The 111636-nt window shown below is 32.7% G+C and overlaps 19 protein-coding genes, 2 long non-coding RNA genes and 1 other non-coding gene across 30 annotated transcripts; 10 read left to right on the top strand and 12 right to left on the bottom strand.

Moving 5' to 3' along the window:
* The first annotated feature begins 2245 nt into the window (after positions 1–2245).
* Positions 2246–3075, top strand: LOC101210650 (ctenidin-3). The gene has a single exon (XM_004134680.3). The coding sequence runs from the start codon at positions 2403–2405 to the stop codon at positions 2802–2804; it is 402 nt and encodes a 133-aa protein (XP_004134728.1). The 5' UTR covers positions 2246–2402; the 3' UTR covers positions 2805–3075.
* Positions 3076–3883: 808 nt separating this feature from the next.
* On the bottom strand, positions 3884–9042 carry LOC101210890 (secretory carrier-associated membrane protein 3). Its single transcript, XM_004134681.3, has 12 exons — positions 8754–9042; positions 7619–7753; positions 7467–7529; positions 7042–7075; positions 6461–6583; positions 5980–6042; positions 5778–5871; positions 5407–5452; positions 5232–5299; positions 4781–4829; positions 4360–4425; positions 3884–4250 (listed from the first exon to the last, which is right to left on the bottom strand). The coding sequence occupies exons 1-12, from the start codon at positions 8811–8813 to the stop codon at positions 4164–4166; spliced, it is 888 nt and encodes a 295-aa protein (XP_004134729.1). The 5' UTR covers positions 8814–9042; the 3' UTR covers positions 3884–4163.
* Positions 9043–14602: 5560 nt separating this feature from the next.
* Positions 14603–16360, top strand: LOC101211140 (F-box protein At4g05010). 2 transcript variants are annotated; one of them, XM_004134682.3, is made up of 4 exons: positions 14603–14763; positions 14964–15261; positions 15361–15435; positions 15527–16242. In XM_004134682.3, exons 2-4 carry the CDS (start codon positions 15010–15012, stop codon positions 15770–15772), a joined length of 573 nt encoding a protein of 190 aa, XP_004134730.1. In that variant the 5' UTR covers positions 14603–14763; positions 14964–15009; the 3' UTR covers positions 15773–16242. The 2 variants fall into 2 exon arrangements, with proteins under 2 accessions (XP_004134730.1, XP_031744056.1); XM_031888196.1 differs by lacking the exon at positions 14603–14763 and having other exon boundaries at positions 14773–15261; positions 15527–16360.
* Positions 16361–20230: 3870 nt separating this feature from the next.
* LOC105435960 lies at positions 20231–21355 on the top strand. Its single transcript, XM_011659891.2, has one exon. The coding sequence runs from the start codon at positions 20489–20491 to the stop codon at positions 21182–21184; it is 696 nt and encodes a 231-aa protein (XP_011658193.1). The 5' UTR covers positions 20231–20488; the 3' UTR covers positions 21185–21355.
* Positions 21356–22285: 930 nt separating this feature from the next.
* TRNAV-AAC lies at positions 22286–22359 on the bottom strand. The gene has a single exon. It is a non-coding gene; the product is annotated as a tRNA-Val (tRNA).
* Positions 22360–27709: 5350 nt separating this feature from the next.
* LOC101206425 (protein AUXIN SIGNALING F-BOX 2) lies at positions 27710–32614 on the top strand. Of its 2 annotated transcripts, none has more exons than XM_031887273.1 (5): positions 27710–27892; positions 28773–29279; positions 30277–30769; positions 30917–31677; positions 31917–32614. In XM_031887273.1, the coding sequence occupies exons 2-4, from the start codon at positions 28774–28776 to the stop codon at positions 31670–31672; spliced, it is 1755 nt and encodes a 584-aa protein (XP_031743133.1). In that variant the 5' UTR covers positions 27710–27892; position 28773; the 3' UTR covers positions 31673–31677; positions 31917–32614. The 2 variants fall into 2 exon arrangements, with proteins under 2 accessions (XP_031743133.1, XP_004134961.1); XM_004134913.3 differs by having other exon boundaries at positions 28766–29279.
* Positions 32615–32990: 376 nt separating this feature from the next.
* Positions 32991–35890, bottom strand: HT2 (sugar carrier protein C). 2 transcript variants are annotated; one of them, XM_004134914.3, is made up of 4 exons: positions 35664–35888; positions 35112–35434; positions 34391–35026; positions 32991–33790 (listed from the first exon to the last, which is right to left on the bottom strand). In XM_004134914.3, the coding sequence occupies exons 1-4, from the start codon at positions 35797–35799 to the stop codon at positions 33263–33265; spliced, it is 1623 nt and encodes a 540-aa protein (XP_004134962.1). In that variant the 5' UTR covers positions 35800–35888; the 3' UTR covers positions 32991–33262. The 2 variants fall into 2 exon arrangements, with proteins under 2 accessions (XP_004134962.1, XP_031743134.1); XM_031887274.1 differs by having other exon boundaries at positions 33282–33447; positions 35664–35890.
* A 4449-nt stretch (positions 35891–40339) lies between these two features.
* On the top strand, positions 40340–43872 carry LOC101211389 (sugar carrier protein C). The gene is made up of 4 exons (XM_011659890.2): positions 40340–40589; positions 40711–41033; positions 42418–43047; positions 43140–43872. The coding sequence occupies exons 1-4, from the start codon at positions 40454–40456 to the stop codon at positions 43635–43637; spliced, it is 1587 nt and encodes a 528-aa protein (XP_011658192.1). The 5' UTR covers positions 40340–40453; the 3' UTR covers positions 43638–43872.
* A 2397-nt stretch (positions 43873–46269) lies between these two features.
* LOC116404694 lies at positions 46270–47369 on the bottom strand. Its single transcript, XR_004217701.1, has 2 exons — positions 47236–47369; positions 46270–46745 (listed from the first exon to the last, which is right to left on the bottom strand). It is a non-coding gene; the product is annotated as an uncharacterized LOC116404694 (long non-coding RNA).
* A 1494-nt stretch (positions 47370–48863) lies between these two features.
* LOC116404359 (lysM domain-containing protein ARB_00327-like) lies at positions 48864–50351 on the bottom strand. The gene is made up of 2 exons (XM_031886595.1): positions 49606–50351; positions 48864–49261 (listed from the first exon to the last, which is right to left on the bottom strand). Exons 1-2 carry the CDS (start codon positions 49679–49681, stop codon positions 49065–49067), a joined length of 273 nt encoding a protein of 90 aa, XP_031742455.1. The 5' UTR covers positions 49682–50351; the 3' UTR covers positions 48864–49064.
* Positions 50352–50484: 133 nt separating this feature from the next.
* On the bottom strand, positions 50485–53529 carry LOC101211639 (vesicle-associated protein 4-2). Its single transcript, XM_004134684.3, has 7 exons — positions 53047–53529; positions 52738–52808; positions 52428–52509; positions 52174–52295; positions 51341–51418; positions 50949–51068; positions 50485–50847 (listed from the first exon to the last, which is right to left on the bottom strand). Exons 1-7 carry the CDS (start codon positions 53285–53287, stop codon positions 50788–50790), a joined length of 774 nt encoding a protein of 257 aa, XP_004134732.2. The 5' UTR covers positions 53288–53529; the 3' UTR covers positions 50485–50787.
* Positions 53530–55612: 2083 nt separating this feature from the next.
* Positions 55613–56528, bottom strand: LOC101211873. The gene is made up of 2 exons (XM_004134685.3): positions 56089–56528; positions 55613–55987 (listed from the first exon to the last, which is right to left on the bottom strand). The coding sequence occupies exons 1-2, from the start codon at positions 56353–56355 to the stop codon at positions 55820–55822; spliced, it is 435 nt and encodes a 144-aa protein (XP_004134733.1). The 5' UTR covers positions 56356–56528; the 3' UTR covers positions 55613–55819.
* Positions 56529–57106: 578 nt separating this feature from the next.
* Positions 57107–63035, top strand: LOC101212119 (putative PAP-specific phosphatase, mitochondrial). Of its 3 annotated transcripts, none has more exons than XR_004217198.1 (10): positions 57107–58050; positions 58155–58251; positions 58498–58600; positions 58927–59135; positions 59409–59468; positions 59604–59989; positions 60425–60503; positions 60582–60632; positions 60773–60922; positions 61773–61905. XR_004217198.1 is itself a non-coding variant. In XM_004134686.3 (10 exons), exons 1-9 carry the CDS (start codon positions 57950–57952, stop codon positions 61920–61922), a joined length of 1236 nt encoding a protein of 411 aa, XP_004134734.1. In that variant the 5' UTR covers positions 57112–57949; the 3' UTR covers positions 61923–61960; positions 62721–63035. The 3 variants fall into 3 exon arrangements, 2 of the variants coding, with proteins under 2 accessions (XP_004134734.1, XP_011658190.1); XM_004134686.3 differs by lacking the exon at positions 60773–60922 and adding an exon at positions 62721–63035 and having other exon boundaries at positions 57112–58050; positions 61773–61960; XM_011659888.2 differs by lacking the exon at positions 60773–60922 and adding an exon at positions 62721–63035 and having other exon boundaries at positions 57885–58045; positions 61773–61960.
* Positions 63036–67130: 4095 nt separating this feature from the next.
* On the top strand, positions 67131–69548 carry LOC101206909 (transcription factor MYB102). Its single transcript, XM_004134915.3, has 3 exons — positions 67131–68015; positions 68135–68264; positions 68524–69548. The coding sequence occupies exons 1-3, from the start codon at positions 67883–67885 to the stop codon at positions 69422–69424; spliced, it is 1164 nt and encodes a 387-aa protein (XP_004134963.1). The 5' UTR covers positions 67131–67882; the 3' UTR covers positions 69425–69548.
* Positions 69549–76878: 7330 nt separating this feature from the next.
* Positions 76879–81480, top strand: LOC101212362 (uncharacterized aarF domain-containing protein kinase 2). Its single transcript, XM_011659887.2, has 5 exons — positions 76879–77057; positions 77855–79187; positions 79420–79689; positions 80209–80364; positions 80971–81480. Exons 1-5 carry the CDS (start codon positions 77050–77052, stop codon positions 81088–81090), a joined length of 1887 nt encoding a protein of 628 aa, XP_011658189.1. The 5' UTR covers positions 76879–77049; the 3' UTR covers positions 81091–81480.
* Positions 81481–83153: 1673 nt separating this feature from the next.
* LOC101212609 (lysine-specific demethylase JMJ25) lies at positions 83154–88725 on the bottom strand. Its single transcript, XM_004134688.3, has 12 exons — positions 87918–88725; positions 87666–87811; positions 86731–86836; positions 86517–86643; positions 86355–86415; positions 85515–86250; positions 85072–85401; positions 84492–84983; positions 84346–84418; positions 84181–84266; positions 83554–83673; positions 83154–83458 (listed from the first exon to the last, which is right to left on the bottom strand). The coding sequence occupies exons 1-12, from the start codon at positions 88569–88571 to the stop codon at positions 83372–83374; spliced, it is 3018 nt and encodes a 1005-aa protein (XP_004134736.1). The 5' UTR covers positions 88572–88725; the 3' UTR covers positions 83154–83371.
* A 1502-nt stretch (positions 88726–90227) lies between these two features.
* Positions 90228–93336, bottom strand: LOC101212844 (equilibrative nucleotide transporter 3). The gene is made up of 10 exons (XM_011659886.2): positions 93241–93336; positions 92664–92717; positions 92449–92553; positions 92027–92182; positions 91758–91901; positions 91558–91663; positions 91212–91387; positions 90985–91130; positions 90634–90892; positions 90228–90510 (listed from the first exon to the last, which is right to left on the bottom strand). Exons 1-10 carry the CDS (start codon positions 93319–93321, stop codon positions 90400–90402), a joined length of 1338 nt encoding a protein of 445 aa, XP_011658188.2. The 5' UTR covers positions 93322–93336; the 3' UTR covers positions 90228–90399.
* Positions 93337–96348: 3012 nt separating this feature from the next.
* On the bottom strand, positions 96349–97103 carry LOC105435959 (equilibrative nucleotide transporter 3). Its single transcript, XM_011659879.2, has 3 exons — positions 96965–97103; positions 96615–96872; positions 96349–96490 (listed from the first exon to the last, which is right to left on the bottom strand). Exons 1-3 carry the CDS (start codon positions 96965–96967, stop codon positions 96380–96382), a joined length of 372 nt encoding a protein of 123 aa, XP_011658181.2. The 5' UTR covers positions 96968–97103; the 3' UTR covers positions 96349–96379.
* On the top strand, positions 96703–97255 carry LOC116404469. The gene is made up of 2 exons (XR_004217313.1): positions 96703–96814; positions 96924–97255. It is a non-coding gene; the product is annotated as an uncharacterized LOC116404469 (long non-coding RNA).
* A 2380-nt stretch (positions 97256–99635) lies between these two features.
* On the top strand, positions 99636–102092 carry LOC101213084. 4 transcript variants are annotated; one of them, XM_031886920.1, is made up of 3 exons: positions 99636–99718; positions 100469–100755; positions 100857–102092. In XM_031886920.1, exons 2-3 carry the CDS (start codon positions 100500–100502, stop codon positions 101888–101890), a joined length of 1290 nt encoding a protein of 429 aa, XP_031742780.1. In that variant the 5' UTR covers positions 99636–99718; positions 100469–100499; the 3' UTR covers positions 101891–102092. The 4 variants fall into 4 exon arrangements, with proteins under 4 accessions (XP_031742780.1, XP_004134739.1, XP_004134740.1 ...); XM_004134691.3 differs by having other exon boundaries at positions 99642–99778; XM_004134692.3 differs by having other exon boundaries at positions 99662–99799.
* A 1009-nt stretch (positions 102093–103101) lies between these two features.
* LOC101213641 (cell number regulator 5) lies at positions 103102–107247 on the bottom strand. The gene is made up of 5 exons (XM_004134693.3): positions 106803–107247; positions 106266–106329; positions 105936–106100; positions 103953–104018; positions 103102–103822 (listed from the first exon to the last, which is right to left on the bottom strand). Exons 1-5 carry the CDS (start codon positions 107069–107071, stop codon positions 103634–103636), a joined length of 753 nt encoding a protein of 250 aa, XP_004134741.1. The 5' UTR covers positions 107072–107247; the 3' UTR covers positions 103102–103633.
* A 2598-nt stretch (positions 107248–109845) lies between these two features.
* LOC105436042 (zinc finger protein CONSTANS-LIKE 2) lies at positions 109846–110154 on the bottom strand. The gene has a single exon (XM_011660216.1). It carries the CDS (start codon positions 110152–110154, stop codon positions 109846–109848), a length of 309 nt encoding a protein of 102 aa, XP_011658518.1.
* Positions 110155–111636: the final 1482 nt, after the last annotated feature.

The following is a 111636-nucleotide window of genomic DNA, read 5'->3' as shown; positions in this document are numbered from 1 at the left end:
TAAAAAACTAAAGAAAATTAGTTTAAAATAAATACAACTTAGAGGGAGTTTATGCCATACACATACCAATAATTAACTATATTAATGTTTAATACATTAAGTACAAGAAAAGAAGAAAAAAGGAATGGGTATTAATGAGAGCAAAAGTGAAGGGGTAGGATTGATTGAATTTAGAAATAAAAAAGTATGAAAGGACAAGAGCATGTACAGCTAATGTATTCAATGAGGGAACCAAATGTCCTAATCACTGCTTCATAACAAATACAAATACAAACATTTAATTACAATTACAATTAATTAAGAAGAATTGGTTAATACAAAAACAAAATAATCATAATAATATATATCTTATCAATTTGCATATCTTTGTTTAGCCTTTTAATTGTATAATTAATCTGATGTTTGCCCGACAACATGTGATGGTGTTAGGGTGCTTAATTGGGCTTAATTATCACATTATTATATATCTCTTTCCATTTAATTTCTAAATAAATGCACGTTGTTTATTAATTATTCATGGTCATACGTAAGAGGCAAAAATAATACACAAATCGCTTACGAAGATCACTATTAATCTTCAAAGTTTGATACAACTAACCACTTTAATTTGTATATTGATTTATTAAACAGTACTTTGCAATGATTCTGTTTTTCTATTTTTAATTTTGTAATAATCTAGTACATTTTACAATATTATATACCAATTTAATTATTATTTTTTCAAATTACAAAATCTAGAGTCATGAAACAATAAAAATCAACATCTGCCCGAAAGACTATTTTGTTACAAAATCGAAAATAAAAAACTAAATTCAAATACTAAATAGTTGTTACTTTATAATATGAAAAATATACCATTATATCTTATCCTCTAGTTGCATTTTTCTTTTAAAAAATAAGAATCTAATGAATTGTTTGAGACTTGAGACTTCATCCACTAGTGATTGTCCAAGGGCCTACTTTCCAAATTTTCAAACATTTCTATTCAATTTTATACCCTACTTATCTGATGAAATCTATCTTACTTGTAATGATTTATCGTTTATCAACATCGACTCGCTTGATCGTGTACAACTATGTCAAGTGTACAATAGTTACAATTTGGAGCATTTAAACTTTAACTTTTTGTTATATGTTAATGAAATGTACCTTTTATTTTGATGTCACTTGAAACTACTCATATGTTTGATTAAAGTTTGAGTAAGTCAAATGTGTAAAGCAAAGGAGTTATGAAAATCATGAATACATAAGACCTATATATGTAGTACACTAACTCATTAGTTGGATCAACTAAGTAATTGCTTTCTTACTTAAATGGTAAAGTAATGGAGAGGAGGGCCCTATTAGAACAAAAGAATAATATTCATTGAACTTTCTGTTTCCCAAATCTCAAATGCCCTTTTCCCACATTCTTCTCCATGATATACTCAAGAACATGCCTTATCTTTTCACTCCTTATTTTATCTCTCTTTGCCAAAATCACTTATGGGACATTGGTATGATCTTTGCATGGGTATGGTTAAAGAAATGATAGTGTAATTGTAATATATGTATGGATGAATAGTATTTTTGTGACTTTAGTCAAATGGGTTGATTAAAGTGGCATCAAATAATTCAGGGGGGAAATGGAGAAAAGGGCATGTGCTTTCATGGTTGGGAGTTGGATATAACACTTAAATGAAATCTTCTCATATTTTCTTCATTTCCCATTTGGTTATATCCCTCCATTATTATCTTTTTAATAATACAAACAATATAACTTTTAAAACTGCTACAAAACCAACCTTTTTAAGGGACAACAGCCAACTCTATACTTTACTTTATGTAACAAGTCTAGTATTGTTTAGAGTTACCAAATATGTTCATTTAAACAAAGACATGAAATTTTATTTTAAAATATTTATAAATATAGTCAAAATATCATAATCTATCTATAATACATCAAATTAGAGTATTATGATAAATATACTTTTGCTATTGAGTGGTTAGTATATCAATCAAGTCATTAAATAGAAGGAGAATTGAATTAGTCAATATGCATACATAAATTAATTAGAAAGTTAAAAGAGGATAGGGTTCTGGTAACATAAAAATTTGGATGAAGCAGTGGGATTCAGATGTAAGTTTGAATATCTCAAACAATTGTAACATGAATCATAAATTTAGAATGGCACATTTGACATTCATGAGAAAGAAGAAAAAGATAAAAAAGAAAAGAAAGATGATAGCTGAGTCCATTAATGAGGAGCCAACTGCCCCTCCATTACCTTCTTCCATAAATGCTTTTGCTGCCTTCCCACTATCTTCTTACCCACTTTTAATCTCTGCCCAATCCCTCACTTTCCTCTCCCAAACATTTTGCAAATTCCACAAAAAGAAAAAGAAAGACAAAACAAAAAATCATGAATCTCTTCATCCCCATTTTCCCATTTCTCATTGCCATTCTTCTTCTCTCGCCGTCTATCTCTCTCGCCACCGCCCGGAAGGACGGCGGCTTCGATGGCATGTTCGGACCCGGGAACGGATTTGGCGACATACCCGGCTTTGGAAAGGGTTGGGACAAGGGGATCATCGGCGGGGGATACGGCGGCGGCTACGGTGGCCCCAAAGGCGGTTACGGCAAGGGTGGTATCATAAGAAATTCTGTGGTTTGTAAAGTTAAGGGTCCTTGTTACAATAAGAAGGTGACTTGTCCGGCTAAGTGCTTCTCCTCCTACAGCCGATCGGGCAAGGGTTACGGCGGTGGAGGTGGCGGCGGTGGCTGTACCATCGATTGTACTAAGAAATGTATCGGCTATTGTTAGGGAGGGGCGGTAATGGCGGCGGCGGCTTCTGAGTGTTTTCTTTGACACGGCCGCTCGGTAGCCGGAAAGTACCTATAAGTAGTAATTAAGGTTTGCCTTAATGGGAAAGAAAGGCTATGTATTGGAGTTTTACTAGAAGACTGATATATAAACTAATAGAAATATATAATTATAAGTAATGTTATGTTGGTGTTTGGATCGCTATGTATGAGTTTTTTAAATTATGGTTCTCTTGAAATGTTTTGGAATTGGGTTCTCTTTTCTGATTTCAGTATTCTCTTAGCGTTTTAATAATTCTCATGCTTGGTTTCCTATCATTTGTGGGTTTTTGTTTCTATAGAGTTGGCTGGAGCTTGGTATTGGTATCCTCATCCTGTGATATTTAGATTACTACAAAACACTTGGTGTAAGCTTAAAGAATAGAGAACAAAATGAAAATAAAATCGTGAAGACAGTAAAAAACGATTGAATTTAAAACTGAAAGAAGATGGATATTGAGTAAATGGGAAAACAACACATGCTAGAAAGAAAGAATCCGTCTGGTAGTGATGGAGGGTGAATGGAAAGCTAAATAATGATTCTTTCCTTGAGGTTCAGTTCATGGCGTCCTAGTCAAAACTTCAATTTTATAAAAGTATCCATGTTCGATGAAAACATCCATAGAATATCATTATCAACAAATATTTTTGGCATGTCTTAATTTTACCAAATTATTGATGTCGATAACAAGACTTGTTGTCATCAAGGATTCAAGATGTAAAGATTCAATTCTCGTATAAAAATTACAAAAACAAAAATAAAATAAAATGGATGAAAATATACAGAGATAGATAATTATAATATAATTTAATTAAAAACGCGTCCGGGTGCCTAATGGCCAACTAAAGACTATTGGCAAAGTGAGTGCTCGAAAGTAGTGATTACGTTGTTGACAATGAAACCATTGAAACAATGACACACTTCAGCCTAATTACTTTGGTGATTCTTTCCATTCATAAACTATAATCATTTTACCAACAATTCTCTCCAAATGGATAGTGAAATTGAAGACATTTGAATAAATAAATGATGACACCCACTTTCTCAAGCAATGTGTAAAATTGAACTCAGAATTCATTCAACCTCAACAATATTAATAATAGGGTTTATAAAAGCGACTACTACCATTAGCATCAAATTACATCAGGGGTGAAAAAAACATACAGTAAAGTTGGCTGGTAAAAATGAAGCAACAGAACTGAACAGCCCTCAACCTAAAACAAACCTGTAAACTTACCCACATCCCGTGGCTAAGTGCATATACAACCTACAATCTAGGAAGAAGCTCATCATTCGTGGTGGTTCTACGTGACCACAGCATCAAATGGCTGCCCTCACAGCACCCCTGGCAGCCTCACGCTTCATCTGAGCTGCTTTACCGCTGCCTCGGAAGTACATGTATACTTGCTGAATGACAAAAGAGATGGTGAACAAAGTAAAGAAATGAGTTAAATAGCAATTCTGTTGTTTTCTATTTGTAAGCGTGTGGATAGAAAAAGGGAAAAACGTGATTGACCTGAATAACCCAGATGCTGAGAACTGATTCAAGACAGAATAATCCGAAACCAATGAAATAGAATATCTGCAAAAAAGAGAAAAATGGCGGATGAAACCTCGAGGCTCTCAGAGTACACAGTAATACTTCATTCTACTGTTTATTTTCCTAGGATTTATCATAGTATTTTCCTAGGATTTATCATAGGAAGTAAACTTCCTTAACTCCGAAGGGAAATTCTAACGACAATAAAATCTGGTCCATCCGCTCATTTCAATTATTTTCCTAGTATTATAAAACCATCTTATACCAAAAAGACCAAAATAAACCAGAAACTCCAATACATGTTTGTGGGTTTGACAAAGTAAGCTGACGTTTAGGAATTTATATAAAAAATAAAAAACAAAACAAGTAGCTGAAAAGCAAGTAAATATATCCTTACCCCAACCAAGACTTGTCCACCAATAAGATCTATTGCAGGTAAGATGCCACTGTTACAACCAAAAACAAAAATTGTTAGTACAAGGAGAAAATTCTGGAACATTTAAAGACAAAATCCTATTTAACAATGATATTAAGGAATTGCTGTTGGAAGAGTGGAGTTGTTAACTCCACTTCTTGTTTGGTCCAAGGAATTCATGGGACTAAACAACTTCATTCCTTGTCAAATGTCTCCTGAGTCAACAACAAGAAATAACCAACCGAAACATGCAATATACAACTCTAGAAAACATTTGATGTAAAAAGTACCGATTGAAAAGATTTAGCTGAGCCCTTCTTCACATATGCATTTAAGTCATTGACTATAACATTTTAAAGCTTCATCGACCAAATCATATTGATAACACAAATTAACAGCAAGCATAGTAAATAGTTAATACAAAGGAACATACGTCAGAGATTTTCCCCTGAAGACTATTGGAGGTGCTACTGCAGCAAAGATGCAGAAACCAATATGAAGCTGTAGGAGAAGAGTAAATAAAATTGTAATGATAAGAGATCCAATTTTCAAACGTGTGTTTAATTAGAAGAAAACTAAAATAATCAACTAGCGAAAAAAACCATTACCAAATAAAACATGAAAAACCATCCGAACTTCATAGCACTTTCACTCCTGCAACAGGAAAGAGAAACAATGCTAACTAATCTCTTCATGATCAAATCAATACATGTGCATAGAATATAGATTTCCACCTTTGGAAGTGTTGGGAGCCTTAACAACTACACAAAAGGAGAAATACGACACTAACTAAAACTCTACTAACTAATCCAACAATATCTGTGTCTGGTAACTGGTCAATTTAATATTTTAGGAAATCAATCTTAACCTAAAACTATAACTATCTATTTGTACAATGTCAACTAAAAAAAAGCATTCAAATAGAAGGAAGGAAAGGAAAGGGGGAAGTCAAAGACAAGTTTAAAGATGAAAAGGGTACCTAGATGCATTGTAAAGTGGGCGATACCACAAGAAATACCCTCCTGGAACTCCAGCAATAAAATAGATGACAGCAAGGAACCAAATTTTTACTCCTACAACCATGAAATTGTAAGATTATGAGCAGCAATATTTTCAACATTAGAGACAACAGTTAATTATAATGGATAAATCATTTTTGCTAAAATGGTATTTCAATTTACCTTCTCCCTTAATCCACGCCGTAGTAACAGCTACTATGTTCCAGAGGAGGCAAAGAGTTAGTCCTGTGAAACATGACAAAGTCCTTATGTCAATTGCTCTTGTAAAAAATATTTTAGTGATAACTCATCTGAGAAAGAAATGAGTGCAACTTTGCAAGGAAACCTTAGGTTGCGTAAGAGATTATGTTGTTAATACCCAATACTCATCTAAGAAAGAAATAAGGAAACTTTACAGGGGGAGAACAATAGTCTTGTTCAAACAGTGTATTTTTTTCAATCAAATTGTGAGTGTAAGATTCAATAACGGTGCCCATACAACGTAGCAAGTTTAAAATTAGGATTGTTATATCATCATTCATCATATAAGTTCTTGAAAAGGAGACTGTTTCTTTATTATTGCATAAGAAAACTCAAAGTACAAACATAAGTACTAACAGCCTATGGACGACATCAAGTGAAGATAGTCCACAAGTTCACATACCCAACAATGTAGTAAACGCAACATACTGCAACCTTTGCAGATGAATAGGAATATCATTTGCAATATCATGGTGGATAATTGGGAAAAAAGGTGGCCAATTTTTCTCCTCTAGTACAATTCCAGCTGCAAAACAAAAACAGATCAGGTCATAAGCTGCATTGGGAAAAACGTGTGGTCTAGAGAATGTGTTGCTTTCTTCAATAAGTTGAGGCGTATCTCTCTAATTCACCTTCTCGGTGGTTGTTAAGAATAAGGGCAATAACTTAAATTGATATGAGATGCAATTTAACTGTTATAGAATTATTTTCAAGACACCAAAAGAACTGTCCACAAGGGGGAACACCATTTTAAATGTTATAATATCATACCCTCTGATTCCTTAAATTTTCCCAATTTTTTTATTACTCAAGTATTGGGTGCATTTTCATATATGCTAATACAAATAGTTTTGATTAAACTTCACACAACCAAAGTTATGGTCCTATTAAGATAGATTGCCTCTAACTTTATGAAATATATTCTGAGAGTTCTACTGGCAATTTAGCATCCTTCTAAGAATTTCAACAGTCAGAATAAATTACCCCGATTTGCAGCATCTTCCCTCCGTTTTACTTCCTGCATTTAACCAAGAATGCTAAAGAATTAAATAAAATCAGTAGATGCTTCAACATTGATCCACTCTAGCGCTATCAATGGACCAATAAGCCTATAACATTAGATTTTAAATTTGATTAAAAAAAAAATCCATTTCAAAGGGGTAAAGGAAAAGATAATAAGGGCCTTTAATCTTGTTATCTTGAAATATGGCTATTCAATATCATGTATAAGTTGAACTAGCACCAGTATTGCAAAATCATTTTTTCTACTCTCAAGCATACTATTGTAACATAAATCAAAATCATACAAGGAAATGATCCTGATTGGTACCTAACGAGCATTGAGTTTAAAACATAACAACTGGAAATGATAACATATTTAAAGATTTTGTACATTCTCTAAGAAGTACCTGTTCCCGCCTTCTCAAATCAGCCTCTTTAGCTTGAAGCTCCTTCTCTTTCTTCTTCAAATCCTAAGTAAAATTAAAACATAGTGCAGTTAGCAAGACCAGGAGATCAATGGTGGCACAAAGAATAAAGTACACAATAAAATCTCAAAAACCTTATAGTTTGATCCTTCAGAGTTTGAATCGAGTGGTATGTCAACAGTTGCACCACGACCATAATTAAAATCAACAGGTTCTGGAGGAAGAGGTGAAAGCCTGGAATTTGTGGCAGGGGGAACACTTCCAGGATTCTGAAAAATTGCATATATATCTTTGGTTAAATGAGTAAATAATTTGATAAGATAACATTTTAACCAACTAATGTGATGTTGCAAACAATCATCTTAATAGATTCAACAGATTAATGAAACCATTAAAACAAGGTTGTATTTAAACCCATAGGTCAATTTCTTATCAGTTATCAGATTATCCATAAACTAAGGGATATATATCGTAATAAGAAGCCATACAAAAATAAGAAGAAAAAGAAATTTCCCTACAAAATTGAAATTTTGGAGCTGAAAAAAAAAATGAAGGCAGGAACTTATTAAACCAAGATGTATAGCTCTTAAGAGAAAAACGCAAGTGCAAAGTTTATCCAAACTCGATGAACTGAATACTTCAATCTCGTTCCCCTTTCTATTTTACTTTTGTTTTGGGTTGGTGAGGGGCAACTAGCTAAAAGATTAGATTCCTTGTTTCAGATGTAAAAGAAAGCACCTCCGTCATAATATGACTGCCCCGGTACCTTCACCCAAAGGCCAGATACTGGTCTGCAGATGGATCGTTAAAAATCTGAACACCCAATTGTCTAGAATAGAACGCCGACAATATATGCCAATAAATGCAGAAACCCAGAACAAGCTTAAATTTCCAGTAATTGGATACTGAATGAAACTAAACTTATCAACTACTGCATCTTTGAAGCACCATGAGGACCGTAAATCATGTTGAGAGTAACCAAATTATTAGGGTGGGAAAATCCTTTATGAGTTTCTCTTAGTGAGATATGGAAAGAGAAAAGGGATCCAATCCGAGCATCAAAAATAAATTAATAGAAATGAAATAGCACTAAGCTAAACGGAAATCCGCATCCACCGCATACTCAAACGACCTAGTCTATGGAATTAATAAAGCAAAGCAAAGCAAAGCAGTACATAGAGTCGAGCAACACTTCCATTATTCAAAGATAAAAGTAAGATTAGAAGAGGTAAGCAGAAGCATGATGATCAAAAGGTAGAGAGAACTCACAGCGAAGGGGTTGACTTCCTCTTCTTCATCGAAAGGGTTTCTGTCGTAGCGACCAGCCATGGCGAAAGTGGTAGTAGCAAAGGGAAGGTAAGAACTAAGAAGTGGAATCGCAAAACCTTAGATCTGATATGAAGAACAGGGAAAAATGGAGAAAAAACTTAGAGAGTAAGCAATTCAAAGGCGGAACCCGAAGACGTTTGACGGTTCAATCGGGAAAATTGAATGGAATCGTAGAGAGAGAGAGAGAGAAAGAAAGAGGAGCAGTTGTCTTTTAGTTTAGTCAGCTTAATACCTTTCGGGTGCGAGAAATTAAAATTCAAAGGAAACAGCGGGAGACAATTTCACAGCACAAAACTAAACTACAAATTAATTTCTCCAACTTCCACATCAAATAAACAAACAAACAAATAAATTCTCTGTCAATTTATTTATAATTTCTACAACTTCAAAAAATTCAAAGGAAAAGGATTTGTGAGTTCGGCAGGCCACAATGAGTATTTTAGTTTACATTTTTTCATTATTATTTTACAAGTAATTTAGTATTTATTTTTGTTACTTTCTTAGGCAGCTGTAAATACAAAAATTAGTGCCTATCCTTTGATTCCTAAGAAGCTCCGCAAACCATAAATTATGTTTGTTGTGGTTCAAAGCCAAAATACCTACCTATCTCTGCCATGCTAAAAAATGGGCCAAATGTTTGGTAATTTTGGGCCACGGCCCAAAGAGGAAAGAGTGTGTCACCCTGATATGATGGATAATCACTCAAGAATAATGCTTTTTTTTCAAACTAAAATCAGGTAAGTTGGAGATATAGACTTTCCAACCTAACATTTATTATTATTATTACTATTATTTTAAAATTTGAAGGTAAATGCATTAATTTAATCATTATTAAAAAAAAAATCAAAACTTTGTTATTTGTTTCAAAGGCTATAATTTTAATTAGAGTTCAAAGTCATTGATGATAACTAGGTCAAAATTGGCTGAGTTGGTCATTTGGGACAAATTGAATTTTATTGTTTTTTTTATGAAAAATAAATATTATGTTATCTAACTTTAATCAATTTTTCTTCTTTATTTTACTTATAATTTATTGATTTGTATTAACAAACAAGCATAAAAAAAAAAAATTTAAAAGAAAAAGAAAAAATCCAACATACCCATCAATACAAATTCATATTAGAATATTAGGAATTCCATTTGGAATGGTTTGTTTGTGTATTTAAGGAAAATTGAGTGTATATAGTATTACCCTAATTTATTTTCTTTGTGTTTGCATATTGATTTTGAAGGAAAATCTTGATGAGCAGGCCGGCATCTAACAGGAATTCCCTCCTACCCTCCTCTTCTTTGAATTCTTCTTTAATTTATAATTTGTCAGCTAGTTTGCAATACCACAAATGCACACACACTATAACAAGAATTTGGTTACATTAATGCAGATCATTACAACCCACATTCTTCTTTATGTTTGTAATTAAACATTTTATTATTCTACGTGTTTGTCTATTAGTTTTAAAATTTATTTCAAATGTTTTTTCACCTATTAGCCAGTAGCCACTGCAAACTATTTGCTCCTTACTTCCTGATCAACATATTTCTCTGCTCGATCATCAAGTACGTTCCTATACCCTTGGAGGTATGTATTGGATTGATACTTATTACATCTTTAGACTACCCAATATTTTAGGATAATGGATGTGAAGAATGCAAACAAATTAGATGGACAATATATTATATTATGGTAAAATAAGATGAATTTCTTATTCATGCATTAGTGTTTTATTTTCTGACTGATTATTGATGAGTATCTATTCTAAACAATGTAATAAATCTTTTTTAATACGCTTAATTAACAGGTTTAATTTAAGCTATTGGTTGCATTCAGCACATTTAATCCAACCTATAGATAACAAAGAAAGAAATTTGGGAGTGAGAGCCTTTGTTTATAAGCTTGATTATTTGAGGAGGTCGGTAGGTTATGTGGAGGAAAGATTGAATTCTCAAGCAAAAATCCACAGCAAAAGGATTAGAACTTTTCAGAGGAATTAAATGCTTTGCTATGAATATTTTCAATATAAACATTGATTTCTTCTTTTTCAATTTTCTGTAGGCTATGGTTAGGTATGAAAATTAAAACTAACTAAGGTAGAATAAAGAATAAATATCAATAAAGAAGGAGAGAGATAAGATACAGTTTGACCTATTTCTACTCCAATCTATCAACACTTGTGAATTTCTCCCCATCTGTTGGTGTTTATATCGATATGGAGAACCCTAAATCTAATTGGGACATTTACACAAACAGAAATTGTTCCCCCAATGGCAGCATGTCAATTTCCTATAGCCATGGATTCAAATCCATTTTTTTCCTTCAACTGCCCTCCCCCTCCCACCCTATCTGAACTTTACAAGTGCGACGGTGGTTTTGGATAGGTTCTATTTCCTTTCCTGTAACAGCCACTTCCATATATAATATGTTTAATATCATGACAGCATTTCACGAGCACAATGAACTTATTACATTGGAAGCTTTTGTACTATTCATCATTTTGGCACTCCAAATCGTATTGGTTTAATGTTTTGGTAATATCTCTTTTTTCCTTTTCACTTTTGATTTTTATATATTTAAATACTTATTGGTAAATATTGGTAACATTGAGGATGAAAACTATGTGTAATATATATACTGGTAAATTATTCATTTGTAATATGAAATTTTTAGTCTTATACTAAACCACTGTCAACAACTACGGTACGTTGATTACTAGCTAGATCCTTCAAATGTCAAGACCTTGATGTCATTAGGATATTGGGTACTATTAAATCAACGTCCGAATTAATTTTTTGGGTTAGTAAAGGTTGGTTGATTGATTTTTCTAAAAGTGTGTTGTTTGGGCAATAACAATCAATTTCTCTAAGTTTTTTTTTCCCCTTATTTCTGAATGATTCTTCAAACTCACCTTAACAGGCTGCACTTATTGAGCATTTTGTGAATGTAATTTCCAAAGTCAATTTCATTTATTATAATATTTTCAAATTTTGAATATCATATACTGTGCATGGAGTTATCGGATATACCAGTGATCAAATGAGAAACCACCTCAACCAATAGTCAGAAAATCACCAACCAGAAGATGAAAATACATTTGTGAAGAATTATTAAAATTTGTCTGTGCTAGGCTTGGTATGTGATTTTAATACTTTTCCCAAACTTCCCTAAATCTGCATTATTGCAATTTATGTCTTCAAAGATACCGAAAGTCTACATTTTTCTTTTAGTTTATAAATGTATAAATAAGTAAGAAGTGTATTGTTCATCCATATATATCTCCTATTTTGATGATATACTCTTCAAAAGCAGCCAATAGGAAGATGGACCGCAAAAAAAAAAAAAAAAAACTAACTTATTTTGACGATACCAAACAAAAAGTTCGCAAAAATATTTGCATATTTTGTGTTTCACTTTCATATGAAAAGGACAAAAATAAATACCTTCTGTTCCTGTTTCGTTCATCTGTTTCACAGCAGGTCCTCTTTGACTTGACCCTCTTATCTATCTCCTTTCCCTAGCTTATTTTAGTTTAGTATACTATCCAAAGCTTAGTTAAAATATCCATGAAAAGATAGTTTTAGTGTATTAAATAATCATAAAGTTAACATAGAACCAATGACGACACTGTTGTTTTTATCTTTCTTTGTAGTAATCTTTCAATTACATTTTGTATGTATAATGCTTCTACGTGAATTTGTTGATACCCCAGTAATCAAAAAGTACTTAGAAAATGATTTATATTTGGTTTTGAGGATAAGTTTGTAAATAATTGAAATAAAAGGAAGAATTTTAAACTCAGGTAGAGTATATTGGATTTGAGGGGCTAATCAAGACTGTTGGAGACCAGCACTTTTCAAGGCATTTAGTTCATCGTTGATCATCATCATCAGCGTTCATCCTCTTCATCATCATCATCATTATCATTAGTCCAAGTAATTCATTTTTAATCTAAACAAAACTAATTTAAACATACTTTTGTTTTTATATTAGTATATTTTGATCAGTATAGCGTTGTCCAAACTTAGAAAGAGTTTGAATCTGAAATAAAAATTTTATTATAAAAATGACTAAATATGTATTATTGTCCACCTGAATTTTCAATTGCATTTTTCTTGGGACAATAATAAGTTTCAATGTTTTGTAGGTCGAAAGTTGACCTATTTTTTATTTATTTATTATAGAATTTAAATTAAGGTATTTCAAAATCAAACTCGACTAATGTGTCAATGTGATCACGTCATTATTCTATTATTATATGAAATTTTAAATGTTAGTGTACTAAACTATACTATGGACCTCTTAAAAAAGAAATCAAAACGGATTTGTTAAAAAAATCAAATTTGACAGTTTTAAAATTAATATATTATATATATTATTTGAAAAGTATTTATTTTCCTACGTCAGCTAAGCCAAAAATCCGAGTGAAATTAACCATATATATTGTTTAGAAAAACAAAAATCCTAACAGCTTTGAGAATCCCCGAAAATTACTAATTAAATAAAGGTAATAAAATAGTAATTAATAGATGTTGAAAATTTAATTTAGATTAGTATAAAATCAGTGTGTTAGATGAATCTAAGAACAGAGGAGATTATATTAATTATTGTTAAACCATGTATGTGTGTTGTTATTTAGCTGGAATTAATGATGGGAATAATTGGAGCCAACTAACTCCACTAGTTGGATGGATTAGGTGGATTGATTCATCATCTTCGTGTATAATATGAGTCATGTATGACTATTACTTTTTACAATTTTTCTTTTTTGTAGGACTACTACTTTTGCAATTCTTAAATCTACACCATAAAGTTTATATTCCTTACTAAAATACACCAATAAAGTTTACCATTTTTTATTTTGAATTAATTATACAAGAATAACAAATCAATTATATTAAATAAATGGAGACATTTGTTATCGATTTTATATTAAGAAAACTTGTATGCAAATTTAATTTACCAATTAAATGGGGTATTTATTTGTAAAGAAATTGAAATATCATATAAATTTAATTAGTTATAATTATTTATAAAAGGTTTGAAGTATTGAAAGTTAAATTAAAGATTGTACTTAAAATGAATGGAAATAGTGTATAGTGTAGTGGTTAAATATAGGAATGAATGATTAGAAAGAGTATATAGAAGTGGGAATGTGAATGTTTTTGACCATTATGGTCGGAGTCCAACGCGTTATTTATTATTTATAATTGAACTAAAAGGATGAAATGTGGTTGGTCCTACGCGTTGTTGACTCACTCATTACTCACTATATCAACCTTTAAAAAAAATGTATAATGAAAACAGAAACAGGCGTCAACTCCTTGCCGCCCGCCTTATTGGAATAAATGGAACCCATCCCTCAGTCAAAAACAAACCCTCACCCTTCCATGCTTCTACTTCTCTCTACTCAAAACGACGTCGCGCTCTACACGTTAGCTTAATGGACACGTCTCTCTCTCATCTTGTTAGCCTAACTTTCTTTTTATATAAACCCTTCCCACGTACGATTAAAAAAAAATTTAAAACAAAATACGTGTTCGAGAAGGAACCGGCACCGCCGACTTGGACCGACCATATCTCCACGTCATCACTCTGAAAGCATTCATCCCATTAGAGTATCAACACGTGTCCCACTACTCCCAACGGCTAGTTCTTTTTTTTTAACCGCCAAAGGGAGATAAATGACACCAACGATAAAAACGCAGATTTTTCCTCCGAAATTTCCAGCGGATTCTCTAAAACGCGTGGGGTTTTTATTTTACTGTTTTCTAGTTTTTTGAAAAGTGAGAAATCCCCAATCTTTTTCCTCCCCTATATAACACACAGTATCGACAATTTTAAAAGCAACTCCGTAGTTTCCTCAGTTTCCATTTCAAGAGCTAAATCCTTTCTTTCAAAATTCGAAACAATACAACACAATCTTACATTCACATATTCCAATCTCCTTTTAATCAGGTTCGTTTCCTTCCGGATTTCTATTTTGGATTTCTTCCTTATTCGTCACTTTCAATCCGCTTTTCACAACTCTTCACTCAAATCCTGCTTTGCTTTCATCACATTTTTGTTAGGGTTTTTTAGGATTCGGTATTTTCTTTTTAGGATTTTTTTTTTTTTTTAGATGATTGATTGTTCCTCTTTTTCGTACATTGATACAGATAGAACGATTAGGTTTAATTTAAATCGAGTATTTGAGAATTGACAATGGCTTTGGGAAAGAAGACTGGTTGTTTGAAATCCAAGAGCGTCGTCTCTGCCGCTGATAAGGGACTGGATTTCGGAGTCGTGAGATACACTCGTGGTTTAGGAAGGAAGCGTGTCGTCATTTCTTGCCATGAGGAAGATTCACCCACCGACTTGACACCGAAGGCGCCGTCTAAGAGGCGCTGCAACGTTGTCAGTACGGCGGTGGAGGACGATAGGTCTCTGCTCGAGGCTCTGCCTCAGGAGATTCTGGTTAGTGCTTCATAGGAGATTGAAATCGTTTCGATAATTGTATCTTTCATTTTATTGTTGTTTCTGAATAGATTTTTCCCCCTTTCTCCTCTCCATCAGATTAGGGTTCTCTGCGGTGTGGAACATGATGATTTGAAACAGCTAATCCGCGTTTCGAAAACAATTAACGAAGCGGTAAGTAAATATCACTCGAATCATTCTTCATTTTCTTTCAGTCGGTGATTCAACGATTCTCATTAATTTAGGGTTTCGTTCACATTTACAGACTTTGATTGCAAAAGACTCGCATTTCGCTTATAGCACTCCCTCGAAGGTCCGTAGGTTTCGCACCGCCATTGAATTAGACGATTCCAGCGATTTCGACGAGATTGAAGCGCCAAATGCTTGTCCCACAAGACGATTCAGAACTCCATTAAATAGAAAGAAGCTGGCGGAGATATCCATAGCCTTATTTGCCGAAGAAGAAGATCAATGGCCAAAGAAAAAATTGCCCATATGGACAGAGATGTGAATTTTAACAACCCAGAGGCTCTGTAAATACAATCTGTATTCATATTGTTGTAGAAACACGGTTGTGGCGGTAGGAAGAAAGATGTAGTTAAGGATCTGAAATCTCAGATCATGGTTGAAGAAAAAGAAGTAGCTGTACATTCCCACTGACCAAATCTTCAAATCTTTCATTGAAGATGAAGATGGTGGGTGGGTTAGAAATGCATCTCTTTTTTTGTACAGGTATTACAGACAGGTTGATAGGTAAATTCGTTGATGAAGGGTAGTATTTTGGTTAGTCCCTTTCAAATTCTCTGATAAATTTGAACAGTACATTTGTATGTACTTTTTCTCTCATTCTTTCTTTATCTAATAAAAATCGAACCATAGTTTCCTCGCAATTTTTTGTGTCATTATTGATGTTCTTCCCCTTCATGTGTATTTTGCTTTTTTGTTTTTCCATAATTTGATAAAGTGTGGGATTTTGGGTTTTCTCTATTTCTTTCCTTTTTTGGTGTGGTGTGTGTGATGGAATGATTTGTAACGTATGAAAGATTGTAGAATTTGGAAATGGAATAGAAATTATGAGAAAGCAACCGACTTTGATTGACAGCTGTTTGTTTCTGCTTTTTACTCGCTAGAAAAGAGCTTGAAATTCTCAATTATATGTTTCTGTACAATCTGGCTGATGAACTGGCGAACCCCAAAACTTCCTCTCTTTGGAGATTTCAGTTTCCTTTTCAAACTTCAAAACATGTAGAAGAAACGAAGGAATTTTGGCTTTACATCTGTAAAGAAAGATTAAACCAAAATGGTGTTGACAATGGGTTGTCTGTCTGGCTTAATTCCGTAACTCACAGCTCAAATCTTTACTCAGGGACTCTACAAGAAGTTTCTCAAGCTTGTTTAACTTTGCAAAAACAGTCTTAATTTGCTTTAGTGCATGATTAATTAACTTGCTTAATTGCCAAGCGGAGCTTTAATTATTGGCTCTTGTTTGATTATTACTAGTAATGAAAATGGGATCGAATATTAGCTTCTTCGATAATACTGAATGGAATATTAGTAACTGCTGCTAATGATTCTTTTAGTGTTAATGGTTAGTGCTGGAATGATTGGTTCCTTTTAAAGCTAAACTTGTGCCACTTTGTGATGATTCTTCATTTTAAAATTAACTTAGTTTGCGGCATCATTCATTTAACTATGTGGGTTTTAATTATTTGGTGATTCCTGTCCATCTTATGAATGTTATATTTAATTAGGCTATTTTGTTGTTTTTAGTACTAAACAACTGAGGTTGAGTGGGAGTTGTCACACATTTCTAGGATACCATTGTTTTCCTTCTTTTTTTTTTCCTTCAAATTTTCATTCTTATCTGCTTTCAGCCGCACTTTTGGCACAAAGCTTGTTGTCGGTTTGTATAAAAGAAATATAATATATCAATCACTTGTTATTGTATGATATGTGAATTCAAATTAAGTGATAATCATGTTTTCAAATTAACTTGTTATTGTTTTATATGTTTCTAGTTTTAGCCTACATGATTCTCTTCATCGATAAACGAGTACAAACTTATCTTCAAACAATAATCATCATCTCAACATTTGATTAATTCTAAGATGTTTATTAATATGTATATTTTTCAACCTTACTTCTCTTCTCATCAGCTTTACTTTAGAGAAGATTGTGAATTAAAAACTGAAATCAAAAGAAAAAGACATGTTTATTCTTTGATGATAAATTGAACTCTCTTGACTGGCAAAATTCAATTCATATATAATCCCTTTAATTAAAAGAAAAAGTATGGTACTTTTTTTAAAAAATAAAATATAACAACACAAATATGAAATGGAAAGAGATTAAAGCCGAAAATAATTTTCTAGATCTATGTAATCCTTAGTAAGTTTGTTACTTTTTTTTCTTTCAAATAAAATATAACATCATGAATGTGAAATGGATCAGAAATTAGAGCCTAGAAATGCCTAGCAAACCTAAGGTTAATTTGGCATGTGAATTTGGTTTAATCCAAAATCTATCTCAATATCATACAAACAAACTTAAAAGTTAAAAGTTGTAAACTCAAAAGTTATATCATGCAACTCAACCATATAGATTAAACCATCCTTAAGTTGTGTTTTAGTTTTAAGTTTAAAAAAGAAAAATAAAATCTTTTAGCTTTTTTTTAGTTTTGAGTCGATCAACCAAGCTTCTCTCATTATACCAAAAGAATAAAGGTTTAGGTGAATTTAACATTTACACACTATGTAATCTCGTGGACACCTATTTTTTATGCAAAAAGTATACTTTGCAACAACTTCGAGAGTCACACCTATTAAGACACCATCAATATCTCACATATCTTAAACAAGAGTCTAACATCAACCTCAAGCAGTTGAACTAAATAATATTATACTAAGTCATTGAAGTGTATCTAAACACTTATACAGAAACTCTTACACAAGTCAGTTCCAACTTGGTGTCTGAGCAAGAGGAATGGGTGAAAAGAGTAGAAGGGAAGAGGAATGTGTAACACATATGATAAACCAACGAGGGAGGAAAGTAATGGAAATGAAAGGGTCCCAAAACCATGTGAAGAACATCCTAAAGAAAAGCATCTATATGATTCTAAACCGCACCCGCAGGTCACCCCACGCCCTCACTGTCGTCAACTCAACACAGAGTTGATGGACTAGATCTCTCTTGTCTCCCATCCCATCAAACTCTTGATTCACTCTCTAAACACTCATTTTTGGTCATTTAATTATGATTATGAAAGGTTTAAAAAGGATGTTCATAGTAAATACCATTTCTTAATCTAATTAATAATGAAATAAAGTAGTTGTTATTGAAGCTAATCATCACAATCAATCATATATAATCATTTATTCCATCGTTTTCTTAAAAGTAAAGCTTTGGTACTTTTGTGAAGCATCATTTTCGTTACCCAAAAAACATGGCCAAACATCACACATACACAAAATTAATCTTTTTTTTTTCTTAAAGGAATTTTCTTTTTAAGTTTTGTAATTGAAAAGTCTCTTTGACCCATAACTTTTTTTTTTTTTTTGGCACCATATAAAGCTACCGCCCAAGCCATTGAGGCCATAACTAAATATGGAGAAAAAGAAAACAAAGAAATTGAATTTGATTTATAAATTAATCAACGGTCTAGATTGAAGTGAAAAACAATTAATGGTATCACACCCAAATTTAGTTAGAATAATAGATGAGTATCTTTTATGTTTTTATATATTGAGTATGTGATCTATTATATTGAAATCCCTTTTAGACACACAAAGTCCAAAATAGGTATAAAAGTGGTTAACAAACCATATCATAGAAATGAGAGAGAGAGATAGACCCACGAAGCTACACAACTTTGAATGTCATAGAGCAGAAAAGAAAAGAGGAATGGTAGCTGTGGATGAAAGCAAACAAATTAAAGGTCCTTTTTTTGCAACAAACATGAAAGATGGAAAGAAAAGAAAGGAAAAGAAAAGAAGAGAAAAAGAAATAATTCTATTGGAAAGATTGATGTATTGATAATGTTCATGAAAAAAGGAAAAAAAAGTAGAATAATAAAGGGCACTTTTTCTTCCTCACTCATGGGTTTTGTCCATTTTTTAGTCAATTCTTCACCTAAATTATAGATGGCTACCACACCCAAAATCCTTCTGGGACCTCATCTCTTCTATTCAACATTTTGATATTTTTAAAATCAATTATTGGGATCACTTCCTTTAAGCTTCTTTTTTTCTTATAGATCATTAAGCCTTACTCAAGTACAAAAATAACATCTTTAATCCATTATTCTCATCAATTAATTGCCTTAACTATTGACTTCTATAGTTTTGTTTAATGTCTAATAATGGAAGGTTCATAATGCAATGGTCTAAATATGATCATAATATGTAGTTAATTAGAATGACAGTTTCTTTAATTATTAGAAGACCAAATGTGTATATAAGTTTTTTCCTTTTTAACAAAATTATTTCAAATATGAAGTGAGTTTATAATTATTTTTGCAGTGAATACTAAACATTATCCATTTTATTCAAATATTAGTCTACACATATACATGATATATGGAACTAAAAAACCATCATATCAAAATGAAAGTTAATTATAGTTTAGTAGAATGAAATTAGGAGGGTGTGAAAGGATAAAGCAACAATTCAAATAATATTTTAATTGTAAGTTGTAACAAACTCTTTTTAGTTCAATTGTGAAACAATTTAAGTGGACAACTTTTCAATTAGATTGCACCCACTTTTTCATTGCTTGGATCTTCCACTTTTACTTCAAAACTTATCATCATTATTTCCATGAACAATTTTAGATTAAATTCTCAAACAATAGAGAACCATTTACAGATTGATATTAATGTGCATGCTGCCAACAATGTTGTAAACCGATTCAATTGATATAAAAGAATTAAAATTGTGTAAACTTATTTATCAACGACCATAATACATTCAAATACCAATTTAATTGAGCTCTACTAAAGTGATTGTTTGATAGACTTAAAATTTAAGATATTATGTGAAAGGGGTTTATAAGTTGTGGGCATGGGGAGTGTTAAAAGAAAGGAGTTTGGGAGTGACAAATGGCGGACCACATTCCCATTCACATTCCCTCCATTGCAAATTGCAAATTCCAATGCTTCATAAACCCTAAATAATCGTACATTTAATTTATTCTTCTTTTTCTTCTTATTATTCTCTTCAATTTTTCACAAATGTCTTCTTCTTCTTCACTGTCAATTTTCTCTCATCCTCTGTTTTCAGCTCTTCTCTCTTTCTTCACTCTCATTCTCCTCTTCTTCCCTCCTTTTCTCTGGACTTCCCTCCTCTCTCCGGCGCTTGTCCTCGCCGGATTTCTCTTTCTCTCCCTCCTCCGCCTCGGTGCAACTCAACGTCAACGCCAGCGCCAACACCAACCCATCACCATCACCAACCCCCAACCCATCAAATTTACTCAACCACCAGAACACTGTACTGGTTGTTCTCCCATTTCTTCCTGCTTCGAGGAATCTTTCGTACAATGGAATGTCAGAGCGCCGTTGGAGGTTATTTACGAAGACTACGAGGAAGAAGATGAAGAAGAAGAAGAAGAAGAAGAAAAAGAAGAAGGTGAAGTTGAAGTTGATGAGGATAAGGATAAGGATGATGGGACGGTACTACACATGAGATTAAATTCAATGGAGAGGTATCCTTCTCTGTCGCTGTATTATCCGGAAACGGACTCCGATAGCTGGTCCGGGGCGGAAGATGAGATGGAGAATGTATGTTTTATGTGGGATGATGAAGATAGGGATGAACTCATCGAGATTGCTTTGGATAAGAAGAGAGTATCATCGGAGTTTTTTCAGTTGGAGGAGGAGAATTTGATCGAGATTGATATTTCTCCAACCGCTTTCCCAATGTTTATTTAAATATGTATACACAATAAGGTTTTTTTTTTTTTCTTTTTCATTTTCCGATGCTGTTCATCAATTCATGTGTTGCATCATATCACATATATAATCCCTATTCAATTTGTGTTTCCAATTTGGATACTAAAGGAATTGTTTCTATATAAATATGTGCATACTTAGCTTGTTGGATATACCCTTATTTTTACAATCAATTTTTCAATCATAATTTCCCTCCACTACCTAATTTTAGATGTCTATTTTCAATGATGATAATAATAAAATTAATGTAAACAAATCAGGTAATACTAATATTAGTGATATGGTTTGAAGTAAGAGATGAACATTAATTATACACCGTGGATTTAAGGTATACCAATAAGAAAGAAAAAAAACCATAAGGAAATATTTTTTATAATATATAACAAACTCTTAAGTTTACTAATATCCATGTTTTGAAGGATATATATCAAAATTAAATAAATTTTAGAGATTTAAACTTTGAAAATATTGATAAGTATAAAAATCAAATGTTATAAAATAGAAAGGCATAGTTAAGTTAAAAAGTGGAAATTACGAATCATGAACTTAATTTAGGAGCAATATATAAAAGTTTGTTTTTAGTACAACAATGGTTCAAATATGGATCAAAATGTCAACTTTTAAGAAAAAAAAAATTATACTAATTACGATTGAGCTAAATCTTAGCCAAGAAGAGATTGAAGATTATAGACTTAAAAGTTGAAAGATAAAAATGAGATTTAAAGTGAAGATTATTTATTGAGAAACGTTTTATAAATGAAAGTAGGAATTAAAAGGTGGGACAAAAATGAAACAGTGATAGATCCTCTTCCCCTCCCAACAAAATTAGATTAAATGAACCCAGCAAGGCCCATAACACCAGGACTTTTCCGGCCTGCATATCAATTGAGCCTACCCATATGGGCTGTAATAATGGGCTTTAGTTTGTAACCCTACCTCATTTAATTAAAAAGAGAGAAATCGTCTACGGTATACATTACTAAATTTCCCTACCCGTTTGGCATCACTTAATTCCGCAGGGAAGAAACTCTTATTTTCTGTTTAAAAAAGTCTCAGTCATGAAAATTGACCGTTAAAAAATGGCGTCGCCCGGACTCGAACCGGAGACCTTCAGTGTGTTAGACTGACGTGATAACCAACTACACCACGACACCATACAAACAGATATTACCACATTACCTAATATCTTATAATCTCAAAGTGTTAAAATTCTAAAAACAACATTATTATATTTTGAAACTTAAAACGCATTAACATCCTCAATACAAATGAGGCAGAGAGTAAGAAATAAGAAGAAAGAGTTTAAAGATTATGATGAGAATTAAATGAAGAAGTGAAGAAAAAAATGGGACAGATTTAGGAACATAGGGACATGTGCCACGTGTAAGACTCCTAAAGCAGGCCCCAGGCCTCCCATCACATTTCACAATTAATTTAAGTTTAGTGTAAACAAGATTAGATAATGATGTGGACAATGAAGAGAGTGATTTGTTACATATTTAAACACTAATAATACATAACATTCTCCCTTCTATTCTACTTCTTCAACATATAACTTACACCCTCACTCTTCAAAATTATCAATTACTTTTATTTCTTTCTTCATCCCTTCTATGATCTTGTCAATGATGTGGAAAATTTACCACAGAGATATTATATGACCTTGTTAATATAGATTTCTTTAGAAATGAATCTTGAAAAAATATTTGGGTGTGAAGAGGAAGGAAGGGAAGAAACGAAGGTAGAAACAATATATGTGTGGTAAGTGGAAATTAAAAGGATGTTGAATAATTTGGAAAGTTGGAGTTGGAGGCATGTGCTTTTTCTTCAACCATCAAACAGTTTGAGTTATTACACATTACACTGCCCAACTAAAACCCCACCATCCTCCTCTCTTCAATACACTTCATAATCATAATCATAAGAGAAGTTGCCTCCACATTCCCCCAAATATATATATATATGTGTGTATTTCATTTTTACACTCCCCAGTCCCCTACCCCTTTTTCAAAAAGGATAATTCCCCAATCTCTCATTTCATTTCCTTTTCTTATACTTTTACTTTACTACACATTTTCAGTTGAATATTACGTCAATTTTTTAGTGTTTTGTTTATTATTATTACTTTGAAGTAGTAGTGGAAAGGTATAATGATTTTAGATGTGACCCACTGCAATACATGCAATTTAATAATTGTTGATGATAATTATTATTTTAATTTTGACCATTTTTATTTTCAACTTTTTTTTTTAAAAAAAAGGGTAAAGTGGTAAATGTATATATCCAACATTTCAATTTCGTTTAGATTTGTAAATCTTTGATGTAGTCGGCTGCTTGTCTCCTCTTCAATTATGAATTTTACATGCGAGCCGTTCTTCTTTTTTATGCCTAACTCTAAGTCCAAATTTTGATGCCTAACTCTAAGTGAAAGTGAAAGTGAAAGTGAAAAAACCCACCTAAATATAATGTTCAATCTTACTAAATTAATTAACAATACCCATTTTTTCTACATTATTATTCTTTTATATCTCTACCAACCAACCACTTCATTTAATTCATAACATAAAACTCATGCTAAATGCTTGTTTATGATAAATATATATATATATATTTTGTCTTGTTCATTTTCTTAAAAAAAAAATTATAACTAAACAATTAATAATTATATATGATCCCAAAGTTTCTTACATCATGATTAACAATAACTAATCAACTAATTAAAAAAGCTAGATATGAATAAGTAAAACGAACAATACATTCAACTCTCAACACATAAAACAAAAATTTTAATTCAAAAACGTCATGACACTAAATATACTTTGAAACCGAGGGAACCTCCATACCGACTTTAAGCATATCAACCAATACATTGTGGTGTAAAAAATGTTAACGTTGACTTCATTTATTTATCCATCTATTTTCTAGTTTAATTTTTATTTTGATGTTTTTTTTTTTTTGACAAAAGTATGTATTGCAAAGATAAAACTTATGGACATTTCCATCCTTGTTGTATTGTACAGGTAAATACCATTTCACATCTTCCTTATATTTACTCTATCATTAACATGATTAATAAAACACATACATTGTCTTTTCTTCTCTCACTAAAAATAAAAGAAAAAAACAATTAATATCACCATATTATCTAAGAACTCAAAACAAAAAGTCTGAAAATAAATATATCATTATTGTGAACGAATGTTCAAACATTAACATTGTGTAAAAATTGTTTTTTAAATAACTCGTGGTTGTAAAAAGTGAATTCATGTCATAAAGTATTTTTTACTTTTTTGTTCCTACATGATAAGTATAGTAGGGTATATATATATATATATAAATTTGTATGGAACCGATTGAGAGTTTACAGTGTTTTGAATTATTTTTGAAGAAAGATATATATAAAAATAGAAGGCATAAACTAGAATCTTAGACATAAATTAAATTATACTGGTTTGGGCAATTAAACTGTCATTAGTGGAGAGGAACAGTTCATGATCTCTTTGATCATATCATATACCAAATAATAATAATAATACTATGATTATGATTGGAGAAACAAATGAAATTGAAGGTAAGTAGTTAGAGAAGAATAAAAAAGGAAAATGGAAGGCATAAGAATAAGGAAGGAGAGAGATTAATTAAGAGTTAAATAGATGGGGGGGGAAGAGGTATAGTTTGATGGAGTTGAGGACAGATAGTAATGAGCTGGTAATGTGATTGGTGATAGTAAGATTGAAATAAATTAATGTGTTTAATTAGTGCATGATTATCTTTAATCATAGAGATTCGGGAGCATTAGCTGTATGGATGAGCTCGTGGAATTGAAGACGAGAGAGGCCGTCACGTGACATCCTTCATTTTAAATCAATAACCCATTCATCATCATACTCATTATTCCTTTTAAACACAACACAACACAACACACAAACCCTCTTCTTCTTTTTCTTTTAATATTTACTTAATTCATTCATTAATTACCATTATTAATTCAATTAATCACTTTCTCTTAGTCTCCTCCAAGTCCTCTTCCTCCACTCAAAACATTACCCATCTCCCACGTGACCGCCACAAGACCTTTACTTTCCCATCCCAACCCGCAACCAATCCTTATTTCTTATTACAATAAACAACATCATCAGATTCAATATACCATCAACGTTTTTTTTTATATATATATACACACACAAATCAGTGGATAAAATGATAGGCTTAAGCTTTTAACAAATGTTTTAACATCCTATCAAACTAGATAGATAAGAAAGGTTTTGTGTTCACGATCTAATAACGTGTATCGATTTTCATTTGTTAAGTATTTTACATAATTTAAATTTGAAACCCACAAGTGAGTGTGGACTTAATTAATGAAATAAGTAAGAGTTAATCACAACTTATTTTAAGATTCGAAAAACTTTGTTTTTTTTTTAAAAAATCTAATAGGATTATGATAAACACGAAATCAAAATTTATATGGATATATCCCTTTAATTTAATATAAAGTAAATAAAACTTCTAACTCTCATTCACTATAAGGTTCTTTATCTTTGACTTTAACATTAAAGACAATTTCTTTTGTAAGTCATATTTTTCATGTATCGTTGTTTGTAACGTGAATGTCAATTTTGCTTTTTTTTCCATTTAAATTTAACATCAACACTAATAATTTGATTAGTTGCAATTGTTGAACCTAACAAAAAAAAAAGCATGTTGTATTGGTTTATAATTATTTGCATATTAGGCTTTTATTTAATTACCTTGAAGAAATTAAACAGTAGGGGTATATATATCATACCAAGTCAAGTATGCACATCTCTTTTGAAGATCACCTATTACAATTTTCAAATCATTGGTAGTCAAGTAGTGAGTAGACTACTATTTGACATTGAATAAATATACAATGTAAATGGTTTAATTCATGTCATGTGAAATTATCAGAAATCATATCTCAACAAAGCAATCTAATGGTTCAAAAAGGATACATATAGAGAGAGGGAAAAGGAAAGAAAAGAAAAAGAAAAAGAAAAGCAATCTAATAGGAGGCTTAGGTTCATAAAGACCCTACCCTTATTATCATTATAATTTTGACATAGACCCTCCACTAATTAATTCAAGTATTTCAAAAATACATTAAAATTAATATCACTTTTAATTAAAAAGAATCATTGAAATTTTTACTAGATGGAGATCTTGACAACCACTTCCACAAAAATCATATCAATTTTTGATGTTTCATTTTACATATGAATTAGCTAATTGTTACATATATCATGCTTTAACGTTTTCCCTCCTTAAATAATATATATATATATATGTTAAACCCTAAATTTGAATTATAGTGGAGTAAAAGTTTGATATTTTGAACCCTAAATTTACTAATAATAATAACAAAAAATAAAGATGAACATGGAGTCAAATCAACTTTGTTTGGTTTTGAAGGTGGAAAATGAATTGAACCAGTTGAAACTCTTTTAGTGTCGTTTTTTTTACGTGGGTTAGGTTTGGATTTGATGTTAATCAAGGTTTGACTAATCCCCTAGCTAACTTGAAACTTTATTTTCATAGATCTATATGCGATCCAATTTAAATTTACTAAAACTATTATATATATATTATATTATTATATTTATATTCATAAACTTTTAATCGGATCAATAACTTTTTATTTATAGGATTTTATTATAACTTTTAAAAAAAACGAGGAGTAAAAATGAACGATGTGATTAATGTAAAAGGACATTGTTTCTATAAAAGGTCGCTTTTGATGTGTATTTAACAACGGTAGAGGATGATATTTGATGCCCATCTTTTGCATCATAACATTTTATGTGGTTATCAAATTATTTCAACTTTTTAATTATTTTTTATTTTTCTCTTACATTATCAAATATTTTATATTACAATCATCAATTTATTCGTATATTTTATATTCCATTTAGTTATATTTTTACTTATCTTTACATTAAAGTAAGAATTTGAATTGCATAGATATGTAAAAGCAAAACAAATGTAATAGAATTAATACTAAAAACAATTAGGTGTAACTCACCCCAATAGAGTATGCTCTTAATTGAATTCAAATTTAGAAATTGGAATTTTTAAAATTAGTATACTAATAAAGAATTGATTAACTAAGTCAAATTTAAACATTTTACAAATTAAAATATGCCTTTTTCAATTTTGGATAAAGTGTCTGCATTTACAAAAAGAGGTGAAATATATATATATATGTGATGATGAGATGAGGTGAGGTGAGGTGAGGTGAGAGCGGCTTTCACATATAATTCCCCGTAGCCTCAATATTCATTTTCACCTACAAAACCATTTTTTCTTTCTTTCTCCTAATTTAAAATTAATATGTAGTAAGTAATTAACATATTCCATATATATATATATGTTTGGTTTTGGATGGGAGGGTAGGTGCATATATTAAACAAATATAAATGGAAACAAAAAGTTTTGGAGGAAGCGATAATTGAACAGAAATGATTAATTATTAAGATCATAAATGTAAGTGAAGTCAGATTGAAGAAGGGAAGGGAAGGGCAGTAGCCGGGCAATCCGCTGCCACAAACATGCTCACATTTACAGTCTATCAAACCAAACAAAGAAAAGAAAAAAAAAAGAAGGAACAAAACAAAGGGAACAGCTTACATGGCTCCAATTGATTGGAGGTGTGGAGAAAGATAAATGGTAATGGTACATCGGTTACTGAAGGTTTACTTTTTAATTTTTTGAAAATATATCTTCATTTTTATAGACCATATTACAAAGCTTGATTTATTAGGGGTATAATAATTAGGTGTAGATGTTGGTTAGTCTGTGCTTCATCTTCATCAAGACTTAAATAAACGTTTTCTTTTGAAGTTAAAGACTAAAATAGATTCCTGGAAAGTTCAAGTTCTAAAATAGAATAAGAATGAGAGTCTGAGATGAAAATAGGATTTGATTTTCTTTTTGGTTTCCTCTGTTTCTTTCTGCTTTTTCTATAATACGCAATTAGTTGGCTTTCTCACTTTGGCTCTTCCCAGTTCCCAATCGCTACAAAAGATCCCGTTCTTTTGTTTTCTATTATTTGTTTCACAAGAGAGCACTGAGTCAGCTCGGTCCTCTCTTTCTTTACTCTGTTTCTCTCCTCTTTCTTCTTTAACTGGATATAGGATCCTCATCTTTCACAACCCCCGTTTTACTCTTTCTTTTAAAGCCCTTTTCATTCGGCTTTTCAAGTTCTTGTAGCTTTTTTTTTTCTTTTTTTCTTTTTTTTTTTTTACTTTTTTCTTTTCTTTTGTGTTTTTGAGAAATTCCTGAACCAGCTATTTTTGCTTTGTTTTCCACGTCCAATTATTTTCCCTTTTTGTTTAACAATTCAATCTTCATTTTGGTTTCAATTACTCCTCGTTTCTGAGAAATCTTGGGGGTGGATTTTTCTCATTCTACAACTGTTCTCATATAATTTCTAAACAAGTACATTTTCGAATTCCAATTTTTTTGCGGAGGTTTTCTGTTGATTTTCCTTATGGGGTTTTGAGATAAGTTGATTTGTTGTGGGTTATTTTTTTTTTTGAGGGGGAAGAATGAGTTCGAAGAGGAGGAAAGGGTCAGGTGACTCGGATGAGTCGAATCGGGCTGGTTCAATTTTCCCAGATGAGGTATTGGAAAGAGTTTTGAGTTTGGTGAAATCTCACAGAGATAGAAGCTCTGTGTCTTTGGTTTGTAAAGATTGGTTCAACGCTGAGCGGTGGTCTCGAACTCATGTTTTCATTGGAAACTGTTACTCTGTTTCGCCGGAAATTGTAATCCGACGGTTCCCGAACATTCGGAGTGTGACACTGAAAGGGAAACCTAGGTTTTCGGATTTCAATTTGGTACCTTCAGATTGGGGAGCTGATATTCATTCATGGCTTGTTGCTTTTGCTTCAAAATACCCAATTCTTGAAGAATTGAGGCTCAAGAGAATGACTGTAATGGACGAAAGCTTGGAGTTTTTGAGTCGTTCCTTCCCAAATTTCAAAGCCCTTTCAATGATGAGCTGCGATGGCTTCAGCACCGATGGCCTTGCCGCCATTGCCACTAACTGCAAGTACGTCATTTCTTTCTTTTAAAAACTCTGATTCATTACGATGAGATCTGGGTTGTTTGGGGAGATCCCTTTTGTAAGAACAGAGAATTTTATTATATATTATGAATTATTTTTTCCAACTTGGAATATTGATTTCTTTTGTGTTAGATGCCTCCACAGAAAAAGGATTTTCTTTTATAAAAAAAAAAATTCCGTCATGGTTATGAAATTAAAGCAATGTTTGGTTGGTTTTGTCACTGATTCGTTTCTTTCAATTAGCTTTATAAGGGGTTGCTCATGGACACCACCCAAACAGTATCATGTCGGAATCATATTGAAAAGTTATGAACTTTATTCATTCATTCAAAATGGAATGGGAACTCATAATACATACAGTTGTACTGCGTATAATTCTGTTATCGGTGCTTATTAGAGCATCAATTCCTACTGATTGAACTCTGATGATAAAAATTTTCTAACTTTTGCTATCTCCACCTCTCATTTTTCTGTTTCTCTTTTTTCTTGGATGCGACATCTAACCTGCTTTTTTTTTCCTGTCATACGGTCGTTGGCATTTCACATCCTTGCAACTTTGTCTCCATTATTATCAACTTTTAATTAACTACTAATGATATGGGAAGATCAGTGATTGAACAAATCTGCCCTTCTGCCCATCTCTTTCTACAGGAATCTTCAACCTACTGCCATGGCTCCCACTGATTTTGCCACCTCCCCAAATTTGTTGTCTTTAATGAAGCTTCAATTTTTTGGGGCGGGGGGTGACTGTGTCTTTTATTTATTTATTATTTTTCAGGTGGATACTGTTTAGTAATGCTAATGAATGGCGTTGAGTGTATTGTCATAAATTCTAAAACTTGTGATGTAGACATAGAAACACGACCTTGTCAACAGTTATCAAAAGTAGAAACTGATGAATGTTTTCTTTTTTACTAAATGTGTTCTTGAAAATGATATTGAGTAAATAAAGCGAATCTCTGACTTCTTAATTTGGTTCCAGGAACTTGACTGAGCTTGACATACTTGAGAATGACATTAATGACAAAAGTGGAAATTGGCTGAGTTGCTTCCCAGATACTTTGAAATCTCTGGAAGTACTTAACTTTGCAAGTTTGAATAGTGATGTTAGTTTTGAGGCCCTTGAGAAGCTGGTAAGAAGGTCCAAATCGCTGAAGGTTTTGAAGGTCAATAGGAATATAAACTTGGAACAATTGCAGAGGCTGCTTGTTCACACTCCTCAGCTAACGGAGTTAGGCACGGGCTCTTTTTCGCAAGAGATCACTCTCCGGCAGTATTGTGACCTTGAAGAGGCTTTTAAAAGTTGCAAGAATCTGCACACTCTCTCTGGTTTGTTAGAGTCGACAGTGTTGTATCTCCAAGTTCTTTTTCCTGCCTGTGCAAATATAACTTTCTTGAATCTTAGCTATGCTATTCTACACGGTGGTGAACTTGCTGGACTCCTTTCCCACTGCCCCGTTCTTCGCCGTCTTTGGGTATGCCTGGGTTTTATTTTCCCTTCCTTTCCTTAGTTCAATATTAATGAGTTTGAGAGGGAGAGCAAGGATTATGCAATGCAGGCACCTAGGTTCCTTCTATGACTGTTCATACTTGAGCTCTCTAATATTATGTTCCTGGTGCAGGTTTTAGACACAGTTGAAGACAAGGGACTGAAGGCCGTTGGACTGAGTTGCCCCTTGCTTGAGGAACTCCGTGTATTTCCAGCACATCCATTTGCGGACAATTTAGTCCATGGTGTAACTGAGTCGGGGTTTCTTGCAGTCTCTTATGGCTGTCGTAAACTCTGTTACGTTCTCTACTTTTGCCATCAGATGACGAATGAGGCTGTGGCCACCATTGTGCAGAACTGCCCAGATTTCACCCATTTTCGTCTCTGCATTATGAACCCTCACCAACCAGACTATCTTACAAAGCAACCAATGGATGAGGCCTTTGGTGCGGTGGTGAAAACTTGTTCTAAGCTGCGTAGACTCGCCATTTCAGGCTTGTTAACAGACTTAACATTTGAATACATCGGGAAATATGCAAAAAACTTGGAAACTCTTTCAGTGGCTTTTGCTGGAAGAACTGACTGGGGAATGCAGTGTGTTATGAGTGGTTGTCCAAAGCTGAAAAAGCTGGAGATCAGAGACAGCCCATTTGGAAATGCAGCTTTGCTTTCTGGTTTGGAGAGGTACGAATCCATGAGATCACTATGGATGTCAGCCTGCAAGGTGACGATGAACGGGTGTCGAGTTTTGGCGAAGCAGGTGCCTCGGTTGAATGTTGAGGTCATTAAGGATGATGGAAATGACGAGTGTGAGGCTGAAAGTGTTTATGTATACCGCTCTGTTGCAGGTCCACGTAGAGACGCCCCACCTTTTGTTCTCACCCTCTAATCCCTGTAAGTATTAAAGGATCATTTGCCCCTTACAAAAATGAAGTTTGGACTTTGGATCATTTTAACAACTTGATAATTACATTTGGGACCTTTCCATCTTATTAATCCCCCAACATCGGACAAGAAATACATTCGAGTCGTCCCAAACCCTGATTATTTGATGAATAAATTATGGTTTTACCATATAAATTTGATCATTCACTGCGTTTCTCTTATTAGAAATGTTCCATTGTTTATTGCAGAGGTGAATGAAGTGATAACTGGGGCCCAACATCCATGTTATTGGAAAAGAAAGATCAAATATGGAGAGTTACAGAAGTTTGTAAAGAGAAGAAAAGTCACTTCGCTTTACTTGGGCAGAAAGTTCCCAAAATGGTTTGACAATAAAAAGCTTTTAAAGAGGATGATCTCATGATCCGACTAGAACGAAGTAGAGAACAGGAAGACATAATCGCAGTTGAATTCTATTCAAAGCAGAGGAGAAAGAAGTGTTGAAACCAGAAAATGGGAGGATAAAAAATTTGAAATGTGAAGGTGTTTTCTTGGATGGAGAATTTGGAGAAGCCAAGAAAGAGATTGGAGGCTAAAGTTGTGTTCTGTTCCCATGAAAGGGGCAAAATCCCATCTGGTTTCTGAGTAATGATTATCTATTCCATGTTTAGGAGTTGAAATAATTTAATTTCAGAAGCTTTTTTCTTTCTTTCTTTCTTTCTTTCTCTCTTTAAATGCCATTCCGACACATCGGTTTGTCTCAATTGGGATGGTGTATTCATCATTTTGGGAAAAATGACATGTAGTTGATTTGTAATTCATCCCAAGTTGATGAATGCCCCTAAATAAACCAAAGAATTTCTATTTTTGTTTGGTTATGGATACAATGATATTCACTTTTTTTTATTCGGAAATGAGTAATTAGAACATGTGGGAATGCTGAAAGTAAGATAAGAGTGTCCTTTTCGGTGTGCTTTATGGGTATCTTATTTTGTTTATTTATTGATTCTACTTAGTTTTGTAATGTGACACTCATACCTCCATTCTTCCTTACTCTACACTAACTCCTCCCAATGGGATTGTCTTCTAATACACTCCTTATCCAAACCCTACACTTCTCTAAACTATTCATATTTTATCTATTCTTCAATTTTTGGATCCATATTTCATGGGTGTTTGACATTATATTATTAGATAATTGTATTTCAAAATTAATGAGCAATTAGAGAGAACTAACCTATTTAACTTGGGATTATCAACACACTTCATCTAAGTTTTTTTTTTTTTATCCATAGAATGAATCCATAAAGGTGGAAATACATCCAATCTATAAGATCCAACTTTATTGATGGAGATGAACGTGAAAAAACAAAAACAAAAAAAGTGACAAACTTTTTCCTCATAAAACCAAATGAGATCCCACAGCTTTATTATCTTTGCTGTCTATCATGCTTAAATTCCATATCTAATAGATGTACGCACTTCTCTACCTAAACAACACATGAGTGTAATAAATTCATTTCTTATAGATAAGAAACGGCAAAAGCAAATTGAGAGGTGTAATTGCTTCTAAGTAGTAAGTTGTCAAAGAGACCAATCAATATGTTCTTATCTCATAAATCACATCCAAAGATGGTGTGACAGTTGAGATTACTTGTTGCCTTCTTCCTTCCCTCATTTCTAACCTTCCAATTTGGGAATCATTTTGAGTCATAAATCTTGACCAGTACCAATGGTTCTTCCAAACTTTGATCATTTCTTCAATTGGGATGCCTTTAGTTTCTGGGAGGAAGAAGCAGATGAAAAGTGTCATTACACAAACCCAAAACGCAAAGAAAATGAAGAGACCAAACTTCATGTGGCAAAGCATTGTCATGAAAAGTTGTGCCATTGCAAATGTGAAGAACATGTTTACAGAAACGTTCACACTTTGAGCTGGTGAACGAATTTCCAATGGGAAGATTTCACTTGGAACAAGCCAACCAAGAGGCCCCCAAGACCAAGCAAAACCTCCAACATAATTGCATATGCATAGAACCACCACAAATGCATACCACGTTGGCAACTGATCCTTTACCATTCCATTTACTCCAAATTTTGCTCCAATTTCCCCTGCTACAATCGCCTATCCAAGAATACAACACATCAATTTTATGGCTTTCCATGCAGATGACCTCTTTCTCGGATCCAAATGAAAAAAGATCCACCTTTAGAAAAGTTAAAGTTCTTTTTTTCATCATCACGTGGTGAAATTATCTTAACAAACCTCAAGAAGCAGGCCATGGTGCAGTTATGCACTGTAGCTAAGGTCTTGACACTCGTTCTAGTTGCTTGATACTCAGTCTAGCTATTTGGCACCGAGTCTAGCTACTCAACTTACTCGAGTTGTCTCTTTTCTTAAAATTTTGTTTTTGAAGTAAAAAAAGTACCATATGTTTGAAAAGAAAACATCTTTGACAGTATCTTAAGAAAATAATGACAACTAGAGTGAACATTGAGTAGCTAAGGTCACCACATGCTTTTCTAGTATGATTTCACCATTCGATTCGATGATGTAAGCAAAATGTAAAAAAACTTAACCCTTCCAAAGTTAAGTATTTTGTTATTTGGGTCCTTGAAAAAGGTCATCCACAAGAAGAAATTCTCCCTACTTTTTTACTAGAGAAAGAACAATAAGCTTTCTAATAGGCCTCTACACTTAAAAAAGAAAAAAAAGAAAAAGTACCTGACATATCAACATCTGAATCCCTCCCATGAAAAAAAGGAACCTTCGTCCCCACCTATCAATACCGTAAATCGAAACGACAGTGGCAAGTACATTCCAGGAGCCAGTGATGACGGCGGACATCAAAGAAGATTCGGATTCAAATCCAATAGAGTTGAAGAAGAGGGGAGCATAGAACATGATGACATTGATGCCAGTGAGTTGTTGGAAAAAAGGAATTAGAATGGCCATACAGAGATGGGGTCTGTATTTCCTCTGCACCAAGTTTTTCCATGGATGTTTGAGTTGTTTTGAAGCTTCACTAGCTGCAACCAAATCTTGAAATTCTTGTTCAATATCTTCAACTCCACGAACTCTTCTAAGTTGAATTTTGGCTTCCTCGTGAGGATCTTGTCCTCTTTCAATCATTGAATTTGGAGTGTCCGGTAAAATAATTGATCCACTGGTGATAATCAAAGCTGGGATTATGGCTCCCCCTAAACTCAATCTCCATCCCCATCCACCCTTAATCTTGGATGTGAAATAGTTAACAACATTGGCTATAAGAATCCCTATTGTAATGGATAATTGGAAGAAGAAATTCAAACCTCCTCTGTATCTATAAGGAGCCATTTCAGAAACGTAGAGTGGCACTGACTGAAATGGTACAACAATAACAACTTTTTAAAACATATTACCCAAAATATTATCTATCAGACACTTTTGAAAATTTAGTATGAACCTGATTTGTAAATCCAATACCGAAGCCGAGTAAAAGGCGACCAAGAATTAGCATCCACAAAGCTGTGGCGAAACCATTAATGATGGCGCCAGAGCAGAACAACATGCCACCGAGGAGCATAGAAGGCCTACGGCCGAGTTTACGTGTCACCGTCGATGCAATGAGCGAGGAGACGAGCGCTGCCAGGTAGAGCGACGACGTGAACATCGTCAAAGTTTGACTGTTGTATTTGCAGTACTGGTTTTTTGGGGAATTCAGAATCCTTTCCTTGTAAACATCCCGAAAGAACTTCTCCAGAAATGAGTCCATGGATGTCACCCCACCTCATATAATATTCCAATTCATTGATCGTATTGAAATTTAAATGTTCAGTTAATGGTATAGTTATGAAATGAAGAGTCATACATCAACTTTTCAATTCATTTAAGAAATATACTTCTAAGACTTGAAATATCGTAGTAGCAGTAGCAGTTCGAACTTTCTCACGTACTTTTGAATGGTGATATTTTTTAAACAGAAGATAAAGATTAGGAACATTTAAGAAATTAATACCTGAAATCCCAATATCATAACCGAAAATGAGGCCACCCATGGCAGCAACGATGCATGTTATGGTGACGAAGGGAGTGAGTTTTCCTGGATACTCCGTTATACCCTCACCGGAGAGGACTCTTCCAACTGTAGCCATTTTTTTTATAAAAAAAAAGACCAAAAGAAAGAGAGAAAGAATGTAAGAAAATAGAAACAGATGAGAAGAAATTGGAAAAATGAGGAAAAAAAATAGATGAATTAAGAATTAAGAGATAATGAAGATTCCCCAAGACCTACGAGTCAATGATAACTTCATTTTCTTTGGAAGTTTACCAAATTATTATGCAGTCAAACAATCATGTTGACTCGTATTCTTAATAACATTCAATATCATCTCATGCACTGACTTCTTCTTCCACATCCATTTTTAGTATAATACCATTTTAACTTCCAGATTTTTAATTTAATTTTAGTTTAGTTTTTTTACGTTTCAAAATTTATATTTATAATCTCCATTTTTTTTACTAAATACTTTGTTTTTAATTATTTTTTTTGCACGAGTGTCTATTAATTAATTAAGTTAAAATAATTAAAAGTAGTAAAACTTAGATATTGTAATTATTTTAGTTATTTAAAATTATTTAATAAAAAGAATTGATCATTTTAAAGTGATATTTTTTAAAAATAAAATTTAAATTGTAGTTTAGCTCACTCATGAATGCCACCAATTAGCATGGTCGTTGAATAAATCAAACCCTAATTGTAAACCATCTATGACACTGTCAAAAGTAACATTGAGATAATTAATTTATAATATAATTGATCATTAGATTCAAACGTACATAGAACTAACAAACAAAAATCGGATTTGTTTAGAAAATTTGAATTTGTTTCTGTCATAGTCAAATATTTATGTCTTAAAAGTTGCAGCAGCAGCTAGACCAAGTTTGACTCATTAAAAACATGTATATGTATATAAAGCAATTTAAGAAAGACGACTTATTCAAATTCTTGCTAAATAAATATTAAAGTTCCACCTTTGAACTAAAAAGGAAAAAATAAAAAGCATCTATATATATATATATATCATATGTAATATATTCCATCTGTGATGATGTATATGTGTTGTTTATATAGATGGTTTGTGGATAAGGTTGTAAAATAGTAAAAATAATATAAGGTGAAAATTATTGAAGAGAGTATATGCTGATGTTGTCATAATAAGAATGACATAATGTTAATAATATATGAAGTGATTTTTACAAAGGGAAATGGAGAAAAGGACAAGAGAAACAGCGTAAGAACCCTAACAAAAAATGGTCAATTTCCATAAATTGAGCTAATTCCATGTTTTGACTAACTTCTAATCCTTATCGTTTCCATTCTCTTTAAATCAAACTATCTATACCTATCTTCAAATTATTGGGGAGAATTCAGTTCTTTTTTTTACTCTATTTTTATATAAAACATATATTCTAAAAATCAATTTGGATTATTAACTGTATAATAATACTCTTAAAATTTCTAATTTCAACAACTAACTATCTCTTTGTACAAATGAAAGAATTAAGCTCGTAAATATTTGAGTTATGAAATAGTTGCAATCTAACTATTTTTTCAAACTCTATTAAGGGGAATTGTTATGTTTGAATCACTCTTTAAAACATTTATGTTTGAGTATATCACTCTTATGTATTCTTATAATAGCTAGGAAAAGATCATATCAGTCATTTGAATTTCTCTTTAAAAAGATACCAAATACAAAAATTGGATTTGTAAAACAAAAATTGAGATAGAATTGAATTCAAGGTTGAAGAAAGGATTATCCATCTCTATCCTTACAATTGAAATAGAGGATTTTGTCTCTTTCGAACATTAATCCTAAAAAATGGACAATGAGCATTTTTAGTAAAAAAGTTCAAAGTTATAAAAAATAATTTATCGAAGGATGTGTTCTTGAAAACATTGTTTGATTTTTGGAATTTACTTTTGACGCAAAAATGGTTGACAATCAATACACTTATCCTAATTATTATTATTTCTTTCCTACTTTGAAGATAAAGAAAAGGAAGAAGAAATCAAACCCAAAAAATATAAATAAGGTTACATTTTATTTTTTAAATCAATTGAGTGAGTACTTAATTTGTTTTATAAATATTATGAGATATTCTATTTTCTTCCCCGTGCATCAAAATTAACAACCATGACAAGCAAACTTGTTCATGGTTAGTTTAATATAACGCTTTACGGGTTTGCTTTTTTACTCCACAAAGTAATTGAAATTTTTTTAAGTTATTAATGTATTAATTAGTCATATAGTGAGAGGGAACAAAATTTCAATCTTTTCTTAGAATAACGGGGATTAGTTACTTGTTGATTGATTTTAGTTGTAATATATATTTATCATTGTGGTTATGTTCGTGATTATATGTTGATTAATTATTGCAATTATCTTTATCGTTGAAGTTGTCCATGCTCTTGACAGCTCCAAGATCAGTCTCTTTATTATCAAATCACTAACACTTTAATATTCTCCTTCTATATCAATCAAATTTGAAGCTACGTGATATTCATCGAAAAACAGTTCTTGAGCTAATCCAAATGTGTTCACATCAATACAATAACTACACATAAAAAAAGATTGAACCTTAAAAAAGTTATGCCAATTATTGTTGAATTAACAACTTTTTTCTTAATTTATAATGATATGATTTTTATACTTTCAATCTCATCACAATTTAGGTCATATAAATTTGAAAGTAGATAGATTAAATTATTTAGAAAGTAAAAATGTTTTTTTTTTGTATATTTTAGAATGTGAATAAGATATAGGAGTTTTTTTGTTAACGAAAAGATCGATTTATTAAGGAGTTGACGTGTAAATTTTGGTACCATGAGGAATGAAGCACTACGTCATGATCACAGCACATAAAGCTTTGTTACATATTTGGTGACCAAAAGTGAAAGAAAAGTGTTTACTGTTTAGGGTATCCCTTCTTTGTAACGACCCCACCGCAATCCACACACTTTGTCTACGCCCTCACTTTCAACCTTTACTTTGTATTCAAGTTAACTTTTATTCCCTCTGTTTTCAACCTTGCATCCCCAACTCATTTTTAATCTATTTATACTTATATGATAAACACACATTACTTTTTTTTATTTCATCTACCACCCTTCTTCTTCTTTTCTACTTGAGAATCTTTTACATATGTTTGTGTATGGAATTAAACGAGAAACTTCCTTGTCATATTCTTTACATTGAAATGTTTTGAATGTCTTATCTAAAGTTTTTGAAATGACTACATATAGAGTTTTGAGCCCAACGTTTAGAATGATATTAGCATCTTTTTTTTATTCGTATGTACTATTTAATCTTATCTTCTAATAATAAAATTGTTCTCCCTTTACACACATAGGTATATCTAAATTAAATCTATTGTTAGTAAACCATCCTTTATACTTTTATGGTTTCTTCTACTTGTCTATTTAATTTCAAACATAAGATCATGCCCTTCAAAATTCTTTTTTTCTTCAAAAAAAAAACTATAAATATAGACTAATTCTTTTTTTTTTTAAATTCAAACTTAATTAATATTTGTCTTGTAAATATCTCTCTATTTACTTAATAGATATAATATAATAAATAATATACCTTTTGTTTTTCTTTCCAACATAAAGAAAAAATGATTTCCTTGTAAATATTTTCTTATTCTCATTTAAGGCATTGATCAGAATCAATAATGGGTTGTAAGAAAAAGAAATTCTAATATTGGAAAATAAATATGTTAATTGATACTAATAAAAGAATAATTTAGATGTTGACAATCCTCTTATATATTACAATTACGGTAATTAAGTTAAAAGTCAACAATGATAAATAGTTATTACAGTTAAAGTTAATGTTTTTTTTTTCTTTTCTTTTAAATTTGAGTAGCATGTGACAAATGTATCCAAATATTAGTATTATCATAAAGTAAAAATAGATAAATGAAGTTAGCTGAAATACCGAAATTACCCAGAATGTGAGGTATTAATTACATTTAGAATACCAATCCTAATCTCCTCCTCCTCCTCCTCCGACGTCTCCAATCACCGTATTTACGGGATATGCCTACTCCCATACCACGTATCAATATCACATGGTTTCGACTCTTTTTTCCTTTTTAAAATCTTCCTTTACGACGTCGTTGCATCTTTAAATACGACGTTATCCAAACACTGATAAGGCAACCCCCACCAAAAAAAAAGAAAAGAAAAAGAAAGAAACCGTAAAGAACCTTCGAAAAAAAGGAATTGTAAAGTTATAAATTAGCTGAGTCAGCAAAGTCAAAAAAATTGAAAAAAATATTCCAATACTTAGTTTCGCTGCATAATCCAAGTTGGACGTTTAGCTGGGGTCCACTCCCACCGACGAATTATCTTGTAAGCATTTATGATGAAGTTTTTCAATCCGAGCCCTCTGATTCATCTCTCCTTCTGTTCATCCACACCCATCAACGGTGGATACACCCATCAATTCTTTCACCAAAAGATAACCCCCAAATATTTTCCATCTAATTATTATTTTTATTCTTTTTCCTTAATAAAACCCATTCTTTTTTTTATTTATTTTTAATTAAAAACAAATTAACTTTTGCAAAAGCTACATGGCTTCCCATTTTCACTATAAATATGACGCCTAATTCTCTTCTATCTCTCCATCTTTTACCTTTTGTTCTATATACATTTTCCATATCTTCCCTTCCTCCTCTTTCCTTAATTATTTATTTCATTTTTTCTGCTGCATTGTTTGAATTTTGTTCCTGAAAATGCCTGCTGTCGCCGCAATCGTCCCCGGTGATACAAAAAAGGAGTATCCCGGAAATCTTACTCCCTTTGTTACCGTAACATGCATTGTCGCTGCTATGGGTGGCTTGATTTTCGGTTACGATATTGGAATTTCAGGTGACATGTTTTAACTGTTGAGCTATATGTTTATAGAACGTGTGTGTATATATATATATATATATATATATATATATATATATAAAAGTTGAAACTGAGTTTTATTTTTTTAATTCATTAGGTGGTGTGACGTCCATGGACTCATTTCTGGAGAAGTTTTTTCCGGATGTGTACCGGAAAAAGAATTTGATGGCAACCCGAAACCAATACTGTAAATACGATAGTCCAACTTTGACGATGTTCACGTCGTCGTTGTACTTAGCTGCGCTGCTTGCCTCACTCGTAGCCTCGACGGTGACACGTAAGTTCGGTCGTAGGCTGTCGATGCTCTTCGGGGGCGTTTTGTTCTGTAGTGGTGCCATCATTAATGGCTTTGCTAAAGCCGTTTGGATGCTCATTCTTGGTCGGGTTTTGCTTGGTTTTGGTATTGGATTTACAAATCAGGTACCCCTCATCTTCTTCCTCTCAACTAATAACAGTAATAATTTCTTTTTAAGGTTCACATGATGTATGAATAAAGGTGAGAAAATTTTAGCATTTGAGAACAGTACGATCCATAAGTTACATAGAATCTGACCACATAGCAAGTAATAAATAAAAGTTGCATATAACTTTTTAGGCGGTTGAGTTATACTCAAATTTTCAAGTTTAGTTTAGTTTTTTTTTTTTCCCTATGTTTTGGAATAAGATTTTTTTTTTCTTTGGGAAATATTTAATATGTATTATCCGGTTTGCTTGGCTGGCTATGGCTTTTGATATTAAAAATAAATAAAACTGGGAAGGGATAGCTCGTCGTTATGGTATTATTTGAAGAAGTAATGGACCTGACAACTGCTAAGAAAATGACAAATGCGTCCTTTTTTGTTAGAGAGTTATTTCTGATTCTGATATGCTCTTCTGTCTTTTCCTTTATATGCTTTTTTTTTTTTTCATTTTTCTCACAATAAATCTGGTTTCTTTTATGATTTCCAAACTCTGTTCTGTTCGTGAGAAAAACAAAAAGTTTGAGGGAAAAGAAAAGAAGAAGAGTTAAAAGTACTTTGCTGTTGGCAGTGGGAACCTTTTTGACAATAATGGAAAAAGATCTATCTTTTGGTTGTTTTATTATAGGTCCTAAGACATTGAGATCACATTAACCTGGCCAACTAAAAAAATTATTGGATTTCATTAAATTTGATTAAATTACAAATATCATTTTCAACCCCTTTTTGCTTCCCCTTAATTAAGTAATTAATTAATTGATAATAAATGTTTTTCAGGACAACTCCCAAAAAGCAAATTTGGGTCTTCAAAATATGACGTTATTGTCTTCTCTTCACCTTCTTGTTTCTTACTAATGAAAACAACCTTTCCCAATAAATCAATAAAGCATCTTTTATTATATCATATATATTTTCATAAAAACCCAAAATTTATATCTTTTCCTCTGGTTACAATTAGCTTAAGAAAAGAAAAATATTTCTAAAATTAAAATTTTATTTTATTTATTGTGTGTCACGTCAACGTGCTTTTAAAAATAAAATGAAACTCATTCCTATTAACATCAAGTTTATTAATATTTATAAAGACAAATTTACACTATAAGAAAGAGAATATTATAGTGTATAGTATTATAGATTTTATTGGGTCTCGCGTTCTTAACCATGAATTTATTAGAACTTAATTCAACAATGTTATTAATTTGTATTCATATTTGGTTGTTTAGTACTTAGAATTTGTATTAGGATATATATTTTCACTATAATACTAAATTGATTTCGGTTTGAAAAATTATATAAATCTGTGTAATCGATTTTCCATTATAACAAGTTGTGTTTGTGAATTACAGTCAGTGCCGCTATACTTGTCGGAAATGGCTCCATACAAATTCAGGGGAGCATTGAACATTGGGTTTCAATTATCAGTGACTGTGGGGATTCTAATAGCCAATGTTCTAAATTACTTCTTCGCAAAGATAAAGGGTGGTTGGGGATGGAGACTGAGCTTGGGTGGAGCAATGGTTCCGGCCTTAATAATCACCATTGGATCATTGGTTCTTCCAGATACCCCAAATTCAATGATCGAGAGAGGCCAAATTGATGAAGCCAAAAAGAAACTCAGAAGAGTACGTGGAGTTGAAGATGTTGAAGAAGAATTTCAAGATTTAGTTGCAGCCAGTGAAGCCTCTAAACAAGTAGAACATCCATGGACAAATTTGCTACAAAGCAAATACAGACCTCACCTCACAATGGCTATATTGATTCCTTTCTTCCAACAATTTTCCGGCATCAACGTCATCATGTTCTACGCTCCTGTATTGTTCAACACCATCGGTTTCAAATCCGACGCGTCCTTAATGTCTGCTGTAATCACTGGCTCTGTTAATGTCGCTGCCACAATCGTTTCGATTTACGGCGTCGACAAATGGGGTCGAAGATTCCTTTTCATTGAAGGTGGCATTCAAATGCTTATTTGTCAGGTATTATTCCTTTGCTTTCTGTCTGCATTATAAAGTTTGAAGCTAGTGGGTTAGTACCATATTATTGAACAATGTGAATCTGTTATATGTAGGCGGTTGTAACTGCGGCAATTGGAGCTAAATTTGGAGTGAGTGGAATAGCGGAGAATTTGCCCCAGTGGTATGCAGTTGTGGTGGTGCTATTCATATGTATCTATGTAGCTGGTTTCGCGTGGTCATGGGGACCTTTGGGATGGTTGGTTCCAAGTGAGATATTTCCTTTGGAAATTCGTTCGGCTGCTCAAAGTATCAATGTATCTGTAAACATGATCTTCACATTTGCAATAGCGCAAGTGTTCTTGATGATGTTATGCCACATGAAGTTCGGACTGTTCATTTTCTTTGCGTTTTGGGTGTGTGTGATGACCACATTCATCTACTTCTTCTTGCCAGAAACAAAAGGAATTCCAATAGAAGAAATGAGTAAAGTGTGGAAGACACATTGGTATTGGTCAAGATTCGTGACCGATAACAACTTCCAAATTGGAGCCTTGGAGATGGGGAAAGGAGGAGGAGGAGGAGGAGGAGATCAAATCATTAAGACAGTTTAATTAAATTTCTCTTCTTCCTTTTTTGTTTTTTTGGTGGGAAATGCTTTAAATTTAGTGTAATTTAATTTAGACTATAGGGTTATTGACGTTGACATAAGTTTGGTTATATATATTTTTTTGTGTTTGAAAAGTTGTAGAAGTTATGTATACCTCTCATTCTCTTATTGGTATATAGTGAGAAGAGAATATATTGATATTCTACAATAATAATAAAAAAAAGAATTATTTACTTCCATTTGGTTTCCTTTTGCCTTTCGTATTTGTATTGCTTTAGGGATTAAAAGAGACGACCGTGTGTTTCAAACAAAGCTTCATCATCAACTTTTCTTTTAATAAGTACTTCTATTTTCTATAATCCTTGAATGGTTTGAAAAATGGGAGAAAATTCTTAGCGTGTCTGCATCAATCTACACATCCATTCTCATATAAATTTCTCTTTTTCTTCATCATTTTTATTCTCAAAATTTTGAAAATTTACTAAATACTTTACGCTATTCTTTTATAACATAACTATGATTCTCTCAATTTAGATAAAATTTGATACACGTCAATGCTATGTCATTGTGTAGTTACGTTGAAGATTATCGTGTCGTCTCTTACTTACAACTTACACAACACATGCATATTTTTATACGTTAGTGATATGAAAATCGTGTTTTACTTTCAAAAATTAATATTCTATTTAACCGTCATGACTTGTTATATGTGTATATATTCAATTGTGACCAACATAAAAAATAAGAAATGAAGATTAAATAATATGTTTCTAATTAAAGTTTAGAAAGGTTCTAATTGGTAAATAAAGTGTTAATTCTGTAATTGTTCCTATAAATTCTTAATCTTCTATCTAATATATCCTTTACCTTATTTATTTTTAGTTCACTGACCTTTTATTATCAGTACATACAATAATTATTATAAAAATAGGCCTTAATCTAAAAGATGGAAATATATATGCCCATTATTATTGTTGAATTTAGTGATGTAATATATGACAGATTAAAAGGGTAAGGTTAATACACATAATTCATTCAAAATTCAAAATAAATATTTGATAGTATAAAATTCAATCTTAAAATCAATTGACGAGAAGAAGACTAACTCATTTATCTTATAAGAAGTATTATAGGAACACATACATAACTATAAATTAGTTATCTTTTCTTTTTCTTAATAATTATGTCTGAAAAATGGAGCCTTAATCCTCATTGTGGGAGAGTAACACACCCATTTCATCCGTTTAAACCTAATTTAAGTTATTAAAGTATATATGTTGGACTAAGGAAGAATGAAGTATTCAAATTTTGAGGTGAAAGAAATAAAAGAAAGGATGAGAAGAAATAATATGTATATAGAAAAAAGAAAAGGAAAATATAGGAATGAGAATGGAAGAGAGTGTGAGGCATTTGATAGGAAAAGTTGAGAAGTGAAAATAGATATGGGGATTTGATAATAGGTAAAAGAAAGATTTGCATTCAATTTTATTCACGGGAATAATGAATAAAGAAGAAGAAGACCCACACACACACAGACACACACGTATAATCTGTGTTGTTAGTGAAGAAGAGAATCAATTTTACCCTTTACTTTTGTGAACTGTTGTTAATGGTGAAAAAGGGAATGAACAGAAGAGAATAGAAGAATGTGTATGCAGAAAAAAGAAGCCTTCCTTCACCAAATCTCTTTTCTTTTTCTTTTTTAAAAAATTTGAAAAAGAGAGCCTTACAAAATCTATTTCTTTTTCCCCAAACCAACCAAAAAGCTAAAAAGAAAAAAAGATGCTCAATTAACTTCTTCACGGTGTTTCTATGAACATTACTATCATACATATCCCCTATTTATTCATATTTTGGATAACTTTCATTCAATATTTATATACACTACACATTATATTTTATTTCAACTTTTTCTTTCGCTTTCATTACTTTTTTTCTCCTAATTAAATTAACAATGTTTAGGAATCATATTCCATTTCATCCCATCTTACATATGATCTTAGTCATCAATCTTACTCCCTATTTCCCATATCTCTATATTTTATACCCTCGTTTTCTTTCTAAAGGAAACAACATATTTGTATATTTGTATATTTATATATTTATATATTCTCATATTCAATACGAAAATAAAAAAATAACATCTTTTACTCATACATTTCCAACTCAAAAGGCAACTTTACAAGAAATATTAGTTATTTTAGGCTTATCTATTTCGTTTTTCATAAATTTAATCTTATAAACATACTTCCAAATAGAAATTAATTTTGAATAATAAAATGAATACTAACGTTTATAGAGAAATAAGATAATAGTTTTATTATTAAGATGAAAATATTGTAAAATTTCACACTTTACAAATGTATTTATAAGGATGGTAGCATACTTTTCTAAATACTAGACAAACAAAAATTGTGTATTTGGTCTCTTTTGGAGCACGAAATATTAGATTCAAATTATTTCAACCGCGTTTGTTTGAGAGAAAAACGAGGAGATAGAAGAGAATGAGAGTTGTGTTATAGGTATTATTTTGACTCAAATATTCTTATAATGGATAAGGATAATTCATCCCTTGAAAAAAAAAAAAAAAGGTAAAAATGTAAGAAAAGTTTATGGTATCAAATACTCCAACAAAAAATTAAAGCTATAGGAATCATATCTTAACCAACAAAGTTGAGAATAGGATTGAGATTACATAAAACCAAAATTAACTGAAAGAGAGAAAAGAAACAAACAGACAATCATGAAAAGACAGAAAAGTAAAATTACTAAGAACAACACACAAAGTATAGAGGAGATTTGGGTCCTCCATTTATTGAGTGTGTGGTAGAGACTTTGTTTGAAATTACTTTTTTAATAAGCACTAAAAAAGAGTTATTTGAAATTACAAGGCTTAATTAAAAAGGTGATTAATTTTAAGGGAGGATAAGGACAGCATCGAGACAGAGCCATTGGCCAATGAAAAGATCAGTGCAATTGAGATTTGGATTGATGAAACTGAAGTGGGGAGTGGTGATCTTAAATTTCTGTTCAAGATCAAAGCATGTGTCTCCATTCTTTACTCCATAAACTTTGTTGCATTGTAACTCCAACCCAGCTTCAACAACCCCACCTGCATTTTCAATAATTAACTCACTCCATTAGTTATATTATAACTCACACCATCTCCATATTCATAATCAACAATCTTCCAATCCTCTTTCTCAAATTCAATTATACTAATTCGAAACACCAATGTCTCACTCGTAGCTGCATCTCAATTGTCCACTTAAGATCTTTCCTATATATTTTTTAACATACCATAAAATCCACTTAAGATCTTAACCTTGAATCCAAGAATAAGAGCATAGTTCGGTAATGTGAAATGAAGTTTTTAAAAGAGCTTTGGTTCATAGATTATATAATACTTATATGTTGGACATGTAAAGTATTGTAATTATAAAATGTGTGTTTAATTAGGGTACATATTAGTGTAATAACTATTGTAACAAAAAGATTAATAATAATAGTGTAATTAATGGTAGATTAGTATAGTTAAAAAAAATATGAATTAATATAGAATAATGAATTGAATTGAAGGAGAGTATGAAAAATGAACGTACGGAAGGGAGTAGAACGAGTTTCGACAGAAATAGAGAAAATGAGAAGAGAGAAAGCCAATAGGAAGATGGGAAATGAGGAGGAGATCATAGCCTTAGCCATTTGTATATATATTATTATTTACTTTCTGTTTAATTTGATTTTGGTATAAGGTAAAAAGGGTGTGTGTAATGTGTATTTATAGGTAAAAAAAAAAGAATGATTTGGGGGTGGTAAACAAGAAGCCGAATCGTTGCCATCAAAGTTCCAAAACGTATAATATACCTGCCGGCCCTCAGCTGTGTAGGCGGATGGTACTATGGATGATGTTTCAACCACCCACAACTTGCTCACCCATCCATCCATATTAATTCTTGTCTCAATATCAATTACAATAATATTGGATCTTCCCTATATATAATCTACCACAATATATCATTTATACTTTATTTTCTATCTAAATTAATCGATGTGAAATTTTGTTTGTACCTAAAATATACTGTAGAGTTTGTTTGAGATGTAGACTGATATATATATATATATATATATATTTCTCATCTCAGTAAAAATACTATTCAAAATTTTCAATATAATAAATTTGGTAGAAATTGGAAAAGTGAATTTAAAAAATTAAACAGGTAGATTGATAAAATTATATGGTAAAAATGTAGGGAAGTACATTTCAGAATTTGTTTTAGGGATTGGTGACTGACCATTTAGAGTCGTCCTATTAAGAAAAACATTATCAAGAAGTTAATTAGAAACAATTATTTCATGATGCCATCTCAAACTCTACTTCTAAACTTTGTTATGGGATAGACATTAAACATTGATTTTTAACTAGTTTGTTTAGATTGACTAATTTATTTAAATACTAAAAAATTACAACACACCCAAATTTTTACAATAGGTTTTTTTGGATTAAAAAAATTAATTTAGGGTTTATAACTTATGTATGTAGATTTATTTGTGTTGTTTGTATATATGTTTCAAGTTTTAAAATGTTGAGATAAAATGGTTTTAAAATTTGAGTGAGATTTCAAAAGTATTCTTTAAATGGAATATGTCAAGTTTTATGCCAATTTGAAATTTGAATGTAACTAATTTGTCTTTTGCTCAATTTTTTAGGCTTTGTTACAATTTTGGACCCAACCTCTTTTTTTTAATGAGAGATCGTTATCGGTATAGTTTACAAATTATATTTTTAATATTTTATAGGATAAATTTTAAACCGATAGAAATGAGGTATTTTTAAAAATAGCAAAATAAATTAAAATATTTATGAGATATAGTAAAATTTTGAATTCTATCAATAATAGTTTTTTTATAGACTTTTATGACAGTGTTAGAATTTAAAAAATTATTGTAAAATTTGCTATTTTTGAAAATTATTTATAAAAAGATAGTTAATATTTTAATATTTAAAAAAAATCTCGACATCGATCTCGTCGGGGATGAATAGAGAAAAAGATGTTTAAATGATTTTTTTAAAAAATGGAGTATTTTTACATAGACAAAAACTGATAATTTCTTGAAGAAGTTGGAGAGTTATTGTTACAAATTATTTTAGCTTAATTTCTGATACGTGTACGTAACTTTATGGATTAGTGCAATACATTCTGCTCATCATATAAAATTTAAGACTATGAAATATCTTAACCAATAAATTTAAGATTAGGATTGAGATTACATAGAACTAATTAACCCAAACATACAACAAACACACGGTGAAAATACAATAATTAGGAATCAGCATAAGAAAGATTTGGGTTTTATTATCAAATGAGAATGGGTTTTTGAGTGCTTAAATTAAAATATTATTGAAGACAAACAGGTGGAAATCATATTAAGTTCAGGTAAGGAAGGCATTGACACAGAGCCACTGGCTAACAAAGAGGGCAGAGCAATTGAGGTTTGGATTGATAAAATCGAAGTGGTCTGTGGTGAGCTTGAATGCCTGAGCAATAGCAAAGCATGTGTCTCCACTCTTTACTCCATAAGCTTTGTTGCATTGTAACTCCAAGCTTGCTTCTTCCACAACAACCTCACCTGCATTTCCAAACTCACAAAATGAGCATCAACAATTTCAATAAGTCTCAACATGCTTATTTCTCTTTCAACATAAATTTAAATGGAAAGAAAATCACCCGAATACGTTTCAAATCAACTCAAAATGACTTGGATACAGCTACTATTTCCTCCATATCACTTACCAATAATATAATTGATTCCTATGTATTAACGATCTTAAATTGAAATGACTTTTTCAAGTGCCAAAGATTTCTTATTCTTTGAAGTAATTAGTCGATAATTCCAAACAGAGCATACAAATAATGAAATTATATATATTTTAGAATGAATGGTTAAGGAAAACCTACGGAACAAGTTACGACCTTTTACAGAAATATTGAAAATGAGAAGAGAGGAAGCCAATAGGAAAATGGCAATTGAGATGGTAGCCTTGGCCATAATCCAGTTTCTCTGGCTTTGGTCAAGTAGAAAGCCGTGTGTGTGTGTGTGTGGTTATGGGGTGTTGTTGGCAATGTCACACATGAAACTCCTCCAATTTATAGCTGCAAAGTTTTGGGCAGAGAAGAGGAAGTGCAGAACAAAGCTAGCGTTGCCATCGAAGTTCCAAGCATATAGAGGCCGGCCTTTGTGTAGGCGTTTGGTACTAGAAGATTGTAAACGACGATGCTCCATTTGGATTGGATGAGGTTCCAAGCACATACAACTAGGCCGGAGCCATATGACATAGAACGACACAAATTGATAGTATCATATAGTTCATTTTTGTTAGAAATCTGAAGTAATAGTATGATGATATCATTTCAAATTACTCCTAGTTTTACTTCGAGAGTATCATTTCAAATATCATATAGTTCATTTACTTTTAGTTTTAGTTTTAGAGTATCATTTCAAATATCATATAGTTCATTTACTTCTCTAGAAGGTCTCAAGCTAGTTGTGAAGATCACAAATAATCCTCTTTAATTGTTTGCACTCAATATATTCTAGGACTGATGTGAGATGAGTGATTTCAGCTCAATAAGCTAATATATATAAACACTTATTTCACAAATTCGTCTTAAACCCAATTTTAAAACTTTCGGGTAGGATTAATTGAGATAGAACTACGTGACAACCGAATTGATTTTAAACTAGGGAACAAAATTACAAATAGAATTTCAATATTTCTCCTTCCATGTTTACAATAAAAAAAAAAATCAAGATATTGGCTAATAGAACAAGATTATACAAAAGTAGAAATCTAGGATAAATTCCACCTCAGACAATTTATTAGCGAGAAAGAAACAAATCATATTATCTTTATCTACATATAAAAGGAGTAATCCCAGTCGGTGTCCCAAATTACACAAGACTTGACCTTGGGGGGTTTCGTTCAATGAAAATAAAACAAGTTCATCTTCACCTAAACAATATTTTGGATAATATACCAAAAGAAAAAGATTACATGACTTTTTAAGGGTAGAATCGATACTCGAGAGTTCATTTGGAAATCCCTTTCAAATTACAGAAGCATTGCCGGGAGAAAAAAAAAACTAAAACCAAACCTATACAGAATCTACCCCTTCAACTTGCTGTTTTGCCAGATATCTTTCCCTCCGTTCTTTCTGAAAAGCCACAAAATGGAAGAAGTAACATTAAGAGTGATATTCATTACATTCAAAATATTATTAGATTTGAATTATAAAATTAAGGATAATAAGCTCACCCATTCGTCTATCACCAGCCCTTCTCCAATTATTTTTGGGCCCGATTCCTCCGGTGGTTTCTTGCGTGCCTCAAGTGCAGCATCGGCTTCCGCTAATTGGCGCTTCAATTTTTCTAAAGCCTTGAGAGAATCATATATGAAAGGGATTACTACTTATGCCTCAAATCACAATATTTCGAACTAGATTGTGGCTATACTAGTAAGTTTCTTATTTTCTTTTCCTTTTCTGTGAACTTCTAAACAAAGAGGTTTTAATTATATTCATCACAAAATCTCTCATTCCAAAAAGAACAGAAACGTAAAATAATTTTCAACTTTACACGAAATATTTGATTATATTGGGAGGGTTGGTGAAATTTTTATTCTTATCATCATCCAAGGAGGTAACTTACTGCATTGGGACGTTCTGGATCCAGGAAAACAACCCGCAATATCTGTTCTATAGACACTTGGTCCTTCTGCTCATCAAACTAGAACAAGATAGAAAAAGAATGCTTGATCAGTACTCATTTTACTTGCACTTTCTAGTCAGATACGAACATTTTAAAACAAGCAATGAATGAATACTACATTCATAAATTTGAAGTTTATCTTTAAGTCATCGGGTAAACGAAATACACAGGAAGGCAGAAAACCAAAACTGGGGTTATAAAAACGCACTCCAGTTAATTAGGTCATTTGAGAACTAATCTGTAAAAATCGGAAAGAAACACATTTACACCATTCAAGAGAAGGCCAAAAAGTTTGTATATAACCTTAATGGACTTATCACTACACATCCTAACCAGGAAAAGAAAATTGCCAAGACTCTTAGAAACAAAATTAAAGTATGCAATAGGATGCCAGCGACAGTAAGTTACGCATATTGTGCTGAGAATATCCAACAAAAGTTTAACGATCATCAAATTATCAGCCTAAACTCTTGTACGGAATTGGAAACTCTTGTGCGCAAGCAATACTCCTTTCAGTGTGGCACTTGTAATTAAAACAGCATCCAAACCTGGCTCACAGATGAAAATAGCCCTCTGATTTTGACAAGTGTCGGCTGAAACTACTCTAGAGTCTAGATATTGACAATTCCGTTTCCTCTTAAGGACTCATCAAGTTAAAGTGAAACAAGACAAAACTGAACATTTGTAACTAAGACCTAATTAACTTGTTGAATAAAACATCCCACAAAACGTAAATAATTGGAAAAGCGAGCTAAGGGAAGATTGAGACGCACCAGTTCAGGCACATAATCCATTTGTCCTTTCACCTTCAAGCTCATAATTTTAAACTTAACCCTGTTGTTCTTTTGATCCACAGGTTTCTCGTTGCTTTCGGGAACCTCAACAAACTTGAAAACTAGAAGATCCATCCAACACCGACGGCAGTTAAAAACATATATATATAATAATATGATGATATAAGAAAATAAGCATAATTAACAATCAAAGCTGTTACATATGAACTTAATAACAGAGACAAAATGAATACCAGTGGCTATGATGCTCTCTCCAGGGGCAAGAATTGCACCAGGAGGACGCATGAAGCAGCTTTTTGGTGCAGTTGTTTGGAACTGTATGAAAGTTCAAACACAATGAATCAATAATCACGATAAGCCGAATTCTACAAACAGTATTAAAAGGAAAGCTATTTTTGGAAATTATAGCTATTAATACTAGCACACGAACTCACTGTCCAGTGTCCACTGATTAACAAAACGGTGAGAGAAAAATTCTGTATGCTCGAAATATGGATACAAATATGCAAAACAGTATGCCTCAAATAGCACGTTCATTCGTACCTTGAATGCAACATAAGATTTGCTCGTGTTTTTTATTCCAATGGCACTCCTAACCTGCTTACCAGGCTCATCTTCAAAAACAGAAAGACGAATCAATTAAAAGAAAGATCAACCAGAAAATCAAATCAATTAGAGAATTCCAGCTGTCTAAAGCCGAAATGTAGCTGATAGCTAAAAGTCAACAGCAGATCGAGATCACAGGCACTAGACCTAGAATGAACAGAACAAATCCAACTAAAAAAATCGAACAAAATTCATATAACAAATAAAGTAAAAAAAAAAAAAAAAAAAAAAAAAAAAAAAACTCACAAGGAAAGAAAAGCTTATTCGATGGATCAAGCTTGAGCCGGCGCCGCGTCGGAAGCAGCGACCTAGCAACAGAGGAGACAGAAGCGGAGGTATGAGGATTGGTCCCCTCGACAGGCGGATGAGTTTGATGAGAAGTACGAGAGGAAGTAGTAGCACCGCCAGTGGAATGCTTAAACGTTTGCTTCAAAAAACCCCAGACCTTTCCATCGGACGTTGACTTTTGGTCTTCAACAGCCATCATTGAAACCTCCGAGACTCAATCAGAGCATCGGACAGTAAAGAAAGTGGTGGTTGGAGATGGGAATTGAGGAGGAGGAGCCACGGCAGTTGATGATGGGCGTTAAGAGGAGGAGGGGTCGCTTTTTAGTTCAATGGAAGCGGAAGACGAGGTGGAGAGAGAGAGAGAGAGAGAGAGAGAGAGAGGTGATAGAGAGCGGAAGTGAAGAGAATAAAATTAAAGTGAAGAAAAAAGAGTTGAGGTCCGGAAGGGGGGCGTTTTTAGCTTTTTATTGAATGTTGTTGTCCTTGGGTTCATGATTAGCGGGGGAAACTGATCGATCCACGCGTCTAAAACCTTGTCTTCTATATCTAATTATCTTTTTTTAAATAATAAAAAAAAAACAATATCATTCGTTCCTCATACGCCATTTCCCCCCCTCCTTTTTCTTTTTGGTAATAAAGACAATTGGGTACCCATAAATTCAAACCACCAATCTCAATTCTCTATATTACTTTCACCTATACCTATTCTCAATAAACCCCTCACCCAATTCTTTTTTTTTTTTTTTAACATATACATATATTTTCTTAATTATTATTTTTATTCAGTAAGCTCGCCATTGATTTTCTTTTACAATTGAGTAGTGGTTTGAATTTAATTAAAAAGGGAAAATATAAAATTAAGTTAGTGTGGAAATCGTGGGAATGTAAAATGTTGGATGTAACTCTAGGCTTTTTAAAATATATAAGTGGATGACTGCTTCACCATTTATTATTGGTCTCAATTTCAAATTTTAAAAATTATAAAAGGTCAAATTTTAAAATAATAACCAATCGTCTAAGGTGGTTTCTGGTGCTGACTTTGAAGCTTGCTTTGATTTGTTCAAATTCTTAAATCATTTTCCCTCGCTTCCACTTCCGGATATATTCTTCTCTTTTTCTTTTTTTTAGGTAAGCAATGGTTGAATCCGAGTATAACCATTTCAATTATAGTTTTTGTTTTCCGTATCTTTTCAATTTTCTTATTACTTAACTAGCTTTCTTAAAATATAACCTTTTTAGGGTTAATAACACGATCAAACATATGGTAAAATTAAGAAATACAACTAAAATATCTAGAATTAAATTTTATTTAAATGAATTGTGTTCACAAGTATAGATCCACCCGTTTTTGTGAAGATGATTGGTTGTTGAATTGTTGTAAGAATGATGATGTATTATTATTTCCGGTTTGAGTGATATTCCGCTAGAGATGAAAGGAAGCATACCACTTAAAATTATTTAAATTTGAAGATACGACACATAATCTTTCTTGTAAATTCATAGAATCTTCAACGGTGCATTTTTAAACTATTGGAAGAATAAATCAAATTTATGCTAACATGGAATATTAACTCATATTGTAATTAAATATTAATAATTACAGTACAATGTAAAATAACAACAAATTTGATTAAGCGTTTATTATTCTAATTTCATAACATAAGACCATTATGTGCTTTTGGGAGAAGTGGTGTGAATGAAATGATATATGTGCTTTTATTAATTTGATTAATTTAACAACAATCTATATTCAACATTGGTGGACAGAAATAAATAAACAGATAAACATTAATTAGTGAGTCCAAGCCCCACTAATGGCACTATAATTAAAGAGTAATCTTATTAGAAAAAGACTATAATTAAAGAGCTATTTGGCGTATTTAATGGGTGAAAGAAAGTTTAGTTTCTTTCTCTCATCCACCCATAATTATACTTTTTAATAATAATAATATAAAAAAAATCAAACCCATAATCATAGTTAGAGAAGAATATAACATTTCGGCTCTTATAATAAGCATTATCCTAATGCTTTAAATTTTTGTAATCTATGAAACCAATAACTAACTTTTGTTATAACTAAACAAGTGTTAGTTAAATAAAATCATATTTATTTTACAGTTGAAAACAAAGCATACTTTAAAAGGGATTTGCTACCATTTAATTTGAATAGGTTTAGGTACATATTTGTCTAATGAATTATCATCTTAAGTTTAATTTAATTATTTTGTTAACTCTTCTTACCCATCGTTAAAAAGAAAAAAAAACATATAAATAATAATACTAAAGAAACATGTAAGGAAGGGAAACATTCCCACAATTGATTTATTTTCAAAACCTACCCAAGTAAGATAAGCTTACAAGAAATAAATAAATAAATAAAAAGAATCAACAAGAAGTTTTGAATAATAATAAAAAAAAAGATAAAAGTTTTGATTTAATACAACATTGTATATCTAGTTTTTTTAGAAATAAATGCGAGAAAGTAAAGGTAAAAATGACCCTTTAGATTATAAATGGTGTATACTAAAAGACAACAAATCAATAAATTAACTTTGAATTTGAGGTGAAGTAAACTAGTTGAGACCATTTGAACTTTATGATTGATCCTAAATTAAACGAAGAAGAAAAAAGTTAATTAAATCCCCAAATATAATGCGAAATTAATTGTGTGTTTAACAGAATGTGGAGGGAACATGAATAGGAGGGAGTGTAATTGGTCGAAGAAAAAAGATCAGAAAAGAGGATCAGAATCATCCCATTGAAGAACAGCAGAATCCAAATTCTGCTCTCTTTTCAACTTATCCTTGAGAAACCAATCGCATAATCTTCCCGCATTCAACTCTTCAATCGAGCATTTCTCTTCCTCCGCAATCACTTTCAGTAAATTCAGAGAAGATATCTACCAGACACACAGAAACACACACAACACCATCAATTATATATATTTATATAATTAAAAGAGAGAGAGAGAGAGAGAGACCAAAACAGAGGAAATTATACGGTTAAACGGCAGAGAAATCTTTCGTGGGTGCTGAGGCCGGATACTTCTACGAGGCCGGCTTCTTCGATGGTCAGGAAAGTCCGTTTTTGAGGGCCTTTGCCTGATCCGGACGGCTGGGCGTGGGTTCTGAAGGTTGTTTTGGTATGTGAGAAATTGGGCTTAGTTATTCTAATGATTGGAATGGGGTTTTGTTGAAATTTTGAAGAATTGTAAGGGAATGAAGTATCAAATCCGTTGTGGTGAGTGGAGGGTTTGAGTGAGATCATTTCTTGTTGATTGTTGAAGTGAAAGAATGGTGTGGAAGGAGGAAGATGATGCAGGGGGTTATCGGCTACTGCTTTTATGTGGTGGGGGATGGAGTAAAGGGATAAATGAGAATGTGCATTTGTATTTTTTTTTTTCCTTGTTCCCTTCCTCTTTGGCGTTGGACTGGCACGGTGATTTGATCATTTTTTTTTTTTTTTTTTTTACTATATTCTCTAAATAGTTTAATTTTTTTCTCTCTCCATCACAGTTCAATTTCGAGATTTCCATTAAAATTTCGATGATTTTTTTTCTCCTTTCTTTACGATTAGACTAGTTCAATAAATGTTTTTTAATTCTATAATTTCACACAATAATGTATAATTTTATCTCAAGATTAAATTGGTTTGAATTTTTTTTTTAGTGTCTCCAAAGGAATCGAAATTGAGAAAGAATATCATATAATTATTGTCAAATTTCAACTCCATTCAAACATTTTTTTAATTGCATTTTTACATCATCTCACCTCAAAATTGAATTTAGTGAGTGGGTTACTTTTTTTTTTTTTTACAAGAAACTAAAGGTATCTGGTTCGTATTAGACATGTAATTTATAATTATTTTGTAAGCAAACATTTCATTTTCTTTAATTTTGCAATTAATTATCAATAATTAACATTCTTCTCTAATTATTTTTACTTTATTTTCTTTTAAAAAGACCGCTTTCACAAAATATATGTCAATTTTCGTCTAATTATGCTATGATCAAAATTTCGCCAAAGTAATTTATAACAGTTTCCAATAATTTCGATAAAGATTATCTATATTTCCAATAATTTAGATTTGAAAAAAGAAAAAAAGATGAACTGGTTACAATTTTTTACGACTTTTTTACAATACAACTTGATGCTTTGAAACTAGAGACAGTTGTATATAAAACTTGCATAAAAACAAAAATAGAGATTCAATCAAAGTATGTACAAGAGATAAATAAATCAGGTTGGAGCCCAACAACTCAAATACATGACAGTTCTTAAAGATTCTTCAGCTATCTTAACATTCTGGCCCTCACCAGCGCTGAATTTATTACCGGAGTAGCATTTAGAAGAAGAAGACGAAGAAGAAGAAGAATCCTTGAGAGATTTCAAGGCAGCGGGATCGCTCTTCGCAGCCTGATCTCTGGTCTTCTGTATACACCGTGTCACGAATTGCCCAAACACCCTGCTCATGCCACGAACAATTGATGGTACAATCAAAGTCGATTCAAATTCCAAGAACTTGGAATGAAGGAATTTGGTTATATAAAAGCAAAGAAAAGCGAATAGATAAGGATGAATTGGCGTGTTCTAAAAGAAAAGTTGGTGCCATTGGAAGCCATTTTTGTTGATTATTTTATTTGGATAAGGAATTGGAATTTTCAATTTTCCATGTCAGTACATACGAAATCCCTGTGGACGGGAGCTTCGTCGAAGGTCCTCATTACTGGGCCGGAAATGGGCCTTCTATTCGGCCCATTGGCTTCTCCATCTCTCTTTCTCTGGTGGTCATTTGAATCCGCTCACAGCCAGTCACAGTTGAGCTCATCTTCGCCATAACAATTGCTCTTTTGACCCTCACTATGGCTCTGCTTCACTCTTCTTCTCATTTCTCAACTCTTCGATGGACTCCTTCGTCTCATCCGATCTCTCTAACTTCACGCCGTCGATACTTCAACGTAAGGTCTCTTATCTCCATCCTTGTGATTTTATTGTCTTTCATGGGAAATTCATACGTGTGCTTGATACTTTACTTATTATTATTATTTTTTAAATTTCTGTCGTTAGGTCCTGTCTGCCATTGCCGATGCAGAATGCGAAATATAGGAAAGAGCTTGAAGCAGCTATCGATGTGGTGCAGAGAGCTTGTCGTCTATGCGTTGACGTAATTTCTCTGTCTTCTTCTATTTAATTTTGTTATGTTTGTTCATTTTGGATGTGGATGTGTAAATAAGTCCGGGAAGTTAGCTACAGATTACAAACCTTCTATTCTAAATCTTAACAAGACTGCATTATGGTTGTATGGTGAATCTAACCTTCTACTGTGATGGTCTGGTAGTAACCACCGAGAGGTCAGCCAATCCAATCTCTCTCAGTGGTTTAGACGAATTCATGTTTTGATAATTGGCAGGTGAAATCGTCGCTTCTATCGGCTGATGGACAGGTTCTGGAAAAGAACGATCAGACTCCAGTTACTGTTGCCGATTTTGGAGTTCAGGCGCTTGTCAGTTTGGGTAATAAAACATTACATTGTGTATATTCGAATTGGTTCATTTCTCATATTATAATTTCGCTCATGTAAATACTAGTTGTGCCTGATTCTGCGGATTATCCAATAGTTCAACCATTCTGCTCGCTATGATTGCTAGTTGTTGTTGTTGCTGCTGGGAGTTTTATATTTTATTTTTTAAAATAATTGTCGGTTTTCACATTTTATATCTTATTTCTACATCTCACTATGCGTTTTTGGTGTTCATTATGGGGATACACAATTCTTCAAGCCAACGTAAGTAATTGTTAATTGATCGTTCCTTTTTTCCCTCCACTTTTCTTGCTGCAGAGTTGGGTAATCTATTTCCATCTATTCCATTAGTAGCTGAGGAGGACTCTGCATTTTTACGTGCAAACAATTTGGCACATTCAGTACTGGCAGTAGTGACTGAGAAGTCGAGTTTTCCAAATGAGTTGACTCAGGATAATGTGCTGAAAGCAATCGACAGGGGAGCGAATGTTGCATTTGCTTTTGGAAGTAAGCCAGCCACATATTGGGTGGGGATTCCTAATTGTATTGTCATCTTTTGATTTGTAACATCATGAGAAATCTCTATGTTGGGTTTTAACCTTGAGTTTCCCCAACTTTCTGGTTTTTGAGAGTCATAATTGCCATTGAAATTCCATATGCTATATTTCATCGATGCTAATGTAATTTTAAGTTATGAAGACCTCTTCATTTGAAATAGAAGGGCTTGAAGTTTCCCCTTTATACTGTTTCATTTATCTGTGAACATACCTAATATGTGCTTTAAATGAATTCCAATGAAGGTATTGGATCCAATTGATGGCACACGGGGATTTCTTAGAGGAAATGATGTCTTATATGTGGTATGTCATTTAATCAGGCTTTTTCTTAGCACTTACGTTGTACTTGTGGAGACAAGATGCGCTTGAAAGATTTAGTATGAATTTTGTAATTTGGATATCTGTTTTTCTATCTTCCAACTCTTCGAAAAATTGCAGGTCGGGTTGGCTCTTGTGGTTGAAGGAGAAATTGTGTTAGGTGTTATGGGATGCCCCAACTGGCACGGAGATTTGTCTGAAGAGTCAAACTCTGAAGATCTTGAGCGTGGAGGTGTCTGGTCCAGGTCAGGAGCCATAATGATTGCCCATGCTGGATCTGGAACATGGACAAGGAGATTGTCAGATATGCAAAGCCCGAGCAAGGTGTTTCATAATTGGACAAGATGCTTTGTTGATGAATACAGCCTTGTGCATGAGGCACGCTTCTGTATCCCAGATAGTCAGACGTGGGAATCGCTTCCCCCATCAACTTCATTGCAAGCAACAACGAATGCTGATCAGGTTGGGAGTGGTCAAATTCTTCTTCTCCGAAAATGTTGTGGAAGGTATTAGGCTATTTGCAACCCACATAATATACGTGTCCTTTCCTAACAAGACTCGTTCACTTAAAATTCTAGTCACTAATATGCGTAATTACAATGGATTGCTTCTTCGGTTTCTAAAGTTTGATCATCAATAGTATAGTTGCGAAGATTAATGGTCTACACTGTAGGACTCATGTATCTTTTTCTTGAATATGTCCTCCCCCTCCACCACACAGATTTAGTTAGACATCGGCATTTTACAGCTAAAAGTTTATTTGAAGATGATCTAAATAATTTAATTGGCTCAAAGTTTATTGAAGATGATCTAAATAATTTAATCGGCTCAAAGTTTATTGAGGATGATTTAAATAATTTAATCGAATGTATGCCTCAATTTGTGGTGTTTAGATAAAATAAAAACTCTCATTAATTCCTCTTCATCTCATTTTTCTGCAGTTTGTGCAAGTATTTCATGGTGGCTTCTGGTAGGGCATCTGTCTTCATTCTTCGAGCAAAATCTCAATCTATTATCAAGGTATTTTTATGCTGTCCTTTTGTGATGTCATGTAATAGCAATACCACCTCAAAAAAAATTTATGTTGTTCCTATGCAGACTTGGGATCATGCAGGTGGCATGATTTGCGTGCATGAAGCCGGTGGGAAGGTATGCCACATTACTCTTTTTGAAAAGGGTTTTAAGCTTGATGTTTTTCCCGTTCATTATACTTGCACGTTTGTGGCATTTCTTTTAAAGTTTTGACGTTAAGTGAAATTGAGTCAAGGGATGAACTATATTCTTTACAGGATTGATTTCCGATGAAAAAGCCAGAACGATAGTTATATTGCTATAGTTTAAGCTTTGGAAATTTATGTCAGGATTCCAAGTCATTGTCAATGTTCATTGTCATTACGTTCTTCTCTCCTTTTTTGGAGAAATCTTGGAAATATTACAAGGTAAATCCAAATTTCGTTTGATAGCTAAAGAAAACAAGATTCATTATTTGTTAATATGTTGTCTGACTCTGATGCTTCAAGCCTTCAATCTACCACACGAAAGCACTAGCAGCAATTCTGTCTTGTCTTATCCTTGCCTTTTTCCTTCTGCATATCTGAGATTCTGAGTGATTTACGTACCATCCTGGTTCAGAGTATTACACGTCAACGTCATTATATGGTATATAAAGTTATCATGGAGTTAGAATGATAATCACACCAACTTTATGGCCTCAGCCACCAGTTTACCGCAAAGGATTTCTTAAACTTTCTCGTTATTTTTGGATTTCTCTACTACATCAACATCTACAAATGGTTATTATTGTTATTATTATACCTTTCGATACCCTCTACATCTATAAATATTATTCATGTGAAAACGGTAAAAAAATCAGTGGAGTTATGTGATGCACTAAAAGGACAAACAAAAATTTCCCAACGAACAAGGGTACCACCTCTTCTCCTGGGAATACTACTCTATTCCTTGGTTGCATTCCCCCCAAATGGCTTTTGTAGCATTAAGTCATAAAACCTTGGCCTTTTTTTTATTCAATAAACAAATGGCCGCTCAGAATTTAAAACGACTGAAAGTCTCATATTAATCAGTTGATCTAGAAAATTAAAATTGTAGCATGCAAGAACTTAATGATTATGGTTCATGGTACTGCTAAATTACATTTGCTGTCGCTGATATTTGGATAGGCAATCATCATCGTCAAAGTTTTGTATTTGTACGATCATGGAATATTACAATTACTTCTGTCTGAAACACCTAAATGAAGTGATAATGGAGCTCTTTCTGTTTGATTAGGTGACTGACTGGAAAGGCAATGACATTGATCTTGCTGCTGATCAAGCTGGCCGTAGGATTTTATCTCCCTCAGGCGGCATTCTTGTCAGCAATGGTCACCTACACGATCTTATAATTGAGATGACTGCATCCACTTCATCTACTGTCTGATGCTGAGACTACCTATCGGTCTATCATACCTAAATTTGGTAAGGCATCCCATCTCCCATTCCAACGCCTTTACTTTACATAACCTTCTAAATCTTCCAATATTTTAGTTCCTTAAAACCTGGCCAAAAGACGATCAAATGAAGAGAGATCCTTGGATATACAGTTAAACAAGTAGCTGACCAATAAATAAATTAATAAAACACTTTGGGCTAGAGCAACGGATGGTGGTTGATTGATTTAATATTTTATATTGCTGCAAAAGTTAAAACGTTCCCACCGGACTTTTCCATTCTGAATGTTGTTTGATTAGTATTACATACCATTTCGTTGCTAAATGTATGACACGTATGTTTTTTATAATTGTTGTGATTATTTTGGATGAGCACATTCAATATATATGTAGTTTAGGTATTGCCTTTCTTTATTTGGTCTACATAAAAGGTACTTGTTTCCACGCCTTTACCTTGATAGTATATGCCCCCCTTTATCTTATTTAGCCAGTGTATGAGCTGGGTTCACCTTTGGTTTGCACGTGATGCTGACAATAGTCTCCCAAAATAATATATGCGACCTGTTTCTGTAAGAACTATTATACAGCGAGACTTATATGTAAGATCCCTCTTCCCTGTTCCTCAAGGACGCCCGTTGGTATAACTGCATTATTACGTGGAAACAATTTGGGAAATTCTGAATGTGCCCAGTTGCTATTTTTATCAACATAGAAACAAAGTAGTTTATTTTGTGGCAGTTAGATATTCAGTTGGTGGAGTTGAGCTAACAAAATCACTTTTTCTGCAGATCCGCATTTGGAGATCAACGGTGGAAAAAAAAGACCTGGGGGAAGTTAATTACGGTAAAGTACTAAGCTTATCTTCAATAATGTGAATGGTTGACCAATTAAACGACTATTTTTATAATTTCAATCCGTTAAGTTCAATTATTAGGCTAAACCACAACCTTGGATTTTTATCGTGATTTTGGTAGTACATTATTGTGCACGCTGTGCACAAAATGCCCTAAGATAGCATTTCAGCCAAAATGTCAATATGCTATAAACATAGGCTCCTATCTAGTTATAGAATTACCACGGGAAAGTTATTCCATTTTCGGTTCTACACCAATCCACTTTCGAATCATCCTGTCCTGTGAAATCTGGCCACCTGGGCTTGATTATTCCAATGAAGACAATTCTCGTACCCCACCTGCCCAAATTTGAAGATATTTGGAAATTCTTCTATCATGGGAGTCCAGACTCGAACAAACTTGTTATTTTGCCTTTTGTCCCCTCTCCTCCCACATAGATCAATAAAATGATAGTTCTCAAGTCAGTATGTTTCCAAACTTCCGATTGCGGGCGCAAATAGATCTGCATCCTTCTAGGAAAAAGTAACTTCGAAAATTGGCATGACTAGTTTAGAAGAATTGAGTACAAAAATAACCAAATCAATCCAAAGTGACCGAAAGTTGATTAAAATCAAATTTGGTTTAGGGTTTAGAATCTGAATAGATTCTATTGGCGTTTCCTATCAACCTATGTTATTTAGTAGTAACTGATATACAGAGGGGTTGAACTCTCAATATTTCATTTCTTTTATTTACAAAAGTGGTCCTAATCCCTAAATTTCGCTACTTTGATAAACAAATCTGATGGAGAAGAAAAGGACACACCCACCCTCTACTCAATGTTTGTTGAAACTTGAAAGATTAAAGTGGCGAAGAATTAAACTATCAAACATATACTTTTGATAATCTTCCAATTTGTCTAATGTTTGCCCTCCGTTTAATTGTAAACACGTAGCAATTAATTTTAGAAAACAATCCCCAAAGCACGTATTTTGGACAAGTAATAAACCTAATTGGCTAGAAGCCTAGAATACAGTAGCATGGCCCTGTGGACCATTAATATTTATTAGCATTCCAAGGATCCAATTAAAATAATTATAGAAGAAAACGAAGAAAAAACCCTTTTCCGTATCCTTGTATCGATGGATATAAGATTTGCAACCACGAGAATTATGGCCCGTCTCGATAAATTTGATCCCGATGACTTTGGATTGTTGTCATTTCCCTACAACTACCGTCGCTCACATGGGTTTTCAAGTTAAGATTTCTATCATTTGCCCACAATAAATATTTATTTATATAGTTTTATTAGTTGACATTAATTGCTATAGAAGTCTTTAACTCACTCTTAGCCACGTACAAGTTTATGTTTGATAAAGTGTGTCATTCTAACTTAAAAGAATTCGATAAATTTTATAGACCTATTTTTTAAAATGCCTTTGGTCGTCCTTTCTAGCAATATCCATATATATTAGGTCCTTTGACTAATTTATAGATACGATTAAACTTAAGAAAATCCAACCAAACAAGTTAATTTGATAGAAGCACATGGAATAGAATTTTTATCTTTTTCATCGAATCATTTACTTGTTTTAAATGGTTAGTTATTTAATGTAAGTCTAGCTCACAATTAGTTGATAAGCATTTTCTCGAAAATATTTCTTAAAACATTTTCTCAAGAAAGTGGTTTTAATTAAAACACATAGTCGTTCGGTTTCATTCATTTGTAATATTTAGAAATACAACTATTAATATGTATGGATGTATTACATTTAGAAGTGATTCGATATGAAACTTAGAAATTCTTGGTTAGGAAAGAAAACCTTCCAGAGGAAATGTTGCAGGGTTAATAAAATATTATTTGACCCTACTGATTTGGGATTATGATGGGTGAGAAACTTGTAGACATGATTTTCAACTTCAATGTGTAATATAGTCCTCGCATACATTAACTTTTTCCATGGTAGAAGTGACCATTAGGCAATAGAAAATTACTAATAAATTTTGAAGTAGAATTGGTGGGCAGCTGGCTCCAACCATTAAAAGTCCATTATTATTCTATATATCATACATTTAACTTATACGTGTCATAGCTTAATTAAATATAAATATGAAGCCCATTGACTAGCTTAAACCTAATTCTTAAATTAATTATTTGAAAAGGTCGTTGTCCTTTATTTAGCATGTGATTTCTTCAGTAATTTTGAAAAAACTCAAAGTAATACTAAATTTTTAAGTGTATGTTAGTTCTAAAGAGGTGTTCAATTGATGAGAGATTAGTAGCTATTTATGTTTTAAAGTGACCAGAATTCACTAGCTAACTTGTGTTAGCACTATCACTAGAAAGCCTCTTGGTAAGTTCCAAAAGTTGCCATGGGGTCATGAGTTATTCACAATTTGAGGAGGGTGTCCTTAATCTCTAGCTTAAACTGTACTAAAATATTCTTAAAGTTTGTAGAAGATTCAATTATTTTTCTAGATTTTAAAAAGTTTCATTTTAGCAAAATAAAAATTATCCAAGAATAACTCTAAAACCTTGTCCTTTATTATTTTTTTTTTTTAAAAAAACAGACCCTTCATTTGAAAACAAACATGGTATTTGAAATATGTGTTAGCAATCATTTGGAATGTTTTTAGATTTCAATTCCATTCTATTTTAGGTTTCAATTTTCATTTAACGTTTAAACAATTTTATACTCTAACGATAGTTTTGATTTGTTTATAAAAGAATAAATATATGTGTTTTTTTTTCTTTTTGATTTAGCTTGAAATATAATTCTCAAACCATTAGTTTAAGTTTAAAGGTAGTGTACCCTTATAACTAATTTCGAAATCCAAACTATTTAAAAATCTATGATAAAAAATACTATTCAAACTATGTAATTTTCAGTAATTTGAAAATTAGGCATGGATTAATATGGGTATGAATACAACACACTGACACCCTCCAACAACATAATAGAAGAGGGAAAAATTTGACCAAATTTAAGAGATTTCAAAGAAAAGAAATGCATAATGTGTAGTTTGAAAAACTTATAGCGGGCAAGACTTTAATTACAACAAAACACAAAAAAGGAGAGAGCTTGTTTTGATATTGATACTGGACCGACAAGCGGCCATGGGAAAACGTGGGAGCTCAGGAATGGACTGATGAGGTCATTCGATCTGTCAATTTGAACGGCTTTGATGAAGACACGCACAAGATCCATAATTGAAAGATTTAGAAAATCAAATGATTGATTAAACAACTACTACAGTTAAATCACCTAATAATTGGGCATTCAAGACAACTCCAACTTCCGTACACATCTCCGGTGTGAATCCATGCAAAAATTCCTCTTTCTTCCACAAAATTGCCCTCACTGCCCCTTCCCCCTTCATATAATAAATAAATATATCAAAACACCTTTTACATCTTTTTAACCCTTCAGGGACCCAATCAATAAGACTTGACCTAATAATTAGTAGTGAATATCTTTTTAAAAGGACAATTATCGTTCTTTTTTTCTCTTTAAAAACACCCAAAAGGTCCATGGAATTTTGGGTCTTTTACTCTAACTTTTCAAGTACTGGCTCGTGGGGAAATTTGAAGAAAATATATGGTTTTTCATTACATAAATTCAAATTTAATACCAATATTGTGCCGTTGATTGCTTATTAAGACCGACAACACTGGTACAGAGAGAGAAAGAAGGAAAATAAATTTTAATTCACACATGTTTCACAAACTATATATATATATACATACATATATACACTTTTTCATTTGATTTTACCTTTTTTATTTTGGTTCTTTCGATATATATGTTGACTGGAAAAGTGTCGTAAATGGAGGAAAGAGATATGCTTGTTATGGAGCAGACAAAGTTGTAAATTACAAATAAAATAGCAATTAATAGCGTGCGGAGGTTGATAAGCTTATCGTGTTACAAATTGGTTGGTTTAATCCAACCCCCCCCTTTTCTATCACTATCCCATCCATGAATTTTTTTTTAACAAGTTATCTTCACATTTCATATCATAAATAAATACCTTTACAATTCCTCTCTTAAAATTTTGTTTAATTAATTCTATTTCAATTATCACCCATCTTAATCAATCAAATTATTATCAACTAATTGATCTCTTCGTGTGAAAATTTAGTGTTGCTTATTAAATACAGAAAAATTAGGTTATATTATAGTTTTAAACCCTAAGTTTTTGTTGATGTGATAATTTAGACTCTAATGTATCAATTTAGTTTCTATATTTTCATTTTTTTGTTACAATTTAAAACCCTATAGTTTAGATTTTATAACATTATAGTTCAAATTATCATGAAAAAATTAATAGTAAAAGTTCATATTAAATCCATATAACCATAACACAATCGTTTTATTTATCTATACATCTAAGAAATTTCATTATATATAAACAAGGATTAAACCGTCAGAAATGGTAATGAAATAAAGTAAAATTAGTATCCATTAAATTTGATTGCTAAAAAAAGTAGCTGCCACAATGTTTCAGCTTATCAAACAAAAGATTTGTCTTGTTATTTTTTGGAGTTTAGAAGGGAAAATGTTGACTAGTTGGACTAACCAATGAGAGGAAGCCATGCATATGTAATAGTAATATGAGAGAGAGAGAGAGAGAGGGTGGCGCCATAGGATCTATGAACAAGATGACCCACGTGGCTTCACCACGTCAATGACAGCTATTCTTTTATAATGTGAAGACTAGAAAGTGATGCTTCCCAATCACACTAAACGATCCATTTTAAACACACACATTATACCATATCATTATTTACATAATTATCGTATCATTAAAACATATACTTCCAACAATCCCATCTTTAATGTATAGATTATAATTGTAATTTCATTAGAGAGAAGAGAAGAGAAAAAGAAAAAAGAGGACACGTCACCGTTTTCACCCAAAGTAATAAACAGTGGACGGCACCGAACCCATTTGACTTCCTTTCCCATTCTTCTATTTATAGAGTTTCATATCATTTAGGTCCCTACAGATTATTCATATTTCATATCCATATTCCTCTTCACTCTCTCCAAATTCAAACATACCAACTTCATATTCCAATTTCATCGTCCAAGTTTTCTTTTTATCACGCCAAAATGGGAAGAACCCCATGCTGTGAGAAAGAAGGTTTGAAGAAAGGTCCATGGACTCCTGAGGAAGATCAGAAACTTATTGATTATATACAGAAACATGGGTATGGAAATTGGAGAACTCTTCCCAAAAATGCAGGTAAATTTTCAGAAGTTTCTCACTTGGGGTTGCTTTAAATATTCCATCAACTCATGATATTGTTGTAAAAGCTTAATATTTTCTTCTTATTCTTATAAACTTTGTTGTCATTGTTTTAGGTCTACAACGATGTGGGAAGAGCTGCCGTCTTCGATGGACAAATTATTTGAGACCCGATATTAAGAGGGGAAGATTTTCATTTGAGGAAGAAGAAACTATTATTCAACTTCACAGCATTTTGGGCAACAAGTAAGTTCTACCAAATTTGTATCATTTTATCACTTTTAGTTAACACTGTTTTCTAAACTTTTTAACCTCGAAAAGTAATTTTAAAACCTTCTTTCTCAATTTAGCTAATAATCATTAGACTATTTTATTTAAATTGAGTAAAAAGTTTGAGAAGAAACGATTCAAACGAGTTTTCTCAAATGATTTTCAAACCAAACTAAATTTATTTCATTTAGGTTTACTTTTAGTTTCTTAGTGTTATTTTTCAACTTTTGGTTAGGTGGTCTGCAATTGCGGCTCGATTACCAGGAAGAACAGATAACGAAATAAAAAACTATTGGAACACTCATATTAGAAAAAGGCTATTAAGAATGGGAATCGACCCGGTAACCCACAACCCAAGGCTTGATCTTCTTGATTTATCTTCAATTCTGGGGTCATCGTTTTACAACAACAATAGTCCCAATTCTCAAATGAACAATTTCTCAAGGTTAATTGGAATACACAACTCAACAGTTAACCCTGAAGTCCTTAGATTTGCCAACTCTTTCATTGCCTCTAACAATCTCTCTCAAAATCCAAATTTTCTACTTCAAAACATTGATCAAAATCAAGAACAATATTCCCAAATGATCATCTCTCAATTACAATTACAACAACAACAACAATCCCACCACCAAATTGACCAATCCTCAGCTCTTCCACCGCTCCATGAAGTCTCCGCCGGTTGCAGTCCGTCCACCACTACCTCTTACGGCGGAGAACCCCCCTATTATCACTCCTCCGGCCACCAATTACTATTCCCATCATCATCAAACTTCACCACTGACTTTTACTCCCAAAATTGTCAACACCCAAGTGACAAAATGCCCTCAATTAATAATAACTTGAACGGTTTTAATTACTCATCTTTAGAAGAGTTTCAAAGTTACGATTTGTATGGTTCACATGAAGAACGAGAACGAGAACAAGAACAAAAACAATTTCATGAACAAATTATGGAGGCGTCGCCGGAAACGTCGACTCTGAATTCAAGCCCGACGCCATTGAACTCAAATTCAACATATTTCAGTACAGCCAATGGGAATGGGACCGATCAAGATGATAGAGAAAGCTACTGCAGCCAAATTTTTAAGTTTGAATTTTCCGATTTTTTGGATGTTAATCCCGCCTTCATGTAATTCCCAATATTGAGATCTTATCATAAAAGGCTTTAATTTTGGAAATGATGCCTTGTAAAAATTTTCCAATAATTTTCATTATGTGCCTAAATGTATGATTTACACCCTCTTCTCTCCTTTTTTATTTTCTCTTTTTTCTCCAATGGGTCTCTCTCAATTTTATCTCTTATGCTTCTTTTTCTTAGATTAGTATTTATGATTCGATATATGTGTCCAACACGAGCATAACTACAAATTTGTATATATTCTTTTTTTTTTCTTGCGAGAGTTAAGATTGAGTTGGATAAAGTTACCATATTTCATATGATATTAAGTACATAATCACTATTTTAGAAGTGATTGATATATAAGTCTTGTTGTAAACTCAACCTATAAGAAAATGTAGATTTTGACATTATGTAATCATTTTATGACAATAACAATGACTTGATGGAAAAAAAATCAACGCATAGAAGATGAAAGTAAAACTTTTTAAAAGGTTAGGTACTAAATTGATAAAACAATAATAGAAAGATAAATAAATAAGTGAGAATTGAGATATATAATTATATATCAAATTATTAGTATATCCATTTTCATAACCATAACCTTCTGCATTCGGAAGCAAATCTTACCTTCTTCCTTGCATGTCAAACTATGAATGGCAAGCTTTTATCATTGTATACCATTAATCTATTACATCTTTAATATTTAATTACCCTCTCCTTTCTTTATTTGGTTTCTTAGTTAATTAAAAAATGAAACCAAATCTTGGTATAGATTGTATTTGCATCATACCAGTTTGGCGTCATTGACATGTATTACAAAACAGTGTTATTTTAAAGTAATAAGCAATTATTTCCCCCTAATATAATAAGGATACTTTATTTACACGTTACCACTGTTGTTTTCATGTTAATCCATACAAATTAAATAATAAGTATTAGAAAGGGATTTGTGTTAATTAGAGAGAAATGGAGTGTCGTAGTGCTTCCCGACAGTGAGTATAAGTTCCCGGAGGAGAGAGGAAAGGGAGGCGGAGGGTTTGCTTGGGACAGCTGTCCAGCCCACGTGGAAGGAGGAACAGTTCCTTTTCATGAAATACATAAAAAGGTCTTAATATTATATTCATTTCCGTCTGCCATTGGGATAACACGTGGTACCGTCTCAGCGGTGCCATTTTAATGTCTAAATGAAAAGAGAAGTTACTTTTTTCTTTATTCAAAATAAAGCCAAGCTTCCTGTGCCCTTTCTTTCCTTTTAATCCAACCTCCTCTTTCTCTATCCAATTCCAAAATTACTTTTTACTTCTCTGTCAACATAAATCATATAATACATAGGTTTTGTTCGCCACAAAATATAAAGCAATGAATTGATGTCACATTTAACTAATTAATAAAAATGATTACAAAAACAAGGTTAAAATGTATTTAAATTAATTAAAAATTACCATAATATTAATAAAGTGAATGATTCAATTTTCAAGGATATAAGTTCTTTTTACTCTAATAAATATTTAAGTTAAGCAATGATGATGTTGTTAGGTCGCATGGAATGTACGAAAATGTCAAATCTTGAAATGGAATGTTATGAGCATCAAATTAAGGGAATTTTTTTTCATACTCCGTCATCATTTTAGACACATGGGAAAAATTATTGATTGCGTTATAAGAAATTCCAATCAATTTTATCTTAAATGTCCGTATTATTAGAAAATTTATAATATTATTCTTAAATATCTATAAACGTTAAAATAAATATAATTGATGTAGAAGCTTTTAGAATTTAATTAGCCAAAAATTGATATTAAACTATGTAGCTTTCCAATCTTATTTTTTAAAGTTCAACAATAATAATTATATCATTTCAAATCTCTATTTTAAATCTAAAATAACTTTAAAGCATTCATGAAAGTTATTGGTAATATTAAAATCATTAAAAGCATATAGAATATTCTTTTATTATTTAACCCACAAACAATAAATTTGAAGCATATGCTTTTTTTTCACATTATGGATGTTGCTTCATTAAACATTATTCTTTTTGTAGACTACTGTAGGAATAGTTAATAAACAATTGTATATATATGTATTTGTCTGTTACATGAATCATCATCACCTATTAACATATAGAATTAATAACTAAAAAGAATTGAGATCAATTATGATATACACGACTTTTATCTCTAGAAATTAAAAGTTTAAAATTGTTTTTTAGTACCTAATTATAGGAAATGAATGTTTAGAATCTAAAAATGAAAGGCATGTGAACTGTATTATGTGTCTATATATATGTCAAACTAATAATTGAATAAGAAAAGAAAAAATGGAAAGGGAAGGATTCAACTTCGCATGTTTCTTCCTTGTGTATTAAACATTTTCTTTGTGTTTTCATAAAATGTAATAAGGACAAGAGCAATAATAGTGTAAAAATGTGAACATACACACAAAACAAAAGAATGCTTTTTGAAACTTAAGGGGAGGAGGAAATTTTGTAGTACATTACAAGATTTAGCAACACATCATGGAATTGGAATAAAGGTCGGTGATCGAACTTTACCTTTTATAACTAAAAATACTCTTCATAATTGTCACCATGTTTTTCATGAACATATTTTATATGATTTGAAACTTTCACCAAATTCTTTTATAAAGCCTACTTCTCTTTATTTTCCTCTTTTAGAATATTTTAAGAAGTATTTTATACTATGTTATACTTTAATTACATCATATATATTATCCGATTGTATTTATAACTATTTCGTTGTTTCACGAAAATTTATTATGAATAAAAATATGAAAATATTTATAAAATATAGTACAAAATTTAAAAGAAATAGATAGAGTTGGATAAATTTGGTTATATTTTGTAAATAATTTTTATATTTTATTATTTTTAATTAAGTAGATAAGTATTATTTTTAGAAGTATATTGAATAACGAGAACGAGAACGTATAAATTTGAAATTGATATGTAATCAATACACCACGTGTAGGAGAAATTCAGAGTCTCAAGTTGAAAAAATCAAATTGACTCATATTCCATATAAGATAGATAAACTACTTATCGCATTGCTAATTGATTTTGAGATGAAATCTCATACTATATCAAGTTTAAGAAACATAGACGAAGCTATAGGAAGATTTTAAAAATAAGAATCATAAGAGTAAAATCTACTTCATGCAAAGGTTGCATGATTTAAGAATGGGCCAAAACTAGCACGTGCACCCCGACTTACTAGATTTAGATATTCTATATAAAATGTAATCGTTTAAAAGATCGATATGCTTTACACTGATTTTAACTTTACTAAAATAAAAAATAAATCACTTAATTTTTTATTTTTTTTAAGTATTTGGTGTTCGTTGGAGAATCATCCCAACATTCTTTTAAAATTATTAAAAGTAAATGAATAAAATTAGATGTTTATTTGGAGGTTTAGAGGAATACAAACTTTGTAATTATATTAGAAGTTGAATATAGTTGTAATCTCAGTTGAGCAGTTAAAGTTCACACACAATATTTAAATTGAAGATGCATGGGTACTCAGTTTACCGAAGCAAAAGGTCAAAAGGCAAGAACTCCTTCTTTCACCACACGTAAGGTAAACGTCATTTACACCTCAAAATCTTTCTCATTCACATTCAAAATTCCAATTAAATCTGCCTAACACATACTTCTCTTTCATTAATTCATTCATTCATTGCCCATAATTAGCTGGATATCATCAACTTTTTAAATCCCAACCTCCACCTGTCCAATTAAAAAACCTTCTACATAACTTACATCTTATCAATATTTGTCATTTAATTAAACTTATTATGATTGTGAAGATCAATAAATTGAAGTAACATGTAAATTAATTTTGGCAATAATGCGTATATTTATGGAGCTTCATCTTTGACTAAGCCGACCTTTGACCTTAGAAAAATAAGTTTGATGACTACTTTCGCTCTCTCTCTCTCTGTGTGATGGCCGCCCAAAGAAAAAATACGAAAAAAACAAACAACGTTTGTGAGTAATTTGAACAAGTAAAATTAAAATCCCTAAAGTGGGTTTGTGTCTCTTGGCGCGCCGTAGTTTCTATTCTATTTTTTCTTCTTCTCACTTAGCTTCAACTTAAAAGACAAAGCTTACCCAACATACAAGAGAAGAAATTTGTGGCAAGTTTTTTAATAATTGGGCTTCCCATTATCACTATCCCATCCCCTAATGTCAAGCTTTTCCAATTCAAGTGCTTTGTCGTTGTGCTATGGATTCATGTTTGCTTGCTTTGTTGTGTCAATATCCTCAAATAAGCATAAAAACAGATTATTATCATTGCATTTATGCTTTTAATTCTGAGGTCTTGTGGCCTAAAAGTAGGCCAAAATAAATAAATAAATAATAAGGGTGTCGGCTTGTGGGCTCTTGTTTTGACTATTTATCAATGAAGAAAGTTTGTGCTTAGGGAAAATGAGACTTTGATTTGCTGATTTGGTTAAAGTGATTATCTAGAAGCTCCCTACTTTAATGATGTGATTACGAGATAAAAAAAAAAAAAAACTATTTGTTTTCTTTGTTGATGTAGACTTTTTTCCTCCCTTTGACCACGATATAATGACAATTTTAACAAATTTATATGTATTCAATTAGGTCTAGTCATCTTCCATTGAGATGTGTATTTCTTTTCACACTCTCGTTTAGTTTTCCATTCTCTATTTTTCAATAATGTTTAGAAAATTTATCTGTGTAGGTCATTATTCATAAGTTGAGACATCAAGTTAAACTTGAGCTAAAGTGATTAATCCACTTTATGTTTTCAGTTATTTATTTTATTTTGTTCAAATTAGGCACGTTATTTTCTGTTCAGAAGTTCTCAAGTCTATTTAAGCAAGCTCAAAGCATGTATAATATTGTTTTTTAGGCAACCTATCTATATGTATTTCACATACGTACTCTTCAACAAAAGCATAACAATTATTATTTTTTCAATTAATTAAAAGTTGAGGATACGTTTCGATTAATCCATAATCGTGGTCTTTGCAATGCGTCTTATTTAATTATTATTGGATCTAAAAGGAGCCTTAGTGATTCTGGGAAAAAAAGTGTACAAATATGTGCCAGCATGTGTACTGTAGAGAGGCAGGATAATTTGCAGTAAGAGTGTGGAAATTAGGAGAAAGAAGTTTTGTTGGAAAATTGTAATATATCTGGGAAAACCATGTAGGAAAGTTTTAAATATGTAGTTTGGACTTTTTAGATATTGCACATGTAGTAAAATTTATTTTCTATACTCCCATTTCTCCCTAAGATGTTTTACCTTCTTACACACTCTTCACACTTAAACCCTAGTTGTCACCCAAACTCTTACATTTCTAAATAAGAGGCAAGTGTGTTAAAGAGAGAGCTCGACGATTGAACATGTAACAGTGGTCGATGACACGTAGAGAAACTGTTTTGATGAAGGTAACAAGTTGGCAATGTTGGTTCCTCTTCTAAGAGAGAGTAGTGAGCAAACGTGTCGTGGAAGAGCCTTAGTGTTGAATGATGACAAGTAGAACAATAACAGTTAAGTAAAGTAGTGGTGTAGTGGTGACCAGCAAAGTGTTGGTTGATAAAAAATTACTAGTAAAAAAGATAATAATTAAATAACTATTCTGAACTGACGACTAAATAGAAGATAATTATGTAATCAGATGACAATTAGATAGCAATCAAACAGTTTTAAAAAATGAGATGCATTTTCGACTTTTACTTTAAACTCTTTACCAAATTTGGATTAGAATGATCAAAATTTTCATTTTTACAATTTTAAAATTCAAGTGAGATGGACGTAGTTTAGTTATTTATTATTATTGCTTTTCTTTTTTTTCAAGTGGCCGACCTTTTGTTTGCAATTTTATCAAATGAAATTTAAATATAAAAATTTGAGTTTAGATGGAAAAGACATATTTCAGCGGGGGAGAGGGGTTTATGATTTGAGATTAATTGTGTTTGAAAAGAGGGATTAACTTTTGATTTGGAACTGTTTCAGTCAAATTAATAATGTTTTAATTACACATAACCATCTAATTGTTTTATTTGTGTCATCTCAATTCCAAATTCAATTATTTCATAATGCTCTTCAAAAGTCAAAAGCATTTTCTTTTTCTTTTTACAATTTGTATTATTTCTCATCGTGTGGGTACCATTATCTAATCTTCTAGCCTTCTTTTTTTCCTAATTACACATCTAAATATTTGTTTTTCATGTTTAAATTCATACATTCAACCAATTATTTCAATTCTCTTTTTTCTTTTTTTATGAGAATATAAGAAATTAATTTAAACACCAATTATGTTCACAATCTACCAATAATTTGAGTTATACTATCATCTATTCTCTTCAAACTATAAATTTTGTTTTCTAATAAAAATGGTTGACAACTTCACATTGTTAAGAAAGACTAAGGTTTTCTTCTTATTTTTTTACTATTGATATTTTAATTTTCACATTTTGTGGAAGTAAAAAAATGAGATTAAATAACTACAATTATATTTAAAGACTTATATTATTATTATTATTGTAACTATGTAGTTAAAAAAATAGTTGGATGAGATTGAAAGTTTGCAGTGACATTATTATAAAATTTATTGTTGATAGAAAAATCAAATTCATTAATGATTTATAAATGTTATTAAGAAATTATCCATAAATTTGAACATATGCTCATATTCTTAAAATAACACAACAAAAAATTCAACTTTGGAAAATTATTCACATAAATATAGATTTTAGTAATAAAATTTACTATATTTATAAAAAATGAAAAATTAAATGATGCTATATGCTAATATTTTTCTACTATGATTGTTGTATTTGCAATTACTCACGATGAAATATAAATTTTTTAGGTACAATTTACAAGGATTAAAGTTTAACTTGTTTTCTATACTTAGATATACATTATTCATTGTACATACTATTGATATACTTTGTTACGAGTGTTTAACATGTAGCCAAATGATATGAATACTAAAATAACAAGGATATATTTAATATAATACCATTCTTTTAATCATTGTCTATAGTTTATCTTATTCACACTCATTCGTAAACCAAATTATGAGTTATTAGCATATTGACAACATAAACTTAGCTTAACTGACATCTGTATGTTCTCGAAGACAAAAGGTTCCGAGTTCAAATATCTCATTTACATATACTATATAAACTCTAGATGTTAAAAGTTAGAAAATAAAAAGTTTTAATTATTTAGTTATTGGTAGCTACCCATTACGAATTCTCTAAATTTTTATTTATTACTCTCTAAAGATGATGTGAAACTTCATTTTTCTCTAGACTAAACCTTGTGTGTAATGTGTTCATCAAGATTGAGCCGAATCGCGTAAGGCCCATGAGAAAGTTGGGCCTTAAGACTGCGCGCCCGATTAAAAAAAAAAAAATGCAACGACGGCGTTTTCAGTTACTCGTCTACCTCTTACATGGTTTAGGTAACTTTAGCTTTCTGAAAAACCCTAAAAAACCGAATCTCAATTTGGCCAGGTGATGCCCAAACTCAAGGAGAGTGCCTAAGGTTGAATTCTTCAAAAAAATGCTGGTAGGAATCTTTCACCACCTGCGCATGATTCCCGGATCCTTTCCTCATCAAGTTTTCGATCACCATGTCGAGGTACTGTGCCTTTTGATCTTACAGTGTAATTTTTTCATTTTTTAAATATATATATGTATCGTGTAAGTCCTTTTTGTGTTGATTCTTCTCTAACCCTCCATTTCCTGTAAAAACGAAACATGAGTTTGGGCGTGAGCTTATGAATTCTGCAACTCTTGGCATGTATTTTAACAAAATAAATAATTAAATCTGTTATTGGTTACAACTCCCATATAACTCTTATTTAGTCTCTTCTTCTATCTCTTGTAGTTTTCATCTGTATCCATTGTCTTTATAAAGGGCCTTCATCAATAATAATAAAACAAGAGAGAGATTTTATTTACCCAGTGTAATGGTATCATAGGTAATATTTGGATACAGTTCTTTTAGACTCTTTTATTCTAGAATATCGTGATTTGTAGTCCTATGCTTTGCATCACTGCCGTGCATACGGCGTACAAGAGCAGTTACAGTTAGTATTTTCTCGTTCATTTTCTGTGTTCTGTAAATTTCTGTTGATGAATGGAAGGGACGATCGGGCAAGTGCTAAAGCAAACACGTTTCGTTGTTTCTTTTTGTAGTTTATTATATTTTCGAGAGCGTAATTTGCTTGAAAGTCCGTGGGATACTTTTGTAGATGTGGATAAATCAATTATGACTTACATAATTTATGACTGCAATCTGCATTCTTGTGGAAACCATGAATTACCATCTTCTTTTTGGAGGATACTAACATGAATTAATTAAACCGAACATTTCCCGGTTTTGTAGTATTTATTATAGAATTTTGTGCTAAACTAATTTTAATATGCTTGCAGATATTTGATGCTGGGGAATATAAAGAAGACAGCAGGTTCCCTCATTACAAGCCAAAGATTGAGCCATTTAGAAGCGAAGAAGAGCGGGAAAATTGTTGCAGTTTGGCCTCTCTTTCGTAATCAAATTTTCTCATATTGTAGTTTTTTATCAAGGGGACATCCTTCCTCCCCATCTCACTGCACTTGGAGAAGTTTTTATGGGACTTGTAACACCAGAAGTTTTGGTGTCTTCACAGCCAGTAATGCCATTAAACAACATGCTCAGTTGGTTTCAAAAAGGTTTTCTTACAAATTCTCTTCCGATGGCCGTGCTTTTCCCCCCATAAACAAAGCTGCTCAAGCATTTATCTTGTCTATTTCACGTTCTTACCTGATAGTTCCTGGTATATTTGCTTTCGCATGTGGAGAGCTAGCAGCCCAAAGAACATTTGCAAATGCAGGCCACTACCCATCTCCTAATTCTTTCTACGTACGTGCAGAAGATGGGCATGCCATCATGGTTTCACTACTACGTTCCACATTAGAAGTTCTGATATTATTACTTAGAGCACTATATCTAGCCATCTTGTTCTCACCTTGCATACTGATGGCTCCATTTATGGATACCTTTGGATACAATTTCAGAAGACTCTGGCTTCGGGTTGTTCACCGTTCATTGGAAAAAGGTGGTCCAGCATTCATCAAATGGGGTCAATGGGCAGCAACAAGGCCAGATCTCTTCCCTAGGGACTTATGTACCAAGTTATCAGAGCTTCACACTAAGGCTCCTGAGCATAGTTTTTCCTACACGAAAAAAACTATTGAACGGGCATTTGGTAGAAGGCTTTCTGAGATATTTGAGAAATTTGAAGAAGCGCCTGTGGCATCAGGAAGTATTGCTCAGGTACATCGAGCTTATTTGAAATTTCGTTATCCTGGTCAACAAGTGAAGCCTATGCTAGTTGCTGTAAAAGTTAGACATCCTGGTGTCGGTGAATCAATTAGGAGAGATTTCATTATAATCGACTTGGTAGCAAAAATCTCAAAGTTTATTCCTACTCTGAAGTGGTTGAGATTGGATGAAAGTGTGCAACAATTTGCGGTTTTTATGATGTCTCAAGTGGATCTTGCAAGGGAAGCTGCTCACTTGAGCCGCTTTATTTATAACTTTAGACAGTGGAAGGATGTTTCATTTCCAAAACCTGTGTATCCTCTCGTACATCCTGCTGTTTTAGTGGAGACTTATGAACATGGGGAAAGTGTTTCACACTACGTTGATGAGCTGGAAGGAAATGAAAGACTGAAGTCTGCATTGGCACACATTGGGACTCATGCACTTCTTAAAATGCTTCTGGTAATATAACTTATGCACTTCTATGGCATTGACAATTGTTATTCCTTATTTAAAACTGTTCTGTTTTTCTTGGGGTATGAAGAATTTTGCTTTATTTCGTTGCAATCAGTTAAATTCATGATTTATGCTTTCTTCTTTTCCATGCATGTTTTTGTCCAGCACTGCCATTTTTTTTAATTATCTAGCATTGCATGTTTTTTATTCTAACGACAGTCCGATATCCTCTTATCAGGTGGATAACTTTATACATGCAGACATGCATCCTGGGAATATTCTTGTTAGGGTGCCTCATGGAAAGTCCCGTAGGAAGCGACTCTTCAATTCAAAGCCTCATGTTGTTTTCCTTGATGTAGGCATGACTGCTGAACTTTCTGGAAATGATAGAGTAAATTTACTAGAATTTTTTAAGGCTGTTGCTCGAAGGGATGGTCGCAGCGTTGCAGAGTGCACCCTGAGATTATCAAAACAACAAAATTGCCCTGATCCGGAGGCATTTATTGAGGTAATCCCAGTACATCTCTATTGTTTTTTAGTTTCTGGAGTAATTATAATTAGATCCTGGAATTTGAAGTTTAATTTTTTGGTGTGATGGTCACGCTCTAGTTGGAAACAAGTATACAAGCACATGGCTTGTAAGTTTTCCCATGATCAGCTGAAATAGATCTATTTTTTTGTTTAAGCAATAAGCATAGCTTTTCTTTTGAAGCCAACCCATATTTTTTAGCCCTCCCTATGTGGCTTCATTGTTTCTGTTTTTATTTTTTCTTTTGAAGAAAAATTAAACAAGGAGTATGTATTAGTCTTCTAGCCCTACCTATGACAATAGAATGAATCCTTTGGTTAATTTTAGTCTTAAGGAGTGATCTTTGTTTATCCTCAATATAGCCCAGAAGTAAGAAGTATTCATGTCTATTACCACCCCCTTGTGGATTTGAGACGAGGTGTTTTTTCACCACTTGAATTTCTCTCTGGATTTTCATTCTGCTTTTTGTGAGAGTATTTCTGATCACTTTGCTTGCAGGAAGTGACGGAGGCATTTTCTTTCTGGGCCACGCCAGAAGCTGATTTAGTGCATCCTGCTGAAGCCATGCAGCAATTACTGGAAAAAGTGAGGCGTTATAGAGTCAACATTGATGGAAATGTCTGCACTGTGATGGTCACAACCTTGGTTCTTGAGGTACATCTGCTTTTCCTATTTTCACAACATTGTCTTTCCCATTTCCAATATAAATCCTGTCCTTGCATGAGTTTCTGTTTTAAATAAAACGGGGGAAGATAAAGGCTGATTTTGAAAGGCTTGAATTTTGATGACGATAACCCATATTTCTGCAGTTGAATGATGAATATATTTTCATGCACTGCCATCTGATCTAAGTTGTACATTAAACAAGACATTCTCTTTCCTTTTCTTTTTTCTTGAGATTTCTTCAATTATATAAAATTAGTCCACCACGGTCTTCTCTCCTTGAACAATGGACTTCATTTTTTAAAAATCTTTTTTCTGTTTTTTGGGAACATATTTTCAGTTATAATCGAGCTTAACTAAAATTTCCTTATTTTTTATATATTTCTTCCCTTTAATTAGTTCAATTCCAGCAGAGAATTTCGTTTCGCCCAAACTCGGTCATAAAGGGTGGTTTGTCATCTTAATTGAGACAAGCTATTTCTTAGGAGTAAACAATCTTAATTTTACTTTCGAAATTTACAGATCCATTTTATGATGACTACCCCAAAATTGGCTAAGCCTCATAATGTTACTTCTAATCTTGTTATATTTGAATAGGGTTGGCAGAGGAAACTTGATCCCGAGTATAATGTGATGCGAACACTGCAAACGCTGTTACTAAAAGCGGATTGGGCGAAATCACTTTCCTACACAATAGAAGGATTGATGGCGCCATAGAGACGGGATTTGGCTCTCTATGCTCTACAATTTTGACAATGTAAAGGCACAGATTACTTACTATAAGGCTGGATCCACGTTACTCAAGTTTTGTCTTTATCTTGACCTCATTTTCCCACCGAACATTTGTTTTGATTTTTTTAGTTCAAAACTGAGGGGGAAAGCGGTAGATGAGAGAATAAAGCAAATAATGTGGTAGAAAAAAAAACCCAATTCTTTTGAGACTTACACGGTACTTATACTGAAGCAACAGGGAAAGTATTTTACTTCCCAACTGTCCCTCATTTATCTTTGATTTTTCTCCACGAGGATTTCTAATAAGTTGTCTCTTGACTGTTTAGTAGAGGTTAAATGTGTTGGTATTCTTAATCTCTAAAAACTCATTTAATACTGTTCATTAGCCCTTCTCTTGATTTTGTCATTTAGGCTTGATATGTTCAATATTTTGTAGAAACTAACGAATCTAGACTTAACTTTTGTGTTTAATATAAAATTAAAAGTTTTAACTCTTTGATACATCAATCAATAGTTTAAGGCTTTTCAGAGCTAATTAATTTTCAAAAGAGAGTTTGATGAACTAATTTACCATTTTGCTTTTCCAACAAGAAACCTATTTTTAAAATTTTGAGTAAAATTGAAAATGGAAAAAAAGGTTTCAATTAACCTGTGAAGTTTCATTTTAATTAAAAATAAAAAAATAATGCTAATGATCAATGAGACCTTTAAAGTTAAAATTAATAATTATGATTTGATATTTTGAAATTAAAAAAATAAAAATAAAGATTGTGTCTCATCCAAAACTCTTCTTCTCCTTCCACCTTCATTTCCATGATTAGAATCCAGAATTCAAATCGACATGAAGATGGAAAAGTGTAGACATAGGTGGATCTGAACGAAATATTTACTCTTAAAAAATTTGATGGAACTTCGAAGTGACCATCATCTAAACCTTTCTTCAAAACAGAGTAACAAAAAACCTACAACAACAACTCTTTTAATCCAATTGCTCTTCCATTCTCAAAGTTTTTGCACTTTCAAAACCTCACTCTCTTCTTCTCCAAGTCCAATTCCCAAAATCTTTCTTCCAAACTAAAGATTCTGATTGTAACACCTCTTCAATTTTCTATCCAATTCCCTTTTCTTCCTTCGCTTTCACTCTCCTCTATGCTACTTTCCCTTTCCCACCTCCTTTTCCTCTTACAACTCCTTAAGCTTTTCAATATCAATTTGTCGCCATAGCTTTGTTCAGTTCCTTTCCAATCTTCACGTTTTGGGTTTTGCCGGCTTCGCTGAAACCCCTTTCCTTTTTTCCTCTTAATTTTATTTGAAATCAAATAGGTTTCGTTTGATGAGATGGGTATTGGGTTGTCTTATGGGTTCTCGTTTCGAATTCAGTTGTTTACTAATGGGCACTTGAACCAACGACGCAACCGTAGGTGTGGCGATGAGTGCTGTTCGAGTGTTAATCCTTCATATTAATCCGGTAATCTCTAAGATGAAGATGAAGATTGAGATTGAGATGAAGAGGAAGATGGAAGGAGAGGAGGGAGGTATGTGATATAAGAGAGAATCTTTATCTTTATTTTTTAATTTTAAAATACCCAACTATAACTATTAATCTATAAACAATTTGCCAATTGCAACCATTTATAAACTTCAAGTGTGTAGTTGATCATTTTGAAAGTTGAAGGGTTGATTGAAACCAATGGGATGAGTGGTTTATGCTCCCAACCTAAGATTAATGAAAACAAAATTTATCTTTGAGCTTCAGCTTCTTAACAGATTCTTAAGTTTAGAAGAGAGTGTTAGCAGAAACATGAATCAGCCTGGCTTCGCAATCCAAAATGCTGCAACCGAGAGCAACTTGCAAACCAGCAAAAGACGTGTATTTCAATTGTAATATACCAAGAAAATTAAGAGAGGTATAAAGCACATCAAATGAAATCAAAGTTGGGGCCACAACACCAAGACACAGTTGCAAAAGTTTCCCTGTTATTGTTATATAGAACTGAAGGATCCGTTAAAGTGTCTAAAAACATAAAAGAACTTTGAAACCACAAACATATGACTAACGTGAGGTGCAATTATGTATTCATCTTGAAACAGTCCCAGGAGATATTGAACAGCAGAATGCCAAAGAGATTTTATAAGTGTGTCAAATTGAGCATCAAATCAACCAATTCGATACATATTAGCCACCGACAACGGCAGAGAAAGAATGCTGAGAGCCAAGAAAAATAAAGGTAGGAAAAAATAAAAAAGAAAAAAGAACCTTACACAATCAATGGGATACTTCTTGCAATGCATTTGTAAGCTCCCGAACTTGTTTTATAGCTGCATCTATAGTATTGAGGGCCCTCTTTTTTACCTGCTTTCAAAACAAAGATGACCTTAAGACCACGCTGTTAACCAGTTAACAAAATGTATGTATGCATTTCCACTTAGGATGGTTGAGATTTTAACCTCTAATGTCTTCTCTTTTGCTATGTGGTTTTCTGGAAGTAGTCGAACCTCGTCGGTCAACTGGATACTTTCGCCAACACTTTCAGGTGAGATGAAATCTAATACCACGTGTACGCAAGACTGCAGTTCAAATATAAGATTCTATAATCTATTAGAAGATGTTGATTCTTTTTTCTACTCCAGAAACAAAATTAAGACAAGAAGGACATCAAAATAATTATTATTAAAGAAAAAAAAAGGGCTTAAAAATGATCCTACATGTTACCATTAGAGCCCCTCTCCATCTAGAAAAGCATTATACATCTATGTTTGCATAAGAGATAAATGTAAATAAAACACCGATATCAGAAAGGCTAAACCTTGCAGGATTATACATCTATGTTTGCATAAGAGATAAATATAAATAAAACACCGATATCAGAAAGGCTAAAGCTTGCAGGGGGGGACCAAACCAATAACTTTAACTTTATTCAAAGCTTTCTGTAGTGCTAGTAAGAACTCTATATGAATTCACGGGCTTTAAAGAAACAATGAATGTTTAGTAAGAAGGCCCTACAGAAGTTTAATCCTTAAGAAAAAAATAAACATTTGAAAAGAAATTTTTAAAGAATGCATTATTCTTAAGACCTTTCGATTCCGTATCTGGTATGGACATCCAGCAGGAATGATGACAGCTTCTCCAATGTTTTGCTCAAAAGTCCATGGTTCGATTTCTAACAGCACAAAGTATAAAATACTCCATCAGAATCCAACAGAAACACAGTATGGACAAACAATCTAAACAATACGTACGAAACTCCTCCTTCAGCCTCAATTTGTGGGCTTCATCAAGGAAAAAACTCTGGTCTAGAATTGGATGCACAACCTGCAAGAGATTCACTAAGTGATTAGTCAACCAACACATGCAAACATGGGGTAATACATGTTTCTGGGCTTACGTGCTTATGAATGAACTCATCAGAATGCTTCCGAAGGTACTCTGATAGCCTAGGAACATCTTGCCTCCGAAAGATATCCCATTGGGCACCACAAGACTTCGAAGATTTATTTCCAACAACAAGACATGATTCTATTTGTTCCCTAAATTTTGTTTGAGGTCCAGTTGTCTCACTAATTTGGGAAGATTTGCATTCGAACATTAATGGTTCAGGATCCGAGTCACATGCACTGTCAGAGGTCATACTAGGGCGTTTAATGCCCTGAGCAAACACTTGATCAGTGGATGCAGAGAAAGAGGGTACTTTTGCAAACTTCTTACAAAAGGGTGTTTCATTGCCAGCTTTACAAGATTCCACTTCCTCCACACTCGAATGATTAGTAGAGGTATTGGAGGACTCACCTAGAGCCCTTTGCCTTTGAAGCAAGTTGATAACTTTTGTAAGTTGTTCTGTTGAAACAGGGACGTCTGTACTGTGGACCAAAATGTTAATCTGCCATACAAATGCTGAATTAACAGCCCATCTGATATTTGAATGAAAGTTATCACTCTAATTATTGATTGATAAGAAATAAGCATACCACATCATACGAGTCATAACATAATCTGGAGACAGAGTCAGCCAAAACATGATCTTCAGAACATCCATAGGCAAGATAGACACATGGACCCATGTCAGGCTTTGCAATTTCCTGTGGTAACTTTGCAGCTAGATTTAGAAGACCAGACATGGGGTTCATGTATTCTTGAAGTGGTAGAATTCGAATTATTTCAGCGTAATGAGCTGGAAACTGCTCTTGAAACAAATGGGAAGAAAGCCAACCTTTTAATTTTAACATGTTGTTAAAAGTGTTTGTGCGTGTCCGTCCCTTTAGAGAACCCATAAAATACTGCCTAATGCCAATTTCTACCTGCATGAAGAATTCAAAGGTCACCGTCACATACAAAGGAACTTGCAAACAAGATAGAATCTTCTAGAACCAACAAAAAAAAAAATCAACAAAGTTCGGTAAAGAGTGCTGACCTCACACCAGTCCATGTTACAAGAAGCTTCTGGGAGGCTCGTACTATTTTCGAATCTAGAAATGGTTCTCTCAAGGTAGGTACAAAACATCACTACCGGATCCCAAGTCAGATCTGAATTTTCCAGTACATCACGTACAATTACTGGATGACCTTTAACCCAGTGCCTCTGAAAGTGTTCAAGGTCATCAAGACGGATGTCAAGAAGGCTGGGATAATACAAATAGTTATCATTTGAATCCTCTCGAACGGCCACTTTCTGGAACTCTTCAGTTTCATCAACATCACGATCCTCACCAAAGCACAAAGTACAGTGTGACGATGCATCAACAGACTCTGGAAAATCATAGCTGCATACTATTTCTTCTGCACTCGCTTCAAGTTCCTTTGTCCAACTTAATGGAAAAATACATCTCAACTCAAGAAGGCTATTATCACTGCAGCTGCCACATTCATTTGACGGACAAGAAAAATGTCTAACACTATTATGAACTCTTCCTTTATGCAATGACTTAGAAGAAGGAAGCCAAGTACCAGGATTTAACTTCTTGTTTTTCACAAGTTTCTTTTTATCAGCCAGACAGGTTTTTTTTCCATTAAGATATTTCGGAATGGACATGTTACAAACTCCACTAGAATCCTCAAGAAAAATATTACGGCAGCAACTTAAGCAGAGATTATAAGAACAACTTGGGCAACTTCTGTAGAGATCCGCAATAATAGTTTTGCAGTTATTGCTGTACATCAATTTCACAACCAATCATAAAGAAGACAACAAGGAAATCAAACATTGAAAAGAAGTGTAACAAGTACTAATGTTCCAGAATATGAAGCAGCATACCAACAATGTTCAAGACTGCCAAATTCATCCTGCTTGATATCAACTTCAGAAAGTTCTATCCCTGTTGCATACAAGAAATTCAGAAAGGGAAAACAAATAACAAATTCAGATTTAAATCAATATTAATAATATAACACCAAAAGTTGATGAATCTAATACCACCTTTTACTATAGCCTCTGTTTCTAGCTCAGCGTGCTTCTCTGTGTTTATTTGTTTGAGTATAGGGAGAAGAACACAAATCAGATAGTGGAAACGTAGAATTTTTCCAACGCCATCTCCCAAAAAATCCTGAAAAAATTCATATATCTGATGAGCACCGACATTCAACTTTGCAAGAACCATGGTCTAAACAAAAATAAGCCTTTCATATCAGACCTTACATTCTGTGTGTAAAGATTGATACACTGAGCAGTCCTTACAGTTGCAAATCCCACGGCAGACAGGGCATGCCCTTTTCACTTCGTCTGGTGTATCGAAGTACCTGAATCATCATAAACGTGAGTTAAAGAATCATCTCATCTCAACAAATGGTAAGGGTGAAAAGTATATTAGAATCTCAAAATCAATGGACAATGAGTGGAGTAGCACATCTATCTTATTGAGAGCGGGTAGTCTCTTGATTTTTCCAACGTGGGATTCTCATCGTGCCCCTCAAGATGGTGCCTCTTTTAGGTCCACAGTTCTTAATCAAATCTTAAATTTTTTTATTCAACCTAATACCATTTGGCTTTTATGAGATCTAATATCATATTAGATAACATGAGGTCCATCCCAAAATCAATTGACAATAGAAGGAGTAGCTCACCTATCTCATTAAGAATGTAAGGCCATCCAAGGTGGGATTCTCAACAAAGTAAAGTTCATAGTGTGGAACATAAAGATGTTTCTCGTTTCATCAGCGTACTAACAAAAGTTTAGCTTCGGGTTGTTCTTTCGATGCAATGCACTATAATCTGAATTTTGTGTAAGTTTTCCCAAGAAAGCGATTTACCTCAAGTTGACAAATTTCATATATTATAACTATGGGATATAAAATTTACTCCTCGAGGGAGAGGAAAATCCAATAAAAGAAAAGTACGATCTACCAGCTTCAAAAGGATCGCTTTCTGTAAAACATAGAAGTGTTGATAAGGAGATAGGTCCAAGCGTTTGTATCAACCAATCTAAGCAACTTAACTACCTCAAACAAATCTTTTTTTACATTCTAATACTTCAATAATGCCTACTCTGATTAAACCAATCAACATCTGATTAACAGTTAGTGATCATCGATGGATTAGGCCGAGTTGAACAAAATGCCCAACACTTACCTCTCTCTGATGCAGTCTATGCAGAAGAAGGTTTTTTGACAACTTGAACACTGAGTTAAGCTCCATGAAGTACTTTTCTGACACCCATGACATTTCTTCCTCTTACATTTTCTCGATTTGCCCACATTACGCCCATATGGTAGAACCTATGGGGGAAAAAACCAAACAACTAAATAGAAGAAACTAATGAAATCAACAAATTGAATCTCCAATCAAACCATATGAGTGGAACACAGAAACGGATAGCTTTACCTGCAAGTCTCCAACTGGAAGAATATTGACATTCTTGGAACGAAATCGCCGTTGCTGAATCGGTCTGGATTCTGCCCCAATCTTGGTTCCGCAAGAAGAACCTTCATTGCCAGATTGAAGAGGGGATGGAGAAGGAGAAATTGCCATAAGTCCATTAGGCAATTGCCTCGTCATTTCCTTATCACTGTTCTCCTCCAACTCAATTTCATTCCCCGTGTTCTTCATCCTCTTTCTAGCCTTCTCAACATCCTTCTTCTTTCTTCTCTTCTCCACTTCCCTTCGCAGCACCATCTTAATCAACTCAAACTGCATATTCCCTTTCTTCATCTTCATTCTATTTAGCATCCCATCCAATGCGACCGAAGCCCCACCTAATTTCTTCCTCTTCATTAGTTTTGCCAGTGTTGCCGCTTTCGGAGACGCCCTAATTACGACGTTTTCAACATTCGAATCTGTATCAATCGATTTTCTGTTCGTCCTTTGAAGTTTGAGAGAATCAGGAACTTTCTCCTTACACTGACGATGGCGGCCTTGAAGATAGTGAATTTCACAGAGCTTTAGATTATCCATCACTCTTCTTTTGCAGCGCCATTGCTTCCCATCAGTCCTCTTGCACCGCAAATGGTCTGGAAGTGCTTCGTCTTCTTCTTCCATTATCCCTCCGAAAAAAGATCAAATTTTCTTGGAGAAGACAATCAGATGAACAAAACCCAGAACCCAAAAAATCCCAAATCTCTGCAGCAGAGAAAAAATGCAGTAGAAAAGGTGAAAAAGAGGAAGAACGAGAGGCGTTAAAATATAATGAACATTTATTAGGGAAAAAACGAAACAGAGAGAGTCCCAAAAGGAAGGAAGTGGCACATTCGTAATAACCGGAAACCCCAAATCTTGATTTTGTAACAGATTAGGATCAAATTACTGAAACTAATTACGATTTTCATTTCAAGATTGAGATGTTTATCATCTTCTCATAAACCTTCACTAATTCATACCAAAATATAACCAGTAATCTCATATCAGTCCCTCCCTCCACTCCATCCAAAATCAACCCTAAGCTTTCTAAATTATATTTTTATTTTAAAAAGAAAAAAAAATCAACAATCTTCTGCTGTTTTTTTTCTTTTTTTGGAATCCTAATTTTCTTCAATGCATTTACTATTTTTTCTCGTGTCCATTACAAATACAATGATGTTATTTTACTGATAATTTTATTTGGTTGGAGAGGAGTATAAACAGAATTTTGGTGTAGAAGATGGCTACTGTCATACATTGAGTAATATGTCTCCTCTTTTTTCATTTTCAAAAATAAAAAACCCATCAGTTGAATTTTGTAATCTTTTATTTTCTGTTTAAATGGTAAATGAAAACAATAATTTCTTTATGAAAAGAAATGGTTTCTTATCGTTTTAGGTTGCAGAAAAAGTATGTGATTGGTTTACTTAAAGTAAAACTGATATGATATGTAGAAGACTTTTAAAATATCAACTTGGTTAAAAAACTGTAGTGGTTTTATCGACAAAGTTTCCTATATGTTAAGAAATTTTAATGGATTGAGTTTAGATTGAAAGGAAATGGAGTTCAATTTGTGAAAACGTTCATGTGTTTATGCTTCTACCAGTCCATGCCGACCATTAGCACTTGTGGATTGTGATATATTGTACGTCTCCAAAATTTATTACTTCCAATTATTATTATTATTATTGTTTTTTAGGACACAGATTTTTCTTTTAAACAAGAGACTCATTGTCCTATGTGCATAGAAACAGTGAATAACATTAAATTTTTCTCTCATTTAATTCTCTTTTCTTCATTTATCTCTTCCTCTTTAACCAAGAAACACCCCAATGGGCCAAAAATTCTTAATATTATCAATTCGCATAAAATCATTTATCAGATATAAATAATTATTGTTGGCATTGATGAGAAACACTTGCAGAATCATATGAATTTTGATATTTCCCAGAGCCCATTTTATTTTGAGACGGGCCTAGTAGTAATGAGTTATAGACTAGAAAAATTGTATCATTTCGATTCGTAGGTGGGAACCAAGCCCAATAGGCCCGGAAATCAACGATCGGTCCAATCACTTTTTGAACTTGGAAAAGTCCTCAAAGTTTTGTTAAACCCCTTAAAAGAAAATATAAAGACGGAAATGTGTGCATTATAAAAAGAGGGAAGAAATGAAAACTTAGACCTAAAAGATAGAGACAAAAAATGTATTTCCCTAAAACTAAATAATGAACTAATATATATTGTATAAACAAAACTATTATTTAAACTTTGAAAGCTTAAAATATATATATAGTAATAAAAATGAAAGAAGCAAAAAGGGTTGGATTGAACTTCAATAGCATTCTAAAATTCAACTGGTTTAATTACAATTAGGAAAAGCACAAGATTTGAATAATGATAACATCTATCGATTGTTTAAAATCTAAAATATCTCCACTCGAGGTTCATGAAGCGAATTTTAACTTATGCTTCAAAAGCTTCCATTTCCTATGATCCACAGCCAATCAAGAGCAACTCCAGTAAAAATGCCTCCTAAAAGGAACATTACAAGCAAATTCCCCAATGCATTCTGCTCAGGTGCCTTCAAAACAATCAAATTATATATCAGATTCACCACAAAATGAATGATCTTACTTCTTATGTGCATATGTTTTTAATATAAAGTTAAGTATGTTAAGATATTTGCTGCAGGCCTTCAACTGACCTTGTAGCCTTTAGGTGCTGCAGTAAAGACACAAACTGTAAGGTGGCCATTGCTCAATCCCAAGAATGAAACGAGCAAGATCATCCACCCCTGATCACCATACTTTGCTGTGAAGTAAAATGCAGGGATTAGTAGGAAACGGCTTAGAATCGCAATCAACAGGCCCTTCCTCGACTCCAACTTGAGCCAGTTGATGAGAGGTACATATCTGCCTACCAGATCCCAGACGTTGTACATTGCTATTAAAACAAGTGGATACCTGAAATATCAGCAGCAGGAGACATTTGACATAAGTTTAGTTATTTTTCAGAGAATTCAAGGTTTGTAAATCTAATTCTCAAGAGTACCTACCATGAACCCAATTGGTGTTCTCCAGTATTTTCATACAAGAAGCCAGGAAAGATTGACAACGTGAGAACATATATCAGAAACACGCCAAAAAGATAGTCTGCGTTCTTCTGAAATAGTTGCTTTTTGCCAAGTAGTTCGGTTTTGTCCTATGGAGATCAAAAAACAACTTTGAATCAAGATTTTCTTTTGCCAATATAATCGAAAGAACATAGTGAATGTTGTCATACTTCTTGGTTTGATTGAATTTGGATGCCTGCAGCAGCAAGGTCAGATGACACGGTTTTCGATCCTTCGGAAGCTGCCTTCTTACGGTAGAACTTCACTAGCGGGATTTTAGGGAAGACTATCGCATAGAGAATAACGCAGAGGAATTCGAAAGCAGCAGATATCGCTAAAAATAGAACTGCATAAAATAGTATAGAAGAAGTTGAACTGTTGTTAGCAAGAGGCCCGAGGCTATATTTTGAACTTTTACAAGTTTAAAGGAACTGATCTCAAAGTACAGGCTACGTGATGCTTATTCCACAATTTATATGCTTTGAGAGGTTGAATAATTAAAGGAAATTTACTTACTAGTCCCTTTACGAAGACCGCTATGAAAGTCCTCAAAGGCAGCTTTTGTTATTAGCCTCAACCCAGAGGTGAGAGCTCCTGAGGCAGCCAATCCAGCCATAAAAGACTGCAGTGAGAAAAGAATTGCATACATAAGTAGGTACAAAATCAAATCTTTACCCCCTCGCCCCATAAAGAGAAAAAAAAGATAAGAAAAAGACCTGGATGAATTCAGGACACATCAAAGAGAGATCTCCAACCATCCCACCTTGCACGAAGGCATCAGCAACTCCAAAGGAACCAACAATGACACACAAAGCAATATATGGTCCAATTCCTCCTTTTCCAGAGGTGACCAAATCCAACTATTGTAAAATGTAAGAATAGAATCAGCATTTAGTGTTTTTTAACTTGCTGAAAATAAGAAACAGAGTACTACTACAAATCATGTACACATATGCATCTCTAAAAAGTAGTGACTGTTACTTACAACTATGAGCAACAAAGTACTTATGAAGAAGAGACTATATCCACGTATGTTTCTCCGTCGTGTGTCGATCTTTGCTTCATGATATGCTAGAATTGCAATCGTTCCAAATGCAAATGGTTGATACACAAGAGTGAGTACTCTCGATGGATGATAGTGCTTCAAAATTTCAAAAAAGTAGAGGATTATAATTCTTTAGCTAAAATAAACTTGAAAAAACACAAATCACTCAAATGGTTGTCATGTAATCATTAAAGTTCAGAAATCAGTGTTGAAAAACATGAAAGTTTTTTATCTCTCAAAGTTCGGAAATATTTTACTCTACAAAGCTAAAAGAAAACAACACAAATCACTCATATAACACAATATATGACAGTCAGTGTTTAAAATACATAAAGCATAGTCCTAAGGTTGATTATAATTACCGGAAACAATTGATAATAGTAATCTGAAATAGTTAGCATACTATTCCAAGAAACAAGGGAACCCAAACCAAGAACCCAGCAAACTGCGAGAGCTGTGAACTTCCCCTGCTCAAAAAGTCAAATAAAAATCATCAAACAACTTATCTTAAAAAAAAAAAAGAGCTATTCTTTGATTAATTAAGCATAAACATGAGAACAAAGGAATAAGCACAAACCTCAGTCCTTGCTGGAGCCCCAGATTCTTCAGTAGCACCATTCATGGTAGATCCCTATTCCCAAACAATAAAACAAAGTATCTTAAAAAAAATGATGAAACCACTACGACAGAGAGTTGTAGAAATTTGATGTTCTTATATGCAAAGTATGATTTAGAAGGAGAGGGAGTGTGAACGGCATCATTAAATACACAGATTGGAGAAGAGAAAGAATGAGCTGTAAAAAAAGAATCTACACAAATTTGGCGAAATTTTAGCAGAAAAATAATTAAGGGCGCTGGTGATTTCCATAACTGGTAAGAGTTTTACCACAAGTTAAACCAAAAACATTTGATCACACAGCTCGAGATTTTTGTTTTGGAAACAGAGAGAGCAAAAACAACCCAACAAACTACTCCAACACCTTTTCAACACGGATGAGAGGGAGGTCAGAGTCGAGAAAAACGGCTTTCCCCATCAAAGAAAAATGACAAATCACAATGAAGCTTTTCTATTCGGGAGAATACATCAAAACATGATTTGGCAGATGGGTATTTCAAAATGGGTTATCAAAGAAAGAAAAATGAAGTGAAGATACCCGAGAGAATCCACAATTTCGAGGAGGAAAACGAGGAGTACAAAGACAAATACATGAACGATTAAAATAAGAGGAAAACATGTGAATACACAAACAAATTATTAAATAATAAGAAACGTGATAAATAAATTAATTCAGTAAACAGAGTGAGAAACGTATGAGAGAGAGTCAACGCACACCTTAGCTAATGAAATTCAAAGCTGGTAGTATGAATGCGAGGAAGAAGAAGGCGAATAATGGGAATATAAACAAGACTGAAAAGAAAAAAGAAAAAAAGATTAATGGGTTGGAAGCAGAAGTGAAATATGAAAAGTGGGAAAGATAATAGCGACAGATTTGGGATTGTATAATTTCATAAAGCACAAACCTAAAGATATGGAGTCAAACTGGAATGGGGTTCCATCGTCTAATTGGAGCCAGAGATAGCGTCGTTTAATTGAAATTTCCTTTTCCGGCAATAAAAGAGAAAAGAGAAAAAAGGTATTTGTTTTATCAAACTTTGCTTGTGAAGAAGAGAGCTACAATTTTTCCAATTTATTATTTCAATGCTCTATCGAATATATCCTCTAGAAACGAGAGATCTTCTCCCACATCTTATTTACTTATTCATTCATTTTGTCTATTAATAATGTGTAAGCCAGTGGATGGTAGAATATTCAAACCAACAAAAACTAACTTCGGTCCTTATATATTTTTGTTAAATTTTAAATCTGCTCATCAAACTTAATTTTCAACTAAATATGATTTGTGAATAACTTTTCAAAATAATGCTAAAAATGTTTGTATATAAACAAAACAAAATTTGAAACTCAATGTTAGGATTTATTAAATGTTCAAAATCAAAATTAGGTTGGGCAATAACAAGGATTTGGAAAATGTCTTTAAACCAAAACAACCTACTAAACGTGACTTGTTTGGCTAAGGAGGCTAATCAATATAATAATGAGAATGTGAAGTAGACAATGATAAAGCATCGGAGTTAGCTTCACGCAACTTTTTCAAATGGCTTGGGAACAATAAAACTATGTTTGACATTTTTACCACAACTTAAACTTATTCGGTAAAACACCTTTTTTTTTTTAATCAAAATACTATATTGTTTTTTTCTCCATTTAATTTTAGTGTCATGGAAACTTTTTGATCTAATTTTATGCGCCATTTCATAAAGAACTTTACACCTTGTACCAAAAATGCCTATAAATTTCACCTTATTTTTTTCTTCTAAATAAATTACGAGAATAATAAATAAATATTGTAGAAGTAGTTTTTTTCTTCCTATTTATGTGGTGAAATTTTAGAAACCCATGATTTAATAAGAAATTATCACATACTTTCCTTTAAAGGTTGAATTTTGAAATCATCCTAGGAATGTTAAAGAAGGGTAAATGTTTATCAAACTTTTGGAATGTTTAACTCAAGGGTAGAGGTGTACCTAAATTTTAACTAATTTTAAAAATAAAATTTAGTTTTTAGATACATAGTATATCGTACTTATTTGATTTAATTTTTACCTCTTAAAAAAAATTCGCTTTAAAAAATAGTCCTACTTGCATTTTCTTTTTAAGTTTGCAAGTTTCTTTTAAAACACATGTAACGTTGAAACAAGAAAACCCTTCACCAATAGTTTATAAGTTTTTAGGGTTAGGATATTGGTACCGTCGGTTTTGGTTTGTTTTAATAAACTTTTTCTTCTTTAAAATAAATAAATTAACTTTCATTTTTACAAAATCGAAGTTAAAATGGAAACACACCAAAAATAGATAATCGAGATGATGGGTCCAATTATAGCTTCATCCAATTATAATTTGATTATGATTTAAATTTGAGTTAAATTTTAATTTGGATGGTTTTCATTTTTTTTTTAATAAGTTCTAAAGTTCAACAATATTTGATTAATGTTGGGCTGTCTTTTCAAAACTTTTAAAATATAAATGTATTGTTCTTTGTTTTGAAAAATTTACATAGCATTCATTCATTTTTTATTTTTGGTATACCTCCCTTTTAGTTCTTATGTAGTTGATGACATCACTAGCTCGTCATCATATATATTATATCATATTATTCATGTCAATTACTAATTAGGGTGCTTATTTTTCTTCCATTTTCAAAATATGCTGACTAAACTTTATAAAAAGTTAATTTTAAAAGTTTGGAAAATAAAATAGAATATACTTAATTAAAAATGCAGTCATAGAATAGCGTCTGATCAACTTTATATATATATATATATATATTTGTTAGTACAGATAAAAAAAAGAGGAACATTATTTGGCTGTTACCAAATGCGTGGGAATACAATTAAATAATGAGTGATCCTTCAAATTCCAAGATAGATAGACTTTCTAACAACTTTTTTGCATAAACAATAACGTGAGGAATTGTCAAAACAAATTAGAATTTTTGATTAAATCCTATCCTAACACACTTTTATTGCATGAATGCTCAATTATGTTAAAATATACCATATCTTAGTAAAAAGTTTATATATAAAATATTTATAACATATACTCAAACCTTAAATATTATATTAATGATAAATATATATATTTCAAATTTTATTTATTAATCGTCTCGCATTTTCTAAATTTTAAAATTAGTAAATTTAAAAGTTGATAACTCCTTGATAGTCGTCTGATAGTCGTATGGTATGACCAATTATTTTTCATATTCGTAATATGGAAAAAAAATATGTGTTATGAGCTATTTTTTTAAAAATATTTTTGTTATCTTATACAATTTATCAATTGTAAATATATATCACATATATACCATGGTTTACTTTTAGTTTAATAACATATTTCATTTTTTTCGTTAGTGAATTTAACTAGAAAACTTAATACTTATTTAGATTGATTCCAGAAAAAAAATATTTAAAAAAAAAAATCATTTTTAGTTAAACTGTTTTGATAAAGTAGTTTAAAATATATTGCATACATATCGTAAGAAAATAAACATAGTTATGGCTAAACTGAAACATAGTTAAAAACGAGTACCCAAACACCACATATATCTATTGAGAAACCATCAAATAAATCTATAGACATTTGATTTTAAATTCTGAAGCTTTTGATTTTAAACCTGCATGCCGAAAGTCTCCTGAAAGCTTTCCATATCTCCACCCCGATTTTTCACTTATGCTTCAAAAGCTTCCATTTCCTATGATCCACAGCCAATCAAGAGAAACTCCAGTAAAAATGCCTCCTACAAGGAAAATTACAAGCAAATTCCCCAATGCATTCTGCTCAGGTGCCTTCAAAAGAACCAAATTGTATATCAGATTCCCCACAAAATGAATGATCTTACTTCTTATATGCATATGTTTTTTAATATATAGTTAAGTAAGTTAAGATATTCGCTGCGGGCCTTCAATTGACCTTGTAGCCTTTAGGTGCTGCGCTAAAGACACAGATTGCAAGGTGGCCATTGCTCAATCCCAAGAATGAAGTGAGCAAGATCATCCACCCTTGATCTCCGTACTTTGCTGTGAAGTAAAATGCGGGGATTAGTAGGAAACGTCTTAGAATCGCAATCAACAGACCCTTCCTAGACTCCAACTTGAGGCAGTTGATGAGAGGTACATATCTGCCTACCAGATCCCCGACATTGTACATTGCTATTAAAACAAGTGGATCCTGAAATATCAGCAGCAGAAGACATTTGACATAAATTTTGTTATTTTTCAGAGAATTCAAGGTTTGTAAATCTAATTCTCAAGAGTATCTACCATGAACCCAATTGGTGTTCTCCAGTATTTTCATACAAGAAGCCAGGAAAGATTGACAATGTGAGAACATATATCAGAAACACGCCAAAAAGATAGTCTGCGTTCTTCCGAAATAATTGCTTTTTGCCGAGTAGTTCGGTTTTGTCCTACGGAGATCAAAAAACAACTTTATCAATCAGAATCAAAATTTTCTTTTGCTAATATAATTGAAAGAACATAGTGAATGTTGTCATACTTCTTGGTTTGATTGAATTTGGATGCCTGCAGCAGCAAATGAGAATTCACAATGAATCTTTTCTCTTCAGGAGAATGCATCAAAACATGATTCGGCAGATGGAGAAGAAAAGTTTTCTTCCATTTTCAAATTTTGTTGACTAAAACATTTAATTTAAAATGTTTGGAAAATAAAATAGAATACAGTTCAATTAAAAATCGAGTCATAAAATAGGTAAGAGGTAAGAGAATATGGGCTTTCATTATTGGGCCTTGGATCTCCCAGTGGCCAGTCGCACAGAGTCAGAGATTTGCATTTGCGTTGTGGTTTCGAAATACAAAGAGTGGGGAGGGGCCCAGTTAAATGCACATAATTGATCATTTGGGGTTTCGTCGTAAATCAAAATGGCATTTAGTGAAGAAAAAGGTTGTTTTGGTTATTAAGAAAAGGGCATATTGTCCAAAGATTGAAGATTCGGAAGGCTGGGAAAGAGTGCAAATACTAACTTACATAATGTCATTTTCCCTCCCAACCACACACATCCAAACCAACAACTCATAACTCATTCCTCCCATTCAAATATTAAATACATTTGCCTATCGCTTATCTTCTTCCTACTACTTGCTTTTCATAAAATACAATCAATTGCCTCTTTTAAATAACTTCAATCATTGCTGCAAAACTCGCTTTTGTTCTTCCCTTCTTCTAACTCATCATGCTTTCTACCTAATACATCGTCCCATTCGCTTTCATTGCTATTTCATTTATTAAATTGCTCAAACTTAACTAAACAGTTGTATGAAATTAAGGATAAATATGTTTAATTTTAAAATAATAGTAAATGAAGTAATTATCTAATACACGGACTAATTTTATTATATTAAACATATTTTCGACTCTTTTCATAAGTCAAATGTCTTAATATAATCGTGATGTCATTTTCTTTATTAAAGAAAAAGAAACTTGTGGTTTTCATCAATTTAGTTTTTTTTTTCTAATTTTGAATGTAAAATTATTTTGTGAGACTACATTACACGATTCTTTTTCTTTTTGAAAAGAACGTTACATGAATATTTAGTAATATGAAAAAGAAATTCAATAAAAAAATATATAAATGAAATAATATTAAATTACAACTTGTTTTGTTTTTCAACGAGCATCTAATCGTTGTAAATTTTAAATTTATAGTATATCTAATTTAGCATTATAAATATTAACAATTTTCACTTGATTAGAATCTCAAAAAAAAATTTAGACGTTATATTCTTAATTTTTTAAATTATTTTTTACACTAATTAAAAAAAGAAAGCAGTAAGTTAATAATTGAAATTTAATAAGAATAAACTATCCAATTAGGAGAAGGATTTGTGTTGATTGGAAGGCATCAAATTCACACCAAAACTGAATATTTTCCATCATCATTATGAATTAATTATTGTATTGCGTCATCATCCACTTAAATATAAAAGGAAGAGACAGTGATTTATTAGGAAAAACAATAGACTAATTTATAACAAATGGATTCAACTTTGTAGTTTGTATTTAGAATGCCTCTAAACTTTCTAAATAATCTTAAACTTAACAAATTTTTAAATACTTTAATTAAACTAATTTTTACACCGAACTTTTTATCACTCAAAATGAAAAACCAAAATTTTGAATTAAAATCCCAATGCAAATCTACATCGTCAATATTTCTATCAATAATTTCATATTTTTATAGATATGATATTGATAAAATGAGTGAATCAATATTTTTATTAGATGGTATGAAAATTCATAAATCATATAAAATAAATATCAAAATGACTTTATTATAAATAATAAACATGTATACTTATTTTGAAATAATAAAATATATTTTTGTTGACATATTAGTCTATGTATGATTTTAACTCAAAAATTTAAGTTGAGATGATTTAAAAAATTTTGAATTTGGAACTAAATTAATTAATATTGAACAAACATTTTCATTCAAATTTGAATACAATTGAAAAAAAATGAGAATAAAAAACAACGAAAGAAAGACCCCTCCGGAATCCGCAAACAATAATTCGGATTATGAGAATTAGAAAGAAAAAAAAACAATAAAAATCTGCTGGGTCAAGTGGTGCGCAAAACGAACCGTTTCAGGAGATTAATATATATATACACACGTGTATATTTGCACAGCAGAAAAGAGTTCAGGTGCGGGCGCTCGTACGGGTTTGCCATGTGGGAAGGCTGATCAAGTGGCGTGGAAAGAAAGAGAACCACGTGGACAGTGGGGCCCAAATCCAGATGTCAGTGATTATTGGTGGGGCGGCAATTTGAACGGCGTATGTTAGAACACCCGTTGGTGGATAGGCCACCACGTCGCATATTATAATTAGTTGAAAAGGCGTGGGCCCTGTGGGTTCCACTCTAACTCAAGATTATGAAAATGAAATTAATTATTTCCCCTTTTTTTTTTAATCCAAAAGAAAAGAAAGAAAGAAAGAAGGAAAAGTATGAAACAAATTTAAAGCCTGAAATGTACGCTATATGGAAAAAATAGAAAGGTGAACTCAACTCACCACCCTCCTCTTCTTCTTCCTTTTCTATTCAGTGTTCAACTTCAAGTAATTCCCTTCTTATTTTTGGTATTTCATTTACTTCTTTTCTTTTTTCTCTTAATTAATTCTTTCCTATTTTCAACCATTTCTTTGGCAATCAATTACAGTATTATACGGTTTTTTTCTTTCTTTCTTTGCATGTCATATTGTTTCTTGGGATTGGTTAGACTGCGGTGGAGACTGGAGATACAATTGTTCCTCTTACTTGATATTTCCTTTATTTATAATTATTTTCCAATTTACTCTTCAGATGACATCTAAATTTGCATAAAGACGTGCTGTTCTTTTTTTTTTCTTTTTTTTTTTTTTTTGAGTTGAGGAACTGTTCTATGGTTGCAATTATATTTTGGAAAAATAAATGGACGATTGAGAAAAGATGGAACGATCTTTGGTTTGTTTTATAAAATAATTATTAAAAAAAAAAAAACTGAAGGAAGATAAAAAAAGATGGATCTTATAAGGATGGCTGTTTGCAGCGTGAAAAAGAACAGAAAAGCAAACAAATTAATGATCGTTTATGAGAATTTATGAATTTGAATTGTGGGGTTAATATATGTGGTTTGTACTCAGTAATTTTACTATCATAATTCACCTTTGTAAACATAAATCCAACCATATAATTTTCAAATACAAAAACCAAGAAATTCCCTCAATTGGGAGTGTATTAGAGTTTCATCTATTTTCTTGATCTTGTAGGAGTGTTTCTGGTTAGTCTTGAAGCTTGAAAATGGCGTCAATTCATCCGTCGGAGCTTGACTCCAACGCCACCGACTCAGTAGCGTCGTCGCCGAGATCCGACCACCACTTTAACTTATCTAACGACCCACATGCTCGAGTTCGATTCATGTGCAGCTTCGGTGGCAATATCTTACCCCGACCGCACGATAATCAACTCCGATACGTCGGTGGCGAGACTCGCATTGTTGCTGTTCAACGCTCCACCACTTTCTCCCACTTCCTTGCCAAACTCGCTAAGATCACTGGCAAGTTTAACTTCGATGCCCTGTTTTTTCATTGAAATTTGGGGGTTTATGAATTGATTCTTGTTCCGAAAAGGGGAATTGAATTTGTTTATTTTGTTTAGGTACAATTAACATGAGCATAAAGTACCAGCTTCCCAATGAAGATCTCGACGCCTTGATTTCAGTGTCAACAGACGAGGATGTGGAAAATATGATGGACGAGTACGACCGGCTTGTACAGAATCACAATCCGAAATCGGCGAGGCTCCGATTGTTTCTGTTTCCTAGAGGGGAAGATTCCAGAGCCAGTAGTATTAATTCCCTGCTCGGCGGTTCTACAAATCGGGATCACTGGTTCCTTGACGCTCTCAACGGCGGCGCTCCAGTGCCAGAGCTTGAGCGTGGTCGGTCGGAAGTTTCATCCATCGTCTCTGAAGTACCGGACTATTTGTTTGGTCTGGACAATCAGGACGATACTTCGACTCATTCACGAGAACCCAAATCGAAGAGCCGATTTAATTTGAATCCGTCTGAGAATGTTTCGGTTTCGGATCCTGGATCGCCTTCCCCTATTTTGCCGTCAGCGACTTGTGTGACTTCGATGCCCAATCTTCCCCCAGTTAAAACCCGTCCCGATACGCCGTCGCCGAGGTCAGAGCCGGTGGATAAAACGCCGGAGAATTGTGAACCTCCGGCTATACCGTTCTCTCAACCGCCCGGGTATCCGAATAATCCGATGATGCATTATTTCCCGGGAACAAATTATCCGGGTCACCACCAACAGGTTGTATACGTTCTTCCCGGACAGATTCCGCCTGGAAATGTTCCGGTCCAGCATATTCCGATCCAGACTCAGCCGTCGTACGTTCAACAATTCCAACCGGTAGGTGGAGGTCAAGTGCCCTTAACATATCACCACCCAGTTACGATGGGCGGTCAAGTGTACGGCGGAGGAATGGGTCCGGTAAGTGGTTACGATCCACAGGCGGAGGTGGCGAGGATGGCTGCTGATGGGGTAAGTCAGCAGATGTATTATGGAGTCCAAAATGCTACGAGGGCTCCCCCATATGCGATGGGTATGATGGGAGGTCCGGTGGCGGAAGAAGTACGGGGAAGTGGATCGGAAACAAGAACAGGTAGCAGAGTATCGCCATAGCAATAGCAAGAGAAGGTTGAAAGTGAATATGATTTTGGTTGCGCAATTTGATTAAAATTGGGATTTGTAATTAGTGGTTAATTTTGGGTGTTGGTTGGTTGATTAAACGGTGTAATCATACTCTAAAATCTGTGTTTTGAAGATGCAAATACAATATTCTTACTTCTACTTTTTATAAATAAATAACTCATTTTCTTATCAACTGCTCTTCAAAATATAAATTACTTTCATTCCATATTTAACTATACAAACATATTGCTTTTTCTTTAATTGCTTTCCTTTGATGCATGGATTTGAAAAATCAAACTTATTACAGGGAGGAGTAAGGTGAGTTGAGTTATACTCATTTTTAGTCTAATTTATAATTTGATTATGATTTAGTCTATATCATTGACGATTTATTTCCGTAAAGCAACAAAATGATTAACATGACATTATTATTAAACTAAACTAGCATGATGTAACAAGAAAACAAAAAAAAAAATGAAATTAGATATACTAAATTAGATTTAAAAAAAGTAGTGTCATATTAGTCTTTCATTAATAATAATCTGAAAGAAAAATTATCTACCAACTCAATTATGATTACATTGTTGATGATTTTTTAAAATAAACAATAACAAAGAAAAATAGTACTTTCATTTAGAAAAAAGCATAGTCAACCTGTTTTTATAAGTCTTGTTATACTAAGTTCATTCGATTAACTCTTTTATCTTAACTTTAGCCTGTATTGGTAGCATTTGAACATAAGCTTTCTTGACCCCTCATCTCACATGTATTATAATAATAAATACAGTAGATTGTTAGGTTCACTTACACAACTTGTGTGCTATCAAGTTCTTGATAAAGAAATAAAACATTACATTTTTTTTTTCCTTCTAAATTTTACTTGTTAAGTATCTCTCTGTATGTGTGTACACGAACCTGTTAGAATTTGACTTTTAGATGCCTGACGAGGTTTTATTCTTTTAATTTGCTTTTTATAACTTTACTAGAAATAATGTATGAATGTAATTGTACTTTTAAGCAAACAAATGAATAGAATATACTCCTTACCGTTAAAATCAAAGATGGTTCAATCTTTTATTGTAATATGATTAAATTACTATAAATTATTCAAGAATAATTTTTTCTACAAACCCACGACTTTCATATGTGCCAATTCTTCTATTAATAACGAGTTTGTAAATGCTATCATAAAGCATCGGATCTAATCGGAAATTTCCGTTTCATTTCCTTCACAAGGAATTCTGGACTTTCAATGATTCTAAGAAGAAAACATTATAGAAACAGCCAGGTTCAAGAGCTGCACTCATCTAGTTGATACATTAAATTTTGGTATGGTATTTACAAGTTTGCAAGTGATGTTTTAACGACCTGAACACGCTATCATGGGTGTTTTACAGTGGTAGAATAACATAAGATTAATAAGAAAGAATAAGAAAAAAAATAAAAGAGAATCTTCATCCAAGAAAGAAGTCATTTTCAACCCCCCCCCCCCCCCCCCCCCCCCCCCCCAAACCTCCAAAACCACATCTCCATTGCATCAAAGTAGCCTAACCAATTGTAGGAGGTAACACCCCAAGCGTAAAGCAGCAACTCCAATTTTGGCCTTCATCACTTGAAGGCACAGTTGCTGAAACATGACAGTGTCCCGGTTACCTTTGGTATAAATCAGATGAAGAATCTCGAAAGCACGTGGTAGGCAGAGCTACCGAGGTTTTGCTACATGCACGCACAAATTCAAGAGTGATTTTGATTCGCCACATCCTTTAGAGTGCCACAGGCTTCAGGCAATTTGGTTGAGACAGGAAGAGGTGGGTTTAGCTCCACAAATCGACTGGCATCACCATAACTACCAATACATATTGTGTCACCCCGACCATGCCATGTGCCATCTTGAACGTTATTCATTTCCAGCGTTCGTGATTCCTGCTCCACATTGACAATATATTAGCGATGGTTGAGTAATTAATTAGTTTAGGTTGCCTACACAAGATAACGGAAGTAGGAAGTTGAAAACAAATAAAAGGCTTTGATGTGTAAATACTGATGGACGGACCTGAGATAAGGCACAGCAGGGGCAGATAAGGTGGTAGATGCAATCGTCCAAGGAATTATCTCCTCCCTAAAACATAAATTATTAACCTACACATTAGCCACTAAGAAACAGCTGCCATATTTTCAATTCAACAATATTGTGAGAAAGTTGACAAAAGAGCTCTAACTTCAAACCACGTATGAATGCTGGACATGGAAGCAAAAAATGGTAACTTCAAAACATGGTAAGAAATGGGATTGAAAATGACATGATTTACACCAGCTTTGTAAGCAATGATAACATCAAAATGATTGGGAGGGTGCATTAGGCTTAAACATTGTGTCTATGTATCTATCATGACATTCTTTTTCCCTAATTAGTGTCTACTAATCTTTCATTATTTTCACTCTACTTCCCTTCATACACACTTTCTCATCTTATCTTACTTCATCTCTTTCACTTCTCTAAATACACAATTTCTCCAACTTCCAACAAATGCACTCTCTCATCAATAAATACGATGATTGTACTTTGTCGTTAATCTCTCTTTTCACACACACTATCTCTTACACATCTCTCTATACACTATTAATAAATTTTGCAGTAGGAATCTCTCTATACACTATTAATAAATTTTGCAGTAGGAATCTCCCTCTACACAAAAATTCTCACACTAGCCTTTCTCTGCCCACAACTACTCCTAAGAAATAAAAAGACCATCACAAACACACAATTAGTCATTTGAAATTCAATGGCTTTCCGTTTGCCAAATTATGACTATCAACTTATTAGTTACACAATCTCATAACAAAAAGGAAGATGGTGGAACTAGTTTGACTTCTAGTCTTAATTAAACCTTTTTTGCACATTCAAGCATAACGCCGTGATATGCCGCCTATTACCATCTACACACAAAATTAACTACAACTTTGACTAATTTCTCTTCTACGAGACTAGCATGTTATTCTAAGAGAAGGAATGTAATAAAACCCAAACATATTGAAATATGATAGATAAACCAAGTTATTCGAGGCACTTGGACCCTCCCTTCTTGAGATCACTCACAAACTCTAAATTGCTCACCAAAATAGTGTCTATCTTCTTCAATCCCTTCTTTTTCTATTTATAGCCAACAAGTAAAACAAACTTTCTAGCTAATTACTAATATACCTTAATACTCTAACAAGACCCCGACACCATTACTATCATGAAGATCGGATTTAGTCCACCATCCTTCTAAGGGTTTCTCTTGCCATTCACTTTTTCATATTTTTGTCCTCTTCTCTATCCTTTGTTGCTCCTACTTATTCCTCTCTTTGGAAGGTAATTCTAAAGAAGGTCGGGTTGGGATATTTACATGGCAGGTTGTACAATGGTGCACTCTCAAAAGGAGGCACAAGGAGAAATTAGATCAGTTATTTGAGATTGTTAATTTGCTTGCCACCTACAGAGCTGGCAGAGAGTATTTGGTATCTTTTAGGTCTAGAGTAGGGATGATAGGTCAAAGTGTTCATTTGTGTTCAGTTCTCTAATCAAGGAGCAGGGTAAAGTTTGTGGTATACAAACTTCTATGTAGTTTTTGTGGAACATTTGAACTAAGAAGAATTATAAAGTTTTTAAAGAGGTGGAAAGATAAGACAAGGAATTTTGGGAGTGACTAGGTTAAATGCATCTTAGTGGGCGCTGTTCAGCAGGTCTTAGCTTAATCTTGTTCTTTTGGGATGGAGTCATTTTCTATAATTAGGTTGACTCCACTTTTTTTCTGTTGGGGATATTTTTGTGCGTGTGTGAGCCTCTATATTTTAGGGCAGTTTCTTACCAAAATAACAATAACTTCGATTTAAACGGGAAAAAAGAAAGAAATTGTTCAGAGAAGGCAAAAGACAAATTAAGAGCATAGCAACTTCAGCAATCTTGAAATAGAACGTGTTACCATTCCAATAATGATCAAGTAGAAATAGGAAACAGCTAACAACAGAAGGCTGATAGAAAAAGACGTCTCACCCTTATATTGAATTTCCTTCTCATCTGGGTGCGGAAGAACCCCAAATATGTAACTGTTGAAATGGTGAAAGCAATTGCCGAATATAAAAAGTAATGGTGTTTAGTGACCAGAAATGCAATGAAGTTGCACAGGGCACCAAGAGCAAGAGCTAAATAAACCGTTCCCTGCAAATGGATATTCAAAGTTATGGCAAAAAGTACAATATTCAAAACTAAAAAAACTGCATACAATGAATTACAAAAAATTGATGAGCAAAAAAAAAAAAAACTAATATCTAGCTTCTTTCCTCCTCTCCTTTCAAACTTTCAAGCAGCCAAGAAAAAATTTACCTGAAGAAAACAAGAGCCAAAACCAGCCCTTCCCATATTCTTCCCAAATCTGTGACACGGACAGCTGCAGCATTAATAAAGGCTACTGTTACCACATGAAGATCAAAAACATAATTAATTTGATGTGAAAAGAAGATTAAATATAGCAAACATCCCGTTCATAGAAAATTATCAATTTCAAACTTGGGCAAAACATAACATACATCCCCCGTAAGACGAGCACAACCAATTACATATACTCCGAAACCATGAGGAAAATTTGTGTACAGAAAGTACCGATTTGACTTTCCTAGACTCACTAGTTGAAATCTGAGAGACATATTCGAACTAAAAAGGGAAAATATCGTGGTCAAAACCTTTCTATTTTGCAGAGAAAACTGAACCTAAGAAGAAATCGCTTCTTCCCTCTCCCCTCCCTAAAAGGGAAAACAAAAGGAAGGGAGAAGAACCCTTTGGTGGAAGGAGCATATAAAAGAAAAGAAAAACCCTAAAAAAAGGTGAACAGAGAGAAGAAAAGGTGGATTAAGAAAGTCTAACCATGCCGATTCGATAGCGATACGGCGGTCATCGTAGCAATCAAGTAGTTCACCTTCCCACATCCTAAAAACTCCACCAAATTCAGGAGCCGTAGCAGGATCTTGAGTAGTGTCCAAGTTGGGCCATTTCCCCTGGGTCTGCATCGCGACGGTAGAACACAACATATCGAAATCCAATAATGTAACTCCATCGAGAAGCTTATCTTCCTCAGGAGCAAGAAAGGCATTCCCAACAACCACCCTGTCGTGCTTGTCCACCGAATCCGCCATTGTTAGAAAGGAAAAAAGGAAGAAAGATTAGGGTTTTTATTAGAGGGGATGTGGTGGTGGTGGTGGTGGTGGTGGGGTTGGGTAAGGAAGGATAAAAAAGAAAAAACAGCAATAAAAGAATGGGTGAGGATTGATGAAGAGCAATATAATTATAGAGTTGCGTTACTATTAATTGCAAAATTTGTTTAATCTGTTCGGATGTTTTGCTTTTAATCTTGAAGGATGCTGTTGTAAGAGAGTGAGTACAAATTAATTATATATTAATCCGTTTTTAAAATGGGGTCTAAATTGGCGGGCAATAATGGTGGGACCCCCTCTTACTTTCCTTCTTTTTAAACTCTCTCTAATAATAATAATTAGCAACGGTACAGGTGGTGCCACGTAATCATAAATCATAAATCAATAACCAATATCACTTCTATCTACTCCAATCCCCCGCTCTTATTCTCAACATTATCTACCCTTTTCCTTCCTTTTCCCACTTCCCACCCGTGCCTGCGCCGGCGACGGTCATCCAACGGGAATGTATGGCGGGGGATGGGGGGAGGTTGGAAGTCACGTGGTGGGGTCTATCTACTTCAATGATACTACAAAATTGCTTTTCTTTTTGGTGTGAGTTGTATAACTTGTATTTCTGTCTCTCTGTTAGGTCACCTTCTTATCCATATTCCCTTTATTCTCTTTCCTCTACAGCTGGATCTCCATCTTCCTAATTTCACGCCATTCTTTTCTTTTTCCTTTCAGGTCAACTATGCTCACACTGCCTCACTCTCATTCTTATTAACCCTAAATTCATGGATGTTTTATAGTAAGTCTTCAAATAAATCTATATTGCGCCACTTCAATCAAAATAACAAGAATAATAATAATAACTACTTCACAGATGATCATATTTATAATAATCATTACTCGGGGTGAATTAAGATGTCAAAATTCAATTCCTTTCTAAAATTCGGAACAAATGATTAAAGAATGTCGCTATCAAATCTTAGTGCTTTGCTTCCAATGTCCAATAAGGCATCAAAGTATAATATAGATTCTATCATATATTTACATTGGAAAAAGAAAGCTAGTGTAGCTAAAAGGGATATACACCGTACATATATACTGGAAAAACCTATGTGATTTGAAATCTTTATTTACTATTATGTACTGTCAAAATATAAAAAACAATGGTAACAGATTTAAGAGTTGTGAATTTAATCATCCAATTGTTTGTCAATTTGGATTGTGAAGTACAAATTTAAACACTCTTACGTTTTCCCTAGCAGGTGTTTATAAGAGTGGAAAGCAATTAAAAGTGGTAATTTAAACATAAACCACATATTTGTCCATTAACTAAAACAAAAAATCATAACGTTACATTACAAGTACTGAAGTTTTGGTATGTGTTGTTTCATAAAGGAAAAGGATGGTATTCTGTTTTGTAATAATGTTAAGAACGTTAATAACAATAACTATGTACTGTTAGAATTTGATCTTTAAAGAAGGAGGCTGGGTTTTTAATTTGGCGATAGAAGTTTGTAAAATTGTGTGGGAGGAAATGTCTTAAACCCATAATAAAATAGGAAAACAAAACAAGAAAATAAACCGAACCATTGGTTTGTGATTCCAACGTGATTGTGGTGTGGTTCAGTTTTGTTTAAACCGAGATTTGGAGAGTAGCAGCCAGCAACACGAGACGTTGGGCTTTGGGCTTTGAGCCGTTTAGGTTGTTTCGGCCCTTCTAACAAAGTGGGTTAAAACTTAAAACCAAAAATAAAGCACAAAATTTGAAATTTGTCCATCAAGATTCAATTAATTATTTTTAGTTCTTTCCTCTTGGTTCTTTTAAGATTATATTATATTTATAAAATATTTTATACACTCAATTATTAATCATAAAAACGTTACTCGTTTCAATTAATTGTTTTAATTTTGTTTAGTAGATAATAGAACATTATTTAAAATTTTAAAACACTCAAGGCAATAAATTTACAGGTAAAAACGTACGTTTATTGGTTTAATATTTTTGAATCTATGCAAATAAAAAACTAAACAAGATGATATTGAAAAAATAGTATATATTCCATAAAAGGTTATTAAATGACGCAAATTACCTTTCATCAATTCTTATTTTCTTCCTCCATTTCTCCTAAACGCTCATTTTCTAATATTTTTATATTCATATTCTTCCATTTTATTTTATTTGATTGGTCGAAAGCATTCCAATCAACTAAAACTCATTAATATAGAGTATAGAGAAGACAAGATGCCACTTAACATGACCAAATTAAAGAAGAACAAGCCTACTAAGTTAAATTTTTTGGATCAATTGATTGGTAATGTAAGAGCTGTTTTTACTTTTCTCTATTTTCTCTGTCTACAATTTTTAATATATAGTTTTGAAAACAGTGAGTTGTAGCAACACTTTTATACCATATCTATCCATCTTTCATAAGTGTAATTATATACTTTATGATCGTGACTATACGTACACAAGTACCTTTAATTAGATAAGGTACAAATTTTAATCATCACACAATGAAACACATTTACATAATTTTCTGGTTGGGCGAGAACAGATATAATTGAGGTGTAAAGTTCAAAATTTCCCCATTACATTTGTTGAATGGTATACTTATAAAAAAATGAAATTCCTAGAGTACCTACCCATAATTTAAAGGATAAATTTACATTGTACATTATTATAGAGAACCAAAAAGTGATTCCAAACTATAATTATTAAATTGCATGGGGCACGGATTAATCATAGAGGGGAAGAAAATTTTCAATTAGCTGGGGGACAAAGATAACCAAGGCACCACTTGATTTTCAATCTCATCGTCATCGTCATCGCAACCACTAGGTGCAGTAGTTCCGCCGCCATCAGAGCTCCCACAAGCTTTCTCACACCGTCTCCCATTATTCCGCCTATTTTTGTGAACACAATTGTGGCAAAAGGCAACCGTAGCCACAAGGTTAGGGCCAGAACCATTCCAAGGGGTAGGGGCTTGACAATCATGACACAGCAAAACCCTCAAATGCTTCCCCACTATAAAGTTAGCCCCATGCACCTTCGAATCGCAACCCCAACATAACATGGCTGCGTCTGATTCGCACATCACCGTAGCCACACACCCACACAGCTCGCACAACTTCTTCATTCTTCTTCTTTTTTTTTTTTTTAATATAGTTTTTGTTTCCTCTTATCACTCACTTATTTATATAACACAAGATGCCATTAACGAAGAGAATATTGTGCAGATGGGATAACTGTAAGGACATCAAGTTGGGTTGTCTTTTCTTTTTTTTAACTCTGTATTTGGACGAAGAAATATCATGGAAAGGGGGAGATGGGGCAAGTGGGTGTTTGAGATAATCATTTGTGGCCAAAATCAATGAATACCATTCTGTGGGCGAACCTTTCTACTTCTTTTTTTCCATAGATTTTGATGGTTTTTCTGTTTTCGTTTTTGGTTTTGCTTTGAATTCCAAGAATGTATTACAACAATTTCAACATATAGTCAACCATCTATTTTACAGTATATATGTATCGATGTTTAATTAACATCTACTTTAATTTTATAACGTTGGAATTGTTATGTCCACAATTAGGTGTTACGTTCATTGTCTTTAAAGAAAATTCCTTCCTATTACTGTTTTTTTCTTTTTGGGTTTTGATTGATTTTACAGAAGTCTTTAATTTAAGAATCTATAAAAACAATGTCATTTTCTTGACTTTTGTACCATTTGAGAATATCATTTATAAGGATTTTCTTTTTTCTGAATGAGTTTGCTAAATAAATAATTTTGGGAGGATTATCTTAATCTACATTTTAAGAAAATGTCGTTGGTATTTTTTTTAAATAGTATGGTATATTAAATGAATAAAATATCCTCACTCACACTGCTCAACTTTTATTGGTTCTTTTAAGAATGATAAAAAATAAAAATTATTTTAATTAATTTTAATTTACTCAAAATCCTTTATTATTAAAAATCACATTATTAATATTCAATCGGTATGTTAAATTTCTATCGATATTTTCATATTCTCTTAAGTTTAACATCCATACGAAAGGTGAATCAATATTTTTATTATATCGTATAAAAACCTTTGAAACACACAAAATAACAATGGTTAAAATGTCACTAATATAAATATTGTATATACATTAGACCTATTTACTTATTTAAAAGTAAATAAATAATATATTTATTAATCTAAATCTAAATCATTTTATTTTTAAAAATTATAAATCCAAATCAAGATTTATCGAAATTTCAATCAAATTAAAATCATTATACTTTTATCAATATAAATTTTTCGAAGTTGGTTAGGAATGACTTTGATTTAAAAGAAAAAAAAAACGAATCTATCTATTAAATACGGTAAAAGTTGAGTACAATGTATGTATAATATAATAGAAGTGGTATGAGAAACTTGTCTAGGGGAGACAAAGTTTTATTCTTATAAAGGAAAATATGACCCTTTTTTTTCTAATTCTTCTTTAGGTATTATTCTTTTATTTAATTTTCACATTTTCGCACTTTCCTAATGGGTGCACACAATGACTTAGAAA

The sequence above is a fragment of the Cucumis sativus genome, chromosome 6 (assembly GCF_000004075.3).
Source record: "Cucumis sativus cultivar 9930 chromosome 6, Cucumber_9930_V3, whole genome shotgun sequence".
Taxonomy (NCBI): domain Eukaryota; kingdom Viridiplantae; phylum Streptophyta; class Magnoliopsida; order Cucurbitales; family Cucurbitaceae; genus Cucumis; species Cucumis sativus.
Note: the sequence above shows the minus strand (reverse complement) of the source record. Positions and strands in the feature narration are given on the sequence as shown.

What these genes read in the sequence shown, in the direction of transcription:
- LOC101210650 (XM_004134680.3), top strand. Translation starts at nt 2,403, where the DNA reads ATGAATCTCTTCATCCCCATTTTCCCATTTCTCATTGCCATTCTTCTT.
- LOC101210890 (XM_004134681.3), bottom strand. Translation starts at nt 8,813, where the DNA reads ATGGCTGGTCGCTACGACAGAAACCCTTTCGATGAAGAAGAGGAAGTC. An exon ending in TTCAGGGGAAAATCTCTGAC is followed by an intron (nt 4,830 to 5,231) that starts GTATGTTCCTTT and finishes TGGTTGTAACAG; the next exon opens with TGGCATCTTACCTGCAATAG. An exon ending in TCAGCATCTGGGTTATTCAG is followed by an intron (nt 4,251 to 4,359) that starts GTCAATCACGTT and finishes TTTGTCATTCAG; the next exon opens with CAAGTATACATGTACTTCCG.
- LOC101211140 (XM_031888196.1), top strand. Translation starts at nt 15,010, where the DNA reads ATGGCTTTGGGAAAGAAGACTGGTTGTTTGAAATCCAAGAGCGTCGTC. An exon ending in CTCTGCCTCAGGAGATTCTG is followed by an intron (nt 15,262 to 15,360) that starts GTTAGTGCTTCA and finishes CCTCTCCATCAG; the next exon opens with ATTAGGGTTCTCTGCGGTGT. An exon ending in CGAAAACAATTAACGAAGCG is followed by an intron (nt 15,436 to 15,526) that starts GTAAGTAAATAT and finishes TCACATTTACAG; the next exon opens with ACTTTGATTGCAAAAGACTC.
- LOC105435960 (XM_011659891.2), top strand. Translation starts at nt 20,489, where the DNA reads ATGTCTTCTTCTTCTTCACTGTCAATTTTCTCTCATCCTCTGTTTTCA.
- LOC101206425 (XM_031887273.1), top strand. Translation starts at nt 28,774, where the DNA reads ATGAGTTCGAAGAGGAGGAAAGGGTCAGGTGACTCGGATGAGTCGAAT. An exon ending in GCCATTGCCACTAACTGCAA is followed by an intron (nt 29,280 to 30,276) that starts GTACGTCATTTC and finishes ATTTGGTTCCAG; the next exon opens with GAACTTGACTGAGCTTGACA. An exon ending in CCGTTCTTCGCCGTCTTTGG is followed by an intron (nt 30,770 to 30,916) that starts GTATGCCTGGGT and finishes TTCCTGGTGCAG; the next exon opens with GTTTTAGACACAGTTGAAGA.
- HT2 (XM_004134914.3), bottom strand. Translation starts at nt 35,799, where the DNA reads ATGGCTACAGTTGGAAGAGTCCTCTCCGGTGAGGGTATAACGGAGTAT. An exon ending in GTATTGGATTTACAAATCAG is followed by an intron (nt 35,027 to 35,111) that starts GTTCATACTAAA and finishes GTACCATTTCAG; the next exon opens with TCAGTGCCACTCTACGTTTC. An exon ending in TTCAGATGTTGATATGTCAG is followed by an intron (nt 33,791 to 34,390) that starts GTACTTTTTCTT and finishes ATTCTTGGATAG; the next exon opens with GCGATTGTAGCAGGGGAAAT.
- LOC101211389 (XM_011659890.2), top strand. Translation starts at nt 40,454, where the DNA reads ATGCCTGCTGTCGCCGCAATCGTCCCCGGTGATACAAAAAAGGAGTAT. An exon ending in TTACGATATTGGAATTTCAG is followed by an intron (nt 40,590 to 40,710) that starts GTGACATGTTTT and finishes TTAATTCATTAG; the next exon opens with GTGGTGTGACGTCCATGGAC. An exon ending in GTATTGGATTTACAAATCAG is followed by an intron (nt 41,034 to 42,417) that starts GTACCCCTCATC and finishes TGTGAATTACAG; the next exon opens with TCAGTGCCGCTATACTTGTC.
- LOC116404359 (XM_031886595.1), bottom strand. Translation starts at nt 49,681, where the DNA reads ATGGCCAAGGCTACCATCTCAATTGCCATTTTCCTATTGGCTTCCTCT. An exon ending in TTTCAATATTTCTGTAAAAG is followed by an intron (nt 49,262 to 49,605) that starts GTCGTAACTTGT and finishes TTGGAAATGCAG; the next exon opens with GTGAGGTTGTTGTGGAAGAA.
- LOC101211639 (XM_004134684.3), bottom strand. Translation starts at nt 53,287, where the DNA reads ATGATGGCTGTTGAAGACCAAAAGTCAACGTCCGATGGAAAGGTCTGG. An exon ending in ATCCAGAACGTCCCAATGCA is followed by an intron (nt 51,069 to 51,340) that starts GTAAGTTACCTC and finishes GATTCTCTCAAG; the next exon opens with GCTTTAGAAAAATTGAAGCG. An exon ending in GGCTGGTGATAGACGAATGG is followed by an intron (nt 50,848 to 50,948) that starts GTGAGCTTATTA and finishes GTGGCTTTTCAG; the next exon opens with AAAGAACGGAGGGAAAGATA.
- LOC101211873 (XM_004134685.3), bottom strand. Translation starts at nt 56,355, where the DNA reads ATGATCTCACTCAAACCCTCCACTCACCACAACGGATTTGATACTTCA. An exon ending in GATTTCTCTGCCGTTTAACC is followed by an intron (nt 55,988 to 56,088) that starts GTATAATTTCCT and finishes TGTGTCTGGTAG; the next exon opens with ATATCTTCTCTGAATTTACT.
- LOC101212119 (XM_004134686.3), top strand. Translation starts at nt 57,950, where the DNA reads ATGGCTCTGCTTCACTCTTCTTCTCATTTCTCAACTCTTCGATGGACT. An exon ending in GAAATGATGTCTTATATGTG is followed by an intron (nt 59,469 to 59,603) that starts GTATGTCATTTA and finishes GAAAAATTGCAG; the next exon opens with GTCGGGTTGGCTCTTGTGGT. An exon ending in AATCTCAATCTATTATCAAG is followed by an intron (nt 60,504 to 60,581) that starts GTATTTTTATGC and finishes GTTCCTATGCAG; the next exon opens with ACTTGGGATCATGCAGGTGG.
- LOC101206909 (XM_004134915.3), top strand. Translation starts at nt 67,883, where the DNA reads ATGGGAAGAACCCCATGCTGTGAGAAAGAAGGTTTGAAGAAAGGTCCA. An exon ending in AACTCTTCCCAAAAATGCAG is followed by an intron (nt 68,016 to 68,134) that starts GTAAATTTTCAG and finishes TCATTGTTTTAG; the next exon opens with GTCTACAACGATGTGGGAAG. An exon ending in CACAGCATTTTGGGCAACAA is followed by an intron (nt 68,265 to 68,523) that starts GTAAGTTCTACC and finishes ACTTTTGGTTAG; the next exon opens with GTGGTCTGCAATTGCGGCTC.
- LOC101212362 (XM_011659887.2), top strand. An exon ending in CACTTCTTAAAATGCTTCTG is followed by an intron (nt 79,188 to 79,419) that starts GTAATATAACTT and finishes TCCTCTTATCAG; the next exon opens with GTGGATAACTTTATACATGC. An exon ending in ATCCGGAGGCATTTATTGAG is followed by an intron (nt 79,690 to 80,208) that starts GTAATCCCAGTA and finishes CTTTGCTTGCAG; the next exon opens with GAAGTGACGGAGGCATTTTC.
- LOC101212609 (XM_004134688.3), bottom strand. Translation starts at nt 88,571, where the DNA reads ATGGAAGAAGAAGACGAAGCACTTCCAGACCATTTGCGGTGCAAGAGG. An exon ending in ATAGACTGCATCAGAGAGAG is followed by an intron (nt 86,837 to 87,665) that starts GTAAGTGTTGGG and finishes ATGATGATTCAG; the next exon opens with GTACTTCGATACACCAGACG. An exon ending in GTTATGACTCGTATGATGTG is followed by an intron (nt 84,984 to 85,071) that starts GTATGCTTATTT and finishes TTTGTATGGCAG; the next exon opens with ATTAACATTTTGGTCCACAG.
- LOC101212844 (XM_011659886.2), bottom strand. Translation starts at nt 93,321, where the DNA reads ATGTTTTCCTCTTATTTTAATCGTTCATGTATTTGTCTTTGTACTCCT. An exon ending in GAAATTGTGGATTCTCTCGG is followed by an intron (nt 92,718 to 93,240) that starts GTATCTTCACTT and finishes GTTTGGGAATAG; the next exon opens with GGATCTACCATGAATGGTGC. An exon ending in GTACTTTGTTGCTCATAGTT is followed by an intron (nt 91,902 to 92,026) that starts GTAAGTAACAGT and finishes ATTTTACAATAG; the next exon opens with TTGGATTTGGTCACCTCTGG.
- LOC105435959 (XM_011659879.2), bottom strand. An exon ending in CAGCACCTAAAGGCTACAAG is followed by an intron (nt 96,491 to 96,614) that starts GTCAATTGAAGG and finishes GTTCTTTTGAAG; the next exon opens with GCACCTGAGCAGAATGCATT.
- LOC101213084 (XM_031886920.1), top strand. Translation starts at nt 100,500, where the DNA reads ATGGCGTCAATTCATCCGTCGGAGCTTGACTCCAACGCCACCGACTCA. An exon ending in CAAACTCGCTAAGATCACTG is followed by an intron (nt 100,756 to 100,856) that starts GCAAGTTTAACT and finishes TATTTTGTTTAG; the next exon opens with GTACAATTAACATGAGCATA.
- LOC101213641 (XM_004134693.3), bottom strand. Translation starts at nt 107,071, where the DNA reads ATGGCGGATTCGGTGGACAAGCACGACAGGGTGGTTGTTGGGAATGCC. An exon ending in GAAGGAAATTCAATATAAGG is followed by an intron (nt 104,019 to 105,935) that starts GTGAGACGTCTT and finishes TTTATGTTTTAG; the next exon opens with GGAGGAGATAATTCCTTGGA. An exon ending in CCTGCTGTGCCTTATCTCAG is followed by an intron (nt 103,823 to 103,952) that starts GTCCGTCCATCA and finishes AATGTGGAGCAG; the next exon opens with GAATCACGAACGCTGGAAAT.
- LOC105436042 (XM_011660216.1), bottom strand. Translation starts at nt 110,154, where the DNA reads ATGTTATGTTGGGGTTGCGATTCGAAGGTGCATGGGGCTAACTTTATA.